Source organism: Chroicocephalus ridibundus, chromosome 3, assembly GCF_963924245.1.
Source record: "Chroicocephalus ridibundus chromosome 3, bChrRid1.1, whole genome shotgun sequence".
Classification (NCBI taxonomy): Eukaryota; Metazoa; Chordata; class Aves; order Charadriiformes; family Laridae; genus Chroicocephalus; species Chroicocephalus ridibundus.
The window spans coordinates 55,112,835-55,253,918 of NC_086286.1; the positions used below are offsets into that span (position 1 = coordinate 55,112,835).

Genomic DNA, 141,084 nt, shown 5'->3' on the forward strand with positions numbered 1-141,084 from the left:
TTAAAATAAGACTGTTGAGGTAAACAGTGCCCGATGACCTTGTTTCGCAGACTTAGGTTTAGGCTTCCCAATGCAGTTAGAGAGATAATTAATGACATTTCCTAATCTAGCTGATATTGTTCAATGAAACTGTAAAAAAATACCAACTTTGTCTAAACACGTTGACTTTATTTGAAATCTTTGTCTTGTTGGGAAGGTCCTTACATGCTGTACTAAGTGTATGCACTGAAAAGGGCACTGTTGTGTACTGTGGCTTGGAAGATTAGAAGACGGCGCTAGTCAAGGCTGTTCTTGAGTCATTGCCTGAGCAAGTCTATAGCAGCTTTTCTGTATTCCTCCATCTCTTTTCACATCTTTGGTCTAGCTTTCAAGGAATATGACTCTTGGCTATTTATGCTTGGGTCAGAACTCAATATTTTATAATGATGAAAGATCTGATTCACCAGCTAGGCCCTAGGTTACTTGGTGGGCTTGCACCAGAGCAAACCAATGGTACTTTCATTGGTAGCCAATGAAATTTCACTAGCTCAAGTTTTTTATGAGAGAGAAATATGATTTGATTTCTCTGCTATTCCTGTTTCACTTGAAGCACCTGCTAGAAATTTATCACAAGCTTTTTAACCTCAAAGCACCTTACCAAGGCAGTAAATGTAGAGTGAAGGACTCTTCGGTGTTTTAAACCTTGTTACCCAGTCCTGGGTGCTTTTACTTCAGACTCGCTCTTCACACTTTGGTCTATTCTTCTCCCAGGAGCTTTTGTCTCTGTGGTCTCTTGTTGACAGCCATCTTTGAGCTAGCCACCATCCTTTGGTTCTGTGACCCATGCCGATACCAGAGGGGCACACAACGTGAACCTGCTCTTGCTGACCTCGGTGTGTTCCCAGAGAGCTTTCTGTCAGACAAGCAGATGTAAGCGCTGCGGTAGCAAACAGAGCCCTAACTTGCAAGGCAGGCTTTGGAAATGAAAATGTCCCAAAATGTATTTGTTATTTCAGAATTATCTGTCCCCCTCCTGACTTACATTTGTCAGTAGTTTCCGAGGCTGTTACCTGTTGTCATTAACCACATGCTCCAAAAATACACCATCTCTTTCCAAATATGATAATCTGTCATGTTTTACTCTCCAGTAACTTGATTTTTCCAATCACTTTTTAACTTATGGAGATGAACTGTTTCTCTTTCCTGCATCTGTGACCTCATCTGTAATATGATTATCTCAGTGCAAGTTGCAGCTCAGCACAGAAGGATGTGATGATGGGGAAAGATAGCCTCCTGTTCACTCACCTACAGTAGCTAAAAACAGTTGTGGCTCCTGTGCTGTAAGAAATGCAAGCGAGTACAAGATATGTAAAGACCACTTGCCATGGCAAAAGCCTCCAGGTATCTCTTGTGGAGCTGAAGTGAATAAATGGAACTCCTTGCATCTGGAAGACTTACTGCTCCACCATGTTGCATGTTTATTCTGAGACAATAAGCAACTTTTTTGTTTCTAAATCAGGAGTTATTTCACCTAATTCATTAGTACTATGTATGGCAATAAGTTGTCAGCTGTTCCATCTTGATTGTCACAAGGTAGCTGATAAATTTCTGGTTTGCTTTATTTTTCCTGGCTTTGTGTAGTGTGACTTCTTTCCTTTGTGACTGAAGGATGCTAAAAGGAAAATGCCATCTTCAGCATCACATTTAAAAGTTAGCAAACTTCATACACAGCAGAGAAATGACCAAATCAGTTTTGTTTAAAGCATCAAGGCTCAACCTACATTTTCTTTCTTCATATTCCTCTCAGGGGAAAGAAGCTATGCAAGACATTTCTTGCATTACGTGCTATTTGTGGAGGACTAAAATATGTGGCATAATTTATTCAGTCGATTCTTCTATCACTCTGTCTTGCTAGAATATATTTATATATTCTGTCCATGTGTACACATTTGTTTTCATAGCCACATTCATAAATACGTTTAGGCTTATATTAAATGTCTGCTAGACATGCATTTTATTTCCATTACATTTGCCTGTAAAACATTTTAAGATATCTGAAGTAGAAGAATAAGAAATAAGGCTACATAAAAACTCATTTGGAAGAAAAGTCACAATCTATTTCTTTAATAATAGATGCCACATTTCCCTGTATGTTTTATATTCACAAGTTGCTGAAGGAGATAGGGTAGAGAAAAATAAATATCAATAGCAGTGTATATATGAAGGCCCAGTTAAGCTATTACAGGATTAATGCCAAATAATAAGACTGTATAAATGATTCAATTAAAGATTCACATTAGATTATAATAATAGATTGCACATGTAGATCACAGCACAAGAAAGAGATTTCCAAACTGCATTGTTTTGAATCTGTAATATCCCTACCTGAGTCAATGGAAGTAATCCAGATTTTCCTTACCTTGTATCAGTCAGAACCGGAGTTAAATTAACAGAACACATGTGAATGTGCTGAGAAATATGCATCAGATGGACATGGAATGACAACGCCTTGAAGAGTTTTCTGGCACTTTTTCATGTACTGACGTGAAATTTAAAGATATGATAAATGTTATCATGGGCAATGAAATCTTAGAGTTCACCCTTACTGAAATGAATAAAAACTGTGGTGGAAAATTTACTAGTGATAAATAATGATATTTCCAGAGAGTTATTTCCTTAGCAGCTGAAATAAAGTAATATTAGGGAATACCACGTACGTTCTCTCCCAAAATAGGGTGGAAAGTTTGTGCCACACAAGTGAGAAAATAGTTTTCTCTCTGTATTATTTGCCTTAACTTTCATCTTCACACGCACTCGAGCCTTAGAGCATGTGCTTTGAAAAAGATATTGGAGGACCTGCTGCTTTCTGACATGCTAGCACTAATTTGTCTTTGAAGCCTTCAGTAAAACTACTTGGAGGAATTTTCTGCATCTTTTCTTCTTGCTGCTCCACACAAAGCAATTATGAAGAGACTGACACTGTGTTTGATGATGGGCAGCGGTAGTGAAAGCTTGTCCAGTCCGTCTGAAGTGTTTTGTTATCCTAATGCTACAGGAGGTATGTGGTCTCATGAGCATGGCAAGAGAGGAATGTGATGGTTGCAGTCACTGAGGAGACAGGGTAGGAGGCATCCGATCTCTGCAGAAGTTTACAAGTCTGATGCTAAAGATCAAACTGGAGGGAAGTGTGTGTGGAGTACACAGTAGGAAATTCAGGATGCATAGAAAGATGAGAGAGGCATGGCATAGATTTCACTGTGACTGCCCAAGGACTTAAAATAGCTGTGCTGTAGGCTTAAAGTCTTCTGCTGTAGGGATTAAACAAGAGAGAACCCGCAGCATGGCACACGCAGTGGCTGAATGATGCTTTAGGAGGTGACATCAAATCTGAACATGGAAAAGTACAGATAAAAATTTCTCAATGCTGAAGGCTGCAAAGAAACAGAGGCCACTGTTGTGCTCAAAAGGATATATGCTAACAGACAAATGAACGAAAAAAGAGCAGATAATAAAGAGTATAGTTAATGAATAGGGCTATATTTACAGAGGACCTCAGCCATGCTAAGGTTAGCAATAGAGACATCGTTCATTCCTCCAACACTGGTCTGACTGGCCCAGCCTGTCCCCTGGCTAGGGGCAGGTCTCTTCCAGGCCCAGCCCAGGGAAAAAAAATATCAAAATTAGCCAAAACAAAAATTGCTGGTTGTATATATTTATTTTCACCAAGATAATTACACTTTGCTGTAGTAGGTAATTGAGTATCTTCAGTGAGCTTAGAGTGCATTCATCTGAAAATATTCACTGTAATAAAGAGAACTTTTTTCCTATAAATAATATGACAAAGTTATATCTGAAACACATATGTCACTGAGTCAAAAAATAAATCCAGATAGACCAACGACAACATAGAACATAAAGCACCCTCCTCCAATCCATTTAAGCAAATGTTTTTTTCTTCTGAGATAGTAACACCAGGGTGTTCACTCTGTCTTCTGCTCATAGCTGTTAAAAGTTTTACATCTCTTTGTAGACTCTTTATACATAAAAATACTTGCTTCTGTAAATATTTTAATTTATTCTTTACCTCAACAATCTGTTATCTTTTACCATTAAAATTAATATTTATTTGCTATAATGTCCAATTGTCAAGGCCCATATTTGTCATAAAGTAAATTCTTAATGGGATAAATAAATACTTAAAGTTACTCCTATTCCAGAAACACTTTGTGTCCAGCTATAAAAAAAACACCCAACAAAATTAGTTGCTTAGTGTCACTTCTTTCTTAGTGGTGTTAGAATGATAGAATGCAAGTAAGAATTCAGGTCTCCTACCCTTGAGGACAATCCTTCAGGTTGACCATGAAATAATAAGGTACAAACTATAGAGGAAAGATAAGTAGACAGTGTTAGTGGTGGAATAATTACATCAAATTGGAGAAAGTTTAGGATAAAATTCACAATAACAAATTAACATGTTAGTCTAGTCTAGATTTCAAACCTATGAACTAAAATTCCAGTTGGAATAAGAAAAATACATTTTTTTCTATTTTCTGTATCACTCACTGCCCAGCCAAGGCGCTGAGGGAGATCAAAGATGCTGTGAAGGCAGAGCGTGGGGCAGTAATGCGAGGCGGGGGCTACCCCCTGGTAAAGTGACTGTCATGTCAGAGCGTGCGGCCAAGGTGACTGTTTCAGGTAGTCAATGACCCTCCATGCAGCAGCTGGTGCAGGGGCCCGCGAGAAGAAAAGCATCCCCTGACTTGACTAAGTAGCACGTAGGACCTCGTTCAAAATGCCACCATCAAAACGTTGCTGGGGCAGTAGCTACTATAATACATCCAGATCCTTGCAGGAGCAACCAAATTGTGTAGAATTGCACTCAATGTCAAGAAGGGAGCTCCTTAAAAGTGAGGAGATGTTTTTTAAAAAAGGAAGCTGAGGGGGAAAGAGCTGTTAACAGAGATCTGTTAAATCACAAGTGGCACAGAAAGGCTGGTCGGAGCAGATTGTTCATGTTTTTTCCAATGCAAGAACTAGGGGAATTAAAAGATCTAGGAAGTCACAACTCAAAACAACGTAAAGGAGGATATTTTTCAGGAAACATTTACGCAAGCTGTGAAACAGAGTGTTGAAGACACAAAAAACTTGTATTGCCTGCAGTGCAGGTCAGATGTATTTGTTGAAGAGAAATCCACTGGAAGTTACCAAATACAAAGATTTCTAGACCTGGAAGTCTCTGAGCTGAAAACTGTTGAAGGCTTGGAGAGGACAAGAAGGAACTGTGATATGTGTTTGCCCTGTTTCTTCTGTCTGTGACCACTGCTGGAGGTAGGATTTGGGGCCAGGTCACATCCGCTCTTTTCCTACCCTCCATATTTCCAAAACAACTAGACAACTAAAGCAAGGATTGTAGAAATATTTACTATACCAGCAGCAGGTCCAGTCTGTGCCTTTAATGAGGCAGGAGTCCACTTAGGGGGAAAAAAAAAAAAGTTGTAATCATATAAGTAAAAATGGAATTATTATGTGCACGGCAGAAGTATTAGAATCATGGAAGCTGCCTCATCTCAGTAGCTCTTCTCTGAAATCAGAATTTTGCACCTACAGTACTTTTCTTTGAATGTGGATCGTGGTGCTTCCTCTTTTAGGCTTGTAGGAGGCAACTGGAAAAGCAAAATAATTCCACATGGACATCACATAAGTGCTTGGGCAACCAAATGGAAACCAAACTGTCCTTCCTGTTGCATAGGTAGCTAGGAGCTCTGAGTAGTGGATTTTAATAAATGATTTCTGCATGGAGTTAAGAAGAGAAGCAGCAAAGCACATACATGGTAGGCAGCTTATTATGGTAGAACACAGAAGCTGACACTGATTTTCTGCTTTCCCTTGGCCTAGGTGCAATCTGAGAATACCCTCTGCTGGCCAGTACCATCACAGCAGTATCAGTAGGCCATGAGAGCCACTGCTTGAACTAAAGGAGTAACTGGGAGCCGCAGGCAACAGCTGTCCTTTCTGCTGGAAACCAGACAGTGCTGGGGAAGGAGAGGTGGGCACTCAGCTGGGTCTGACCCTGGTACCCACTGGGGGTACAGAAGGGATGCACACCAGGACCGGAGTACACAGTTCAGGTCTACCATAACAGGCTAAGGGCTGTGGGTAGGGTCTTGCAGGTCAAGAAAGCAGTGCAGGGAAAGAAATGCAGAATGTAGAGGATGAAAGTCAGCTAAGGATTTAAACGGTCTCTCTGGGCATCATTTCATCAAGCATCTATGATATGGGAAACTCAAAGGAGTCACATGCGATCCCTTGTACTGAGCGTCTCTGCTCACAAAACCCAGTGTGTGGATCACCCTCCCGCTGAGACTGGCAGAGCGGGAGGACTTGGGAAGGAGACTCTCCCAGGTGCATACAGAGCCAAGAATCACAGGCTCCCGGAGGATGAAATTACCTGGGACCTTGCTGGAGATCTACCTAGGAATTTTTGGAGGATCTTGCAACTGAACTGTCCCTCCTGCCCTCCCCCCAGAAAGTGACTTGAGGCATTATACCAGGAAATGCTGTGCATTTGTAGATTGTGCTCATGCTGGGAAACAGAGCAAGGGGAGGTTTTGTTCTATGTCAACAACTAGTACAACTGGGAAGTAGTTCAGCTTCCCTTAGAGGATTTCCCAGGCTAAGCTCCAGGCTAAAAGTAAACTGGGCAGTATGTTCTTCCTTACACTGCAGCCCTTGCTGTTACAAGGATCATTCACAAAGTCTGTGAGTTACAGAGGAAAGCTGCTGCATAAAATTGCATCATTTTGGACCTGAACCCATACAGCAACCTTCCCCCTGTCATCGTCTCCACCCAGGGGGGAGCTACGACAGCAAAAAAACTCTGTGCAATGCCGAGGGAGGTGACTTCCCTCTCTGCATTTCTGACCATATGTTTATATCCCACAACATTTACTAGTATCATGGAATCATAAAATGGTTGGAGCTGGAAAGGACCTTAAAGATCATCTAGTTCCAACCCCCCTGCCATGGGCAGGGACACCTCCCACTAGACCAGGCTGCTCAAAGCCCCATCCAGCCTGGCTTTGAACACTTCCAGGGATGGGGCATCTACAGCTTCTCCAGGCAACCTGTTCCAGTGCCTCACCACCCTCACAGTAAAGAATATCTTCATAATATCTAATCCAAATCTCCCCTCTTTCAGTTTAAAACTGTTAGTCCTCGTCCTATTGCTCCACTCCCTGATAAAGAGTCCCTCCCCATCTCTCCTGTAGGCCCCCTTTAGGTACTGGAAGGCTGCTATAAGGTCTCCTCGGAGCCTTCTCTTCTCCAGGTTGAACAACCCCAACTCTCTCAGCCTGTCCTCACAGGAGAGGTCCTCCAGCCCTCTCATCATCTTCGTGGCCCTCCTCTGGATTTGCTCCAACAGGTCCATGTCTTTCTTGTACTGGGGGCCCCAGAGCTGAATGCAGTACCACTTCCCTCAGCCTGCTGGCCACGCTGCTTTTGATGCAGGCCAGCATGCAGTTGGCTTTCTGGGCTGTGAGCACATGTTGCCAGCTCATGTTGAGCTTCTCATAAGCCAACACCCCCGAGTCCTTCTCCTCAGGGCTGCCCTCGATCCATTCACCGCCCAGCCTGTATTTGTGCTTGGGATTGCCCCGACCCACGTGCAGGACCTTGCACTTGGCCGTGTTGAATTTCAAGTAAAACAAAAGTGCGGTAAAGAGAGTTTTAATAAAGTAAGCACTATACTAGGCATTTCTTCCATGAACAATTCCTTGTCTTGACTGCAGAGCAAAATTGAGTCCTTATTGCCCTGGACTACAAGAGATAACCAAGAGTTAGCTGCTGTTCTGAAGTATTTATAGCGTAAATGTCAAGGCACAACACTGGAAACAAAATAATATAATCCTCATTTTATAGGCAGGAAAGGGAGGGACAGAAAAATTAGATGACAAGACTGCATTAAATCAGAATCCACATCTCTAAACTCCATGGCTAGTACTTTACCCACAAGACAATCTTTCGTGTTGTGCACCACTGCAAAGTGCTTATTAACACCACCTGATCCACACAGGGTTATTTCACCCTCTGCCACAAATGCAAATCCTTTTAAAATGTAAGCTGGTAGAGAATCACATTCTTGTTGTGCAACAAATGGAAGTGTCACATTTTCCCTGTCTTTTTTTAAATCACGGAATAATGTCCTTATTAGTTCCCCTTTGTACTGCAGCCTGTCTGCACAGAGAAGAGTCATCAGGCGCTGTGATAAAGAAGAACATCCCTCAGATATTTTTATCTGTGGACTGGGAAATATTAATAATTTTTCAACTGCTAGCTGTTCATTCTTATTCACCCTTCTGGATATTCATCTCACGTCGAATGTTAATTTTGTCTGTCTGTGACCTGATCTATGGACAGTTGTCCAAATTCTGAAACATTGAAGGCATGGCCAGACACAGGTGAAAAGTGGTAGGAAGCTAAAAGTCGTAGAACACCTATTCAGCTCATGAGCATCCAAATTTCCCTACTGCATATTATTGCTTCATCAGATCTACTGCCCTGGCTGCATGCATAGTGATCCTTAACCCAAACCTGTCAAAATAATCTGGGTATGTTTAAGCACTGTAAATGATATGCCTTGTCTCACCTGAATCACTTTGAGAGAACTAGGTTGCATGCATGGTTACTGCAACTTTCCCCTTCTCTCAGGTTCTCCGTGTGACTATTGTAAAGGGTCTTGAGATGAGGGTAGGGGATGGCTTTAGAGAAGAGTTGGGGGGTTTTCTGGGCTAGATCTACCCTAGTATTCACATTTATGGCATTAATCAGTGTTGACAAATTTCCTGACAGTCCCCCAGCCCCCAGCAGGTGCATGCACACACACACCACGTGTATGTGGACATCACACACACTCATTCCCCCTGACCCTCCCAGCGTGTCCACAGATCCACTTGCTGTATCCTGCGCTCACCATCGGCAACGGGGAGCTGATCTGCTGATTTGTCGTTCCAGCAGTACAATAGATCACTGCACTAAGAGAAGCAGACTACACTCATCCACCTGAATCAATAGAGGTGACTAGCCTGGGACTACGTTTCAGATACAAAAACTGGGACAGGTAGAGGGGCTGTCATAAATACAGGTTTCAATGGAGTGAAGGAATTAGGAAGATACAAGAGACTAACTGCTTACTTTTCCTGAGTCTTCTCTGCAGTGACACGCTGTAACCCTTTAATGTAAGGAGAAAGGGGCACATGCGTAAAAGGAATATTTATCCTTCTGAGACCTCTTCTCTATGTGAATTCCCATCCAATCCTTAGTCTTAACCTACCATCTTCCTTATTCCAGGACTGGCAATCTTTCAACAAAGGAGGGGTAGGTTGTATTTTTCTTTCCCCAGTTAGCTATTAAGTGTGCCAATGGAAACTTGGCGATGGGAAACTGACGATGCTGCTTCTGCCTGTGGCAGGAGGTCTCAGTTCCTGCTGAATTTGAAGGTCCATCGGGGCCAGAAGCAAATGCATCTCCCAGACATCTCTTTGAAAGTGCCCAGACCCACCACGTTCTGTGTCTGTGTGATAAACCTGACCTAACCCTATCCCCTCCTTGCTGTTGTCTTACTCTGTGCTCTGCAGCTTGTCTGTAGTTGGGCAAGTGGCCCTGGGAATTAAACTCCACAAAATACCAGCCCCAGTATCCTGGCCTTCAACAGAAAGAGGCAGTCAGCTGGAACACTGTGGCTGGGATGTAGCCCCAGTTGTGCATTGTGTGGGGCACCTTTCTTTTTTTCTATTTATCAAAAACTGATTGTTATAAAACAGAGAGACCACACAGGGAATATACATTGTCCAGAGAACAGCTAAATACTAAGCAAGTGGCTGGGACAGCAAGCATTGGGACTGACTTCTTCATAGACTCCTTGAATAACTAAACCTACGGGAACACTGACATTTTGGGGATAAGCCAGCCACACCCTTCATAATTAGGGCAAAAGCGCTCTGTGAGTTGACAACATCCCTATGTTGCTAGCTACTCCTGTGTGTCAGGTACTGAATTAATCTAAAGAGCCAGAGGAATGTTGATGTCAATGGAAATTATGCAACATATACTTTGAAAACAGATTCTGAAATAGCCCCTTAACCACAGAGGAACTAGACCATTTAATATATACTTAAATGTCTTGCTAGACCAAAGCTACACAGTATGTTTGTGAGTATGCTTTGAGCAGCCTGGTCTAGTGGGAGGTGTCCCTGCCCATGGCAGAGGGTTTGAAACTAGATGATCTTTAAGGTCCCTTCCAACCCAAACCATTCTATGATTTTATGATTCTATGTATGGGGTCTTACTCTCATACATGCATTTCTTCCTCTGTTTCCCCCAGGGAGCAGCTCTTTTGCGCACTTAAATAAGCTGGAAACAGTTGAAACTAAATCCCAGTATGTAACGTGAATCCTGCATTTAGTGGGTTTGACTTTCAAAAATGCAAATACACACAGGCCCTGATGACTTCAATAGCATTTATGGGTGCTCAGTGCTTGTATAAATGTCACACTATTTATAACATATTTCTGTGTCCTTTTTTTATATTCTCTGTTGGCCTGTCTCTTTTCCACTGTGGTATCTTTGACTGACATAGTCACATCAGGATGTAGCATGTGTTTGAATAATTAAGAAAATACAAATAACAGTTATCTTTATTCTAGTCCATATTTTTCCATTGCTCAACCACCAAAGATAACAGTACCATTTCACCACTGCTTTTTACATTCTATGGAAGAAAAATACTTTTAGTTTTGCAGTGGTTTATTAAATCTTCCAAGTCCAATTATTTGCCCCTAGAGTTTCCCCCCTAAGCTTTAGAAAATTGTTTCAGCTATATCCAAACTCATGCCAACTTCCTGGCTTCTTGGCCGCAACCCGTCAGCAAGTGCTCTACTAAGAACCACTTTCAGGCTCTCCTTGAACCTCTTATTCTTGCTGCTTCCTACGAAGAAGTAAACAAGGGGGTTGATGCTACTGTTAACGGTGGAGAGAACAACGGTGACGTGGTTCTGCTGGCTGAGCAAAGACGACCAGTGGTGGTAATTCAGAAGATACAGCAGCCTCATAGGCATGGCAAAGATGAGGAAGACAATGACTGTGGCCACAATGATGATGTAGAGCTTTGACGAATGAGGTCTCAGGGAGTTACGATGAATCCTGATAACCAAGATCAGGCTGGACAGAATCATTAGAGGAATGAAGATCATGAAAGTCAGGATCCATGTGAAGATGAGCAGTGCTTGGCAGTGGTTCCCATCGTCAAATTGTTCCTTCGTTGAATCATCTTTGCATGTTAAGTATTCGGCTACTGTCATCAGAAAAGACAGAGTCCACAGAATTGCACACACAATTGCCGATTGGTGCTGTGACCGGCGGCATCGGTACCAGATGGGGTAAACAATAGACAGACACCTCTCAATACTGATGGCTGTCAGGAGATAGAGACCGGTATTATATCCGAGAAGGAAGACAATAGACAGTGTGGTGGTTATATAATAGTAAAAACCATATGCGAATCCAAAACCAGCAATGTACTCAATTGACAGAATAAATGTACAAAGCAGTAAGGAGATGTCAGCAATGGACAGGTGTGTGATGTACGCAGTGAATGGATTTCTTTTGATCTGGAAGCAGAGGCACCAGAGGACAATTCCATTTTCACAAAAACCCAGGAAGGAGATGATCATAATTACCCAAAGTGGGGTCAATATCTCCCAGACCCTTTCCTGTGTAGAAATGTTTCTGTGCATTGAGATGTTCTCTGTGCCTTCGCTGGGATGAAACGTTATGTTTGACTCATCCATGGGGAAAGCTCAAGTTTGGATAGCACAGCTCTTCCTTCTGTAAATACGTATAAAAATATACTGTGAGCATTGTGTGCTCCTCCCCTCCCCGTTTTCTTTCTGTTTTGTGGACCCTCAATTTCTGGTCATATCTGAAAGCCTTAGGAAAAGGAAAACTAGTTTTAATATACTGATGCTGTCTGAAACCCAGTTGGAACTACTCTTGGCAATGTTAAAGATTGCTAAGTTCATCATGCTAGCAGAAATCCTGAGCTTTCGTCCCTATGGGGTTCAGCTTACGAGTGCTAAACCACAGCTGAAGAGATACCGTCCTCAAAGAGCTCTTGGACAAGCAATGTCTCCATCACATTGCAAAGTTTCATGATATAGTGGTCACAGATAGCATTGGTGGTTCTTGTTAGAGCCCTAGATTGTTCCCAGACAGGTCTTTTCAGCTCCCATTGAAGCTAATTACATTAATTTTAAGTTAAACGTTGTATTTCAAGTGAATTTGGTTCGTAAGTTTTTCGTTTAAAAAAAAAAATGGTACTAGTGTCACTTTTCCAGGAAGGGCTTTAATTAAATAAGTAAAAATAATATGTAGCTAATCAGCATTGTATTACCTCCAAGTACAGAGGTGGAGGGAAGGTGAAATGCCACTGTTTTGAGACAGTAATTTTTTACCAGATTTAAGTGTCATCTATCGTAGCATAACATAATTTAACCATGTTTACACACTCAAAACATTTATCACAACTGCACATATCCTTCAAACATTACAAATCCAACCCATCACAAGGAGAAGTAGTTGTTCAGGTTCCCTACCATTGTTATAATGGTTTTAACTGTTGCTTTGCTGAGTTACAGAAAAAGCTCTCCATTTGTATGTCTCCTTTTTTCTCATAACAGCAGATTTTCATAGGAATATTTCATGCCACCTTCCCTGTTAACTTCCTGGCTGCCTCTGTGATGATACAGTCATGTTCAGGACCCTTGCTGATTTACTGATGTTAACAGGAACTAACTGTTGGCAATAAGCTTGGCCAGCTGACTTGGTTCATCCATATAAGCAGTCTTGTTTATTAACATACCATAATGAGAATTTACCCATATGCTCAAGCAGTTAAGAACATCAAATCAAGATAAAGAAGCTTTACTAGGGCAACTTTTGCAATGATTATTTAAACAGGGCCATTTACCCCAGTCATAATTTTTCTCTCATGAGCTCTGGCTTTCCTGGGTTCAAAACAGCTTCTTAGGACAGGATATCACCTTGTAAAAAAGACCATTCAGTAAACAACCAGGGAAGCCTCAGGGCTTGCTGACATTTAAATGTGCACAAAAACATTAATGATGATCCCACCTGCATATTGACCATGCCACCTTCTGAGACGCAGTCGGAGGGTGCAAACAACATAGCTGGAAATGTGGTACAGAAGTGAGTGTGAATGCAACAAGTAAATGCAGTGACCAGAATGAGTGGCAAGCCTCCCAAAAGCAGTGTTCTGCAAAAACTGCAGAGGGAAGGTGCTCAAACACCGTGCTGCTGGAAGTGTAGTAAAGCTTCACAGGAAAAAAGGAGAGGAGAAGCTATCTACTTCAAGACTTAAAACAAATAGGAAAGGAAAAAAAGAATGAAAAGACTCAAGTATGAAATAAAGACTCAAAGTATGAAAAGACTTCAGAAAGGTCTTGATTTGTATGTGTGTATAAATGGAGTATTTCTCTCTGGAGAGCAAAACAAAGAGGAAAAAGTTCTGGACTTACTAAGGTCATTCCCACGTGAGAGCATTCAGAGATGAGAACGGAAAGAATCCTCTCCTTCCAGATACATCCATGGTCTGTTCAGATTTCACTGAAGCTGAAGATCTTCCCTGAAGAAGCTGCAGGTTACCTTCACCAACCATTTGCCTTTGGTAAGAGGGGGAGCAAATAGTGACTCTGACCATGACGCCCTCAAAAAGAAGTGTGCAGTTCTCCCATTGCTCCTAATGTCTGAGGCATGCCAAGCAAAGGGCCCCAGGCTCATCATCTGAGGCTGTGCTTCAAATGGCATCACTCAGGAACTGGCAAGTCATCTAGCTGAAAGTCTGGGAGTTAACTCTTGTGGGAACTGAATGGCAGCATATGGAAAGTTGTCCTGAGCTGCTACAATACCAAGAGACATAGTTTAAACAAACAAAGGCAAAGTGAGTAGGAAATCTATTTGGGGATGATAAGATCTGAAGGAAAAATCTCAATGTAGAACTGTACCACTAAATGCCATCTAAAATAATACAAGCTGATTCATAAATTTGTCTTATATTTTTTAATATGAGAAAAGAGGAAAGCAAGAAGGAAGGACAGGGAGAATGAAAGAGAAGAAAGAAAGAGAAAGAAAGAGAAAAAAGAAGGTGAGGAAAAGAGAAAAGGAAGGGAGGAAAGGAAGGAAGGAAAACTAATTCACAGAATTAAGAAAATAGACAGAAAGAAAGAAAACATAGAGGAAAGGAAGTAGCCACATCATTGTGTTAGTCTCGTACATCCATTCCTCTTGGTAAAAACCGTATCTTGAGATTATTCTACCAAAAAAACCCCAGCCATGTAAAGCAAAAGTCTGTTCTTGAGATTTAAACAGTCTCCCCTGAAAAGTTCAAACAGGCCTAGGAGCAGATAAACTCTTTGAAAAGTCCCCTGAGGATGTCCCCTGCTTTTGCCCCAAGTATTAGGTTGTTTTTATATTCAGATATTAGCAGAACAAACATTCTTAGCCAAAAAAGGAGAGAGTTTGCTTGGTCTTCTCCTTTAGATGTTTCACTAAAACTACCAAATCCCCAACGGGAGAAACTACTAACTGATGTGAGAAATAAATGACCCCAAAGGGAGGGTCAGAATAAACTTAGGAAAGAAACAGAGTGAAATAAAAACAACTTCTAATTGCTTTTTGTTGGCTTAAGCTGTAATCCACCTTACGTTCAACAGCTATGGGACCAAAAGTTTTGAGCTACCTCTGAAAAAGGGAAAACCTGTTCCTTTCCCATAAAGTGAGATATGCATATGAGTAATGAGAAGGGTCATTGCAGGAACACATTAACGTTTCAAGATTGACCAGGTACCTGGGTTCATAGCCCACTCAGTCTGCCGTTCAAATGCAATCCAAAATTGGGGATGCCCTGGCCTCTGTGTCTCCACGGAGTGGGTGGTTTCTGGCACCTCTTTCACATGTACACAGCACCTCCTTCATCACGAGTCCCTGGGGCACCATCAGTCACCATCTACATGGCCAGGGCAGCAGTATGAAACCTGGTCTTGAGAGGAATAGGTCACGAGCACAGCTTATCCTTGGTGACTTCAGGAGTAACAGGGAAGTTGAACAGCACAGGGGGACCCCGCATCTGCTCACTGCTGGAGTGTTTATATCAGATGCTGCCAAGAGATGGAGTGGCTATTTCTGAATCATTTTAACTATTCAGATATTGAACAAGGGGACTACAGTAGCAAAGCGTGGAACGCCAACAGATCTCGGGACTAGAAATTAGTATCGACAATGTCCTGGTTTCAGGTAAAACAGAACCGACTTCCTGTTCGGTAATTTTACTTCTTAGCTAGGCCTCTTCTAACTCTGAAATTAACAGCATATTGTGCAGGAAACTGTTCGTTCTCAGTGATAACACCAGTGTTTATAGTTAAAGACGAGGAAGGGTACGCAGAGAGGCTCTTGCTCTTGCTTATACTTATTGCTATAACAACCAAGATCAGCTATTTTTGTTATTTGCCTCGTTGGAGGGAAGTGGAAAAGTGTAGAGGGGTCCCACCTGCAGGGAGGAGCGGACAGGACAGGTGGCCCAAAACTGACCAACAGGGATATTCCATCCCATCTGCCCCACGCTCAGTATAAAAGCCGAGGGATCAAAGGGTCAGTGCCCTTTCTTCAATGGCCGACGTCTGAGGACAACCCTGTCTGTTCATCTGCCTTTGATCCCGATCCATGTGTTCCTGACTCAGCTCTGGAATCTAGTTCTGGGACTTCCCCAGTGCGTGCCTGTGACATTATCCTGGGAGTCTGATATGGTTTTGTATATACTGTATCAATTTTCATTATTTCCTTTTTAGTTTATTATTAATATTTCATTACAATAGTTTAGTTCCTTCTAAACTTGTAAATCTCTTTATCTCTCCTCCTCCTCTCCTTGGAGCGAGAGGTGGGGGAAGAGCGTCTGTCATCTTGTCATTGGACAATTCATCCATAAACCATGACAAACCACCACAATAAAGACATGATGGACAACATAGATATTCTGTTGATTTCAGTCTAAACTGAATATACAGCAAGATGTGACGTGAATGATAATGTCTTCTATACTCCTGCACTAACCTGGTGGGGCAGAGAAGCCTTGCAGTGGATATAAATTGAATATACGAACACTTTCAAATATCCTGTATGTACGAAGCCAGCAGTGTTACTTTTTTATCATTTTGCTTTGAGCCTTTGAATAATTTCAAGTAGAAGGCAACCTGAAAAGAACTCGCAATTCATTTGTTAAAAAAAACTCAACAACCTAGGATTTATAAACCAAATTAGAGGGGTTTATGTGGTTGATACAGGTGCCAGTATATAAAAGAGCCTCTGTGTACCTGGGAATCAGATCTCCTAATTACATACTTACACAAGCCATGACAAAAACACCTAAGGGATGAGCTTTGGCAGCACTTACAGACAGTACAATTTTTCCTGATGGTCATTCAGTCATTACCACTTTACAGCTGAAATTCATTCCATAATTAGTCAGCTCAAACAAAGGTTAGGAGTTGGACTTAGGTTTCAGAGGAGTGTGGACTGAGGAGCTGAGCTCGAACAACGAAGAGAAGGGGACATTGGAAAGCTGAGGGGTTGTAAGATGACCAAAACCGAAACAGAGAGCTCTGGAGTGCCATGGAGAGCAAACAGAGGACTATGGGGCACACTGGGGACAAATGCATGCATCATAAGTGCCTTAAGATCCATTAAGTTACTCCTCAGTGGGTGGTATGAGAATATCATTGAAGTAGGAGTTAGGTAAACTTTAGCATTAAGGTTACCCTGACCCAAGACCCACCACAAAACTTGCTACACATCTTTTATCCTACTTGTATCAGCCATCAGCCTAGCGTATGCCCACTTCCCTAAAAGGTGGTAATTGGTGGATTGTGTTATATAGGCAACAGGCATGAGAGCTGGATTTATTGTTGGCTTCTGCAATGCAAGGTGAAAGTACGTATCACCAGCTAGTTTTGAGGCCAGCAGGGATCGTTTCTTCATAGTTAAAAGTCAGGTCATGGTAGAAGTTAAGATTCAAGAAAACAGAAGATAAAGACTAAGAAGAATATGCTCAGAATCAAAGTTAGGATGAAGACTCCTTGGTCGCTGCTCAGTTGTTACAAGGCCAGTTGTAAAGTCCTGACAATCGGGATTGTGTTATTATGACAACAGTATGGAATAGCAGGCTCCAAAAGCATGGATTACTGATTAATCCTGAAATCCTACTGGGAGATTTTGACAACTGAAATTGGTGGGGGTGAATTAGTCATATTTTTCTCTGGGTGGTTAAGACCTGCTGCATGCTGTGTATGAAAGTGGATTTTGGGCCTGTGGCAGAGGGCCTGAGAACTAGGTGTACTCTGAGAACCTGTAAACAACCTTATCTGAGGTAAGAATAGGGCGGCTAGTGAGAGACAGGCAGTTTATGGTTACTGTTGGGACTACACAGGACCCTAAAACAGTTTGGTAAAGCTATTTTCAGATTACTTTTCTGTTCTTTGTCAGAGATGGTTTCGGATGATTCATGCATTTTAGGTTCTGCTCTGAAAAGGCTGATGAGCAAAGGGTAGTTAATAGCAGATCAAAAGCTAGGGGTGGATGGACCCAAAAATGGTATGCAGGGCCCTGGAAATCTCTGGCAGCAAAGTGAGGTGCCTGTCCCATTACCACGTTTCCCAGACTGGTGGCAGGTTAGAGGAATTGTTGACATGTAACTTCACAGAGTGACTGTCACGTGAGCATGGGAGGATTTTGGAGATGTTCCTGCTCCTGACTTGAGCCGCACCTTCTTTTTCCCGACGTGCACGGCTCCAGCGACATGCCAGGGCTCGGCACTGATGGATGATGCCATGCGGCAGGAGGAGCAGAGCTCCAGCTCCGCAGTGTCGGGGTGAAGTGTGTGCTGCCCGGGCACGCTTCTGCCAGCGGTGGAGGGGTGGGGAGGACAACTCCCAGCTGGCCCCACTTGTGCAACCCCACATCCAGCGGGGAAATTGGCCAGTCTGGGTACAGAAGCTGCGCAGATGCATTCATATGATACCAGGTGGCTGCATTTACCTGCCTGGGTACAGCACAGGTGATGTTCTGGGTCTGGGCTCATACCTCTGTGTGATGTAACAGTGCTGGTGAGGAAGCAGCCATAGAGAAGCTGCAAGGAGTTTCCCAAATCAGAGAGGGGCAGGGAGTGGGGGGAGAGTACCAGGAAGTGAGGAGCTTTTAGTGATGCTGTGACCTTGGGAAAAACTAATACAAAAAACCAAGGTTTCCTATTGCCCATCTTTCTGTGATTTTGCGGGAGAAAAGGAAAAAATATAAAATTTTAAAAGTTATAAAAAATGAATGGAAAAGGTATACTTGGTTAAGGAAAAGAATACATATCTTTACTAAAACCCACAAGTCTTCACCTCTCAAAGAATCTCAGAAACATATTTCTGTATCTATTGGTTTAGAAGTAGTGTGTTCCTGCTCTCTGCCTGCCTCCCACGAAGTCATGGAGAGGGGGTACCTGGGCCTTAACGAAGTACAGAGCAGCTATCTTCTTTCTTCACAAACCAGCCTCACTTCTTTCTGTGCTCTGATCCGCTCTTGGTTAGGCTTCACCTGTCTGAGTCTTTGGTCATTACCAGTCAGTCCCCTGAAAAGCCTCATCAGTATTTTGTTCCCTATCTATCTGTCCCCTTCGTGAGAAATCGCCATGAGTCCTTCTCAAAACCTTGCTTATTCAGACAGCTTCTATCTTCAGCCACGCTGAATGTGACGAGGTCTTCTCTGTCCTTGGGTTTTAGAGGCTCTTCAACTGCCTGTAGACCTACCCTTTAGTCCCAACGTGCATTAGCAGGTGGCAGCTCTTACCTTGAGGACGGCAGAGTCTGTCCCCAGTGGAAACCTACCCTTGCTAAAATCATTCTGAGTCTTATTTCCTTCGTGGACCAGTTACCGATGGCACAAACGCTAGCACCAAACCCAGCATCATCACACGTCAGAAGAGAAAATACACTGCAACTGCCTGCTGGCAGCCCCACCACCTACCAGGATTAGGGGTACCACTGCTATGTAGTTTAAGACAATACATGAAACAGTATTTTCATACAGTATTTTCAGACAATAGAGGAAACCGTTGGGGAGAGACTAGGATAAGAATGGAAGTAATAACTTGGCATATATGATTAACTAGTATAGGCGGTTTAGACAATTTTAGCTTTAGTGATGGATTAGTTAGATTTAGCTTTAGTTACAGGATTAGAAAATATGAGACGCATGATAGAGATGAGTCAGAGCTTTCCATGATAAAAGGTTGCAGGAAAAGGTTTGAGTGCCAAGTAGCCAGTAAACTTAGCTTTTACTTTGTTTAAGTTGAGACAAGATGGTGTGATTATATCCAGTTACCTCACATAGACTAAAACATTTTTTATTACTGATAACGAAAGAAGGGTCGGTACCATGGTGCTGTATCCTTCAACCTGTGTTGTTTCTGGAGGTTCACATCAACAGATGTCCAGATCCTTCTTGAAACAGAGTTGCTGGTCAGACTAAGTTATGGGAAGTGCCTGCCCTAGTGAGAAAGACTGAAATTCCTGGAGGTATTTAAAAGGCATGTAGGTGTGGTGCTGAGGGACATGGTTTAGTGGTAACTTGGCAGTGCTAGGTTAACGGTTGGACTTGATGATCTTAAAGGTCTCTTCCAATCATAACGATTCTGTGATTCTATTAAATAATCCTTGCTCCTGATTGTACTAATCTGACTGTCTTGTTTCTTTTACCCCTTTTTTAATTTTTACTCTGTATCACATCCTCTCCATGCATTTCCAAACTATCACAGAAGTTAGCCGTTATTCTTTATTTGCTCTCTGCACTGCAGGAATAAGTGGCTAAATAAAATCCTTGATGCCTGTTACTGAGACATTTAGTCTCTTTGGTTGGGTTTGCTAAATGCTTATGATTTTTCAGCTGAAGTCTGGTGGTCCAGAAGATCAAAGCACAGTAAGAAAGCTATGCCTGTTTGAACCTTATAAATGCCAACAAGAACAGGGAGTCCGCGCCCGCTTTTGCTAATGAGGACTCTCCTGCTGCCAAGGACTCTTGCCAACAAGAACTCTCTCTCGCACCATGGTGCCCGCGGTCCCTGCTTGTGTGCCTCTGCCCGGGTGTTGCTTCAGAGATTCCCCGGTCTGCGAGGTATCGAGATTAAATTTGTTCTTTGCCTTTCATCTGCGGTGTGTGGTTGTTCCTGCGTCCTGCCTGCATCGGCTCACACACATGTCATCCGATGGCATGCTTGCAAATGTAATTACTGTCTATGGATGTAATTAGATAATACGCAGTAAACAAGAGGTTTGTAGTGACATGACTGAAAGAGCTGTGTATTGCTATATGATGCTGGGATTTAATAAAGGAATTTCCATCTGAACTGTGAAAGTGGTCTAAAGTTCCATGGATTAATTCAGTATTTTAAAATCAAAATTCCATTGTGGATATCACATTGTGGTTCTGCAGGGAAACCGTAGCCCAGTTCTCTCATGTCTCATTTCTCCTTTATTGGATTGAACCTCCCACAGCGCACCATGGAATAGGACTTTGTAATGCAGTCCTCTTTTCTCTTGCAGTCCAACTGGGAGCCTGACTGACAGAGACAAACATCATCAAAGGGACCAGGGCATCAAAACATCCTTTTGGAATGGAAATACTTCTTTATACTTTAGGATTTTTCCCATATGTTGAATTTTTAAAATGAAGAATCTCAAGTAGCCAAACATCTTCCTTTGAGTAAAGTTTTTCTATTATTTGTAAACCACTCCTAATACTAATCTCTTTTCAAAGACAAAATATAGACTCAGAGATAATTTGTATTTTTCAAGGTGATCCAGCTTGAACACAAGTGCAAAACAAGCTCATGCAGTAGGTTTACTGCATAAAGCCAGAAGGTCACTGAATGAAAACACTGAACTGTCTGTCTCTTCTGTCAAGCACATATACCTGGAATGGATCCAGAATCCTAAAATATCAAAGCCATTATATTTTCTGTAAAAGGATATTTTTAAAGGATAGCAAGAGAACAAAACAATGATTCTGAAGGCAGAAATCGTGAGGCCTGTATTTACTCTGTCTCAGACTCCTCATCCTCATCCTCATCAAAATTTCTCCTCTGCACAATGGGATTAACATGGGAGCACTGGGAGGATAACTTCAAATCTGTGAGATGATTAGCTAGTATAGTAATATAAATATTAAAAAACCAAGGAATTCACCTACTACTTCAACCTCACTAAGACAATAAAAACGGAGTTTGATACTATTACAGTAAAAACAAGTGGTCTTGGCTTTTTTTATTTTTCCACTTTTCCCAACATTCTCCTTTACACCTGCGACAGAAATGGGACAGGATGCTCCACTGTGGTAAGTCATCACAAAGCCATGGAAATCAGTGTCAGTAAACCAGGTAACAGTTCAGCCCCTGCACATGAACTAAGGCTGCTCCAGAGGACTCCAGGGTCAGGATTTCTGTCTCCCACAGTGACATGGTGGTACCTCTTGCCAAAGCTTCAGCATGAACATCTATATTGGCTGTGTCATCGATTTGCTTTGAGAAACACTATTGACTTGTCCTCTTCTACTCATAGGCTGGTTTGGTAACAGCATTGGCTCTGCAGAGTTGAGATAACACAAAATGAGTTAACTAGTGAATAACAACCAACTGAATTGCAGCTGGAGATAAAGAAACTGAAGTTCTGCATTTTTTTAGGAATTCCACTTCTTCCTGCATCAGAATGTCAGGTTCTTTCTTCCTCTGAGCTGGAGAAGTTAAAGACACCTCCGCATTCTCCTTCCCCTTAACAGGGAGTTCCAGCAACCAAAGTGTGTTCAGATTCACTTGAAGTCTAAGTCTTTTGTTAATAAAAAATATTTTCCTCAGAATTTTGATGCTCCAGGGATTATTGCTGCCTCTGTTTCTTGCTGAACACATTTCCTAGAACTATGTTTTTTCTTCCTTGTCATGGTTTCCCTTTATCTTTTGATGTCAAGGACACACAATCTTTCTTGCCCTGTGAGCAGCACACCAGCAGTTCTGTGTGGCTCTTGGCCGTGCAATACGTGCCCTGGCCACAGCGGAGCCAGCCGCAGGGTGGGCTTCAGGACGTGTCCCAGGTGGGCAGCTGTGTCTGCTTGTGCACCCACGGTGGGATGGAGTGCGGCTGAGCTGGCTGTGCAGAGGAGAGCCAGGGTAGTACAGAAACATTCAGGCTACCACCAGTCCCCTAGCCAACACAGTCCCAGTAGAAACCATGGGATATAGGCCTGGCGAGGAAGCACTTAACTGCACTTTAACTGCTCAAGAGGCACTTAGGTTAAAAAGCTAGATGGTTGGCAGCTCTGTATGATCTGTCCTGTTTCTCTGCCTCACTGTCCTATATTTTTTTCTCCCAATTCCTGGCCTAATCTTCTAATACCTTGTGGTTTACATGCACCCACATTCCCACTGGTGGGAATATACATTCTCATTTAGGAGCAGAGTTTACATGCATGACTCAAGGCACACTTAATACCCATAGCAGATTGAGTTTTCTCCACCTACATCGTCATGTGGACTGTTCTGCTTTGGTACAAAGAGATTAGACTCTAATCTGAGATACGTTCTCAGCAAAGCTATTTCCTTAGCGCTCCTCCAAATAGGGATTGATGGAAGAAGATAATGAGGTGTCAGTCACAGAGCTAGACAGTGCCTCCTCGTTAGGCTGAAGGTACCAATACTCCAGGTGACTGTATAGTATAGAATATGCATAATATTTATACACATATCTTGCCAAAATTAAACTTACTACTCTCCTGGGTGAAGAAAGGCTTAGCTTCTGGCGTTGTTTTTGAGGGGACAGGGGTAGGTGAAGGAAGAATCAGTAAGAGACTAGAATATAGTTGATGGTGTAGAAATCATATCAGTCAGAAGAAAAAAAGCAGGTAAAAGGATTAGTAAAATAACTAGATGGACTCTATCTCTTTCTTTCACTGGTAAGTTTTGGAGACATTGTGATGGCTGAAGGCCAAAACCAGAGCTGTCTTTTGACACCACGTAGAGATCGAGTGCCATCCTTCAGAGCTGCCAGGTGACTCCAAGGACAGCGTCCTGAAACAGGCTCTGGATGGGTGATTGGCTGCCCCCTCCTTTTCAAATAAATGATATATTGGAATTAATAGGGGAGGAGCAGAGCTGGAAAGGCACGGAGCAAGGAAATGGTCTCAAAGCGGTCAGCTGCCAGCAGGTCACCACCCTTCTGGGCCACCAGTGCTCCATTGGCCCTGCAGACAAGGCGCAGACAAGGCACAGACATCCAGCACCAGCACCGAGCCGCTGTGGCATCCTTGGTGTGCGCTGCCTGCCATGCCTGCTACCGCCATGGCTTGCCTTGGTGCCGGGGACCATGCAGATGAATGAATTTCTAAAGCTGGTGCTAAAGGGTCTACCAGCAGTCGTACCCCTGCACAGTGATGATGAGGGAGACCATGGCACTCACCTTCTTCTGCCTCTATCACTGGCGATGAGCTGTGTGTGAAGGGGAGCTCCAGGAGAGCCATGGAGACAGTGGCCGGTTCCCCCGAGAGCCACATGCAGCCCCATGTCAGGACAACGAGGCAGTGGGGTTCATCCCTCATGTGGCAGACGAGTCACTGGAGTCCGTGTCTCTGGGATCATGACTGTCAGTGTGATGACTGCGCTGTGACAGAGGAGGCGATGTGGCAGGATGCTGGCCAGGACCTGTAAACACGGATTTTTTGTTCCTATCACCTGTGATAGTCTCCATGTGCATCTACTGATCCTGTTGTGGCAGAGTTAAACTACAGCACAGAATTTGTGAGCCCAACAACAGGGAATGAGCCCCAGGCTATAGGGTGCTTCCTGATCCCAGCTAACTTGTTTTACAGGGGTTTCTTCCATCTTCTCAGCTACTTAAGCACGCTGGTATGTGTACCTGAGGATGGGATCAGGGTGGAGCCTCTGCATACAAAGGGTTTGTATGGTATACAAACCACTAACTCCTCTGAAGGGCAGGCTCAGTTCAGCACGGGATGAGTGCATGGCTTAAATCACATCACCTGAATTCAAGCCTGTGTTCAGGCACTTTATTCAATCAAGACTTCAATGCTTCAGTCTTCACATTTTCATCAGCTGGGAAGAAACAGCTGAGGGGGTGGCACTGTCTGTCCCATAATTGAAAATGCAAATCTTTTCTTGTGATGATCATTAAGCTGTAGGTGCGGGTTTCCTGAAGGCATGTCATGCCAGGCAAAACAAGGCCAGGCTTTTCAAGCATTCATCCCCTTGTGTCAGTGGTGAAACAGACTTCCCCGGTGGAAACGTGTGATTGAGTAAGCCAAATTATACCTTCTGGCTTCCAAGAACAGGCCTTTATGTTCATGCAACAGGAGATACATTCTCTGCCCCTATTCACAGCCAAGAGCACTCCCTGACTGCAGTAACCAGCATGATCTTCCAGAGTGGCAATACTCATATTTCTGCTTGTTCCTCACATATCTCCCTGTATCACAAGCTTATCAGCCCCTTGTATCGTTCTCGGACATGGCTGTTGTAGCACCACAAGGCGAATTACGTGTCTGTGCTTTGAAAAAGCCTTTCTTTCCATACGAGATCTTGCGTAAGAGTCAAAATCCTTCTGGAATAGGCACAGGTGGCCCCTCCCTTCAAGGGTCATTTCTTTCTCATATGCCAAAGCCAAGCTGTTTCTCTGAGATGAGGATTTGGAAATGCTTCTGAGGAAAGGAGGGGAAGCATTTCCTTTTTGAGCCTCTGCCCTGGTCTCTTCTACTCTTGGATAACTGCACAGTCTGATGGATGTAGAAGCCAGAGATGTCCTCCTGGGGCTAGGCGAAGGCATGGGCTGCCAAATCGCCTGTTTGACAGCTGATTTGAAAACAAACAAACCTTAAAATAGTATTTCTGCCATTGCATTGGCTTCAAACTTTCAGCCCTGCATTGAATTGGACAAAGCAAAAGGAGCAGAATAAGCAGCACTAAAATGACTGTTGTGACTCTTTTATCCTCCATATTACTCCAATATCCACAGATATTTTTTTAATTTCTTCTCTTCTTCCTTTATGCCTGTTTCTTGACTGCTTTTTTTTTGCTCTGCCATTTCTCTCATCACCTACATGCCCTGCAGCTCCCCCTTGAGATGCTAACTTCCTTCTTGTGACCACTTGAAGTGCCAGACAAGGCTTGCTAGATTGGGAAAATGAAAAGAGAAGAATGATGGAAAGGAAAAAAAATCTAAGGAAAAAAGCCATGTGACTTTTTCCTTTACTTCAGTGCAGACAGAGCCACCAAAACACAAGTAAAACCGGTACGTTCTGTTTTACCTCAAACCAGGACATGGGATTCCCCTCACCACGAGCACGGTGGCCGCCACTGAACATGTGCAATTCTTCACATGCACAACTACCCTTTTTCCCAAGAAATTAGCACACTGGCATTATTCAACTGGTAGCATGTATCTTAAACATTTTAATTACCGCGGCAGCTCCCATTGAAACCTCCAGCAAAGCTCACCCCTTGGCTTGACTGGGAACAGGACCCAGCCTGAAACTTGCTTGAATCTTGACTTATGGTTTTGTTCTGAAAAACTCAGGAAAACTGCCTGTGAAGCACATTTTTTTCCTCCAGTTAGGAAATGAGATGGTTACTGGTTTTTTTTGCCTCCAGTTAGGAAATGACATGGTTAATTTCAGGCATTATCTAAAAGTGTCAGAGTGCCTTGACCAGGCTGACAAGATCATATCACCTCTAGCATGATGGTGCATCTAGGCTGGAAACAGATCTGGTCATCAGAGGACTGCAGTTTCTGGACAAGCTGGGAGAAGAACAGGCAGAAAATCCTGAAAACTTTTAGGAAGCAGTCTGATCAGCTTAAATGTGGAATTATATATATAAATATATGTGTGTGTGTGCGTATATATATACAATAACAAGAAATGGGGCTTTGGAAAGTAAGAGCTCATTTCTAGTCCTGTGTTCCCACTTACTTCAGCACATTAATGATCTCACTTCAGTTTAGTGCAAAAACAAAAAAAATCAGTATATTCTCCTTTGCATCAGTTCCTCTTTTGGGAATTCAGGATTCAAGTGCTGTGTCTGCAGCGATGGCACTCATAAAGTCTGCTTATTTAGCTTTAATCTAGTTCATGGGTATGCCTGGGACTTTCCATTCCTGTACAACCAGTGGAGCCTTCAGCATCCCATTTGTTTCATTTTGCAAGTCTTGCAAGCAAGAGAGTTGTCTGAGGAAGAAGAGGGACATCTCCTGCGATTCCCTGGAGACCAGAGCAGCCTTAAACAACTGCAAAAGCAAGTGTAAGCCCTTGTGCCTGTACTTCTTTCTTCAGGGGAGCTGAAAAAGCATGTGAGGATCGCGTTCTGCCCCAGCAAGGATGGTACGGGGATGGTAGGTGTGGGTGCTGTAAGCATAAAACAAAAGAATTAGCAAATGCCTTCTGGCCTGCTTTGCTTACAAAAGAAAAAAAGTAATTTGAATTGTAATACTCGTTGGTGTATTGTTTTAAATCAATGCCATCTAGTACTCAAATTTTTCTGAGTCTTTTTAATTAATGCAGTATACAAAGAAGAATTTAAACAGCTTAAAGGAGTTTTGCCATTTCATTCAAAACTCAGAGATCAAATGCACCAGAATAAAAATTTCATCCCAAACTTACAATCTTTTTTTTTCCTTTCAGTTTTCATAGACTTATTTTTAAAGAGCGATGGTAGGGTTTTATTCTTATTTATATACTTTTAAAATGCCCCTGGGCATTCCCTGCTAGCTCTCTAAAAGCAGACTGATAAGGCGATGCTTTGCCTTTGTTGACAGGAGATAACCCAGGACACACTGGGGAAGGTCACAGTGACAGAGCTGAGTACTCAGGCCTTCCTCACAACAGAGGTATTGAGGCTGTGTCTCAAGGCCAGGAGACACAGCCTCAGGGAGCACAAGCCTGTGACACAAATAACCTCTCCCCCTTTCTGTCGGATATAGAGAACGATCGAACTCAGCACAGCAGAGCTGAAGGGATCAGCGTTGCACTCCGGGTTAGACCCTTGGAGACAAATTACAACAAAGTTCATGACTTGTGAAAAATGTAGGCCGTAGTCCCACAAAGCATTGAATATTATCAGTTGTTATTACCATAAATGGGGTAAAAGACGCTTGGTACTTTGTACTTCATACTTTTTTTCCAAGCCTACATAAATATGAGCAGACTACACTAGATAGGAAAAGGTGTAATATCAAATGATACCGTGAGTTATGTATATCATAGAATCCTAGAATTTTTTTTTTGTCGGAGGGGACCTTAAAGATCGCCTAGTTCCAACCCCCTGCCATGGGCAGGGACACCTCCCACTAGACCAGGCTGCTCAAAGCCCCATCCAGCCTGGCATTGAACACTTCCAGGGATGGGGCATCCACAACCTCCCTGGCAACCTGTTCCACCACCTCACCACACTCACAGGAAAGAATTTCTTCCTGATATCCAATCTAAATCTACCCTCTTTCAGTTTAAAACTGTTACCCCTCGTGATAAAGAGTCCCTCCCCATCTCTCCTGTAGGCCCCCTTTAGGTACTGGAAGGCCGCTATAAGGTCTCCCTGGAGCCTTCTCTTCTCCAGGCTGAACAACCCCACCTCTCTCAGACTGTCTTCACAGGAGAGGTGCTCCAGCCCTCTCATCATCTTTGTGTCCCTCCTCTGGATCCCCTCCCACAGGTCTGTGTCTTTCTTGTACTGGGGGCCCCAGAGCTGGACACAGTACTCCAGGTGGGGTCTCACCAGAGCGGAGCAGAGGGGCAGAATCACCTCCCTCGACCTGCTGGCCACGCTGCTTTTGATGCAGCCCAGGATGCAGTTGGGTTTCTGGGCTGTGAGCGCACATGGTACTGGGCATTGTTTTCTCCACTGGGGACAATGCTGGTCCCTTCCCTTTGACCGCTGCCGGTGGAGCATGGTGCCTGAGGGTCCTGTCCCCACGCAGCACCGGTGCCCCTCTCCTTCAGCCTGAGCACCTCTCATTCCACACACGTGCTCATCTTTGGAGCCCAACCTGCCTGCTCAGTGGGACGGGGGGGCTCACCAAATGAAGGACACACAAGCTCCGGGAGCAGCAATGCAATAATCATCTTCACTTCCGTCATTAATTACCAGGGTGTTGTCAGACCTGTGGTGTGACAAAACCAAAACATTTTCCAGTTGGAAAAGAAAGTCAGTTTTTGAAATATTAAAGTGGACTCTCTATTTTGGGGGGGGGTGTTGTTGGTTTTTTTTTCAAAAATTGTCCCATTTTTTTATGGTGAAAACTGTTTGTATGTGAATTTGGGATTTCTTAAAAAAAAGCAACTAAATCCTCAAAACTTCAACAAGACAGAACATTTCACATCTCAAAATAATTTGAGCAACACAGGATTAATTTCTCTTTCAGTAATTTTACTTTTCAGTAAAGTCTCTTCTAATGCCTGGGAAACTGCACTTTTAGAAGACTCTAGTGTCTGAATTTGTGAAAATATTTACTTTATAGCCAGCTATGGTGTGTGGGTTTCAAGGTCTCGGTGTTTTCAAGTTTAGCCAGGTGCAGGGATGAGGAGGAGCGAGACCTGGGCACTTGACCCAAGCTGGCCAACAGGATTATTTCATATCATGAATGTCACATTCAATACGAATTAGAAAGTTTGCTGAGGAGTTTCTCTCTCTTCCTTGATGGTTGTGACCCTGAGAACTTCTTGCCCCGGTGCCAGACCCCTGAGCCCTTCCCTTCCTCCTGGAGCCGGGGCGCTCGCAGTGTCTGACATTGGCTGCCCACTGCTGGGAGTGCAGAGCTCCTGCTGATAGAATTGGCTGAGAATAATCCTTGTATATTTTATATTGGTATCGGGATCAATATTGCTTCTTTAGTGTTATTAATGTTAATTACCTAGTCTTATTCTATTAAGTCCGTTTACATTTCAACCCTCAGGTTTCCTTGTTTTTTCCCAGTTCCCCTTCCTGGGAGGGGAGGGGTCATTGAGTGAGAGAATTGTTTAAATGACGGTAGATTGTTGTGGGTTCCTCAAACCATGACACATGGGTCCAGGCTGGCTCTGGCACCCGTGGAGAGCTGGGTGCAGAGTGGGGCAACTGTGGCTGTATTTGGCTGGCCCGGGACTCCTGCTTGGGGATGAGACCTGAGAACACAGAGCACCAGCCCAGAGCACCATCTCCATGCTGGAAAAAGAGTTGGGGCAGGGGGAAATCCATACTTACAAAGGAAGCTGCATTCATTTTTATACTTCAGACCTGGAGGAGGAGAGTAGCAGGAAAGAAACACTGACCCTTGACACAGGTTGGCAGCTCCTCACGTCGGCTGCTCTTGCAGCCCTCTTGCCCATCTCTGGTGGGCTGGGTGGGCTTCATTGCTGATGTGGCAGATAAGAGAGTGAACATGCAAAACCCTGAGAGAAGTGGTAACCTTCAGCAAGGAAGAAGCGATGTGCAGGTGAAGGTGGCAAAATCTCCAGCCTTGGGCTGAAGCCTGGTTTCACCCTGCAGGTCAGCAGTAGCAAACCCCTTCACATCACCTCCAGCTCCCAGTCACCTGTTCTTGACTGTCCTCTCCAAATCCAACTTCTCCCAGCCCCTCTCCCCTGCTGAGGAGAGGCAAAGCCCATCTCTCCCACCCTTGCTGACCCTGGGACCTGATGGGGGCCAACAACTGGGAAGAAAGGGTAGGACCAGGGCCCTCTTGTACTCTTGCGTTTGCCAGTGGTGAGGCTGCTAATCCTGGCATGTGTGCCAGGAGTTCATGACCGCTCCTGTAGCACAAATACTCATAAAAATCACCAACAGGCAAGTACATCCTCCTTGGGAACCGCCTGCAGCACGGGGACAGAGCAGTGCCTTGCACAGCAGCATCCCTGCCTTCTGCTCGGTGCGGTGTCCCTCAGCACAGTGACCCCACCACAGGCCAGCGGCCACCAACAGGGACAATTTGTTCCTCCATGTGCTTCCTCCAGCAGCAGCACCACTTGAAGCATGTAGGTAAAGGAGGCTGAGCTCAGTAGGGATAGAGTGTGGAACAGGAGGTGCTGGCCAGACCATACAAGTATTTGCGAGTCAAAGATGGCGACAGGTGCCCTATGGGATTAGGAAGAGCTCCGGTTGCGTTGCTGTCCCGCGTCGCCATGCTCTTCTCTTGTGCTAAGTTATGGTACGCGTAGGATGTTCATCAACGCAAGCTGTGGAGCGAGAGCATTGCTCTTCCACAGGGACACCCTGGCTGACCAGCCAGCCCCAGCCCATGCCCTGGAGGCTGCCCAGCTGCCGGAGCTGCAGGAGGGCAGGGGAGGCCCAGGAGCCCAGCCTGTCTCCTGTGGCAGCGGTTCCCATGACCCAGCGGCCCTGTGGAACAATTACATCAAGCTGCTTCAGTCCCGCATCCCAGGGGAGGGGGCACGTTCTGAGCACTACAGGCAGCTGTGGGAGCTTGTGGGTTTGCAAATCCTCGTGTTTATGTAGGAACGGCAAAGCCCGTTGTACGTGTTTCATGCCCAGGACAGAGGAGTTCCAGCAGATGAGGGAACGGCTGCCTGTTTTGGTTATGCTGGCTGCGCTTGTAAGCAAGGAGCTTGTTAAACAATGAGAAATTACAGACAGCATGACCTTTGGTAACCAAAAAGCTGGAGGCAAAGCAGAAATTTCTAGCAGCATCTTCTAGAGCAAGCCACAGCTCTGTGTGATCACCAGCGCCAAGTTTTACGGAACAAATAAAATAGTTTGTATTACAAATACAGAATGAGGATTGACGATTATTCTTTCACTGCTTTAGAAACCCAGGTGATCTCCAGGGGTGTCAGTGGGTGGGACCAGCACCAGATTTAGAATTGCTTCAGGATTTCCTCAATTTGTGCGTGCCTGGGTGGTGCTGAATAACCCATGTTCATGTTTCAAATAGCGGTCTTTTTTCTTTTTTTTTTTTCACCTGGATGTGCTTCTTCCAGGTCACCATGTGTTTCTCCTGTGCAGTAACCACTACCTCTTGAAAATTTCCATCTCATAGGTGTTTTAAAAGCAAGCCTAACTTACAGCACTGGCATTAGGTTCTGGAGTTTCTGTTACCATTTTCTTTTAAAGTCTGTCTGGAGAGGGTCTTGTATAGCTCTACGGGTTATCACACTTGCTCCAGAAATAGGAGAACCAGTGTCAACCACTCCTGTGTCCGGAGGGGGCCCTTGGCTGCCCTACACAGGGAGGAGGGGGTGCAGGAACCCCATCTCCATCTTACTTTTAGTGAAAAACCTGCCTGTCCATCTCTACATGCTCACCTGGCTGGGGAGAAGCCGCGTAAGGATTTGACTACTCACGCGTTTGTTAGGCTGCCAGTGCGAAAGGCACCTTTGAATCCCCCCACACCGAGGGTCTGGGTCTCTCGTTCCCCTGCCTGAGCTGCAGGGCAGGCGTTGGAACGTCAGGCAGGAGTGCTTCTGCACACAGCGCCTATACTTAAAAGCAAGTAATCCAGGCCCAGGTCCTCCTCAGGGCTGGGACTGCCTGTGCTCTTTCCCCGAAGGTGAGCCTGAAGGTGCTCGCACAGTACTTCAAGTACTGGTTTTGTTAAAACCATTTAAAACCACAAATCTGAACACCGCAGTCAGTTTCTGCAGCAAAAGTAGATGAGCTGGGGGAGACACTGGTCATTAACTCTCCCTCGTCCCCCATTACTCTTCTCCGCTTTTCATGGCCTCCTGCCTTGCAACAAACTCGTAGCCACTCAGGGACCTTCAGAAGAAAATCTTTCTTTCCATCACCTCTGCCTGCACACGTTCTCCTTCCAGCCCCCGTCCTTGCTGAGCCCCTCCTTTCTGCCTGCCCCAGCCCGTGCCCAGCAGCTGCCCTCAGCCATCTCCACCCCGCAAGCTCCACATGTCTCTGGGGGCACAGGTAGGGCACAGAGGTGGCCACCCTCCATCCCGGTTCCACGCGATTCATTCAGCAAGATATCTGCAACCTCACCATTCCAAGATGCACCAAGGTTTTCGGCTATGATATAGTTTGAATGAATGCATAATATGAAGAATTGTTAATTCACACCATTAGAAAACATAGGAGTATGTAAAATTTTCTTCTATATAAAAAGACTACTTTGACTTTTAAGAGAGGTAAATCCTGCTCTCCTCCAATGCTAGCGTGTATCTGAAGTATCACCACTGAAGCCCCAAGTAGTAAGAACACTGTTGTAAAGAATATTTAGAGAGAGTTTCGCATTTATAGATCCATAGACTTTTTTACATAACTGAAGTGTGTTGGAGGGTTTTTTTCCAAAATTAATGATAAAATTTCTCAACAAGTCAGTATTTCATTTACTCTGAGACAACGCTGAGCTCCTCCACTGCAAGGCTTCCACTCTGTGTTCAGCAACAGGAGGTGCCCTGAGAGGCTTCCCACGAGGGTAGAGACGAGAGTAGAGATCTTATCTCAAAAAACACATATTTAATCTCGAGAGTGTAAAAAAAAAAAAAAAAGTCAACGTATCAAAAATCAAGTTTTTCTTGGAAACAGATATATTCTGATCTGCAGTGCTCCATTTACAGGGTTATATATTTTTAACGCACACCTTCAGAACTTAAATTCTAACGTCTTGTTCCTTTGAGGGCTGGAATTATCCTTTCAAGCCTTACAGCTGAAGTACAAGTTTCTCATAGCGCTGAGAAGCAGGTGTGCTGTAACTGCTCCCAAGGACTTCGCTGTGGTTTTATCACCGTCTTCAGGAGACAGGCTTGATTTTCTGAGCTGCCAGCCCGCCCAGCCACTCGGCAACTTTGACACGCACCTCTTCAGCGCCAGAGTTACGAGGCAGGTTCCGTCGCCTTGAATTGGCCTCGCAAGAATCAAAAGGTGTGCCCCCCACTCCTTGCAAGAAGACACACAGGACGGGCATAACTTGAACTTCCCACTTCAATGAATAACAATTCCCGAGTCTGGAGCAAAAGCAACGGCTGAGGTCGGAACGGCCAGACCACCATGCTCAGGGAGATTTTGTCTTGATCCACTGCCGCTCAGAAAAACTTGTACCTCTGTTCCCACAGCTAAAAGTTGCTGCTCCGATTTGTTAGACTGGCCCCCAGCTAACCCATTTCATGGGAACTGACTGCTAGTACATCTGATTGATGGTTTTAAAAGGCTCTGAGCAGCAAGTGACCCTAGGTTATTACAGGCAGGCAACTTGCTTCTGTAAAATTATCCCTTAAGAGGGAGATCAGAATATACAGAGACTGCTCTGATTTCTTCTTCATGTATTTACTCTGCGTGTAAATGTAACTGATTTATAGTAGGAATATCTAGTAGATCTACAGCAACTGCTATTTATAATCCCTAATGCAGGAAAGCCAAGTCTCTTTGATTTGCTACACCATGTTGCTACACGAGGTATGCCTGTCCCTTGGAAAGGGAGAAGGCACAGTCAGACCCGTGGGCTATTCCTCAAAAAGGGTCGAAAGGATCTCTGCCTTCTTCCATGGGGAAGTGTGTTTCTCTAGAGGGTGAGCCAAGACAGAAGATCGTACTGCAGGGAAGTAATTAGTTATTTGTCTATTTGCCATGTGGAGAAGAAAACGGGAGGAAGGGAGCAAAATTTAAAGGCAGAACAGACAATTTCTTTGTTCCTTCAAAGTGCATGCTCCCTTAAAAACCGCTGTGCTTCTCAAAGGTAACAGCATCTATATCTTCATGATCCCCGGACTGTAAAGATTAGATGCAAGTGAGGCTGCATCTCCCCACATTTAAGTAGCTAGCTGAATACAGGTTCCAGAGAACAAGGGTATTACGTTTTCCAGATCATAAGCCAAGAGTGTTTTTATGGGAAAATGCATGCTGCTGCACATAACACCCAGTGAAAGTTTTCCCAACACACAGAGCCTGTGCTCTCCTTGACACAGTGGGTGTCTCTCCTGATGCTAAAAGACACAAAAAAAAAATATTACAGAATAAACAGGAAGATACTTACGCTGCAACAAAGAAACCCCATCACTGAAGAGATTACCAGAAAAAAAAAAATTAAAAGGTAATCAGTCATTTACTTGCTTCACGAGGAGCTAGCTTACAAAGTAAGAGCTGTAAACCACAGGCTGTGCAGAACTCGAGAACCACATCTGAAGATACGCTGCCTTTTTCTCCTAAAGATCAGCAAACCATGAGCAGCAGAGAGCACGTGATCTTCAGGCACGCTGCAATGCCCTGCTGCTAATTTAAGGGCCTCTGCAGCAACTCCCGTTTTAGAGCCAATTAAAGGCAGATTCTGCATATTAGATGACCATGTTCCCCACCCAATTAGGTCTCACCGATGAAATCCAGGGACCATTATTTGGAAATCATGGATCAGCAGGTTGTTTTTTAAGAAGAGAAGGAAATTCAACAGAAAAGTTTCTGAAGACCTGAGTCCGTGGACTGACAAATACTCCAACTGTATCAGAGAAACTGACCAACATCCCATGATATTTTTGGATAAAGGACCACGCACATGCTGTGCACTGCGGGCAACTAGAAATGCGTGCCAACTCACCTGACCTGTCTGTATTCTACAAACTGGAAGCTGGTAAATTCCACTTACCCGTGTCTATCCTCAAGCTCCACTGCCACTGAAACTACCACTGCACGACATTGGCAGCACTGCAAATTATTTACTATTCCCCAGAATCCTCCACGAGCCCCAAGAGCGGTTTCTCCATCAACTCTGCCCATTTTCATCTGGTAAACAGTGACATTTCCCCTGCTTTACAACTGAAGCTAAAAATAGCCCCTTTCATTTCATAACTTCACAAACTGCATCAGAAACGTGTTTTATGCAGCAGCACAAGCACTGGGAACAACCTGGGGTTACGAACAGCTGTGAAGAACTAACAGAGGATCAAAGTAAATTAGGCATCCCTCCCCTCTTCAGCAGGGGTGCATGCTTTGAATGGATGACAAAATACCACAAACTGGAAACCAATGCATCCTCTTTAAAAACACATTTCCAAAAAAGCAGTTAAAAACATTATTCATAGCTTTTTTTCCCCCCTCATAGTTTATTGAATGAAATGAAACAAAACAAAACATAGACAAACACAAAAAGTAAGATCCACATTCCTCACTCTCTTCTGTAAGGCAGTCCTTTACAACGAACAGCAAGGAGCTCCTCCGAGCACAAAGGCCAGGAGAGACCACAGTGCCACAATACCAGAGACTCTAAAGGGCAAGAATAATAAAATGCTGTTAGGCTACTTATATTTAAGGCTTAATTTTGCTGTTAAGAACTGAGATTCTTTTCCAAACTGTGTCAGGCCAGAAATTCACCCTTCACAAGCTTCTCTGTCACAGCCTCACGAGAGGGGTGCACTTTGAATCTGGAATTCTCTCCTGCTACCTTTCTTTTCTAAGCTTTTGACTATGCCGTAGAATAAACACGTCCGTCTCACACCTGGGAGACACTGCCTCTCTCTCCTCAAGCTTATTAGAGCTAGCACTACAGGTCATGAAGATAACCCTCCATCTGTTATGATAGCACATACATGATTTTGTGCTATCCATGGGGTAACATTACCCAGTTAATCAAGATTGAACTGTCGTTGTCCAGGGCTGAAAGTTCACAAGTAGCCACCCAGCAGTTGGCAAGGGAACCTGCTCCTGCGCCCCTTGTTCTCTTGAGGAGCTGGCAGAAGACCATTGCAAAAGAGCAGCAGTCTGCTGCTGTGACAGGGCCAGGCACCCTGAGAGGAATTAATGCCTTTCCCCCTCCCCATTCCCGCTTTTTCCCTAACTCACTGCAGCAGGCAGTTCACTCGTGGAGAGTGCCTCCAGTGGCGATAGACGGAAACCCGCAGATGAGGGTGATGCTTATAATCTCGCAGGACCAGCCTGACGCTGTAACGAAAGCGGATGTCATCAGCTGTGGCGTGTGGGCTGCTTACAGCATCCCACAGCTCGGGACAGGAATCTCTTTGTCTAAGAGCTGTCACAGCAAAGGGAGGGTGGGATGGAGACTCGGATCAAGGAGGATCAAGTGATAAAAATTAAGACTTTCCAGTCACTTACTGCTTAAATTTGTTGGAGAGCATAATGAACTGGTTCTTTGAAAGCCGTCTGACATCAAAGAGACAAAGCGGTTTAAACTCTTCGTAAATCTGCCTTTCATTCAGCCCTGGCCAGCCTCGGACATGGACAACCAAGGCAGGGGGATATTCGCATGGAGTGTCTTTCCCAGAAAAATTCTGGAAAATGTACAACACCGAGACATATCTGAGTTCGAAAATACTACAGAAGCACTACTAATATAATCAGAAAATATGCAAAATGTGACACATAAATAAGACAGGTTGTACAACACAGCCGTTGGTGTAAAATTATTTTTCTTCTGTCCCAAGACTCTTCTAAACATGAGTCATAAAAACAAACTGTCACGACTACCATGGAGAAACCATCAGAGAAACAGCAATGTAAACTGACTAATGCCATCTTACGGGATAACAATATGAATACATTTCACAAAGCAGAAATTCAACTCATTTGCCATTTTGAAAGGTCAGTTGTGTCATTTGTGTGACGACAACTTCTGCTAAGGTGCGCCCCACCACTGGTGGATTTTTCTCCTCTAATGAAGCCATTAACTGGGCTACTGACCTACACACCCCACAAACTGGTCACAGACCTGCAATTCATACGCACAATGCTTGAAACACCACCTCGGATGAAATTCACTTTGTTCAGATACTCGGCTAACACGGTGAGATACTGAGAGAAAGAAGGATCGGCCTCCACTGCATCACTACAGCAGAAAACAAAACGGAACAAAGTTTTGTTTCTCCAGAGCTGCACTGCTGCACAGCGTCTCTGGAGGACAGAGCCCCTGAAGAAGCTCTTTAACTAGTGACAAAATAGGTATTTCAGATCTTGGTATCTTCTACAGAAGTGAAAAAGCTGCAAGCAAAAGGAAAGGATTTGAACAGTTGCCTCTTAGAACTTAACTGAAGGCACTGAATCATACAGATTTCAAAAATGGAAACTAATGGAAAATTCTTTGACCCATACCCAAGTGAACTGAACTTGAGAGGGCTTGTTCAAGGAGAAAGGAGTCATAATGCCATTTCCCAACCTCTGAGCCATCGCATGGCTCTTGATTTCATTTTTTAAATGTCAGCTTTGACATAAAGCTACTACTTTCAGATTTATAAAATAAAAATCTAATTAGAAGCATGCCATTTCCAGTAACACTTTCTCTTATCCAAAAGGAAGGCCAGCCTGCAAAACAAAAAGTCAGCCAGAGTGAACTGACGACTGTTTTCCATAGGACTCATCCATGTAACGCAATTTTCAGTAAACATTTAAACATCACTCACTCTGTGGATCTGCACAGTAGCAAATGAGCTGACTTCAGAAGAACTAGAAGGAAGAATAATGAGGTGGCATTAGAACAAAGCTAAAGAAACATAACTAAACAAATGGAAAGCAAAAACTCACTAAAGTGCAGCTAAGTTACTAAGAGCAACAGACTGTATATAAACAAATATTTCATAGTATCAGGAAAGGAATTGCCAAGTCCCAACAGAAACTCTGAAGAAGTGTTTAAGAAGCATTTTACCTGAACCACAGAGAAATGCATCATAGCCTGCCTCGTGAGGAGATTTCTTCTCGGCTGTAAGTGTCCGACAAAATCAAAAAAGGAGTAAACACCTTTAGCACGCTGTGGAAACTGCGCCACTGGATAATCCTAACATTCGTAAGATCCACTGTTCTGCTTTGGAGTTTTTCCCCCCACCCTCAGCTCGGTTTCCTTCCTCACCCTGAAACCTTTACACCCCATAGGAAGTCTATGCTTCTACCATGCATTTTAAAATGATACTAACAAAAAGGCAGCAGTCACATGAATGGCTGAAAAGCTTAGCGACATGCACATGAAAAAAATTTAATTTTCACGAAGATCTAAACAAAATTGTGTTGTATACGTTATTGATGGTATGGGAACCATTTCAAAACACAGGAGACCCCGCGCTACAGGACACCACGCTGCCAGGAGAAGCCAGAGAACGTCTGCCTTGCAGCCAGTATCACACCATGGACTGAACACAGCCTCCTGCGCACACAGCACCACTGACCCTGCATGAGCCACCGAGTTCCTGCTACTTTCTGGGACCCTCCCTGCCATTAGGTCCCACTATTTTCCATTCTAGGATCACTGTTTCCCACCTCCCTTTGCCCCTTTCAAGGGCTACCGACCCTTCACAGCCCCAAGTCAGGCTCAGTTCAGCCCAACTTAATGAAAACGCCATTTGTGCTAGCAGCACGATGCAAACCTGCCCTGCATTACCCTCGGCAGCTACCAGGGACATGCAGAACACATGATGCTTTGGGAGCCCAGGCTTTGGGTCTGGACAAAAACATATATCGGCAGCTTGGTGCAAATTCAGCAGACCCACTGGCATTCACTCACGCTTTCCCTGTGGACATCCACAGAGTAAAACAAAACCCTTTTTAGCTTTCTGGCTTTGAAGACTTGCTTAAGAACATACCATATCTTGAGCAGTCACTTGCAAGAGCTATCACTGGGCACGTTGAATCTTTGGGATTTAGGTTGCTGCGGAAGACAAGTGGATATGTAAGATTTTTGTCTTTCCTCATTACGCTAGAGACAAGTTCTCTAGTGACCTGTGGCTTCAGTTCAAAAAAAGCTACTGAAGACTTTAAAATGAACTCTAGTGGTATTCTATGAAAAGGCTAAGACACTTAGCTGAATAGTATCTACCAGTTTTCTTCCTGAAAACTAACCCTAAATACTTCCTCAGTCTCCTCCCCCAATCAAACCTACTAAGCAGCAAGTCTGCTCCAACTGCATTCAAAAAATTTGAACAGAACTAAAAATCAATGAAAAACTCCAAGGAAAGACATTGACTAGATGATTCTATTTGAACATGCAACTCTGGAAGACAGATTAATAAAGATACCCATGGAATGACTGAAATAAAAGAACAAATATAAAAAGTCGTGAGAATCTGCAGTCTGAAATTGCTAAAACAAACAAAAAAAACCAGAATCCCAGTACTGGTTTTATAAGCACTAATTTTGCATCTCCTTCTTGGGAGCAGGAGTGAGAGGAAAGAGGTGAAATTTTCTTTTTTGTAGCAAAATTTACATGAAAACAATTTATCCGCAAAAGAAGTGTAAAAAAGAGAACTCTTCTACAACATCATGGCTGAGCTGATGAGATGAGATATCTACTCATGGGCTCCATTTGAACATTGTATTTGGCTACTGCTTTAGGCTCAGTGCAGCTCTTTTTGGGAGCTGGCATTTGAAATTTGAGTGCATTTTCTCAAAGAACTGAAACTCACCCATTTTGTAACATGGCACACGCAACATACAACTCGGAAGTTGTATGTAAGGCTGTCTGCTAGCCAAACTTCTGACAAGGAAGTAATAGTGGTACAATATGAGAAGTGACTTAGAACAAGTAATTTACTGCACAATTACTTTATAAGAAAGATGAGCAAATCATATGCTCTTACATTTAGAAAGACAAGAAACCAGCTGAAAAACATTTGGGAGGAGGGAAAACATATGAACCTATGAAATGACTGACTTTGAAGTATCTCTCCCAAGAAAACAAAGGGATTGGTGAAGGCTTTATAGCCCATCACTTACCTGCACAAAACCTCATACACCTCCAAAAGATTAACTACTCGAGGAAGTGGACATTTCTATAAAAGAAAAACATGTTAGAAAACCAATCAAGACAGACCTCATGACCTCATTTACTGGTACTGCTGATTCATTAACTGAGATAAAAAAACAGAATGTCTCAGGGCAACACTGAGAACCGGTCACAGGTCTGTAATCACAGGGCACTAAGGAAAGATATCCTCCCTTCCAAGTGAAAGACAAGCTTTAACTCCAAACAAAAAGGCCTGTGCATCTCACCTTCCAGATGGATTTTGTTACAGTCTTGGTGTCTATGAGGACAGGAAACAGGTTGTGAATGTTCCTTTTAAACTCCTCATAGCTTTCTGAAAGCAAAACACATGTGGAGAAAGACATCATAAAACCAAGGAAAAGCCAAGGGTATTTCAAATGAATAAGAGAGAGCTGAAGTCAGAGGAATGAAGCGCTGCTGCAGCAGTTAGAGCTCAGAAGAGGCAACTAGCACTGATGCTTGCTAAGCACTGTGGGTGGCTGGGGTGGCCGATGACCACTGTGCTTACTGTCCCATGCCCATTGCAAAGACAGCAGCCTGGGGACAGAAGCTATGTATACAGCATTACCTGGAAGGGGCTTGTAGAACTTGTCGTGAAGATGCATAAGGTCCATAAGCATGTTGTGTCCCACCAGGGGCTATGGGAAGAATATAAACATAACAGCACATTTTTGGAGCATGTTTTTGAAGGGTGCTCAGACATGATCAATTTTAGGCACGCTCAACAGCTATAATCCTTTCCTCCAGTGGACAATGTCCACACACGCTCATCCAAAAGTCACTCAGGCTGCAAAGCTCACAGGAGGACTACTGCTTTCAGGAAGTCAGACTTTTGGACTCTCTAAAGAGGATGTTTTTTCAGCAGCATTTCAGTTTGAGTGGACCTAAGGAGCTAGCTGGATTCTCAGTTCAGCTGAACACTGGTAAAATCTTCCAGCAATCAGATTTATAGGCTCACTCAGAAGGGGAGGGACAGCCTTTGCAGTTCTACTGACAACACTGAAAGAGTTGAGTAATTTAATACAAATGACTACTTTATCTTTTATCATCCAGTGTAGCAAACTAAAAAGAGATGAAAATTGACAGTAGGGATGAGGTGTTTTACCTTCTTGGCTTTAACAAGTGTCTGGAAGAGGTTGGTGAAACCCCGGGCAGACAGGAGAATGAGCTCCTTCCGGCAGTAGTCATAAGGAGAGTTCTCCAGAAGCTGACGATGCTGTGGACTCACTTTCCTCACCATTACCTGAAAAGAACAGTCATTGGGTACCTCAGCCTCCCATGCTAGTTGTATGTACTTTGCTTACTGGGGCTCAGTAATGCTGAGGACAAGTTCAGCTACTAGGCTACAAAGGATGGAGAAATAATGCATTGTCTGGGGCCTCAGGACTGTCTCACTTCTCTTCCCTGTGGAGATCAGTGCTCCAGTAACAAAACAGACCTGCTCTAAGGTTGTCTTATTAATGCTTCTCTTGTTAAAAGGATAGTTCATACCACAGGTTTTTTCTGAGCACAAATTAATATAATTCAATTTAATTTGACAATGATACAGTAAGTTCATGGCACCAGAAAACAGAAACAAAGAGCAATCACACAAACTGAGTCCCCAAAGGCTATATTTCAGGCTGGGTAAATCTGTCACTCTGATGACACTGATTCTCAGACCAGAATAGGACTAATAAAAAAAATAAAATAAAAAAAAAAAACAAAAAAAACACCACGAAAAAACTTCTGTAACGTACTTTTAAGAAACTGACTGGTATCATACTCATGCTTTCAGAAGTCCACAGACATAGGTCTAATTCAGAAAATATTGCACCAAACGTAAAATAGCAATAGCAAAGAGCGAACCAGCAAAACAGCAAGCCATATAACAGACAGAGTAAAAGTCTTCAAAGCAGCTACATGGCAGAAGTCAGCAAAGGAAAACCATAAAAAAAGGCTAAAAACCTGTACATTCTTGTAGAGGTATTGAAGGAGAGATCTAATAAAGTATGGAGACACAGAAAAGGTCCCTCTAGAAGTGGCCCAAAGACAAGCATTTCCAGCCCAAGGTATTCTGTGGCTACAGGACAAACAGAAACCAAAGTTACTCAGTTTTCTGGATCCCTTTTCTTAGGATTCCAGAATCAACACTTCCCAGAACATTCCTTCTTCATTGTCTTCTCCTCCTCCTGGGCCCTATCATTAAAGGTACAAGCAACATTTCACAGTCCCTGCACGAATGCCAGTCCTATCTGCCTAAAAAACAAACCCTCTTTTCAAAATGTCCACAGTTCCATCTCACCTTCTTGTCTCCCAGAGGCTGTGTCCAAACATTTTGGAGGGCCTTTCTCAGAACCAGTTGAACTTCAAACATCTGATAGCCTGAGAGGGGAAAAAAAAAAAAAAAAAAAAAAAAAAAAGTAAAAACTTCAGAGGTGCACATACGCCAACTGAGAGAAACACATTTTTCTAGACAGAAAGACTGACAAGGTATTTCTCCCCCAGTGTACAGAAAGTACTCCTGAATGTATGGTCTCAGTGTATTACCATACATGATAACAGGAAAAAGAAACCAAATAAACCCAAACAAAAAAAAAAAAAAAAAAAAAAAAAAAACAACAAAGGTCACAGTGAGAATTTCAGACAAATAAGCTTTTGTGAGGAGACAGAGGAAAGGAAAAGACTACCTGAAAAGAAGAGGGAGAAAGGCTACTACTCTGAAAGAGACTGACTGTGGCTTTGGAATGTTTCAGAGCAACACACCCAGGAGCCAAGCACAGATGAGAGGTACCAATGCTTTTGTACCCACAGCTGATAAGGAGCTAACACAGTCCTCTTCCGAACACCATGCAAAAAGACACCTTAATCAGTCTTATTGCTTACTTAAACAAATGTCTTTCTCGTCACAAGTGCTCACCATTGCCAGATGCCATTAAATTATCAGTATCATATCTTCTACAGCTGACACAGCACGCTCCCCACCCCCCGTATTTCACACTCTGCAAAAAAGCATCACCAGACAAAGCCTTAAATACTTTCTGTCCTTCCTAACCATTTCTGTATTTTATTCCCCGAACTAAAGGATTAAGATTTGGTTTCTCCGAACAAACATACAGACTATTCTCTGCTACAATTCCCTGTCCCTCAACTCCTCCAAAACAGCACAGAAATTCCTCTGCTCTGCTCTAGTGCTCTCAAAAGCTAACGCAAGTGGTAAGTGGCCTGTTTATCCCCACTGGCATGTATAAATGTCTCCATGGGGCTCCCTGTTGCTCCTCAAGAGAAGGAACAAGCTCTGAAAGGAGACCCGCCTTTCCCTTCTCCTTGTTGCTCCGCATGAGAAGGAACAAGCCCTGAAAGGAGACCTGCCTTTCCCTTCTCCAAGAGGAAGAAAACAAAAACCAGATCACCCAGGACTTAAAACAAGTCAGAAGTTGTCCTGATCCAGAGCAACTACAAATTCTTCAGCTGCTGCTCTGAAACGGCACAAAATGGAAATCAGTAACCACAAAGCATGCTCCAAGCACACAGACATCCACTTCCACTACAGAAAGATCCACCATCCCAACGGAGCAGAAAAGCAGAGCCCAGAGACAAATGACTGACAGGAACTGAGGCGTAGACAGGGGCAAAGAGTTGTAAAGGCAGGATGAGCGCAGAGGCTTTCACTCTGAATGGAGCAGTTTAGCAGAACTGGCAGCAGAGGACAGTATCAGCCCCACAGGTTCAGGAGAAGGGATGGACCCTTTCAGAGCCCACAGACGCCTAAGGGAGGCATCCTGTTTCATACCATTCAGGTCCTGCAGAATCATAGTCTCCTCTTCCTCTGCTGCTACTATCCAACAGGTCACTTCATCAATAGCCTTCTTCAGCACATCCCTGTCCAGGGCACTAAAGCAGCATCAGGGGAAAGGGGCAGAGTGTGAGAAAAAGCTCTTTCCAGATGGAACCTCATGCCTTGCTGTGAGAATGCAAAAGCACCACTTCATGACATTCGCCCAGCTCTCCAGATTGAAGAAAGACAGAGGTCACAGGATGCAGACAGACCACAGCATGCTGGAACAGCTGGTGGCGAGGCATTCAGACCAACAGACTTTAGTATTTCTAGAAAATGTGATCTGAGTGACCAGATCGCTGTCAATACAGTCAGTACTGAGGATCCACCTCTCTGAATAACGCTCACCTGCTAACTTTTGAGCTACCCGCTAAGAGATGCTGGCTAAGGATCTTCTCCTGTACCTCATTCATGTACGGGATTCCATCTTTGAGGAACTGAGGGCGGAAAAAAATGCCAGGCTGGTTACTCTCCCCTGGACTTTCTTGCAGCAAATTAGAGAATAGCAGGTTAGCCAGGTCTAAAACCGGCATATACTTGGAAAATGATGGTGTTCCTCATTCTCAGAATATCCTATTCAAAAATACAAATGGTAGGTAATCCAAGATGCATTCTTACATAAAGGAAGACATGCGTATGTACTGAGGAAAGACAATGATTTCTGTCAACTGTAATGAGGTTTTTTTGCTCTGCTTTTACCCTTCTTTTAACAAGATACTTCAAGTGTCAAGATATCATGATGCTTCCTGTCCAAAACTGCTAAACAGTGCTGTTATGTGAGGACAGTCTGAATTTTATGGGAAATATGGCAGTGCGTAAGATGCAGGTAAACTGAGACTTCCCTCCCTCCGTGGCTAGTAAAGACTCCCATTGAAGTCTGTTTAGTAACTCCTCAGCTCACCAGAGATAAGTTTTCTCTTTTTGAGGTGGCGAAATCTGTCTTAGGCTGACGAAGATGTGATTATTGCCTCTACGGCAGTTCAGAAAAAACAGCACACTCTCTCCCTATTGACAATGAACCACATGATGCATTCATACTTTAGCAAGGTGCTGTTTACCCCAGAAATGCAGCATTTAGGAATATTAATCCTAATCCCTGCTGCAATCGCACCGACTTCCTCTGTTGTAGATCACTGGCAGGGAGGTTACATACCTTACTATAGTCAAAGCCATAATGAGACAGGAACTGAATGCTAGATGCAGAGAGGGTGAATTCAACATCCGTAAGTCCCAACGTTGAGGGAAAGAGAAAAAAGTTGTACGAATGCACCACATACCTACAATGAAAAGAAAAACCTCTCTAGAAGATAATTACAAGAAATAACTCCTCCCAAGAAAATTCTATATAAAATCTCAACTGCACAGTCTTCATTGGAACAGAAAGCTGCTTTTCCACTTACTTGTTTGAATTTTCGTTTGAAAATACTGCCAGCCCTGCAAGAGAGAAAGAAATGCCCACTGAAATGGCAACATTTAGCTGGATGTCCACAGACACTGTGAAAATTACAGGAGGAGTGTGGGGATCCCCTGAAGGAGTATGTGTTTTCCATTCACCTGTGCCACAGGGCAAATCTTAACAGCAACAGTAGGCCATTCCCCAGCTCCCTGAGAGCTGAATAAAGACAAGCTTTTAAAGCTAAGTGGGAAAAGGAGTCAAGTGTGATTAAACAGCAAATAGATTGAGCAACGGGTGAAAAGAGCTGAGTTGGTGACAAAAATCTCCAACCATGCACAGACAGGTCTGTGAGTCCAACCACACCGCAAGAGCATTTGGAAGGAGCGAGACACCACATAGGACTGAAATGTGGTTTTTTACTACTTAGGTTCTGGTTTTTTTTCTATTAATCCCTAAAAGGCACATTAATACCTTACATAGCCTAAGCCTTTCAACAATATTTTAAACCGTTTTGGAGGTGGTTTCTTGACCTCTAGCTTGTTCTTAATTATCAACCACCACGGGCCCTTTCTTGTGTTAAGTTTTTTATTATTTTAGGAATATCTGAAATACTAGGCTTCATTTTCCTCTGGTAGTCCCCTTACACACTATATAAAATGACACAGCCTTGCATAGGAGCTGCTGTCACCTACTTCTCGCTTGCATCCTCTTGTTTTAAAAGCCCTGTATTTGTGCCTGCGATCTTTAAATATGAACAACTTTTAGACCAGTAAAAAGCACATGGCCCACATGACTTTACATTATTTTAAAAGTTAATGGTATTAAACTTGAGGAGGGGGGTAAACAGCCTACCACAGCAAAGAAATGTCTGTAAGGAGTGAGTTAAGCCCAGAGATACCTGCAGGGCCTGACAGCTGGCCAAAAGCTGGTTACCACCAAGACAGACCTCGGAGGATGACCTTCTGTGTTCTGACCAGCACTCACCGAGCTGCGTAACAGTGAAGCGCTGGACGCTCTGCCTGGCCTTCAGGTACCGCTCCGCTGGGGAATCGAACAGGCTACGGAGAAAACCGGGATTGAGGGAAAGGGGGGTGGGAAACAAGGAGGTTGGCAACGCGCAGGTGGTTCTCACAGAGCTCCAGCAGCAGCTCTCCCTCACACCTCACCTCCAGCAGCTTTACCTGGGCTGGTTATTTTGTGGGGAAATGGAATGTAAGCCAGTAAACTCCATATCGAGGGCTACCGAAGGAGAAAGAACACAAAATTAAGCCAGAAATACGAAGCGGGCGTTTCACCAGCATCAGGAGGAGGATGCCTGGAACGCCTCTCCTCGCCATAACCCGTCAAACCCACTGGGCCCGCCTCACCCTGTGGCGTACGTCCGTCTGTCCCTGTCCCCCGTCCCTCGCCTCCCGAGCCCCCAGCCCACTGAGCCCAGGCCAGGGCCGCAGAGAGGGCCCGGCTCTGCCCTCCCGCCGCTGCGGCCTGCTGTAAAACCCCGCGTCTTCCCTGCTCTGTCACGCACCGGCGCCATTATCAGCCCCAACACCCCTCAGCGCTCGCCGCGACACGGCCTCGCCCCTCGCCGGGCAAGGCCCCGCCGCCCCGCTTCAGCGGGCAGGGCCCGGGGGCCGTTCCCCTTTCCTCCCCAGCGGCGGCTCACCCAGGAAGGCGGCGCGGCGGACGCGGCCCCGCAGGCGCGGCAGGCGCCGCTCGAAGCCCGCCGCCCCCACCTCCATGGCGGCCGGCACCGCGCTGCCCCCGGCCCGCCGCGCCTGCGCTGCTCCGGCCGGACCTCTTCCCCGGCTTTAAACACCGAGACGGAGGGGCGGGGAAGGTTTGGAGGAGGCAGCGCGGCTGCCTGCGGGGGCTCTGGCGAGCTGGCGGCAGCGGGCTGCAAGCCGGTGGCGGGCACAGGCCCAGGGAACCGAGCTTCGCGCTGCTGGCGGCTGGCGCGAGTGCACCTTCCCTCCTGGGTTTAAGAAATTAGACTGCAAGAAACCTGCAAAAATTAGTTTAAGGAATTCTGTCTTTTCACCAAGCTTAGCACATAACTTTAATAAAGTTCCGAACAGTGACATAAATTGACCCCATTCTGCTAAATTAGACTAGCTGTCTACGTGGATCAAACGTTTCAGAGAGCTCAGGTTAGAACAAACACAAAAATAATAAAAAAAAGAAATGTACTTTAAAATTATTGAGTTCTGAAGTAAATTCTGTTAGCCTGTCAGGTTGAGCTATAACAGTTTATTCTAGCCCTCAAAAAAGGTGTTGAAGATTTTAAAATCAAGAATGTGACACACTTCCACACATTTAAAATTATTTTATTATAAGATGCCATGTTCCAACTTTTTCCAGCTTTGGACTTTCACTGTGCCTGTATACACGCCTGAAGAAGTCACTGCTGTTCCCTGGGAAGTTTTCCCAACAGTCTCCATTTCACTGATAGATTCTTCGTGGCTCACGCAGAACGACACCACCTTCCTGCATCGCTTTTTCAAATTCCTGAATCTTGTTTAAAAGACAGAGAGACACAAGTAAGTACAAAGAAGAGACATCAGCACCAAAATATCAGCGGGGATGTGTTACATGGAGGGGCAGAGGTTTACAGCCTCATTGAAACATAATGCCAGGAACTGCAGCTTGTCAGAGATACCCTTTCGAGCATCGCAAGAAGGGACTGTCAAGCCACATAAGAAAACTAATGGTGAAGAGGAGTAAAATTAATGCTTATAAAGGAAAAAAAAAGGCCAAACGAGTGTTAGGTGATGGGTACTTGCCGAGTCACAACGATATTCCCAGGGTATAACAGCTTTAAAGTTCACAAAGTTGATTCCTGCTTCCAAACAGCGCTGCGCCATTACACGGCCAAGGTTTTTGCAAGCTGATACTCCCTTAGGACTGTACAGGTGTCTCTTTATGGCCCACTCTCGGGTAGAGGCAGATACCACGACATCCCCATTACAGCGCTCAACGAAGGCTTCTACATAATGCTGTGTCCGCTCAAGCCGTAATCTGAGTGAACGAAAGAAAGCACATGGGCTGTGATGTCTTTTCCAGGTTTAAAGAGAGAACACATTCACACAGTTAAACGCGTGAGTGAGTCACTTCAAATAAAACTGAATGTACTGGAGCTATTAATACAATAATGATTTCTTAATACTGCTGTTATTATCTTATCTAGGTTTTTGGTTACTTTATTAGAACATAAAATAGGACTCATTTTACCAGTTCAACAGAGTGAAATTCCAAAAGCAACTTTTCACCACTTGCACAGCTGACAGTCCTACACTGCCTCAAGCCAGCACTCGCTCCAAACCACGCACTATATACCTGCACGGTGTAGTATGGGTGCTTATAGAATCACAGAATCTCAGAATGGTTTGGGTGGGAAGGGACCTTAAAGATCATCTAGTTCTAATGTCCCTGCCATGGGCAGAGACACCTCCCACTAGACCAGGCTGCTTGTGGGCTATATCAGGGGAACTGCTCCAGCAGAAATATAATCTTATATTTCTGTCTTTTAAAGGCTTCTGCTTACACAGCAGGTAACAACTTGTCAGAATCAGCAAGTGGTCAAGCAGTATTTCATAAACTGTGACACATAACCACAGAGTGTTAGGGGCAACTATTTTCTATTGCAGAAACAATGTAAGATTTCCACGTCTGAACAAATTGGACGTGGTTCTCCCCTCGAGAACAACAAAAACTTCCAAACCAACCAAAAAAACCCGCTACTATGGTGCCTCAAATAAAATAACAATGCGTGGTCAGCACAGAACTAGGAGAATCCTAAGCTAAACAGTAATAGCAATACTACTGCTACCTTAGCAACAGATCTTCAACACATATACTAACTTTCACGTGATGCTAACCTACTGTTCTCTGACAACAGAATATTGCTGTTAATTAAGAACGACTAAGGAAGCAAATGATTCAACAACCCCAAAATTTTGTAGAAGTTCCACCTGGTGTTTTGTTTTGTTTTTTAATTTGTTTTGGAGTCTTCGTTTCTGCCAGTGACTTTCTGACTCACCTATGCCAGAATTCACGCTTTGGCCATGTTGTCTTCCAGCCACGCTCCTTTCTAGCCAGGGCCAACAGCTCCAAGTTCCGAGGATTCCTGTTAGTGAAGTCTGGGGCAACAACCTCATTTTCGCTTGTGTCCACTTCAGTCTCAGTTTTGAGATGGGCTGTAGTTGATGTTGATGCAAAACGAAGACCTTGAGGAAAGCAGGAAATACAACACCCCCAGAGTTAAAAAAAATATAGTGTGGACAGTAGAACAAATACAATACAGAATGATGCAGCTTATAAGAGTTAACAGGGCAAAATTATCTTTTTTTTTTTTAAACAGTAAATAGATTGATTACCTGAGCTCAACCTGTTTTGCCAATTTACGAGGTGAGCTGAACGCTAAAAATGAAAAGTGTATTAACTGTGTTTCAAACCCATGCATAAAATATAAACTCATAGGTGACTAGAAGATTCCTAGAATTAAGGCTTTATAAAATGCTGAAAGACACAAAGAACCAATAACAGCGCTACCAAATAACAAGCTAAAAATCTCAGATCCCGTCAAGTTGTTCGTCACTAATTAAGCTAACAAACACGGATTTGGAGTTAGGCTTGCGATCTCACTCTGCTACACAACTTTCCGGTCCATAGAGGGAGAGGGTACCTCTGGCCAGAGTGACGGGCAGGGGGCCCTTCCTTGTCAGATCGCCCACCCCGCCCGGAGACGCGCCAGCAGCGGCCCCGTCCCACAGCCACCCCAACGGCCGTTACAAGCGGGAGCCGGGCACAGACCGGGGCCTGCGCACGACGGAGACACCGGATCGCCCCGGGAGCGGCCCTCCACCGGCAGCTGGGGGGAAGCTGATCCCTCCCCGGGAGAGGCCGCCGAGGGGCTGCGCTTACCCGCTCCACGAGCCTGGAGCCTGCCGGCGGCCAGCAGCAGGCAGCTGCGGCCGCTCAGCGCCATAGGGAGCCGGTGCCCGCCACGGGCGGCTGTCACCTCCGCGCCGCTCACGGGCACCTGGGCGCCGCCATCTTGGCTAGACCGGAAGCCGGCCTCGGGAGGACTTCCGCCCGCGGTTGATGACGTCACGCGGAAGCACTAACTTCCTCTCCCCACTCCCGGCGTGGCTGCGGGGAGGGCGCGGCTTTTATTACAAAGCAAAACGGGTTCCAGGGCGCCGCAGACGGCGAAGGAGCTCCCGCCGCTGCGTCAGGCACAAGGGGCGTCGGGAGGCGCGCGGTGCCACTCGTCCTACTGCCCGCTCCCCGGCCGCCGCAGGGTCACCCCGAGCTCCTGCAAACCCCTCACCGCCCGGCACAGCTCGGCCAGCCCTCACCGCCGGGCAGCTTCGGGCGGCGGCACCCATCCCGCCGCGCCCCACTCCCGAGGTGGCGCGCATGCGCGCCGACCCCCGCCACCTTCTAGAAGCCGGTGGAAGGCCTCCTGCCCCGCCCTGCGCGTGGCGCCTTTGTCCGGCCGCGCGCACCAATGGCGGCTCGAGGCTGGGCAGCGCCGCGCCCCTGGATTGGGCAGGCAGGGCCTGGTGCCGCCCTCCGCGCGCGCGGGGCCGCCCCCTGTCCCTCCCTCCTCTCCTCCCGGGGAGGGTGGCGGGGCGTGTGCACCCAGCATTCCTTGCGGTTCCTCTGGCCATTCCGCGGCTCCGCGCGCTGCCTGCCCTCTGCCTCTCGCGCGGCGGCCGGGCGGGAAGATGGCGGCGATGGAGGGGCCCCTGGCTGTCTTCGGCGAGCGGACCAGCGGCGACACCATCCGCACGCAGAACGGTTAGGGCGGCGCGCTGCCGGCCGGGGCTTGTGTGAGCGGCGGGGGGGAGAGGCGGAAGGGAGGTGACATGGCGCGGCCGTTAAGCCGCCATGTGCTCACCCGCCTCAGCCCCCAGCCGAGAAGGGCCTCGCCCTGCCGCCAGCTTCCCTCAGTCCCGGTCCGCTAGGAGCCGTTGGGAGGGCCGCTGCCGCCGGGAGGGAGGGCGGGTGGCAGTGTTCCTTCTGTGCAGGCTCCCCGAGGAGCCGAGAGGCTGGCGCCATCCCGCGCCCCTCCCAGGCGTCTGGGTTGGGAAGGGATCCCGAGTCTCCTTCTTTGGTGGGAGCACACGCGGGCGGGGAGGGGTTGGGAGCACCTGCTGACCGGAGCAGGTTGCCCAGGGAAGCTGTGGATGCCCCATCCCTGGAAGTGTTCAAGGCCAGGCTGGATGGGGCTTTGAGCAGCCTGGTCTAGTGGGAGGTGTCCCTGCCCATGGCAGGGGCATTGGAACTAGATGATCTTTAAGGTCTCTTCCAACCCAAGTCGTTCTCTGATTCTATGATTCTATGATCGGCTCGGTTCCACCCCGCGCTCCGCGAGGCCTGCAGCGTGGCCGCGGGGCCTTTGGTGGGCAAGGTGGGACTGGGGAGCTTACTCCTTCTCTGGCACAGGGAAATAACCCGCTCCGCAAAGCGGAGACTCCTCAAGATGAGCGGCTTTAACTGTGGTTCCTAAAAACGTCCCGCGTTTCTCAGGATTTTATCACAAGTCTTGGGGGAGGGCTGCAAGTTTCTAGACTGTTCTCAATTTCTGAATAGTAAAAAGACAAAGGAAGAAGCTGAAAACCTGCTTCCTGACGATCGTGAGAGTTGTACAGCTCTGATAATACTTTAAGCAGAACACTTGGAATGAGAATTACCTTAAGACTTGATAATGGCGACTTTGATGATACAACAGTTACTTCTTTCAGAAAGCTGCCATTACTCCTCCAAAGCAAAACAAACAAAAAATAGTTGTATCACTTGAAGTTCAAAGTGAGGGTCTGGCTTGTCACTCTTCCCATTATACTACCACTTTTTCACTTTCCAGATTAAGTGGCTATGCTTGTGGGATAGAGAAAAACTTGCCACGGTCTGAAGGAAAAGGTTGATTATATCTTTTTCCTATATGAAGTTGGCAGAACATCCTTTAAACAAGCCATTATGTTAGAGGTTTCACGTTACTTTAGTAGTGGCTGAAACGCCACTTTTTACTTCCTTAGTTATAGAACAAGCATTTTGTTTCAGTCACAGACCTATGTAGGGGAAAAAGGATGGGTTACTAATATGTAGTGAGACCATTGTTCTGCATCTGCATAGAACTGAGGAGTAAATGAGAACAAAGTTTCATGACATGACTTGCTGCTGCAAAAAGAAACAGTGCTACCAACCTCTGTTAGACTACCACCACTACTTTTCTGACCTTAGTAGTGTCTCCTCTGTCTTACCAAGACAGCAAAAAATGATTCTTTTTCTGCTTGGTTAGTTTTGCCAGGTTAGTTAGCTGAACCAGCTTGGAGGGAGGAGTGAGGTTTGGCACAGATTGTATTTTTTGGTAGCAGCAAGCCATTAGTAGCTTAGCTAGGCTGAAACCTAATCCTGAATTAGGTCACTTTGTCTCAGGTTTCTGAATCGCAGGTTCTTGGCACGTTTTCTTGTAAACCTGAACCACCCTGAAGTTTTCATTTTTTCTTTCATTTATTCAGTTACTGCTGCATCTGCTATTGCCAACATTGTGAAGAGTTCTCTTGGGCCAGTTGGTCTGGATAAGATGTTGGTGGATGATATTGGGGTAAGTAAGCTTTCTTTAAGAAGTGTCAGGAGGACATGTATTCCTGTGTAAAAATGCTTTCACTTAGTGTGCTTCATAGGTCTAATGTGCGCATACCTGTTTTTTTCCATGGTTCTGAGGGGTAGGAGGAGAACTGTGGTAAAACCGAGCACTGGATAATGGCTGCTACATCATTTTAGTTTAGTCTAGTACTGTAGTTTATATGGCACAGTTGTCTCCTTTCTATGTGTGAGTTCTTGTGACCGCTTGCAAGTATTGGTCAAGTTCACAGAAATATCACCGTTAAAGTTAGGCGTTGTGATGGTGGTGACTTGTGTGTCCTGGTCTCTAAATTAGAAGTAGAAGAATTCAGACAATCCCATAGCAATTTTAAAGCAATATTCTGTATTTCATATTTTAAAGTATTTCAAGCAAATGTGGGAAGTTTCCTATTTTATAGGCTGCTGTAATAAAATACTATAATAGAGGGTAGTCACCACGCTACTACTAATCGGGTATGTGTAAAACGTTCGATGAGTTTCTGTAACATAAAAACTTTTCTGATAAAAAGTAAGTGCAGATTTTCCACTGGTAACATTTCTGTTGTTGGAATGGGACCCCTGGTTAAAAAGAAGCAGTAAACATTTGGTATAAACAATTATTCTATAGGCATTTGCAAAGAATAATTTAATTTCATTTGAATAAACATTATGAAGCACAACAGTTAAAACAAGAGAAACATACTTCGTGTTGACATTTGATTTCTGAAAATTAGGATGTGACCATTACTAATGATGGTGCAACCATTCTGAAACTGCTAGAAGTGGAGCATCCTGCTGCAAAAGTTCTTTGTGAGCTGGCAGACTTGCAAGACAAAGAAGTTGGTGACGGGACAACCTCAGTGGTATGTAGAAAGATACACAAAAGTCAGTGTTTCATTATCACTGTGCAGCTTTTGATTTATCCATTACGAATCTTGACACAACGTGGATCAACTACACAGAATGAAAAACCTTGCAGTTGACTGAATATAAACAGGTTTTTAAAGTATGTTAGAGAATAAAGCAATTAGACTTGTGATTTTTTAGGGATGCTGGTTTCCATATGCAGCTGGTGCTCCAGAATGGAATTTGCTTACTGCAGTTTGATCGTTTATTTTTTCCTTTCTTTAAGGTTGAGGATAGATTCTAAATTAAAGTTCTTAATTTTTAATAACCATGAGAAATTAAAAGCATTAGGACTAATGAGGATGCTGCATGTTGAAAAGTTGCCTGAGGCTTTTGACAACTGGTGGGGGAGGGTGGAAGCAGGTAGGTGGCTTTTACCTGATGTCAGATACTATTTATAATTCCAGGTTGCAAGTACTTGTTTCCACTGAGTAGACATTGGACAACTATTTGTGATGCTACTTTCCACTTAGTGGCAGCAGGTAGTTATTTTGCTTGTATGGAATACATGTATTTAGTGTTTGTATTTCGAACAGGTAATTATTGCTGCAGAACTTCTAAAAAATGCAGATGAGCTAGTGAAACAGAAAATCCATCCTACCTCCATTATTGGTGGATACCGACTTGCTTGCAAGTAAGAAACTAATACAGTTGAAGTTGAATTTTTTTAAGGTACAATAAGTGCATCCTTTTTGTTATTTCTGTATTTGTGACTGCATTAATACACAGACTTCTTGGTGCAAAGTGGATACAGCGTTTTGCTTTGGGGGTGTATTTTTGGCTTTTTTGTTGGTTTGGGGATTTATTTATTTATTTATTTATTTTTAATTTCTGTAGTCTCACATAAGAATGTGACTTTACTGTCCTAGAAGATGAATTGATTTCATCCCTGTGTTCTTTGAGATAACATTTAAAAAGGCTGAAAGCGTGTAAGATTTTTGTCTTAGTGTGGGTGGAATTCTTAACCAGTGTTTGTCTTTGTCCTACAGGGAAGCAGTTCGCTACATCAATGAAAATCTTATTATTAACACAGACGAATTGGGCAGGGATTGCCTAATTAATGCTGCTAAAACATCAATGTCCTCTAAAATTATAGGAATGTATCCTTTAACTTCATCGAGTTACTTAAGCTCTCCAACCAATCACTCTCACTTGAGTTTCCTTTGCAGTAGTTCTTATGAATGGGGTATAGTATTCAAGCTGTTGTTTTTGTAAGAAGTGTGTAAAAGCTTTTCACAGATAGTACTGTCTGGCATGAGAAAACATACTCCACTTCATTTAAAACCGGGTTAGGCACATCACAATAGCTTAATCTATTGTTTCCTTAGTTAGTGAGACTAGGTAAGGAATTGTGTGAATGGAAGAATGCGTTACAGAAGTCAAGTACCTGAGGAGTCAAAGTAGAGGAAGGAAGATTGCGTTTTGCTTCATAGTCATAGAAAAACCTGCAATTTTAGCCTTTGTGCTAACAAGGGTATGCGGACTAACCATAAGGATAGGTATTTTTGTTAAGGAACAGAAGGTGCCTAAAATGCAGGCATCACACTAGCCCATCCTAATTTTCTAACCGGTGTTTCAGCTTTAAGAATTACTCGTTCCTTAAGTGGATGGTAGAGAAAGGTAGCACTGCCATACCTTTCTGGTTTGGGGACTGTTAGCAACTTCTTTTTGTCTTAAGCATAATACTAGTTTTCTTCTTCAGTTTTAACCTTAACAGCATTGTAGTGATGGTGATTTCTTTGCTAATATGGTGGTGGATGCTGCAATGGCAGTTAAATACACAGACCAGAAGGGTCAGGCTCGGTATCCAATCAACTCGGTTAATGTTTTGAAGGCACATGGCCGCAGCCAGAAGGAAAGCATACTTGTGAACGGTTATGCTCTGAACTGCGTGGTGGGATCACAGGGTAAGAACGTAGTATGTTTCATAAAGCTTTTGTGTGACCTCAGTCCTCTGAGTCTTTCTGCATGGATCTTCTTATTGACTGCATTAGTTGCAAAGCATATGAGTTTTCAATTCCAGAGCAACTAAACAAGAAGGCAAAAAACCCCCTGCTTCACCGCGGTTTCTAGGCTAGGGTCTGCCAGCCGCTAGTGGTCCACAAAGTGTTACTGTAGTTTCCCCAGCTCAGTATGAGCGTGGTGACGCTGTCATCTTCTGAAACATAAGCACCTTCCATGTGAGGAGCCAGCGTCAGGTTAGTAGAGAACTGTTGCATTTAGCAGAATGGTAGTCTTGTGATTAGGTAACCTAAAGGTTGCAAGTCTGATGGGTCAACTTTGCGTGGTCCACTCACATGTTGGGGACAGGGTCTGTAAAAAGGAGACAGAGATTATCACAGAGATATTTTTTTTTTTAATTTCTCTCTTTGAAAGTCTTTGTTAGCATTTTGCTGTACTAGGACAGAACTGGAGATGGAGAAGCAATCTGAAATGTGAAAGTAGCCTTAGTTTTTATCTGTAATGCTAACTTGTTGTTCTGTTAACTTGATTTGACAAAGTTTATATTCTTGTTCTCTCTCGTCAGGTATGACCAAGAGGATAGTTAATGCAAAGATTGCATGCCTTGACTTCAGCCTGCAGAAAGCAAAAATGAAGCTTGGTGTTCAGGTTGTTATCTCGGACCCTGAGAAGCTGGACCAGATAAGGCAGAGGTGTGTGGAAGCTTGAGTAACTGAGGCAGTGGGGTTTCACAGGCTTGTTTTGGTCTCTCCAGTTGAGGTGGCTTGAGGTAATTTTGGCTGAGCGCAAGAGGTAAAAATGTTAACATTTCCCAGCGATACCAAATACTCATGTAAAAGTCTTCACCTCTGGAGGCAGAACTAGTATTAAATCAGTTTTTGAGAAATCCTGGCAGAGCTTTGCATTAAGATTTCAGGAAATGGGTTGATAGAGATGTGATTTCGGAATTTATTTTTAAATACGTTTTTATAACTTTCACTTTACCCTTGCAGAGAGTCAGATATTACCAAAGAAAGAATCCAGAAGATTTTGGCCACTGGTGCCAATGTTATTCTCACCACTGGAGGCATTGATGATATGTGTCTGAAATACTTCGTTGATGCTGGTGCTATGGCAGTACGAAGAGTTGTGAAAAAAGACCTTAAGCGGATTGCTAAGGCGTCCGGAGGTATCTGTCTTTTTTAAGTAAAAGCTATTGTTAGGGCTTTAGTAACTAATTTTCAAAACACGGCGTCTTAACATGCAAGCCATGCAAGGAGAGGATGAGTAGAGCTGAACCACTCTTGTTAGGTTTTAATTTTACTGTTGGCTTTTAAGTGACCGTTCTGTCAAAGCAGATGAGTACTGTAAGAGTTGACTGCTGAAGATTTCAGTGGGAAAAATGCTTAGAAGTCTTTATTAATCACACATTCATAAGCCTCACTTTGGAGAGCTGTGTTAAGTACTGTGTTTAGATAATTCAAAACATGATGAATTCCTAAATCATTACATATATGCTGAAAAAAAAATGTGGTCCTATACAGATTCTAACTGTCAATTCTTAAATTTGAAAGAAAGCATTTTCATTATGGTAAAGCACAGGAACTTGTACTAGCTGTGGAAAAGTAAGTGCTGTAAAAGTTGAGCAAAAAGAGCAGTATCGAGTATCAACTGGGGAATATTGAATTGCTATCTGAGAATTAGAAGTGCTGTTGAATTTAAGAAAAAAATCTTATGCTGCTTTTATTTCTGTTTTCAGTTTGGTTTTCTTTCTGTATGCCTCTTCTGGGAAGTTGGGAAAGGATGTGCCGGAATTGAATGCTAATTTCACTTTTTTGTGTTTCTTAAAGCAACCATATGTTCAACCCTTGCCAACCTTGAAGGTGAGGAGAGTTTTGAGGCGTTAATGCTGGGACAAGCAGAAGAGGTGATTCAGGAGAGAATCTGTGATGACGAGCTGATTTTAATCAAGAAGTAAGGATCCTTTTTAAAATGCTCAGTTTTGCGTACACTTTCTACTAAGTTCGAGATAAAATAGCATTTGTTTACTTCCATGCTATCTCAGTGGTATGAGTAGTTACACGTGTGGGAAAGAGTATACGAGTCCACTGCAAATTAGAAGTGAAGGTATCAGTATTTAATCTCTTCTGCTGGGGCCAAACGCCTCTTTCATCAGCCTATAATGTATGAGACTGTCAGATTGCTAGGTAGACTTTTTTAACATTTTGTTTATAAACATTTTTTCCTAAAATTTACAATAAATTTCTGTTAGAAAATTGCTAGAGACATTATTAAAACATTCATATCATGTTCTTTTACCTGGCTTTTAGAAGTATAGTCTTGCTGGCTTCCCCTTATGGACAGTAAAGGGATGCAGGTACCACCTGAGTAATTTCATCTGAATAAGGAGGTGCAAGCTGAATCCTACCGTGTGTAGTGGAAGACAGGATTTATTTGTGCTAGTTTCTTGAATCAGTCATCTGCTGGGTAGTATGAAATGGACCACATTGTTAAAAGGGTATTTTTTTTAGTCGTTTTGTGTTTTTTTTTTAATGAGTAAGAAGAGCAACAGTTCCTAACTGTCCACACATGCTATTTTCCCTTGAAGTTTTCAGTATGCCACCGCTGTCTGATACCTGAAGACTTGAGTATCAGTTTGTTTAACAAGAACACACCTTGCGTATTAACTTTTCCACTGCTTCAGTATCCCTTCTCAGTGTTCAGCTTCCCGTAGCTTCATTTGTGCGTGGATGAAATGCTCTGACCATGGGACTCGTGTGGCCATTACGTGACTGCATAAACTGTAACGTTGTCAGTTATTGGCTCACTTAATGGCTATACGAAAGAGAACTTTAATACCTATACATTTTTCCCTTACTTGATGGGAAAATGTCTTGTCTGTCATACTTATGTCAGGTATCTTTCTCTGAAAGGCTAAATTCAAACTAGTTTCTTGCGTAGTAGAATTTAAATCTTATGAAGTTACAGTGTACATGTCCTGCAAGGGTGCGTAACAATGTTAAGATTTTCTTTTAAACATTGAAAGAATCTGGCTCAACTGAATTTGTCTTTCAAAGAAAAATTTCAGGAGGAATAGTTTTAATTGGTATTTTATTCAACACAGCTGACTTCTGGTTACTTTTTTCCCCAGTACAAAGGCTCGTACTTCAGCATCAATTATCTTACGAGGAGCTAATGACTTCATGTGCGATGAAATGGAACGATCTATACACGATGCTCTCTGTGTTGTTAAAAGGGTGTTGGAGTCCAAGTCTGTTGTCCCAGGTGGTGGTGCTGTAGAGGCAGCACTTTCAATATATCTTGAAAATTACGCAACCAGCATGGTAAGTCTTGCACGAAGAAGTAACGGTGGGTATCTGTTAGACTAGGACAATGTGAATTTTCAAGTATTTATTTTCTCCTACTAGAAGTTGGTTCTGTGGTTCATGAAAAACCTAATCATCTTACAGAATGTAAGATGCCTCTTTAAAATTGAGGATACGAGTTACTCTGATAATTGGACAACAGAGTTCTTCGGCCTAAAAATAGGTTTTGCACGTAAACCCCCTACCTAGCATTGGCACTCTTAATCATGGCGGTATTTTTTCGTCTTTTATTGCAGCAATTGGTTTAAAAACTTTTTCCTCTTTCTAGGGATCACGTGAACAACTTGCAATAGCAGAATTTGCAAGATCCCTCTTAATAATTCCAAATACGCTGGCAGTAAATGCCGCTCAAGACGCAACAGATCTCGTTGCGAAGTTGAGAGCGTTCCACAACGAGGCTCAAGTTAACCCAGATCGCAAAAATCTGAAATGGCAAGTATCTCTTCGTAGGGAGGCTACTAAAAGTGAAGTGGGTTGGTGACTGAGATGGAAAATTGTTCTGCCAGTTTACTGAACCGTGATTTGCATGTAAAAAAAGGGCATAGGTCACCACTGAACTTTTCTGCCTTTGTCCTTAAGTCCTACGTATGTGTCACAGTGACCGAGGAGTAGTTAAAAAGCGTACTCCCAACTATATTTCTACTTTTTTCTACCTCTCCATTGACAATATTTCTTCTTTTCAGGATCGGTCTCGACTTGATCAATGGAAAACCTCGCGATAACAAGCAGGCCGGTGTCTTTGAACCAACCATGGTCAAAACTAAGAGCCTAAAGTTTGCGACAGAAGCTGCAATTACTATTCTTCGAATTGATGATCTTATTAAACTGCACCCTGAAACTAAAGAAGAGAGAGGGTGCTACGAGGATGCAGTTCACTCTGGAGCACTTGAAGAATAACTTAGGTTTTATTTATGTTTGTCCAACTTACAGTTCCCACTCTTGTAACTAAAGTGTTAATAAAACAAGTGGTTAAATGCTGCTGCTATTTTCTTGTTGAACAAATTAATTTGTGAAAGTGAGGTTGGTCCTTGCATTGAGAATTTAAGCTCTAGTGTGTGTTAACAACTCAAATGGTTATTTAATATTAGGCAAAACAAACAATGTAAACTCCGTGATTAGAAGTTTATTAGTGAACTGTTTCAAAGCTAGTTAGCACTAGCTATTCATTCATCCACACTCATCTCTCGATGCACATGGCTATTCCCATTCCTCCTCCTATACACAGAGCAGCAACACCACGTTTTCCACCTGTTCGTTCCAGTGCATGTAGAAGAGTAACAAGGATGCGACAACCAGAGGCGCCAAGAGGGTGGCCAAGAGCAATAGCTCCGCCTTGGATATTAATCTAAAAAAAAAAAAATCCAGAAGGTCAAGTTAAGAAATCATTAAACCAGCTTAGTTGAGTTTCAACATGACTGACTTCACTGGATATAGTCCCTTGAGTGTAAGTCTGAAACTGCTACTGCTATTTCAAGGAGAAATTTAATGTGGCTGCAACAGCTGTTGTAGTTAGTGTTTCTTCTGAAAGGGGGCTAGCTCTACTCTGGAGATAATGAAGGTGATAACTGAGATGAATTCAGGGAGGGGGGAATAATATCTGCAATTCTTGCCATCAGTGGAAGAACAGAGTGGCAGATGCGCTTCCAGCAGCAAGTTCAGATTCTGAAGTTAGTTACAAGCACGCTCCAGCAGTTGCTGGGAGTTGCACGCAGATCAGCTACCACAGAGTTGGAGCCGGCTCAGCGGCAAAGAGCGCCTACGGCAGAGTAGTGCTAGGGAACGCCTGCTGGGGTGCCCAATCCTCCTGCTTACGGCAAAGTGATTGCAAAAGGTCTGCTCTCACCTCTTTGGCATACAATCCAGATGCACAGAATAGAAAAAGTTTGAATTACGGGAGGCAAACTAATTACAGCCTCAGATACATTTATTACCTTTTCTGGATTTACTTTCAGTTCTTTTGCTATTGCAACAGATAGCGATGCAAAGGCTTCATTAATTTCAAACAGGTCAACTTGTTCCAGAGTCCAGCTGGCTTTCTCAATCTGAGAAAACAAAATAAATAGAGGCTTTATTATCTTTTAGACTTTCCTCAGCGTTGGAGGAAGCTTTTCGTAAGAGACTCGAGTCAGTTGATTTGAAGCCACCGCTTCTAAGAAGTTAGAAATGAGTTTTCATAGCCAGGGTTGATGACAGAATTCTTAAAGACAACGGACAAAAATCCAGTGTCAACAATAGTCAGTACAATGTGCTGTGACATCCTGGATGTCTTAAAAAATCTTGACTAATTTTACAAACGTAGTGGTGGTGGTGCAATTGTGGCAATCAAACTGTATGTGGTAACCCTAATAGAACAAGCTGTTTCCAAAGTAGGTTTTAACATATTAAAAGTAAGTTTTCCAGGACGTAAGTCTGATTCCGTTAGAGATTCTCTGCTTAATAAAGATTTTTACATAGGAAACAGTGAAGTGACCCCTAGCGATGGGTGTCAAGTGTAATTCGTCCAGTCTCTGGCCTGTAAGTTGAAAGCTGCCCCCTAAAGCTTTTCACAGCGGGCTAATTTGGAAGATGGTTTGGCTCCTGTTTTCACTTGAGAAACTCTTGTGGTGCAATTGCCTACTTGATTACAGGCTCAGGCATGTTTCACATTATCCACACTTCCACTCACTCTAACAGCAATGCTTTATCAGCAGAACCAGCTGCAGCAATGATGTTTCACAACCAGCTAGCCAGCCTGGTGCATCTCCAAGACTACAGCCAACGAGGAGGGCCTCTTGCTACTAGGTAGTACAGAGACAGCATGGAAACCATTCACCTTCTGGGAAAAGTCTCATCTTAAAGATTTACTATGTTGTTGCAACGCTAAAATGTATGGCCTAGTCATTCTCTCGCTGTAAAGGGTTACTGTGAAATTGTGAAGAGATAATTTCATGGAGGGTGTGAAGTGTTTGATAACATGCATTACAAAGTTTACATTAAGAAGTAGGGTGCCCTTTTTCAGAGTACCTATAAAATTATAGGTGCTGTTAAATACAGCTTGTCTGTTCCGCAGTTTAAACTAAAAAATGTGTATAGCGTATACATTTATAGCATTCTTGATTTAAAAGAACAGTGTGAGATCTGATAAAAAGTTTCAGCATTACAGTTAAAAGCCACAGAGCTTGGGCGAGTTCAAGTAGGCTTCCACATTGCCAGGACGTTTCAGAGATTAACAAAATAAGGCCTTTACACAGGATAAATAAAAATAAGAAGGAATACTACAGCAAATCTATCCTTATCAGCTGTACGAGAGCTTTTTCCATGCTCAGTTTCATAGCTCAGTTTTAGCAGATTATCAGCCGGGGTTGCCACGGGCTGCGTCTATATTGGCAAGCGATGTGGTACCAGAGGAGCTGCTCACTCGGGGCTTGTTATTTGAGAACCTCGTCCCATGGACAACACAGAGTGCCTCAGTGGGTGCAGTGACGGCCAGAGCACCTTAGATGTGGCCCCGGAGTGCACCTTCTTGTTTAGGTTCATCTGCAAGGAATCCAGTTTGCGTGCTCCAACCCTTTCCCAGGGCAAACCAAAACACAAAGGGCACCATCACATTTCCTAATGCAGATGCACTCACTGGCTCTTCTCTCCGAGCTGTGCTCTTCCAAATACAACCAGGCAACCATCTGAACACTAACCTGGCCAGACACAGCATCAGAACAACATCACCCCCAAATTAGGTTAGCATACACCTCCATGAAATTGAACCTTTAGCTTCCTAGGTTATCTAATTGGCCTTTCACAAGTATGACTAGTTTGTGTTCTGATGTCCATTCATACATCTATACATTTACTTATTTTTTTCCAATGAGCAGGCACCAGCCTGGTAGCTCTAGAAATCTTGATCTCACATAGTCTTCACTATTTTAAGACTTTTTTTCACTTAGTTTATTTTTTCTACTAAGTTTTCCTTAGATTACAGAAAAACCAAGGCATGGCCCAGAAATGAAAAGCAATTACAAGCAAAAGTTTTTAAATAATAGATACATAGATAGATAAATAATTACTTACAGCTTGCTTTATTGCTGAAATGGGCCCTACTCCCATTATAGATGGATCTATACCTGTCTGAGCCCAAGATACAATCCGAGCCAAAGGCATAAGACCTCTCCTAGCAGCTTCCGATTTCTTCATTAGAATTACAGCTGCAGCTCCATCATTTATACCTGCGGAATGACAAACAACTTTTATGTGTTTGTTGGGTTTTGTGGCTTTTACCGTACCACATCTTCCCGCTTGCATAAGTTCACAACCTAGACAAAACAAAAATGGTAAAGGTTTTATTTGTTTAGATCAGTATTGCTCAGTTCAGCCAAGTCTGACACCTGACACAAAAACTTAAAATGGGTAACATATCTATACTGCTGTAAGCATGACACATTATTGACATACTTATTTTATTTATTTTTCTATTTGAAAAGCAGCAAGTGGAAAAGTTGAGAGACAATCTGAAAAAGGAGCACACCAGATTTTTTAGGTAGACTTTGGAAGAGGCAGCATAAGGACCCAAGGAAGAAGTCTCAAAGCTGCCAGTGGCAGGAGAGTTAGTCCCACAGGAATAACATTTTCCAACATGAAATGTTAAGTTTTCCTTTGTCCAGACCTGCAGCATTAGAAACCACTACACAGCTAGTTTTAAAAAGAGAGGACGTAGTTTCTCTTTGTTCCAGCCTATCAAATATTGCTGTTACTGTCCAAACACTTGCTTCATAGAAAGCAAGCAAACAAAAGACAAGTCATCTGAAAAGAAATCCTCCATCCGTTATATTCGAGTTCTACCTGTGCTGTCAAACACATTGCCTTTTTCTGCAACACATATTCAGCAGTAACCACAGGGCACCCAACCCCTCGCGGAGACCCTGCCTTGAGCCACAAGCACCTACTGTTCTTTTCCATTTTGGTTTTAGCCAGAGGGACCAACCTGAAGCATTAGCTGCTGTTACTGTCCCAGTTCCGTCTGTCAGGAAGCAGGGCTTTAACTTGGCCATTGTTTCCAAGTTGCTCCCATGTCGAGGGTGTTCATCTGTTTTAACTTCTATAGGACCTAAAAAACAGAGCGTTATACTCACAGGAGGGTCAAATTGCACGTGCTTGTCTTGAACGGAAATCTGGCACAAACAAACAGGCTGATCAGGACTATATGCCGTATCCCTTTTAACCACCAAGCCGTTGTGTTGGAGACAGCTTCCAAATCAGCGCAATTTGTTAAGCTCCCTCCAGATGCTTCTAGCAGGACAGACAGCTGGGTTTTCTGAGACAAACACTGACAACTAAAATACTGTCTAGTTGTACAAAAGCAGATCTTGTTCTTGCTCTTCCTCTTCTTGCAAAAAGCAGTCAAGTGTCATCAAACACTATCATCTGAACTGGTACGAGGAAAGCCTTTCACTAGTTTGTAACAGGCCTAATGCCAGAACTTCTCCCACACGGTCTATTCAATGCAAACGTTGAACAACTGATTCTTGATTTGTATTCAGAAAATTCAGTTTTTGCATCCACCTCACAAGCAGCTGGGGGAATTCCCCTCCTCTAGAAACAGACCTCTGGCTCAAGCACCATAATAGGTCTGTTTATATCCCTAACAGACCTAAAGAGAAACATACCTAATACACGTAACCTGAACCGGTTAATTAACTAGTAACTCCAATTATTGTCACTGTGTATTTTATTGGGTGGGCAAGGTTTGCCAGATCAACCTGACTGTTTTAAGTTTGGTGCAAGAGGAGTCTAATAAAATGAAAATACTGATTTTGGTACTGTATCTGAGCCTATGGTAAGTCAGCTGTTTTCCTGGATACTAATTACACCCCCAATAAAACAGATAGCAATAGTATTTGCAGAGAGCTACATTTAGATATTCCCCATTTGCATTATTTTGCTCTTATTTAAAAAAACAACCACTGGAAGTTGAAAAAGAGAGCAACAGGCTACATGCTTACAGAACAGCTTACAGAAAAGGCTGTGTAACTGGGAAACCATCCACTGATCATAGCAGACAGAGGAGAAAACAGATTTTTGTTTAGAATCTCTCATTATCCATCACACCTACCTTTTTTCGAAGGTACAAGAACAGGAACAATTTCTTTTGTAAAATAGCCAGCTTTCTGTGCTGCCTCTGCCCTGTTCTGTGACTGTACAGCAAGTTGGTCTTGCTCCCCTCTGCTGACTTGCCACTGGTTGGCCACATTTTCAGCTGAAATAGGAACAAAACGCAAATTGCCATCACAAAATGCTAAAATTCTAAGCTGTAAAATTGTGAGCACAAAGACAGTCATTGATGACTGGTGTAGCAAGCAGCTAAGCTTCTCGAACAGTTTTCATTCTGATTTCCTCATTTTGTTTACTCACAATCCTTTATTTTCTTTTGAGGGTGAAAATTTCCATGCGGGATCTCCTCCCAGATGGTATACCAAGTTAAACACAAATGCAACTAAGATTTTCTAGTTTATTGCTTCTCAGGATTGTTCTGCTCAGATCTCTCTACAGAGGGAACAGTTCTGAAGTTAGTCTGTTTCATAAGCAGGGTCTGAAAAAGCTGTTGGCTGACTACCCCATCCAGGATGCAATAACCTGAAGTTGCAGAACCGTGTGTACACTTTACGTAATTCCCACACACACACTGTAAATCTGTGCTGCCAAATGCTTCAGTTGCGTACAGGGATTTTTTTGTTTATTTTTCCTGAAATTAAATGAAATGGCTGAGATGCAAAAGAGATACAATGAGATTAGCTCAGACAGAAAAAAAAACACAACAGTAGCTTTACAAAGCAGAACGTGCCTTAAATGCCTTTTAATATTAAGGATTTCTTTCCTTTTCACAACTACAACTTAAGGACAGCTTGAAACACCTTATTTGAAACTTCAGATTTCTGAAATTTCCTATCATTGAATTCTTGCCCCCTTCCCAATTAACCATTTCATTTTATGGACTGTCACCACTTACCTGTTATACCCATATGATACTGATAAAAAGCATCTGTAAGGCCATCAAGGATTATAGTGTCCTGCAAGGAAGCCTCTCCCATTTTCACCCCGGATCGCATGTGAATGACATGCGGGGCCTGCAAGAAGGTATTTTCAAATCAGTTACTTGTTTTATATCTCCAGTGCACAATACAGCCAGACAGCTAAAGAGACAGATCCCTGCCTTGCGGCTGCAGGCAGCTACCCCAAATCCCAGCAGTCCCCCCGGCTGCCTGCTCCATCTCTCCCTCTGGAGTCTGCCAGCTGGCATGCTCTGTTTGCCCTCTGTATCTCCCCAGCAGCAGAGCTCCAAGCAACAAGCATTTTCTCTCCACAGATCGAATCAATTGTCCCTGGGGCCATCCTACCAGTGTGCTTTACGTGGTTCCCAATCGCACTTGGCTGCCCGCGAACACTAGCATCACTCTCAGCACAGGCAGCTGGTGAGCCCCGGCACAAGAGGCCACTACTTTGTCAGGCATCAGATCACCAGCCCAGCATCATTCCTCGATACAGCCTTGGGCTGAAAACCTTGAAATGAAAGCCCTCTGCTTCCTTTCCAAGCTCAAATTGCTCGGTGAACAATAACGTTTCCAGTTATTCCTTTTTCGGGCTTCTTGCAACAAAAAAAGCCTGTCTGTTGCCAGCTGTCACAAGCAAAACATTCACCACAACAGGGCTAGATGGAATTTTAAACGTGGTGTGTGTTTGCAGGGCACCTTTTCAGTAGCTAGGTTGCTGGTTGCTTTTTTTTTTTTTAAAAAAAGCTACTGAAGTCAATTGTTGCATGTGTAAATTCAATCTCAAGTGCAGAAACTACTCTTTGGATCTGCCCTCAGGGCATCAACCTAGAAACACTGTGTTTCAACGCAACGTGATGCCGTTTGCTCCCAGTAAGTCAGCGCAACGCAAGTGCAATCATTTGCTTTACCTTGCTCATACTTTCCATGCCTCCTGCGACCACGATGCTGGAGTCTCCTGTCAGTATGGACTGCGCAGCCAGGCACACCGCTTTCAAGCCTGACCCGCAGATCATCTGGCAGCTCCAGGCAGGCACTGAGTAAGGGATTCCCGCAGCAACACTCGCCTGCCGGACGGGGTTCTGGCCAGCACCTGCAGGAACAGGCAGCATTTTACCTTTGTTCTTAAAGAACAAATGTCAGCCTTTTGATTTTTCACAACAAGTACCCTGATTTCACCAAAATTTAAAGCTCGCTCCTATTTTCAGTTGGTAGAGAAGTTCCCAGCGGTAATCTGTAAACAGGAGCTCAGTTACCTCTCTCATTTATATTGTTGATCGATGAAATATCTGCAAGATGAGGGACTTGCTACTGATAGCTTTCTATCTGCAACTCTGCTTTTGATGGCAGGTCAGATGAAACACCAACTTCAAATTAGCACTAGCCTGTTGTACGCATGTAAGATGAGAGCTCATCTAGATGGCTCCTGGCTGAAGGGTTTTCTTTTTACATCTCCTGTGCAGCATGAACCAACAACTTTCCCTAAAAGGTCCTATGGAAATCAAAAGCACAATTATGCAAGGACAGTCCCGAAAGCTTCCATTCTTTGTTGTAATCCTAATGGAAAGAACAGGAGCGCTATATTCAAAGAAAGCATTCTTCATCTGTGTCTCCCCAGGCCAAAGTAATGCCAGCTCTTTGTATGCAAAGAAATGGATAAGGAGAGCACATTGTTCAGGGATCTGAATATACAGGATATATACAGGAATCTGGATCAGCTTTAAGTAAGAAAAAAATATGTATTTCCTTTATTTTCTTCCTCCGTCTTTAAAATGCAAACCTGCCCTATGACTCTGCTGATTAAACATTACCCTGGAAAAAGCAAGGGACTGTTCAAAACAAACAATTCCCTATCAGCCACATTTTCGTTAAATCAAAATATTTGTCTCTGAGCAAGTGGCATCACAGATCTTGCAGGTCGGTCTTGCAGACAAATGCAAATGCAGGCCCTGCTCTTAAAAACCTCAGGGCGATCATGATGTTCAGTTTACAAGAGGAGATGACAGAGGCGAGAGGAGGGATGCTCTAACAAAGGAAGGGAACTGACTTTCACACAGTCACCGTCAGCTACTTTGGGGACTTGGAAAAAAAAAACACCAAAAACAAACAAAAAACCCCCAAACTATGCCCGCACCACATCCTTCCCCAAATCCCGGCCCTGGGTTTGGTCACCCAGAGCAGCGTCCAGGAGGCCGCTCCAGCCGCCCGTTAACGAACCACGTTTCTTAATGGCAAGGAACAACGTTCCGAAAGATGAAGCCGGAGCCCTCCGGCCGGGCAGCCCGGCAGGGCCCGGCACTCCCCGGCACCGCCCGCGGGGAGGGGGATCCCCGCCGCCCCCTCCCGGCCCGTACCTGCGGTGAGGACCTGCCCCAGGATCACCTCCGACACCTCGGCGGGGGCCAGCCCGGCCCGACGCAGCACCTCACGGATCACGACGGCCCCCAGTTCGTGCGCCGGCAGGGACGACAGGCCGCCGTTGAAGGAACCTGGGCGGGCACAGAGGGAGAGGGCTCAGCACCGGGAACGGGGCGGCGGGGAGGGGGACACACACCCGCCGCCCGGCCCGGCCTCTCACCGACGGCGGTCCTGGCGGCGGCGACAAAGACGACGGGGTCCGCGCTCATGGCGGCGGCAGGCGCGGAGCGGGGCGGGAGCGGGAAGCAGGAGCGACAGCCACGGCCGGAGACCGGAGCAGGATTCAGAGCCGCAGCCGGCGGCAGGGCCGCCCCTCGCGTGGTGCCGGTTCCGCCCCTCGCCCGGCGGGGCGGGCAGCTGCCGGCAGGATCCGCACCGGTGGTTGGAGGCCGGGCCCCGGGGAGGGCGGGGAAGCTGGGCGGGCGCCCCGGGCGGCGGCGGTGGGGTGAGGGTGTCCTCCGCCACTTCCCGCCCGCAGGCGGCGAGGAGAGCGGCTGTAAGGGTTGCCGCCCGGCTGTGGCTGCCCGCTCCCCCTCCCTCTGGTGCACCCGCCGCCTGGGCCCTGCCTCCCGCCGCTGCCCCCGGGCCGCCTCCGTGGGCGGCGAGTGCTGCGAGCGGAACGGCGGGGCAGGCGGGAGAGGGGGGCCGGTGCCGGGAGCGGGAGCTGCCGGGCAGCCCGCGGGGGCGGAGGGCGGGAGGAGAGGAGGCGGCGGCGATGGCCGCAAGGCTTGGCAGGGCCGGCGGGCAGAAACGCTTCCCTGAGGGGAAAGGTAGCTGGGAAGGCTGGGGATGGGGGGCGGGGAGCAACGAGGTTAGACTGGGAGGAAGAAGGGACGGAGCAAAGGGGGGAACTAAGAGCGTAAGTCAAAGAAAGTAACAGCAGTAAAAAAAAAAAAAAAAAAAAAAAAAAAAAAAAGATAGCTGGGCTGAAAGGACTCGTCTGTCCCACGGCCCGGATCGTCAGTCCTTACGCCTTCCTCTGCCCGCTTGTTCACGGAACAGATACGTGCCTACATGCCTGCCCCAGCACCGCACTGAAGTTACAACTCAAGGCCAGGAAGATGGGTGGAAAATGTGCTGTGGCTCCTACTTTCGCTGGAGTACCAACAACGTTGGGAGATACATTTTTTTTTTTATCCATGTAGTAACATTTAGTAGGATTTCAGGAGGGTGGGGGGTGAAGAAGGAGAAATGAAGTCCTAGAAAAGCACATAGTCTGCAATGGCAAACACTGACAAACATATATGACAGTTGTGTGAGCCGTCACCGGTGGGATGCAGGAAAAATCACAGATGAAAGGCAAAGAACAAATTTAATCTTGATACCTCATGGACCAGGGAAGCTCCGAAGAGCAGCCGAGCAGAGGCACGCAAGTGGGAACGCAGAGCAAGAGGCTCTCCAATAGCAAGAGAATCCTTGTTAGCAAGAGAGAGTGAGAGTGCCTGAACCTGCTGTTCTCGCCTGTATTTCAGGGATTCAAGCAGACATAGTTTTCTGCTGTGCTTTGATCTTTTTCAACAGCAGGGCAGGAATCTTGAGCATGTTTGATAAGGTGCCTCTAAATCCATCTCAGACCTATGTTATCTAAGTGCAGATGTTCTACTTGTCAAGCACATAAGACTAAACAACGATTAGTGTGATATATGTGTTTTCCAGCATCCTGTGTGTGAGTCACTCGGGCGCGATTACAATCCTCCTCACCAGTCTTCTGTTACTGTCCCACATCAGTGGATGCACCAATACACCTGCAATCACGTTCTGTATGTTGGCAAATCTGAATTTGGTGGTATTAAATCTGCACGCATAAAATGTATCTGAATGCCCTGCGTGGAAACACTGAGCACCAGGAGCAATATAATACCCGAGTTGGATTCCTCTGGCTCCTATCAGTCAGTGTTCTTGCTTTACAATGCAGAAAGCTACAGCATTACTAGATAGGGAAAAACCCACTTCAGCTTTGGGAAGCAAGACTGTTAGCCTAGATTACACTGATAACTCTGTTAAACCACGCTGGTCTGAGTAACTCCAACACTCAAAATAGGTTTCTCTTTTTTGATATTTCAGTCTGACTGAAGGGTAAGGCCAAAGTAGGGAACCACGTGTCGTAAGATTTCTTCTGTTACTTTGGGGTTTTCAGGTTTTGGCAAGAGAAGAATCCCCTCAGGTATTTTCAGGAAAGGAAATCTCTGGAAAATCCCATGGACAGCCAAATGGTTAGGTGGGCCGATCTACCAGTCTCCTAATGATGCATTAATTGGCAACAGGCATGAACTACAGCTTTTCTTTAATGATGCTGTGCACTCAGGGCAGCTAATAGCACTAACAGTCTTTGTCAAGACTCACATTAAATCTGGATGGGAAAAACATGTTTGGTGTCTTTTCAAAAGACTCGTCAGTGAGTAATTAGTAGATCTACCATACAAGCAAAACTCAGGAATATAGGATTTTAAGCAATACAGAGTGACTGTTTTATAAAAAATATTGTACAGTTCCTGAGCAATCCTGTAAGACTGAATGTAGTCCCTGCACCTTTTCAAAATTCAGTAGAGAATGAGTAATATAGAAGTCTGAGGGCAGCACCAAGTAACCTAGTTTATCAACTGTACCACATACCAAAATGTCATTCTTAATGTAATATTTGACTGATTACAACTTAAGGTCATCAATGCAAATACAAAAGCAATAATGTAAGATGAGCTCAGATTAACACTAAATGTTAGCAGGTGTGTGAAGTCCAAAAATGACAATACACCTTACAGACAAGACTCCCTTGTATTTAAAACTTTACAAATATCAGTACAAATACTTAATAGAACATAAAGTGAGGCTTCAGCCCCTTCCCTCCCCACACTTCACCTTCAATCCACTAACAGACAGAAAGAGTTTGAATGGGAAGCAGCCCTGGGGACTTCAATGACCCAACCTGCTCCACCTTTGCTTTCGGCCCCAAACAGCAGAACCATTTTGCAACTCAACACAAGTGACGGACCAAGCTGCCATGTTGGGACACTCTGAAATGATAGAGATGAGTGAGTTTTGTCTTGGTATCTTTAGCAGACCTGCAGAACCCCATGCAACTCTGCTTGGACGATGGCCAGGATCAAGATCCAGACGCATAAAAGGGATGCGTAAAGGAACAAAATAACGCAGCAATTGCACAAAGGCAAATAATTATGAAACATGTATGGTACTGATCAAAGCTAAGTTATTTGAATGTAGAAAAAAACCTATTAAACATGAGTAGGCAGCTGTGCTTTTAAATTCAGTGTAGTTAATGAGCAGCATAATACTCAAGAGCAAACTACTGCCCTATCCTGGTACATTTTACCATTTCATGGAAATCTAAGCTCTGGGAAATGAAGTACATCAGTAAAAATTAGGACATCAATTCAGAACAGAGAGGTTACTTGCTATTAGTAAAAGAGTAAAGCTATGTTGCGCAAAGTTTATTTATTACCTTTCTATGCACACAATGAAATGGACTTGTGCCTTAGGTGAAATGCTCAAAGCGCAAATATTTTGGCATTTTCATTTGGTAATGGTGGCTCAGTTTTATTAGAAACAGGCTAAAATTCAGAACATTTCAGTGTTCGCTAATATACTCTTCTGCTAAAAAATGTTTTCTGAATTTAACCTTTACAGAGATCAGTGTTGTTACCAAAATGCAAAACCCTCGCTTTTTACCATAAATCCGACACTTGGCTGGTGAATATTTACAGGAATACTTTTGCTGGAGATGTTTGATAAAAAATAAGCTGCACCTTTTACAGGCAAAAAAAACCCCAAAACACAAAAGCAAAGAACAATTACTTTCAATTTGTCAATCTGGATATGACATCATTCTGTAATTTTCAAAAAAAACCTTAATTTTACAACTTTGCTATAATAGGAAATTCTCTAGTCTTTAAAATCTTATACACCAACAATGGTACTAATATCTGCTTTGTTGCGATCCTTAGAGAAAAAAATGCACATGGGATTCCTCAGGGAAGGTGATGTGGCTCCTGTCCTTCCCCACTGATGTTGCCTTGCATCATTCCATATTGTACAGCCAGAAGAAGCTGGTGTGCTCCTCTGGTCACTCGCGGAAATATTACATTATTCATGTTCTCACTGGTGTTCAGTTCACCTGCACCTGTGTGGGAACACTCAGTGACAGTGAAACCAGCAAATGCCAATGCGTTGCTATGATCAAGACGTAAATTTGAAGCAGAAGTGATCCATCTTTGTATTTTATGGAACTGGCCCTTTCCTGTATGATGTGATACTTAAATTTAATGTCAAATAATGGGCCAACATTTGGGACTTCTGTTACTAATAGTGATAAGACTATCCTGCTTTTCCTTAATTCTCTTTTGGTTTTTAGTCTTTGCCAGCAGCATGGAACACACTTGAATACTTTTGCAGCAGGTGTATTAAAACCAGCATCTTCAAAGACAGGGGTCAAACCTTGCCACAGTAATTACGTAAGACACCTCATAATCCTTGATACTTTTAGGGTACATAGTTTTCACCTGAAAGCATTTAAGAGGCATTCACCCTTTAGATACAGGGTTTCTGTGCTTTGTCTGTGTTTGAAATTACTTTTACTCCTGATAGGGAATAGGAATTGTTCTTTGGTTGGTCTAAGCAAAAGCCAGCTTGACAAAGGGACATCAGTGCCACTCTTTTTTTCTCCTTAAAATAATTAAATCAGCTACCAAAACAAGTAAGCTCGACAACAGGCATCATTTCATGAAAAGCAGAGCCTTTTTCACTTAGGAAAGATGTGAGGAAGCCTTTCCCTTTCTCTACATACTGTGACATCATGTCAGGATATATAGGGCACTCAGGCTTGCTGAGCACCTTTATTACCTTAAGGCCTTTCTCAGGTCTAGAAAGAAAGACAATTAATTCTTTTCCCAGGTTTTCTTACCAGTGGACTGACACCCAGTCGTCTAAGGATAGGTTCAACATGTAAGGTATGCCTCAAAGACCAAACTGTTTTCCCAGCGAGGATGAGATTTACATTTTCTAAAATTCCTCAATCTCAAACTCCAGCCTGACTGATCGGGTCCTTGGAAATCAAGTTCCTGATAGGCAAAATATGTTTTTGGCTGTGTTACAAGCAATCTGTGTTTTCCTTGAATCTATTTTTGACAAGGAAAGATCATAATCTAATCAGTATTTAATAAAAAATGCTGTCTTCCCCTCAGACAGAAAAACCTTTGCATTATTAAAACCATCATGGCCATTCTATGACTTAAAAAATGGGTAAATACCTGGGCTTAAATCCTTAGCAACAATATGCACACCTGTACTTCAAACGCAAGCTTGCAGTATTTATCAAGCATCCCAAAGCTGAATTCAACACGAGTCACCGTTTGGCTGTAATTGTGTCTTGTCCTGATTATCAGTCTGGGGATGTCTTCAGGAGAGGTTCCAGCGTTCATTCACGGCTGTGGTCAGCCCCCTAACAGGAACAACATGCCTGACCAATTCACGGGTGTGCGGGAGCATCGCAAGTGCTGCCATCTCGGAGACAAGACTGGCAAATCTAATTGGCTCTGTAGAGCTGTACACTCTCACGCTGCTGATTTTATATGGTCTCATAGCGTCTTACATATATTTAATTGTAAAAAATTACATGGAGTCTTATATATATATAAAATCGCAAAAAAATTCCTGGCAATTCAAAGAGAAGTCCTTAGAAGAGCTTTCTGAAGAAGTCTAATTGCTTCTGGCTTTAAAAATGGACGAAAAATACGTGACAATTCCAGTAAGACCCTTTAAAACGTCTTATCAGGGGCTATAAAGCAAGCCCTAAGCCTGCAGCCCAGTATTCAGGACTGTAAGAGAGGGAGAGTTTATGGATGTCAAATTTGGGTTTTTTGCTGCCCAGCTCTTTACCTAGTGGTTACCTGGCGGCCCTCTCCGTATCACTTTCTTCACGGTGCAGCAAACCCCCCCACCTGTTATCTTGCCCCCACCCCTGCGGGCCACAGCAGCCTTTTCCAGTCCCCCCCCGCGCCGAGCTCCCTCGCTGCTCCAGCAGCAGATGTGCCGCTGTTTCGCTGTTTTCCGCCACCTCACGTCCTTGCGAGTCAAGGACATCCCTTGCAAGAGCTGATTAGCTCTTCTTTAGTTCCTGATGCTTTAAAATGCTGAGGGATGTTCAAAACAGCACTGCAAACATCGGTTTTTTTCCTTCTGAACAACGCTTTATCTCACTTTTTCCCTGTTCCCCAGTTTTCCTGGCCTGCAGGCTATTCTTTTATCACTCTTTTGAACTAGCAGACAGTTTCCCATGCGTTCCCCCCACTCCCCGCGCTCTTCCACCCGCCCCTCGCCGCCCAGCGCGGGAAACGGGGGTGGAAACGGCGCTCGCGCTGCCGGCGGGAAGAGCGGAGCCGCGCGCTCGGGGCCCCGCAGCGCCCCCTCGCGGCCGCCGCCGGGGCCGCCCGTCACGGGGCCGGGGCGGGGGGGCGGTCAGCGGCCCACACGAAGGCGTCAAAGGCTGGGGAGAGAAACATAAGGCAAAAAAAAATACCCAAAAGAGGTGTTAAACAGCTTCCCTGTAAGCTCGGGAGCGCCGCGGTGTCCGCGCTGTTGCTGCTGGCTGCCATCCCCAGCCCAGGGGCGAAAAGGGAACGCAGGGCTGGGCAGGTAAAAACAACCATGAGCCTCCCGGTTAATGGATAATTAAGTTAAAGAACGACACGCTGTCATACAAAGAGCCTAGAACCGGACGAGACCGTATGGACAGATGGGCGAGGGAGGTGATTCTGCCCCTCTGCTCCGCTCTGGTGAGACCCCACCTGGAGTACTGTGTCCAGCTCTGGAGCCCCCAGACAAGAAAGACACAGACCTGTGGGAGGGGATCCAGAGGAGGGACACAAAGATGATGAGAGGGCTGGAGCACCTCTCCTGTGAAGACAGGCTGAGAGAGTTGGGGTTGTTCAGCCTGGAGAAGAGAAGGCTCCGGGGAGACCTTATAGCAGCCTTCCAGTACCTAAAGGGGGCCTACGGGAGAGATGGGGAGGGACTTTTATGAGGGAGTGTGGTGATAGGATGAGGGGTAACAGTTTTAAACTGAAAGAGGGGAGATTTACATTAGATATCAGGAAGAAATTTTTCACTGTAAGGGTGGTGAGGTCCTGGCACAGGTTGCCCAGGGAAGCTGTGGATGCCCCATCCCTGGAGGTGTTCAAGGCCAGGCTGGATGGGGCTTTGAGCAGCCTGGTCTAGCAGGAGGTATCCCTGCCCACGGCAGGGGGGTTGGAACTAGATGATCTTCAAGGTCCCTTCCAACCCAAACTATTCTAGGATTGTATGAAAAAAAAACAAAACAAAACAAAGCAAAACAAAAAAGAGCCCTGTTTCCCCCGAGCAGGCCCTGGGGGTGGAAGGGGCGCCAGGAGGAGGGCGGGTGGTGGCGTGGGAGTGCAGGGGTTCACCCCAATGCTGGACAACAACAATGGCAACAGCTGCACGAGGACACGCTTCCTCTTCTGTTAGCCAACTTTGGCATCCATCAAAGCCCAACCTAGAAGAGAGTCTACAACAATTTTAACATGCAATTCACATGACCTCTGAAACAGAGATACAAACACAATATACTTAATTAAAGTGTAGTGGTTATTTCCACCTTAAACATATTTATTTCTTGTGTTAATTACAGCAAGCTGTCCTGCCCACAGGTTCATAATCTGGTTCCTATTTCATCTCATCATTATAGATGAATGAACATTTGCATTTTGCTTTTTTGTTGGTGCTTGGACTGATTGTCACGTGTCCTCTCATCCGAGGACACACAGTGCTGCTGGGGGTTATTTTATAGCACCTATTACTTGAGAAGCAAATTTACTCCTGTTATCATGGTGTAACACAACCCAGCGCAGGTGTCAACATATTTATTCCAGTAGCACCAAAAAATCCCAGGTTAGCTCTCATTGCATTACGTGACATGGAAAGAGAATAAAAGACTATTTCAGTTAAATGTCCTCTTCCCAAAAGTATCAGACGACCGGTTAACAAATTGCTGCTCTTAAGTTCTCAAAAATTTTAAGTGTAGGCTGATAACCCGTGCATGAGTTGCAAGGGATGGAAAGAAGGCAGGCCAGAATATAAAGCTCTGCAGGCTGATTCCTTGTACCTCCAGATGTCTCTGGCCGGCTGCCTTTTGCTCAGCTAGGATGTTTTCCACAAATATAATCTACACTTGCAAAGATAAATTTTAAATAACAAGAGGCAAAAAAATTGCAGGAATACTTTCTACATGCTCAGCAACACAAACAACAGGCACCCGTGGAAAGTTTAAGGTCCTGCACCTTATGGTCTGAGCTAGACTTTTATCTGCATTGTTAAGAAAATACACGGGAGGCCTGGGTTCTGAACATAATAAATAGTAGCCAAACACCAGGCAAATATTGGGAGATCTTGTGTTTAAGTTGCCACTGATATACAGAAAATGTTAGGCGGTTTATACAGAGACTAGAAATAGAACATAAACAGCCTTAAGTACAACTCTGCCTCCCTTTCACATGGAAAAAGTTTCCATTTCTTGTCCTAACTTGGCTTATAAGGATTTTTAGTATTGTAATGTTCACATTTGTGCTTGAGAAGTCAAGACAATTTGCTACATTAATGTTCCTATTAAGGACTGCTCTGGTATTTCAGTGCCTCATCCATGCTGCCATATCCTGTGGTGGCTTAATCTGTTAATTAGTATCTTGAAAGCTTAAAACAAGCACCTGCAAGGTATTTTCAGAGGAAACCAGAAGCGGGAAACCCACAACAGTAACCACAGCGTATCTTTTTCAGTTTAAATATAAGAGAAGACAAGCCCTTCTGTCCTTGCGGTCACTAGTTACATGATCCTTACCCTTTTTTGTGTAACCATGTCGAATCACTTGTAGCAACAGCAAGGTCTTCAAAACGTTTCAAGTTTTCACTGAAAATGTGTTTATATGTATATACACACAGATGTGTGGACTTTCACTTTGGAATCTATTCTGTAGCAAATACTCTTTCTGCTACAAGTACCAGAATCAAGAAAGCACATTTCTGGAGCATCTTGAACAGCCATGTTGTGAGTGACAATCAATTACACCTGCACAACCCAGCTGACAGGCTAATTTAGCCAACACAGGCTTTATGACTTTGTTGGCAAGAGGGGAACGTATTCACTTGTCCTAATAACATTGCTTGAGAAATCACAATAATAAGAAAGGTAAGTTCAATTTTCAAGTCATGGCTCAGTGCTAGACTGCAATTAAGGGCAAACAGTATGCTTTATTCTTTATTTTTTACTGAAATAAGCTGAAAGTGAAGCTTAATTTCTTTGGAGGCTGCCAGAATAGGATGAGCAGTAATAGCTTCAAACTGAAAAAGGGTGGATTTAGATTCGGTATTAGGAAGAAATTCTTTACTGTGAGGGTGGTGAGGCACTGGCACAGGTTGCCCAGGGAAGCTGTGGATGTCCCACCCCTGGAAGTGTTCCAGGCCGGGCTGGATGGGGCTTTGAGCAGCCTGGTCTAGTGGGAGGTGTCCCTGCCCATGGCAGGGGGTTGGAACGAGGTGATCTTTCAGGTCCCTTCCAACCCAAACCATTCTATAACCATCTTTTACGTTCGTTGCCCGTTGATGACACTGACTTGCACCGACAGCACCGAACTCGGTTTAGCCGAGTGAAAACGAGCACTCCCCACCCCGGCAGACGAGGCAGGAAGCCCCCACCAGTCAGTCTGGGAATCCCGGCGCCTATCTTGCACGTTATTAACCGCTACGCGCAGTTTTCCTTTCAGGAGATGCCATGTTTCCCGTCAGCCTCCCGAGAGGGCGCCCAGCAGCTTTTCCAGGCGGCTCCCGCCGCCGCTGTCCCTCAGCCGCTTTCACGGGCGAGGCGGAGGCCGAGGGCCGTGAGAAAAGGCGGCGGGGAGGCAGACGCAGGCCACCCACAGGACCGCGCAGCGCCCGTATCCTTCCGCCCGCCCCAGGGTGCTCCGCGGCTGGCTCCCCCGCCCCGCCCCTCCGTCCGTTTAACTGCCAGGCTTTAAATCAACGTTCAAATAACCCAAGGGAACCGTGGCGCCGCCAAGGCGTCCCGCTTCTGGCGGGGCGAACTCCCCGTGGGCAGCCCCGCAAACGAGCTGCGGCAGCGCCGCCCGCTGCCGGGCTCCCCGTGCCGTGGGGTGCCTGATCCCTGCTGCCCTATGCCGCGCTGGCTGCGCGCGCAGCTCCCCCGCCCCTCATGGGTGGGCGGGGCGGCCGGGCGCTCATTTCCTCCTTGGGCGCCATTTTGTAGCGCAGAGAATCCGCAAATAAAGAGCGGGCGGGAACGGCACGCCAGGGAGCCCGGGCGAAGTTGGGGGGGAGAAACGCAGCGGCGACGACCCCGGCCGCGGAGCGTCGGTCCCGGCAGCGCTGGTTGCGAGAGGCAGAGGTGGCGGCAGGCGTGAGCGGCGGCGTTGTTTCACCCTCGATGTGACGGGTGCGGCCCAGGCAACTAGTGCGCTGGGAGAGCGAGGCCTCCGCACCGCGGGCGGGAGGTGAGTGGCCGCGGGAGCGCTCCTCCTCCTCCCCCCCACCCCGCCGCCCCTCTTCCCCGGCACCATCGCTTTCCCCCATCGCGGGAGGTAGCGGGGCCTGCGGGGGACGCCGGGCACCTGGCGGTCCCGGGGCGTAAAACCGCGGCGGCGGCTTCATCCCTCACCCCGAGCGGGGGGAGGAGCGGAAGCACTTAGAGCCATTTTGTGCGAGGCCCCGAGCCCGGCCTGGCTCCTCGGCTGGGATCCTCCTCCACCAGCCTTCGGCAACCGCCACGCCCGGGCACGGCCACGGCCGCCGCCCCCCCCCCGGGCGCGGGAGACGCGCTTCTCTCTTCCCGTGTGGAAGACGAGGGAGGGCGGCCCGTCTCGGCGGGGCGGGCACTGCCCGGGCTCGGGGGGGCGCGGCGGGGTCTGTCAAACGCCGTCGGCGAGGCGGGCGGTCGGCGGGCTGCAGCTGCGGCTGGCCGGCGGGGTCTCGGCGCAGGAGGCGGGGCTGGGCGGCCCGGCCTCGCCGTGCGGCGGGGAGCGGGACCTGGCTGCGGACCGCCGTTGCTGAGGCGAGTGTGAAGTCTGCCCTAGCCTGAGTGGTGTTTTGAAGCTTTTTTTTTTTCTTCCATATTTCGTGAGCTTGGAGCCTACGCTGGGGTTTTCCCCACGGAACTCTTTTTCATATTGTTAAAATAGCTGGCAGTTACTTCAGGTGTGACTAGTAAAGCAGCATACCTGATACTATTCAACTACTTTGTTTCTTAGGTTTTGGTTTTTTTTTTTTAATCCTTAAATCCTGTGCTTTCTAAACATTGCAGTAGAAGGCATACAGAATACTGGAGTTTCCAGAATTAAAACACACTTTCCTCGTTTAAGTTCTCTTCATATTTAAATTGCTATAAAAGCCTAAAGCTTGATGAGCTTACATAAACATTTCTTTAGTGCCCATGACAATGTTATTCTAAGTATGGAATATGGTTTTTATATTGCTTGTTGCCAGGAGCAGATATGTAGAAGGAGTGGCATGTAGCAGCCATCGTTTCCCCAAAACCATGAAAGTGCTTACTTAGGATGGTACAGTTAAGCTGTTCATCGTATAAATGACAAAATATAATTGTGTTAATTCCAGTCACTTATACATGAATGTTGTTTTTGTTGATTCTTTTTATTGTAGAAAATAGCACTTCATCATGCTCTTGCATGATCTGCATAGGGGAGAGATAATCTCTTTTAGAGGAGAGACAAGTGATGAGAATCACCTCTTGCTGCACAGTACTTGAAAAGTTACTGTATTAAATTCAAAGAACCAATGTTTCAGTTGTAATGTTATTGTCTGTAGCATACAAATTCCATCTGCTGATGAACAGAAAGCTAAGGCAAATCACTGTGATCGAGTGATGTAGTCAGTCTGATGCTCTTACTGTTTCTGAAAAACACTGGGGAAAAATGGCAGAAATATATAGCAGTAATAAATTTCTAAGCTTTTGGTAAGTTGCTGTAGGTGCCAAAAAAGCTGCTGCATGGGAGTAGTGAGGGTAAAAGTCACAGATGCAGAAAGAGCACTAGTGTTTATCTGTAGATGTGATCAAGCTAGCTTTTCCAAAATAACCTGTAGAATATTTTTAGACAGTGTGTTTTGTTTTTTCTTAGTGTATGGTTCTGTCGCTACATGTGATGATAGGTGATGGTAAGACATTAACTTCTGTAATGCAGTTGCCTGTAACCTCAGTCTTCAGCACTTTCCTGTTCTTGTCTGAAAGCAAGAGATTGCTTTGTAAATGGTGGCTGGGTGTAGAGGTTAGAGTCGCCAGGTCTGGTGCTGCCATAGAGAATTGGATGCTGGAATCTCGTGCAAGGTCTGGAGATACAAGGTGGACTACCCTTAGATGGAGCACCAGCCTTTTATTTCTTTCAGTCATGATTGTGGCAGTTGTCAAGTGTTTACAATTGTTGTATGCTGCTGTAGGGTTCACAGGCCAAGTCTTTGGGGAAGCTCACCTTTTTTGGTGTTTGTATGCTTCTGGTACTTTTCTGAGGAACACACAAATTATGACTTGACATCATCTGGGTACAGTTTAATCAGTGTTAGCTGTAGTTCTGTGGGACATCCAAAAAGCATGTTTCTCTCTGTCAAGGACTTAAATCTTGCTGAGATCTTCAAGACTACTTCCAAACACTGAAGGAGTTAAGATTCTAAAAATCTTTAGGAAAATTATAGTGGGAATGGTAGGCAATGTGAACACAGGGGTCACAAGCATCGCCCCTCTGATCTCAAGTTACTCTGTGCTACTTCGGTTGACTTGAGTTGGGCACTGTCAGTTTGTATTCGTAGCCTCTTACACTTGAATGTATTTAAGGTACATTTTTTGTAAAACAGTCTCAAGTAAGGAGCTGCATCCGGAGCTCAAGCAAAATGCTTGAGTAATTTGTGTGCGAGAGGGAAGGTGGTGATGGGGGGGGACGGACTTCTTAAGCTAGGGAAGTGCTCAAGTTGCCTGTGTGTTACTAAGACTAGGAAGAGGAAGCTGCCATTCATCAGTGAGATGCTTCTACTGAATGGTTTTGGAAACCTTTCCCAAGGTTCTAATGTCAGTTTTTATTTTATGAAAGGCTTGGAAGTTGTTTCATCTGTGTACTGTACTTGGTATGGGTTTGTGGTTTCGGTGGTGGGTTTTTTTTTGTTTGTTGCGGGAGGGACTTTTTTTTTTTGTTCTTAAACCGGGGCCTTATTTGGTGGAGTGCTGTGTACTTATCAATGGTTAGCGTAGTTTGAAGAGGCTCTACTTAATTTGGTGTGTATTTTTGTGTCATAAGACAAACAATTTTAGGATTTGTTTGTCTCGGGATTTGGAGAAGTTAAATCAGTTCACTGGGTGTTGTTATGAAGATACCTAAGGTAGTCTGTAAAAGTCTTTTTGAGAAGATAAAATCTTTGTAGCTGCTGAAGATGATTGTTTTTGTGAACCTAAGTGTTTGCTACCAAGGAGTCGACACATCCTTACAAGCTTATAGAATCTTAATACTATATGCAACTCTTCTGTTGGAAAGCGTATTGCAAAGATGCATGCCTTTCTCAAACCTTGCATTCATTGTTACTTGTATGCTTATCATTTTTGCAGACTCAATTTTTCTTAGCATTTTCTACAACTACAATTAAATAATACGTATTATCCTTTTGAGATAGGGAAGCATGTCCTGTAACTCAAGGAAGTGTGAATATTTAGCTTAGCACAGTACAGTCCTATTATGCTGCATACACACAAGAGGAACTGAATTTTACAGTGTATCCAAGCCATTTATTTGACATCTTACTTTTCCTAAAAATATTCACAGGGGTTTTAAAACAACTGCTTACTACTTCCTGTTCATTAGAATCTTAAAAGTAAGAGAATAAGTACTTGGAAGAACATGGTATTTTGACATAACCTGAACATTAGTGGTAAAGTTTGCAAATTATTTACTTTTGTTCCAAACAGATACTGAACTAGTAATGTAAATTGCTTTCCTCAGACCCTGATTATCCTCTACCTCATAAAATACCATGTTAAATAGATGTAGGCATATACGAAATGTCAGTTTGATCTAAACAAATATGGACAAAGTTGGGTGGTTTTGCGTAGTTAAATAGGAAAAATTGGTTACTGATAGGCTTTTTAGACATCTAAAGAAAGTTTTAGTTAACTTTCAAAAAAACCACATCTGACTTTGTATCTAGATTACAGCAACAAACTTGTCATAGTAATGTTTTGTATTCTGTCTCTGCATTGTGTGCAGCCAATATTTCAGTAGTCTAATATTACGCATTAAAAAAAAATAAGGCTAGAACTGCAAGTTTCTGATTTGTTCAGTGTTCTTCTACACTAGTAACTATACTAAATAAAACTCCATTTTTTTCCTCCCCCTTTAGAGTTCACAATGACGAATGAAGAACCTCTCCCAAAAAAGGTATGTTTTAAAAATATTTGTGACTTCCCCCCACCCCCCAGGTAATTGTGACAGTTTGATAAATTGTGCTTTTCCTTTTGTTCCATAGGTTCGCCTTAGTGAAGCAGATTTTAAGGTTTTACCTAGAGACGAGCTCATCCTAAGGTAACGTAAAAAGCAGTTTTTCCATCTGAACATTTTAGTGAAATTTTAATGGAAGATAAGTAATCTCTCTCTTCTGTTGTTTTTACATCTGTGTTCTGAAAAACTATTTGATCTTTTTCATGATAATCTCTTTTGTAAAGGTCTCATCTTGTCTCAAATATTTTTATATATAGTTTGGAGGAAACACTTTTCCAAAGAGAAAACATACTGAACGATATTTTGTAGGAGTTGTTTTCTTCACTTGTAACTTTAGGAGATATGGTTGCTTACATTCCTTGCTAGATAGCAAGTTATTTTTAAACATCAGAAAAATGTCAACTCCTTACTCGTACAATAAGTTTAGGTTTTCTTAGTCCATGCAGTTGTCTTCTCAACATGTTCAGATAATGACAGTAAAATGTTAAAATTCATTTTTCATTGCATGGAACTTGCATAAAGAGATAAAGAGCAGCCTTTCACCTTTTAGAAACTTAAGTGTTTTTCACCATGGAAAAAATAATAGGCAATCCTGTCATACAGTCCACCTGTTTAAAGAAACCAGCCCAAGCCAATTGTCTCTGTATACCTGAATTTCCTAATTTTTAAACAAGGAGCTAACTAAACTAGATATCTGTGGGTCATCTGTTTATCCGCTGGAGTAGTTTGTGTGTGCATTTTAGCACATTTTAGCATTGACATTTTGGCATTTTAACTCTTGGCTAACTTTTAAGATATTAGCCCTATTAGTATATTTCAAGTTAAATATTGCTATTTCATAGGACAAAGACTAAACTGTGTAGAAAAAATGAGTACAAGTGCAATACTTAAGTATATGAACAACTGCTCCCTCTTCTGGGAAAACTGTTCTGCTAACTATTTCTGAGGTGACAGTTCTTCCCAGGGGAGTCAACATAGTCTGTCTCTATATGTTCAAAACTGATTTTGGGTTTCTTCTGAGTATGTAGTCTTCTGGGTAGTAAAGGATAATGCATTTAAACAGTAGGAAAAAATGCTTTTTTGATGTTAAGTGGTTTAGGCCTTGTGAATGTTTTTATAAAAGTTTCCATGCTCAGTATTATTCCTGTGAATAGATAACTCCTAAGTCTGTAAAGCTATGCCCTTAATTCCAGCTGTGAAATTCCTGTCAAAGTATCAAAGCATAGATTTCTGTGCCACTTGCTTTCTGATTCATATTGTGAAAATAATAATAAAAAAAGGCTTCCAGCTGTAACTCGCAACGATTTGGACTTATGCAAAGCATTTGACACTGTTAACACATGACATCCCTGTTTCTAAATTGGAGAAACATGGATTTGAAGGATGGATCACTTGGTGCATAAGGAATTGACTGGATGGTTGCACTCAAGGACTTGCGGTCAAGGGCTCGATGTCCAAGTGGAGACCAGTGATGAATGATGTCCCGCAGGGGTTGGTATTGGGACTGGTGCTGTTTAATATCTTTGCTGGGGACATGGACAGTGGGATTGAGTGCACCCTCAGCAACTTTGCTGACAACAGCAAGTTGTGTGGTGTGGTCAGCATGCTGGAGGGGGATGATGCCATCCAGAGGGACCTGGAGAGACGGGTCTGTGCAAGCATCATGAAGTTCAAGGACAAGTGCAAGATGCTGCATGTGGGTCTGGGCAATCCCAAACACAAATACTGTCTGGGCGGAGAATGGATTGAGAGCACCCCTGAGGAGAAGGACTTGGGGGTGTTGGTTGACAAGAAGCTCAACATGAGCCGATAGTGTGCGCTTGCAGCACAGACAGCCAACTATCATGGGCTGCATCAAAAGCAGCATGGCCAGCAGGTCGAGGGAGGTGATTCTGCCCTTCTACTCTGCTCTGGTAAGACACCACCTGGAGTACTGCATCCAGCTCTGGATCCCCAATATAAGAAGGACATGGACCTGTTGGAACAGGTCCAGCGCAGGGCCACGAAGATGATGAGAGGGCTGTAGCACCTATGCTATGAGGACAGGCTGAGAGAGCTGGGGTTGTTCAGCCTGGAAAAGAGGAGGCTCTGGGGAGACCTTATAGCAGCCTTCCAGTACCTGAAGGGGGCCTACAGGAGAGATGGGGAGGGACTCTTTATCAGGGAGCGTAGTGATAGGACAAGGCGTAATGGTTTTAAACTGAAAGAGGGGAGATTTAGATTAGCTATTAGGAAGAAATCCTTTAGTGTGAAGGTGGTGAGGCACTGGAACAGGTTGCCTAGAGAAGTTGTGGAGGCCCCATCCGTTAAGTCTTGAAGGCCAGGTTGGATGGGGCTTTGAGTAACCTGGTCTAGTGGAGGGTGTCCCTGCCCATGACAGGGGGCTTAGAACAAGATGATCTTTAAGGTCCCTTCCTACACAAACTATTCTGTGGTTATATTAGTTGCTACTGTAGAAGAGCTCCGTTTCTAGCATATATTCAAGTGAGAATGTGGTGGAATACACCCAAGGAGGTGAAGTACATCAGCAACTAAACTGTGTATAAGGTCCTTTCCAACTTTAACCATTCTATGAAGAGACAGGAGGGAATTTGCAAATGACACCTGTGTTGCTATCAAATCTTCTTCTTAGTGTAGACAGTGTAACTTCTGCTCTCGAAAAGGCCACTTGTTTGATTTAAGGAGAATAACTGTCCATTACACCCAGAAGTGGAAACTTAAATGCCATTTTGGCCACGTCCGATTTATTTGTTTGCATTAAGCAGTCTACCAACGCTGTTTTTTCTTTGAATGGGGTGTATATTTAATGGATTTATAGTAAATTCACCTTTCATCATGATTTCACATAAAACTAGCAATTACTACACTAACTGCTGTCTTTGTAGGTTGGAATTAAATATCACGCTATTAGATATATGTCATATTTTAGTCAAAGGCATCTCACTACTTTTAGACATAGAAGAGAACATGTTGACTGCTACTGGATTGTCTTAAGATTTGAAATGCATTTGTTTTTGTCCATGGTTTGGTGAGGCAAATGCTTTTTAAGATAGGGGCATGTGTCATCTGCTTTTGGTCTTTTAGGTAATAGATCATCATTGCTTCACAATTGCATTGACAAAATACATGTGTAGAAACTATTAATTCTTTTCTGTCAGTTCCTTTGCCATGAATCTCTATTTCACTGCTCTTTTCCATGAAGTACGTAACTTATGTTTGCTCATTTTAACTTCTGCTGTTGACTAATGTGAGCAGGATTACCAAGAAGCCTTTCAGTCCGACCTTTTGGGTATTTCTGCTTGTCTCATTATTTGTTGCTGTGGACTTACTTCCTTCATCTTTCCTCTCCCTTCTTTAATGCAGTAGCTACTTAGCTTGACTGTGTATGACTTCTGTAAAGGAAGAAGAGCCAGGAACATGGTAACAAAGCACTCTGTGGATTATAAATAAAAATATGATCAGCATTGCCCTGATTGTTTAGCCTAGTGGTTAGTCTGTAGAACACTGAAGCACCCTGATTTATACAAGCAGTTCTGAGGAAATAGTGCTTTTACTGAACTTCAACCAACATGGACTTATAGCTAGTCACTTTTGGAATGGCTCAGATGCAATACTGTGTGCCCTACCCCCTAAGTGCTTATCATTTATTCTTGGAAAAAGTGAGGCCTGGATCTCAGCATAAAAAGTGGGTGCTCCAAAAAAAATAGTGGTATTTGAAGCTATGGAGTCTTAAAGTCTGCTTAATATTTTTAGAGAACGAAGGGAATTAACTAACCTACATCATGCTGCTCAATTACCTTCCGGTTCTTCTGAGACTGTAAGCGACCCCTTGAATGTAAATCAGATTCAGGACTCTCTTCCTAGTTCTGTGTACAGCTCTGTCTCTATTTTTTTGTGCCCTTGCAAGTAGCACTTTTGTGAAGCTCTGTAGAGTGTCACTGTTTAGCCATCAGATTACTGACGTGAACTACTGAACAGATCAAGAAGCTAATATTGAGTGGAAGTAAACTGTTTGGACAGAAAGGCTGGCTTTTAGGCTTTGTCTGTTTTTCCCACTCAAGTTCGCTGATGAGCTGCCTGAGTCCCCTACCAGAAAGGGCAGTATGGAACAAGGAGGTCAGGGCAGCTCTCACGTCTGCTTAAACCAATGCATCTGTTAGATTACATGTGTGAAGAGAACTATTTCTTTCTTGGATCTTGGGAAGAAAGGATTCAGACTTAAGGTCTGGCAAGCAAGTTCCTATAAATCACTGGTTTATTAAAAGAAGCTTTTGCAAATATGTGCAAATTTGGTAGTTTAACCGAAACCTGGATTTTTACATCACTGTAAGCGTTGATTTTTACCTATGTCTGTTTAAAAAAAAAAAAGTTCAAACTAATGCAGGCATTATGCGTAGATGAAATCTGGTGGAAGGGATATATCATCAAGTACGGCAAAAATACTTCCCATAGGGGAGTGCTTTCCTTCTGCAGTTAAAGATGTGGTAGTAGCAATCTTCAAATTTTAGTTCTGACAAAATTGGGGGAGGGGGGAGATATTTCTGTTTGTATCACTACTGATTCTACTGATTTTTTTAGAATATATTTCTTTTACTGAACTTTAGAACCTATTTCTGGACAAAAATCTCTTCCCTGAAGAGCCTGTAAATTGAGATAGCTGAAAACATTTGAATTATGTCATTTTTAGGAATGCTATTTATGTGAGAACTTCTGTAATCTATCAGAGGTGCTTAATGTGTTCTAATGTCTTTTGGGAAGTCGCATGTTTTTATGCGGAGGATTACAATATTTCAGTTTGCATTAAAGTTTCTAACTGGATCTGAAATGAAGATCTACTCTGTGGCATCATCTGTGAGTTGACTTTTTCTAACAATTTCCTGATAGCAGCAGAGCCTCATAGAGTAGGGGCTTTTTTTCTTGTGTGTGTGTTTTGGGTTTTGTTTTGGTTTTGTTGTTTTTAACTTGTAGCTCTGAACCCGTGGACCATACTGTAGTTGTGCTTGGTATCTGAGATTTCTAGATGATACTACATCCATTGCTAGATTAGCCTCAGGTTCTGCTGTCTAGTTTCAACATGGCATGGCTGAGATTCCATCACTGAGTAAAGAAATCATTACAACATTCCACAGACTTGCTGTCCTTGTCACCTCTTTCAAGCTCTGTGTGAAAACTTAGCATGTGAGATTCACATAATGGGAATGCAGGCTCACCTCTGCCGTGTATGACAGCAGCTGGGAGTCCATATTACTGAAAAAAGTATAGAAGCAAAACTGTTGTGCATGGAGATTTGGTTGTACAATCTAAGACCAAGGTTGTGCATCTGGAGATACTGCCCTTCTGGTTTTCTCTGAGAATTGTTCATTTAGAGGATGGTGTTACAGACTCAAACACCATTCATGTAGTCATTTGAGACCTAGAAATATGGAGTTTTACATCTGTCCTGTTTGATTGTAGTAGCATCTGGTCTTCTCTACCAGTGTAGACTTAATAAACAGAGAAGGAGGAATAAACACATAAGAGTTAACAATGTTAGAGCTGGAGCACTAAAAATATTGTTAGTGGTCTTCAGCATATTTGTTGCGTTTTTTAAATGCTTTATTCTGTCGTAGTTCCTTCCTTTTTATTTTCTTTTGCTTAACTTCAGAAGCTGCAACTTTGTAACTTCAGCTTTTCAAAGATCAGAATTCTACTTTAATTCCCTCTGTTAATGATCTGTGCTACTACTGTAAAAAAGGGAAAACAATCAGTGAAATAAACTGGAAAGACAGTATTTAGGAAAATAGATTATTAAAGGCACTGAACAAGAAAAGTTACTGTAAGAGGAGACTTAACTTAGAAATTAAAGTCTTAAGTCAGTTAATTTAATTTTCACTTTCTGTCTATTATCAGGGCTAACAAAAAAGACTGTTTTTAAATTACCTAAAACTTGTCAAAGTATATATAAATTAAAAAAAATCTTTGTTTTTCTTCCTTTAACTTGATCTCATGAATGTTTTTAAGAAGGTGTCTTGTTGATGTATTTGGTAAATGTTTTGACATGTTAGTCCCCAGGATTATTGAGATTACTACAAAAATACATACATATCAGATGAAGAATCAGAACTGCAAGTTTGGTTGAAAAGGAAACAGTCCCCTTTCTGGTATAACTGGTATAACTACTTAACATGGACTGCCAGTTCTAGTGTATTGTAATACACTTCTGCTTGTCTTGTTCACTTGGTGACAGACTTAATGCTGTATTATGGTTTCTGTTACAGTATTTCATTTGAATTGTTCTGCTTTGAGAATGAAATGTATCTTAGGTACTTTACACAAAGAACTAAGTAGTAAGTGTTTGATGCCAATGTTTGTCCAAAATAATACAGCAAGTTTTAAGATGCCAATTTTAAGTGTTGTAATGCACAGCTTCCTTCTTATCCTTCTGAAATGCAAAGCGGATTTAACTCTTCCATGACTAAAACCCAGAGTTGTCTTTTATGCAATTGTGTAATTCTCCCTTGCATTTTCTGATTATGGTATGAAAGTATGCTCTGAAAGTTTAGGAATGAGATGCCTTGATTTAATAAACTGAGCTTCAGATAATTCTTTTTTCTCTTGCTGTCTGCAATAGGTGGAAACAGTATGAAGCATACGTGCAAGCTCTGGAGGGCAAGTACACCGACCTTAATTGTAAGTTAGCCAAGTTTCAAAATGGTACGAGTTAACTGAATGTTTCTATAAAGCAGAGTGTTCAAGTAACGTCTGTGCTCTCTAAAACTGGTAGAAATAAGAGGTAATAATCTGTGTCTGTTATTTGTCAGAAAAAAGTCCCTGTTTTTTCTAGTGTAAGTTTTTCAGCCTTTCCCAACTTTCTCAGCCACTTATTTTCCTTTGCAGATCTTACACAGCATCTAAAAAGTCTGGTTTTGCACCTTTAGGACCATCTGTACCTAGAGTACCGGGGGGGAAAACATCTCAAATTATAACACCGTGAATAGGTGTATTTTCAGGAGTTTTCCATAGGAAAGGTTATCATCTACCAAAATACTCCGTGAATGTTTGTGCCTTCAGTAGTCTCACAGGATTATAAATGTGGGAGGGGGAATAGTTTGTAGAGGTAAAAATCTAAAATGAGTCCTCAAGTAATGTTTGATCTGGTTAGGCAAATTAACTATTTGATTATCAGTTTTATGTGGTCTTTAAAACTTGGTCTGTACTCGAGTCTTTCAAAAGAGAATATGGGAAAAACATCTTACTCTTAAATGGGAAAAGCTGGATATGTTCTGGAAGTGACTGAATCACCAGCCCTAAGTCACTTTTTAAAATTGTGTTATCAGCTAGAAATGGGCTCTTTCCTATTTTTAGTCTAAATACTTACAGACTTAGTACCACTGAGTTTGAAGGATATTTTTCTGTCAGTCGAAACAGATGTCCTCTACCTTGTCTCTACCTCTTACATCCCTCTTCTACTACGACTCCATAATGTTTGAGTTTTGGAGAGACTAAAATATAGGAAGTTGAGACTAGAATATAGAAAGTTGATTTCATTCCAATCTCAAACTGTCCTAGCATAGGTAAATAAGTTGTTTTAATGTTCCCAGTTTCTCAACTTTGGAAACTCTAATACAGACTGTAGTAATCAGTATTACTGAATTATCTGCAAAGAATTATTTAGAAATAATTGTCCTGAAGCAATCTGTGATGTTCTTAATTTACATTCACAACAGATCATTCTCAAGTAATTAGAAAAAACAAAAATCTTTATTATATATTCAAGCTTTCCATTGTTTTCCATGAAAAGTATCAGAGTGAACACATATTGTTTGTATAAGGCTGCCTGCATGTGTTCCTGTTTGAGTAATTTGGAAATGTGCTGTGCTGCCTTCTCTCATATTTCATGTATCAACTTTAATAAATGTTAATGGATCAGAAGAATTCTAGTTGTGACTGAAGTGCAGTTTCTGAAGTTGTTAAATGTGTTACTGTTTACTAATGGAGTGTTGAGACCAGTTTGAGGATTGACCACAAATGGCACTGTTTTACAGACTGTGGATTGTGTTTTGGATTTGTTGTTTGTGGATTGTAGACATTCCCCCTCCTCCACCCTTGCCTCAACATTTTTTACAGCTAGCAGGACAGTTCCAACTTCCTGAGTTTCAGACTACAAGTAGTAATAGTATTTATTTAAGCAAGCAATTTAAAAGTTATTCTCTATATAAACATGGAAACATTTTCAAAAGTTTAGTAAGCCTTAAGGAAGGATCAGAAAGATGTTCTTAAAACCAACTGTTGTCAAGCTTTTCTAATACTTAATGATTTTGATCTTTCTTATTTATGCCTATTATAGTTATGCTTATTGTAGTCATGCTTATTTATGACTCTTTTGCTGTTTCTGAATTTGGTTTTTAGATTTTTAGCTGTATTAAAAATTGTTCATGAGAGGATACTATAAAACATGCTTTTTATATGTTATTACTTGTATTAGCTAATGATGTGACGGGATTGAGAGAATCTGAAGAGAAGTTGAAACAGCAACAGCAAGAGTCTGCCCGAAGAGAAAATATTCTGGTGATGAGGCTGGCAACTAAGGAACAGGAGATGCAAGAGTGTACTGTAAGTGTTTAAAGAGGATAACTGTTTTCAAACTTACAAAGATAACCAGCTTTTGAGCCAGTGCCCGCATGCTATGTTTTCCGTATAGCTATAGCATCACATTTTCTGTGCTTAAAGAAATGACAGAGCAGTTAAACTTTTACTGAATTAGTAAAGATCACTTCTTAAAGTTTGCTTTTCTAGTATTAGTTATTTCAGTTGATTTCCAGCAGCAATTGTGCTTGGAAGGACTTCTGCTTCAGAACCAAGCTAGTTCTTGCATGAGCCATGCTTACTTTTTCTAGCATTTATCAGCTGTGCATATTTACCAAAAATATTACTTCTGACTCTCATTGGATGCAGGAACAAATTGAAACATAAGGATAAGATTGAGTTTACTGGGTTTAATTTAAGAGGTTTTTGGCTGATATTTATATTAAATTTGGATAACAAGATATTTGTAAGCCTCTGCATCCATTTGGCTAGGTAGGTGAAAGAGCTACTGACTTCCAGAGGGAGTTCTTTTGAAATTTGGCAGACCCACTTCTCAAGGTTTCTGGTATTCTTTGTACTTGAATACCTTTTTGGTTGTTGTTTCTCGTTTATTTCTGTGGGTTTTCTGTGACTTTGTTTTCTTCTGTGTTCAGTTTTAGTTTCTTGAAACTATCTTCTACCACTGTTGGACTTTTGATCTTCTTTGGATTACCTTCTTAACATAATTTTCACCTGCTGCTTTAATTTGGAAGTTCCTGAGAGAAAATTGTAAAAAGCTTCTTATTGCTAGTTTTTGTAATAGACTCCTGAGAGCTTCTCTTACGAAAAATACAAGCTCTGTGCAAAACTAATAACTAGTGTTGTAGCTTTCCTTTGTTAATTTCTTTTAGCCTTCCTTTCTTTTTTCCTGTAGGCTTTCAGAGCTGTCAGGTATAGTAGTGTGACACTTAACTGTATATGTTACTTTCACTGCTCTTAAGACCTGTTGGCAGCACTCCTCCTCATGCAGCCCAGGATGCTAATGAAGATCTGTTCTGGTGCTGTACCTCAACACTTCCCTAGCAGTAAGACTACTTGATCCTGCTTCTCTTGTTAGTTTTACTGATAAATTCTGCTATAAGGGACAGCAGTAATAAGAGTTTTGTTCTTTTGAACTTCTGAGCATATAGCTGAAACAAAAAATACCAAAAAAAAAAGAAATGCAAATTTTCGACCAAAACCAAATCTATTTGTACTGTTTTCAGCTTTCTTCATCCCCATTTCTAAAAGAATGAGTTAGACAAAAATTAGCCTATGAATTTTGGCAAGATCATGAAGACTACAGGATTTTTGGCTGCACTTTGTTATAGATTTTCATAGCTGTGATGCATAGGCTTTCCAGAACATCTGTTTAGAGCTTTTATTAATTTCATTGTACTTTAAAAAAAAAAAGGGGGTAGGGGCAGGGGAGAACCCACCAAAAAGAAACAAAAACCAAACACACACAGGGGGTTTATATTTTTCCAGGTATTGGCACATAAATAACATCAAAGATGTAATCTCCTTCATAGTGTGTGGAGGTAGGAAAATGCGTCCTTGAAGGAAGGGGGGTAAAAGCTGTAATTGAGATATTGACACTTCAAAGTGTTTTCAAGTTTAAATAAGCTTAGTTTCAAGAAGCTCTGGAGGACTGCTTGTCTTTGTATTATTAGATAGTATTTTTTCCAGTAAAGTAACAGTAGCAAAATAAATCATGTTGGATGAGATGCTAAGCTATAGGCTGTTAAATCACTTCATAAATGAACCAAGTGGTAAGTTGACATGTCTGATTTCTAGTCCATGAAATAATTTTTCTTTATTCTTAGCATAGTTAACCATTTTTTATAATCCATATTTACATTTGGCAGTTATTTGTGTGTGAGTTATTTATCTGTAAGCATGTAATGTTTTCTGTCACATCTTAATTAGAAAAACTTGGCATCTGTGGTATCATACCATACCACATTCAAATGGTCGTAGTAGACACATACATGATTTTTCTGATTACTGATGTGTAAAGCACCTTTCTAGTTAAAATATGCTAGCTCTGTTTTACAATAAGGTGTGATGGATTTTTTTGTTTTAGTTGCTGTTTTAATTTGTACCCTTCTTTTAAAAACAAAATCTACTTTAGCTTGTAAAAGTAACCAGTCGTCTTGGGAAGTGTAGGTGTGCATGTCAGAACAGCAGTAGCAGAGTCGTCGTCCTGATTCTGTCTCAGTACTCTTTTAGAAGAAACAAGATGGTAGTTGAGTGCATAGCTCCATTCTTTCTCGTGCTCATGCTGAGTCTAGCAGCAGAATATATGGGTTTCTTTTGAGCTAGGAGCTTACTGAGAGTCTGACTGGTGTTGCAAAAGTACACTGCATAGTTAGCGGTGAACTAAACGGCTAGATTGAAGTTTAGGTGTTTAATACCTCATGTGCCCTATTGTCAGCAGAAGCAGCCTTGAGCTACCTTCCCCCTAGCAGGAAAAAACCCATGAAGAGATTGCTGCTGTTAGGGAAGTGCAGGTAAGATATTGGCTGCTGTTTGTACATAAAGCACTATTTCTGGCAGAGGCAGTGATGAAGTTATTGCTACTTCAGGAATGGGCTTCACTACTCACCCCCCCCCCCATCCCCCAAAAGCTACTGCACAGCTACTGTAGGTCAATAAGTGGACAGGCATTTGGAAATATTTGCTACTCAAATTGGGTTTTGCATGGAACAGATAACAATGAGGGAAGCTTCCTGTGGGTGCAGTTGGGCTATAGTACCTAGATAGTCATTAGTCTTAATAACCTACTTGGGGTTTTAGGTTACAGCTCTGTTTTTTCTCTTCATTATCCAGTTTCTTCTACCTTATAAGAAGGATATATAGTTGTATTTATTTAGATTGTTTACATTTTCTGTTAAGCACCTGTGTTCTCTTTTTTTAAATTCTTCATGTCAGAGGGTCTGTTCTTTGCGGTGTCTTTGGACAGTTGAAGCTGAAAGGATTCAGATGTTGACAAGAACACGTGAGAAAGCAGAGGGGTTGAAAATGTTATTGTCTATCTTAAAAAAAAGAAAAATCTACCCAAACAAAATCCTACACAGCCTGATGTCCTCTAAATAGACTACTTCCAGTGTTCTCCTGCCTTTGGTTAGAGCAGAGAGAAAGCTGATACCAAGGTTTTTATTTTTTTGTGAAAATTCATCCCTATTTGTCCATCTGACAGCGTTTGAGAAATACCACCTAGTGTGTGCTTTCATATTTAGGAATATGAACAGCCAGTAGACATTCGGAGTGTTAGAGTGCATGTCCTGGAGTCTAGCATTGGATGTGACTATTTCTGTGTATTCAGCTCTAGCTTGAAGTTGGTCCTGGCTGCAGTCAAACTCCTCTGCTCCCCACCCCTTGCCACCTGGAATATCAATGGAAAGAAAGGTGTACCAGAAAGTATTTAGAGGGAACAAAAATGAGAGGCCTGGACTGGCTAAGCAGGAAGATGAATGGAATAAGGAATTAGGCAAAAGGGTTAAGTGGTGCGGGCTTGCTCTGGAGTGGGTCATATTGGGGGGAGCTTGATAGGTCTGGGTGGATGGCAAGCCTGATAGTTGAGAACTCTGGAGTTAAAACTGCAAGAAGGCACTTGTGGAGGGATAGAGAAAATTTTGAGTTGGAAAAACTGGAGGAATAAATGGTCTTTCAAGTCTGGAGAGGGAATGAGCAAGGGTTGTTCAGCTTGAGTAAATTCTTGCTATGCTGATGGTTTAGGAATGACAGTTGAGGTGTTATGTGGAGCCTATGCAAATGCTCTCTGCTTGGCCTAGGAGATAGAGATGAGATACCCTAATGAGACTGATAAATAACTGACACTGTACAGAATCAGCTGGGTCCTCTTGCGTGGTGTAGTGCATTTCTGGCATGAGTGAGGAGCTGGTGGCAGCAATTCTTTGTCCTACTACTGATCCAAGAAATCTGTTACAGTTCTTAGGCTGGCAGTATAAGAGGGAGGGAAATGGGTGTACCTAAGACAAGGAACACTATCTTTCTTTTTTCCTCAATGATGCCTGTCTAAAAATAGCTTGGGAACCATCTTCCCAACATAGCATAATTATTCTTGGACTATGTTGCCAGCTGGAGTGTCTGTATGTGTGCAGACATCTGTTAAACTAGCTGTTTCACCCTCTACTAGTGCTAGCCCTAGCAAAGTATTGACAGGTTGTTGAAATACTTCCAGTAGTGCAAGTGATGGGAAGTTGATTGGATAGAAAAGATATATCAATAAAAATAAAGTAAATGGATCTTTATTCAGTGAGCAATGTTTTGTGCATTCAGTGAGGAAAATGACACACAGGGTTAAAATGTCATGCAAGAAGTGGATGAAATTTGGACTTCATGTTTCTAAGTAACATTTGTAGGTGGGTTCTTGAGTGCTTTATTTCTTTAAAATATTTTTATGCAGTGCTTTATTTCCTTTATATTTCTTTCTGGACAAACAAAAGTTTGTCTATTTAAAATTTGAAGTATGATGGCTATTCAGGTTTTTTTAAGTAACTAAATATTTTTATGTTGATAATATCAAATTAATGTGGTGTCAGTGGAAATATTTCAGTATTTCAATACCTTTGAAATCACTTATTTGAAATAAAATCCAAAAATTGTTGCTACTTAACAATATATAAATTAAAACATGTTGTCCTCCATCAAGAAGTGACTGAGGTCACTACTGCACATTTTAAAGGTAAATAGAATGTTTGTACTTCTACTTTCTATTTAATCCTATTTAAATACATACAAGTTTTGATGAGTGCCATTTTTAAAAGAAATTGTCTCACAGTTACTCCTTCTGAAATTTTGACTGTATTGTAAGTCTTCTGGGTTATAAATTATAAAATTTTAAATCTTCTGGTTTGTGGTTACAGCAAGAGAATCAAATCCAGTCGAAATGTGTTCACTTGATGTTAATATTTCTGAATTATTTTATTGAAAAAAATAATGCAAACTTGAAACATAACCGACTTTGCAAAAAATATTGGAAGTTTGTAAAAACCTCTTTAGTAGTTCCTTAAAAATACTACCTGTGAATACTAGCTGTGATGTTCCATAATAACTTTCACTGAAGTTACATGGAAATTAGCTATCTGTTTTAAGCAGGTAACAAGCAGATATAAAAGAAATGGGGCATTCTAGTGCTCCCGTCATTGCTCTGGCACATGTCAACTGACATGTAGAAAACAATTTGAAGCAGAGAGAGGGAAAAAAAGAAAAAAATCAGCCTTGAAAGTTCAAGCTTAGCAGGTAGTGGGACTGGGGATGATCTGAATATGCACATCGATAGGGTGCAGGTGGGCAAAAGTGACTTTTATCTTGCCTTTTTCAGGTTACAGTGTTGAAAGAAGGCAAGCTTCCTTGCTGTTACCTTTGGAATGACTTTTTTTATTTGTGTCTAAGTGACTTCAAAATTTTACTTCATGTTGTATGAATAATGGTCTCTTTTCTTATTTTACACAGAATCAGATTCAGTACCTCAAGCAAGTCCAGCAGCCTAGTGTTGCCCAACTGCGATCAACAATGGTGGACCCAGCCATCAACTTGTTTTTCCTAAAAATGAAAGGTGAACTGGAACAGACTAAAGACAAACTGGAACAAGCCCAAAATGAACTGAGTGCCTGGAAATTTACGCCTGATAGGTAAACAAAACAAATACTCCCCAGTCAAGACTTCCCTGACAGTCCCACTACGAGAATGCTATGGTGGGACAGCCAAGTACTCGTTTCCACACCAAGACTCAGACGTTTTGAGGCAAAAGCCACATTCTTATACTGTCCAGCTTGTAATGCTTAATGTAAAAATTATCAGATGAACCTTGTGTTTCAGCTTTTTTCTCCCCCTTTGCTTCAGAGGCCTGACGGCGTCGGACTATTCTGAAGAAATGGCCATCTTCGAAAAAAAAATCTTTTCTAGAACACGTAGACATTTGCAAAATTGTTCTATTTGAAGAAAATAGAGGGAGAAACAGAAGTCTTAAGTCTGTGGCACACTGTGTCTACAGACAGTTTGGAGGAGAGAGAACCTAGAGATTATAAATCATGAATTGAACATGTAAAATTCCCGTAAAATGTAGAAGTGGAATATGCTTCGCTCTTAACCTTGAGCCTAGTGACTTAGAGACACTGTAAGTCAGTTTTGCCAATAAGACTGTGGACTTCCTGCTTGTTCACTGAACTGCTGGGTCAAAACTCGATGAGGTGAATTGTGTTAAAGAGTTTATTTGCTAACCAGTTTTGAATAGCCATGAGAGTGCTATTTGATATCACAACAGTGGTAGTGTACGCATTTGACTGTTTAGCCTTTGGGCTCTCTAGCACTTGATGGAGCCTTAAGTCAATGTTGCTAAATAATGAACTGTTTTCTGGATGGTTGGTAATACTGTGGACGCCTCAAAATTAGGACTGTACGAAAATGTACGTTCTATCTAATTGCAGGTTTAAAATTGTTGGACGCAATATATATATTTGATCACAACTAGCATGTATAAGAAAAACTGGTTGTGATAAGTATTTCACTGCATGTTTTCATGCAGAAATGACAATTTTCTGATCTTCTATACTAAGAACTGATCTCAAATGCTCAATTCAGAAGGCACATGATGGCAACTGTCTTCAGTGTTGGTGGGGTGTTTTTATTCCTTTGTACACCTGGTTTTTTTTTTTGTATTGCACTTCTATATAAAATGTGCCTTGAAATAGTTGTAATATATAGTTCAAGGAACACTACTGGTTATACTGTTGTATTGTGAAGCTCCTGGGATGAACGAGAATTGAACAGGTTGTTATTTCTGCATTGTCTCGTTCTCTGAAAACAAAGTCAGTATTTTAACAAACCAAAAAAACCTTAAATGCATGCATTTTCCTTGGTGGAATCAGTGAAAGGAGCCTTTGCTACTTCATTGATGCTTCTGTTCTGTTGTCCCAAGTTACTTCTAAGAGTAGTGATCTGGGACAGTTGGGAGTGGCATGTCTGAGGTGTGTAAAGCAAAATGCAGATTTGGTATAGCATTTGTGTGTTTATTTTTTCCTTAGCGATTTGAGTTCTATTTAGTAATCTGAGGTTTTGATTTTCAAAACAGTTGGGCAACATTTTATGACTCAGTCTGATCGTAGAAAATTCAATTTTAAATTAAAAAGAAAGACATCCAGCTGTCACTGAAGGTGATGTATTCTAACTGTTTCCATGACTTTTATTAAGATGGCATTACGTATTTTTAACTTGGAAGTATCTTAACTGTTTGTGCTTCATATGATTAATATGGGATTGAAGAGTAGTGTACTTATGCAGGTTTATTTTTTGCATGAGTAATGACTTAACAGCAACAGAAAAACCAACAGAAAAACTTTACCTTTTAAAAAGTGATACATCTGGGATGATTTTGCTATAGCAGTATCTAAGATTTTAATGATCTAGCATCAAAACAGAGGTAAGACTTGCATTAATAAATTGTTAATGTGTTACCAAGCCATTTGTAAAACTCACTATAATGTGCGGATAGAGGCATGCCGTGCAGATTGCTTGTTTAACTTGGAGTTCAAAAAATTATTGAATACGTTTAGGGTTGTTTTCTTAAGTCCTCAGGCTCTAAATGTGTGTGTACAACTGAGGAGAGACAAGTTAACTTACCACTTACTTTCAAGCAAAAGTATCAGAAGAAAATGTTATTTCTGTAGCTACAACATACCCTAATATGCGACATAAAAATTTAAGTTGGTGTGAATGTGCATAATTCATATATGCAGTAGCTGGAATACAGAAGATTTGACTTATTTCCTGGTAAATGATTGAGGCTGTCTTCATTAACTGGGTTAAGATGTGATTGATTTTTATTTCTGGAAGGGTAAAGAAATGGTGACTCGTGAAATAGTTACAGGATTTTTCATTTCTTTGCATTCTGCCTCCTCTCCCTCCCCCTTTTAATGGCTTTAATTGTCCATCCTTCTGTGCAACTACTCTTATGTCACGGCATCTGACCTTAGTTTTTGAAACAGATGCTGCTGCTGCTCTTCAAATCCCGAACTGGTGTTCTTAGGGTAACATCTTAACTGCAGCCCTAAGCGGTCGGTATTAGTTCTGGGCCTTAACCATAGGTAAGGGGGTTACAGCATAATCATTGCTGATGTCTGGAGGGAGAAATAAAAGGGTATGTAATCAAAGGAATGGCTATGCTAAGCCATTTCAACCATCATTAAAACAAAGAGTATACACTTGTATTAAAAATCAGTAGAAGTGTCACTTGGCAGTAAGCCTAGTACAACAAACACTAGTCTTCTGAAATTTAACCACTTATATTCTTACAGGTTTTGTTGCATGTATGTTCAAGAGGATTTGTGAAAACAATGCCAAACTTAATTTTACAGCTGATAGAAGTTATTTTAATAATTACTGGGTTTTAAATTCTTGCATGTGTTGTCTTTTTTGTAAATTGCACGGGGAGGTTACTTGGTGCCGTACTAGTTCAGAACATCTGGAAAAACTTTTATGGGAAGAAATAGCATTATAGGTAACTATGCAAATTTCTATACAGGTAATAAATACTTTACACTTTGGCAGGAGTTAACATTGAAGAAATTAATGGGATTCTAAAATTGTCCCAGTTCCAAGCTAACTGGTACTTGCTGATTCTACAGTTGACACTGTTTTATGAAGAGAAGAGCATTAAATGACTTAAGCGCTGTGAACTTCTTCAACTTGTAGTGGTGATGAATACAGTAACAGAAATTTGCAAATGGCTAAAAATCATTGCATGTCTGCCTAATAACTTTTGGGATATGTCACATTGGTTATCTCCCAAGTGGTCCTGCTTTACACAGAATGAACATCTCTAAGGAAACTTGCATCTTAAGTGTGCGACTTGGACTGTATTAGGTCAGCACAATTTAAGCTTCAAGGACCTGGCATTGGACATCACATCAAGAAAGAAAACAGGTTGCTGCCTTTAGCAGAGTTTCAGGCTTCCAGGACTTTCCACAGCCAGATTCCTTCTGGAGCAGCCCATCTGAAAGATTTGGGAGAGTCAGTCGGAAAATGTTAAATGGGGCAGAGTTGGCAGAACTTAAGTTGTCTTAGGCTTGAATGCTCAAAAGGTAGTTGATAAGGAAATTATTATTTTAAGTTCTTTTGGTTGGGTATTTTGGTTGCAGGAGAGAACCGTGGCTGTGAATTGTAGCAGAAATTTCCTGTTCTACTTTTTTAATCCTCAAAATTTCTTTCAGTCTTCGTCACTTGTTTAAAAGCAAACAAACAAAAAATTAGAAGACCTTATTGGTCTTGAAAAGTAATGCAAATCCTGCCATTGAATTCAAAATAAACCTGTTCAGGTTTGGGAGGTTTTTTTTTTTTTTTGGCAGAGCTTACACTTCTGTAGAGAAGAGGACAGCTTCGTTATGTTGCTGAGCCTATTAAAAGGAGAACTGTTTGTGGTTCCTGTCCTCACTTTGGCAGACCAAGAGTCTTAAAGGACGTCCATTTTTCTCTTTTATGGAGTCAGCTGTATTGCCTATATATTAATTTGCATACTACTTCCTATAATGCTTTACAAAGCAATTTTTATCGTGAAGATTAAAGATGTGTAATGTTACACATATAGTAAAGAAAATCTTGTCAGTTCAAAATATTTTTTTCCATGCCTCTTTCCCATTTCTTTCAGAAACTGGACATCCTGATGATCATTACACATGATCTAAAATCTGTCACTCTAAAGGAAGTAGATGAATAATACACTCCTTCCTTAATTTCCTGCCAATTTCTAACTATATTTCACTTTCTCCTCACCATGCAAGATGTGCTTAGGGAAAGCTGACCATAGAAATCATGAAACAGACTGTGTATGTTACTGTCAAATACATAAATCGAACTGAAAGATATACATCTAATTTTTTAAACAAGAGTACCTGGGCAGCATTCAAAAGAATGCCTAAGCCTCTTAAAGAAAAATGGATGTCACTATGAAAAAAAGAACATGGGATTTAACATTTTCCCCCAATCAGCTTTTTTTCTCTTCACCCAAATTTAATTATTAAATTTTACTAGTACAATGCATGAAGAATGTTTTTGTTTATAATTGAGTTTACATGTGTAATTTTTATGCAGTACTTGATCTTTAAAATTACAAAGCACATCTTTAATCAAATACTTAACTCCATTGAGAATTAGCACATGCAAGATTGTGCATACTGATAATCCAGATGTTGGTATCAAAAAAAGAACAATATGCTTATTCATATTTGCAGTAATAAAACTTGCCTTCCACTTTATGGGACAGCGGCAGAAGATCAACTGGCATTGGAACAGCACGTGGTAACTATAGGGAGACTTTCTGCTATGACAATTATGTTGAGGCATAATGTTCCTTGAATTGTGACATGCAGAAATTGCATCTCCTTTTTGTCTGTAACTGTGATTGAGGAAGAATTACTGAAGGTTTTGTATTCATTTTGTGATAGATGGCTCTTTCCTTTGCAGCCAAACAGGCAAAAAGTTAATGGCGAAGTGTCGAATGCTTATCCAGGAGAATCAAGAGCTTGGAAGGCAGCTCTCCCAAGGACGTATTGCACAGCTTGAGGCAGAGTTGGCTTTGCAGAAGAAATATAGTGAGGAACTTAAAAGCAGTCAGGATGGTAAGGGATTTTTTTAAGAAAATGGAAGCTGCCTTGCACTTCTGCTAGTTTAATTTCCTGATGATACACATACTGTAAAACCATCTTTGCTAGAAGGGCAATATTGAGTAAAATATGACAATTGTAAGTCTTCACTGGTAGCCTTAATTTAAAAAAAAAATTAAAAAATTACAAACTTAACTTTGGGGGACTGGTGGGATTTGCGGCTCTGGTAATGCAGTATTTGAAATTGCCAGATTTCATACTGTAGGCCTTGCTATTTAATAGGGAATATTTAGACTGTACACGTTACTGGTGAATTGGTAAGATGAAAGTTGTTAATGTTGCGTGAAGCTAAGCATGCACTGAGAACAGAATGCTGCTTGTTGACTGACTCATTTTGAAATTATTTTTTTAAAAATCTACAACTCCTTAATGCCTAAGAAAAAAAAATATTTAGGTAACTCAGATGAACTAAAATATGTCATTATTGTGTTCACAGTACAAATTTTACAGCATTATAAACCTAAATTGAAGTTACCTATAAACTCTGACCTCTTGCATAACTTGAATGGAGGGGAAAATGCAAATTGAAAAAAAATTCAGTTGAGAGTTCTGCATAGAATCAGTGGGTTTTTTGGTAGAATGTTAGAGTAGCTTATCTGATTATTAGCGTAAGTCTTGGGACATGAGCTATTTAGACATCACATAAACATGGATATATTATTGATTTACAACTGAAGTCAGTAACATCTAAGTGTGATATATCCTGTATTTTTTAAGGATAGATTTCCTCCTCCCCCATAGGATCATACTTTTGAGAAAGTAGCAGTATAAAATAATATATAATAACCAGGATTCTTAAGGTGAATGATTCTTTCTGTAATTACATGTTATTGGAATAGTTACCCTTTTGCTTCTTAAATACTATTTAGATAATGCACTTTGGCTAAATTTATCAAGTTCATAATTGAAGCAAGTATGGACATTCTTTAAAGATTTCTGCTCTTGAATACAGTGTAGTAAAGCAAGCTCCAGAACTGAGATGTGTTCTTTGTCCCAGTTGCTTCTTCCCAATAATCCTGCAATAGCAGTTTTCCTAATAATTTTTTTCCCATAGCAAGAAACAGTTTAATTTCATGACTTTTTGCAATAACAAGCAGTTTGCATTTTATTTGGTCCATCATATCAATGGTGCAGTTGAATTGAAGACTAAGGGAGTCAGCGTTTCTTTTAATGTTTTCAGGTAAAATGCCTTTTGCTCCGAAATGCAGTCCTAATGGTAAAGTCTTTTTTCTTGGTACACAACTACTAAAACACCTTATGGAATTAGTTAACAGTTTTGTTGGTAAGAAAGTATCTTTTTTTAGTGTCCCATTATGCAGAACTTAAAGGATTAAAAACAGTTAGAACTGAAATTTCCTTGAAATGTGACTAGAATCTTTTTTTTGTCACTGAACAGGCTTTTGTAATTACTCAGATTCATTATATACAGATGTGGTTTATGGTCGCTTTTACAGTATTTCTGCTAAGGTTTTATACTTGAAGAAAAGTACATCTACTTGCAAAATACTAATTGCTGGAGTTGAGTTGTTCTCCCAATATCCTCCTTTTTTGCCCAGAAACTTAACTACTTCTCATGTATTCTGAGTAGCAGTATAGAAAGTATGTTAGATGATAGTTACGCATTTCCTCCTTCAGAGGCAGAGTATCAAAACTAGTGCATACCTGATGGCTGAAAAATTGTCTGTTGAAAACTTTCAGCATAAAATGCTGAGTTACAGGATTTTAATTTTTTGTTGTGTGTCTGAGATTCAAGCTATATATGGGCTATTAAGTATTTGCAACAAATGTGTTTTCTTTATATAGAATTGAATGACTTCATCATCCAGCTTGATGAGGAGGTAGAGGGTATGCAGAGTACCATTCTAGTTCTTCAGCAGCAGTTGAAGGAGACTCGCCAGCAGTTGGCGCAGTACCAGCAGCAGCAGTCCCAGGCCTCCAACCCAGGTACCAGCAGGACTCCGTCTTCTGAGCCTACAGACCAGGGAGAGGCTGTGGGCAAAGACTGCAGCCGTCTGGCAAACGGACCAAGCAATGGTAGCTCCTCCCATCAGCGGACGTCTGGGCCTGGATTTTATAGGGAGGGTAGCGGCACGGAAGATGACTTCCCGGCTTCTCCAGGGAATGGTAATAAGCTGTCCAACCACTCTGAAGATAGAACTGGTAGAGGAGGTGGTAGCTACATAAACCAGCTCAGTACTGGGTATGAAAGTGTAGACTCTCCCACTGGCAGTGAAAACTCTCTCACGCACCACTCAAATGACACAGACTCCAATCATGATCCTCAAGAGGAGAAAACAGTGAGCATGAAAGGTAACAGAACTGTGGGTTCTCGTCATGTCCAGAATGGTTTGGACTCCAGTGTAAATGTGCAGGGTTCAGTTTTGTAACATTTTTCTGCAACATTTTTATACAGTGTCATTTAAATTGGGAGAGGATACTGTCCAGAAGCCGTTTAAATTAGTGCATACTTGTCACAATTTTGCCTTTTTGTGGGTTTCTTTTTGCTTCAATACCTCTGCCACTTTGGAAATTTTAACAGTTAATTACGTTGAATGTTGCTAAAAGGACGTTTGTGTAGCTCAAGTTATTTTTATATGAGTTAATGTGAAGTTGAAATGGAAATTATTTCCATAAAGTATAACATAAATGATGTCTGTACAAATCTGTGTATATCTAGAACCTGTGCTGTGTAAGGGCATTCTTACTCATACCGTTATACTTACACCACCTTCAAGATTTGTCATAATAGCTGTGGGTTTATGACTGCTAAGTTTGCCCAGTACAGTAGTTTTATCACTAAAAGATGGACTTACTGAAGGAGTCCTGTAGTAGTTTCAGTGTTAATTACAGTTTTTCCCACCATACATCTGTGCATTTTCTCCTTAGGTGACCGAATGTTTATGAATTGTGTGCATAGTTACTCAGTTTTTAAGAACTGTTGTATCCTGTTTATGCATATTGCTCTGTGACTCCAATATTATCTTACCTGTACTGACCAAACCTAAATAAAAACTTTTAATAATGTAATTTCCTCATTGTTCTGCATTGGCTTACGTGGCTTATTCGTATGCAGTATGTTTACAGTACTTGCTTTTTTTTATCGAACTTGTTCCTGTGTCAATCCTGTCTGATACAGCTTATGCCAAATACCTGAAGTTACAGGTGTGTACTATCATACTAATTTCAGAGCAGCCTGATAGTGCATATTCTGCAGCTTTTATCCTTATTGGCAGATAAGGGGGGGAAAAAAGTTAATAGAAGTAAACCTTAAAAGTAGGAACCTGGCTCTTATAAAGATTAAAAAAAAAAACAACAAAACACAAAACCCAAAAGCTAGAACTCTCCCAACTAGTAGATATACAAATTAAACTACAGAACTTTAAGGAGTTAGTAATTCAGCCTCCTAAACCAGATATAACTCCTGTTGGTTTTTAAATGCCTACCTGAGGGAACTGACTTCTTAACAGGTGCAGAGAATGAAAAAATTACCTTTAATTAAGCATACTTTTATTATTCACTAGCAATAAGTTAGGAAATTCTTAGAACCTGAATTTCTGGTGGTTATTTTCTATCAGTGATGGTAGCATATAAGCAAGGAGATGAAAAAGCATTGGCTTTTAAGCACTGTTCAAAGGGAAAATAAAAATATTGAGCAGTATACTTCTGGGTAGACTTAAATCCAGTTTCAACACTTTTATACCTGTGAATCTTGTAATTACCAGATGACTAATAAAATTGTTTTAGTGGCTACATATAGACAATAGTAAATAGCTTATAGCTTTGCAATTCACTGTGGTAACAGTGAGGCTCTCATTGTTTGAAAGCAGTATTTCTCCAAAGTTCTAGGACATGCTTGAATTTTTCAAATTTACACAGTTATAATAAATTCCTAGATTATAGAAGGGTTTCTGTGGTACCATTTTTAAGTGGCATATTATATGACAATTAGTATCTGCAGTAGTATTGCCCAAGACAAATGGATGTGGTTAAAATAATACTAGCTGCTGTCATATGTCAGAGACATGCTAGTCCACATACCACTGCTATTTTAATTTCATAGGCTTCACTTAAATGTATTAAAAAACACTTAGTAGTTGTCACCGGAAGCATAAATTCCATTGGTGATCCCTGGTTGTTTTTTTGAAAGTTAGCTTTCATTGCCTGGAAAAATAGCAGTTATTAGTGGAATGCGTGAAAGGGAAGAGACAAGTATCTATACAAAGAAGCACCAGCATCTGGCACCCGAAGTAATTTCTAGTTTACAAAAATACCTGATGGTGATCTAAATCTGTAGTTGTCTGTCACTTATATTTGGTCTTAGTATCATATTGCTTGATTATCCATAGCATGTATATACATACATTCTGGATCCTGTACATGGTAGAATGTAATTGTAAGAAGCTTAAAATGCTCATAATAGATTATAACAATGGCTTTATCTGATAATATAGACGGTAAAAAGCCTTGTGGGGAAATCTGTGGTCATGGTTCAAATCTGACTCTGAAATAGGAAAGCAACTCATGCTAAGAAAATGGTAGATGTTTCACCTAGTATAAGGAATTAGAAGTATGTAAAATACCTCTGGCATTACAGTAATTGCTACTAATTGTGCTAAGATTAAAAAAAAATGCATAGCTTTCAATTGGTGACAGCTTGCTACTTAAATCTGTGTCCTGGTAGTTAGTTACTATAGGTCATGGATGTCTTAAAGCCTATAAAGACAATTTTAATTTTCTTAAATAGTAAAAAAAAAACCCAACAACCTTATCTAAAGAGCTATAAAACCCCACAATATTAGAAATACAAATTATACCCTCAGACTAGAAGTTAGCTTAACTTGTTGAATGAACATAATTTTAAGGCAAGGTCTTTCTCTGCTTAGAGGGTATCTTCCAAATCAGCAGGCTGGGGTGTTTTGCTTTTTTGCTTTTTTAAATTTATTTATTTCTCCCCTGAAATAAAAGCAACCTAGCAACTGCACTGGCTAATAACAAAATGCGTGGTATAAGTGACTTGCTTTCTTGGAACACTTACTGCAAAGCATTAGTGAGTTGCAGTATAATACATAGAGAAATGCTAAATCTAGTATTTTCTTGTCTGGCTGTCAATGCCTATATTATGATATTTAATAGTCCTGAAGGTAGTTGGTTCATTTTAACAAAAGATGAGATTTCATTGATCACCAATAAATACAACGTATTCTTCTTTAAAATTAGGTACTACCTAAATCTTGCTGTATTCAGCAAATACAGTGTTCGGGGGAAATCTTGTTTCCAAACCTCCTGTTGATTTCAGACAATTCACCTTTTATCCTACTTGTTGATAAAGTAGTTGTTTTCACTGCTCAGATTTCCAGAGAGTACTGCTGGCTGATGAGGGAAAGTAAATTAGCGTGGTTTTGTTGGGTCTGTCAAGAAGCTGGGGGACAGGGACACAGGCTGCTGTGTCCTTGGGCTGAGGTTCCCTGTGGGGGTCTCTCCAGCTGGGCTTCCTGGCAATTTCCAAGATCAGGTAATTTATTTTCAAGAAGGTTGTTGAGATTTAACCCCCACTGAATTTTTGTAACTTGTGTTTTTATAGTCTGTGGGTTCTGCAAGATCTTGGAATATACCTGTTTGTTTAAAAAAAAAAGACAAAAAACCAAAACATGGAGGGTTTTGTGGTAACCAAGATTGATTTCCATACAATTCAAATTTGACCTAGTGTTTGTCTTGCCTGCAGCGTGCCTCCTAACTCCCAGGGAAGAGTTCTCCTCACTGACCTTGCCGGAGAACCGATTTTTAATGTGTCTTTGAGCTCATTTGCACTGACCACACCGACTGTTTTAGCTGACGGCGTCCAGGTACCCGAATGAAGGATTGTCACCAGCACTAAAGGCTGCTGAATTGCTACCGCCAGGAGGAAAAGAGATACCGGGAAAGGAGGTGCGCACAAAAATGAGGAGAAAAGAACAGAAACGACACACCAGCACCACCCCCCACCCCACCCCCCCCCCCCAAAAAAAAAGTAAGTCGTAGATAAAATAGCTGAAAAGGCAGTTGTAAGCACCGCCGGTCCCTGTCAATAAACTGACAGAAACGTGTCTTTGCCAGGCAGGTTTTCAGAGCTTAATGCACTTCTCCTGTGCTGCTGCGTCCTCCCCGGCGCCCAGCAGCGGGCAGAAGCTCCTGGGCAGACGTTTTTCTGCTTGGTAGAGACTCCTCTTGTGCTGCTCCCCCTCAACCGCTGAGGCGGGCAAGGCCCGAAGCCAACCGACCTTCCATGATGGCGGCGAAGCTCAGCCCCCTCAGCTGCTCGCCCTCGGCGCCGCCCGGCCCCGCCGCCGGTCTCCCCGCCCCGGCGGGGGCGGGGAGACCGGCGGCGGGGCGGGCGGCGCCGAGGGCGGGCGAAGACGCGGTTGCGCCGTCGGTGTAGCCCCCGTCCGCCACACAGCCGCCATGTTGTGCCGCTTCGCCTCGGCGGGCAGGTGAGAGGCGCGCCGCGGAGGGGGTGGGTGAGCGTCATGTCGGACACAGCCCCCGCGGCGTGAGGTGGAGGACGGGCTGCCCTCCCGCGGCGGAGCGGGGTGGGCTGGAGGAGGAGGAGGAGGAGGAGGAGGAGGCGGTGGGGGTCGTCCCCTCCTCGTCCCTCAGCGTCTCCCCGCCATTTCGGGAGGAGGGAGGTCGCGCTGCTGCAGGGATCATCGGCGAACTGGGCAGCGCGGGGGGGGGCTGCTGGTTGTTGTCCTTTCTCCCTCTCAGGTTCTGCTCTCTGCTGAGGGGCTGTCGTCGCCTGACATGGTGCTGCCAGCTCCTCTTATCTCCCCTAGACAGGGTCACCCCCCTCGGCCGCCCTTCAGAGCCCCGCGGGTTTTGCTGGTGGTTCGTCCCTGGTTTATGCCAAGGTCACCGGCGAAACATAAAAGGGCGGCAGGAGTTGACCTTCCTCCCGGCCCAGCGGTTCTCCTTTCGCTGTTGCGTCTGGTGACGAGCACGAGGTGTTAAAAGTGGGGAAGGGTAACCAGAACCGGGGTGGGTTTCTGCGCTGGACGTGGCGACTGCCCCGCCATCAGGCAGCGTGTGGCTTTCTGGTACCCACCACAGGGACAGGGAGGCACGTGGGGTGGCCTGAGTGATAGGTCTGGGTTCAGGTCTGGGAACCCCGCCTGGGGTTTTCAGGCCTTTTGTTTCCCAGTACAGGGTCATCGCGGGTAGTGAGGGAAGGACACTTCAGGGACGTCTTGGCTTCTGTTGTTAATGAATAAAGATTAGGTGAAGCTTTGAATGGCAGCATGTTACTGCTGGCTTTCCATTCCTACCTCCACCTTTGCCTTGCCCGCTTGTGTGGGAGGGCCTGGGACTCTTTGCAGTGGCTTGGGGGGCTTGGTTTGAGAAGTGGCATCTTTATGCTGCGAAGCCCTGTATCTGAGACCTTCATGTGAACTCGGCTTTGCAATTAAGCTACAGAGTGTGCTTGCTTTGAGCTCTTGAAAAAGGGAAATTTGACTCCTTTACCTAAGATACCACCCCATGTGCTTAAAGCAGATGATCGTAACAGTCATGGTTTCAGTCTGCTTCAGTGGTGAAGCCCGAGTACTGAATAAGACTGCTTTCTGTTTTTTTCTCTTCTAGAAGCAGTGCCAAGTTGATAGCGCCGTTGGGATGCTTGGTCTCTAGGCAAAAACACACTCTTCCTGACTTGTCGTATGACTATGGCGCTCTGGAACCTCATATTAATGCAGAGATCATGCAGCTGCACCACAGCAAGCATCATGCCACCTACGTGAACAACCTGAATGTTACAGAGGAGAAATACAAAGAGGCGCTGGCAAAAGGTCTGTATATCTACAGTCAACAGATGAGACAGAAGCTAGTTGACATAGGTAACAGGACAATAAAATGGATAGCCCTTAGTTCCAGGGGAAATATTTTATTTTCAAGTTTTTGGATTATCTAATTCAAGCTTACCTTTTTCTTTCTTTTTTTTTTTCTTTAATAATGTGAGATGCTATTAGGAACAAGCTTTCATTGTAAGCTTCAGTGGTGCTGATAATTGGAAACTAGGTGTAACTAAAAAGCATGAATTCTGTGTAGTACTGTAAAACTAGAAGAAAATTCATTGATTTTTGGGGATTTAGTCCATATTGACATTAGTAACTTGAACCAAAGACTGAGTCAATAGGAAACTGTAGTCATTTTACTAAACAAATACTTTGCGATGAAAGGTTAGTAACAAACTTAGATAAAGTTAAATTTGTGCACCTTCATGGTTTTTGTATCAGATACTCTGCTGATTGTTGTGGAATAATCTTAGTTGCCTACAAATGGAGGTGAGACAAATGCCCAGTTAATGTACGTGACACCCAGTGAAGAAATCTGAATTTACTGTCAGTTGTGCCACTGGATCAGATTGAGGGGTCATGTAGATCGCGTGCCAGTGTGAGACACAAGATAAATGTCAAGCTATCATGGATTTTTTTGTTAAGATCTTAAATTGAATCTTGAGATATGCTGACTTCTGTGAAAACTTTACAGTTGTTCTAGCAGGGCTACGCTGAAACACATGAAATGCTTTTTTCAAATCTTCTTTCAGTTGGACTGGTGAAAGTGTGTGAAATAACGTGTATATATTCTTAAGAAGGTGGAATATTTTCTGAGTTTTTTTCTGTCATGATGATCTTTCTAAAGAATATCAATTTACCTCTGAGAAATGATTACTTTATAGACTCACTTCTGCGTTGTTGCCAGGTGGCTTCACAGTGTAATTTAACTGGTTGGGCTTGGATAAAAGTGAGTCAAAATTGTCAATATCTGAGTAAACTTGAACCCTGTAGCCCTTGAGAGTTTAATATTCCTTTTAATAGAGAATATTAAAAGAGTATTAATATTCCTTTAATAGAGAATGTTGGTTACCTATGAAAGTTTATAGAGATTTTCAAGTGCCCAAGTAAGCTTAAAAATAACTTGTGTGGTCTAAGTTAATGAACTAATGAGATTTGGTTAAGAATCAAGCAATGAAGATTGGTTCCTGCTTTGTCCTGACAGTGGTGGATCCAGGAAAGTTGTATTCCGGAGACTTAATTAGTGCAAACAGAATTGAGGAGGGAACCTGAACTATAAGAAATTGGTATATCTGCTGGTGATATTGGTGATCTGCTGCTGGTTACTTATGCTGTTCAGTGATCAAGGCTTCAGCCACTAGTGAAATCAGAATTTCTGCTTAGCAGGAACATCTGCAGTGTTGTGGATCCTTTGAGATATTTTTAAAAAAAATACTATACTTCGATAGGCTTTCATCACTTGCTGTTGGAAACAGTGTATCTAGAGGTAGAAGTTAATCTTTCCCTAAGGATTTTGCAGGCATTATTTTGCAAATGGATAATGTAATGGTGGTGGTAACGCACATCAAAGCAGACAGATATTTCCTTGCAGACAAATATTTCATTGCGATATTTGTCTCTGTGTGTGTTTTGGTTTGGCTTCCCCTCCCTGCCCCTAGTTGGAATCTGAGTATACTATGTGTAGTGTTTTGACCCTCATTAGAAAGACTTCTAAGACCATGATTCAGGAAAGGTCAGAGTCTGAACTACCACATCATTCTGTCAGTGTTGTCATTCTTTTTCCATACTTTAAAACTGAGCATGATCAAAACCCTCTCTGCGCTGCATTTCAGTATTGAGTTACCCAGCACATCTAATCGCTCTCTAATACTTCTGGATAACAGAACCTTGGCAATGGCTTTTGTTCAGCAATGGAAGGTATTCTTTTCAGATCCTCTTTACATCTTCTTCACCTATCTGTGTCTGCTTAGAAAACTCAAATAAAAGCTGTCCTGAGGTTCCCTTGGCTTATGTTGTCAGCTCATTTGAAAATGAGCATGCGCTTCTGTGATGGGGTGCAGCGCGGGACCCTATGTTTCAGCATAAGCAGGTTGTGATTACTGTCTCATCAAAATGTGCAGGACTGGCTAATTAAAGGATATAAACTTGAAACTTACTTTTAGTGAAAACTTGTGCCTACCAGAATTTTCCCTGCTCTTTTCTGACAGTCATGTGACCTGTGGTGCTTTGCTTATTGCTCTTACAAGGAAACAAATGACTCGGTAGACTAAGAAACTGAGTTGCCTAGTCTTTGGAGCACCTCTAAGCTGCCTGTCTTGGTTTACTGAATTGTGCTCTGTGGCTGTGTTGAGGAGTGTGGTGAGCTGGAGCAAATGCCAGGGACTCTATACAAATAAATTCCAAGATATTTTTGTTGTAACCGAAGGGCAAGTTAATTTTTACCCATTGTCTTTTCCAGTGCAAAGTTCAGCAAGACTGATCCGACAGCGCCACAAATAGCGTGTTTTAAGGACAATGGTCAAATGCCCTTTCTGGTTCCTAGTGGTCCTAGATTCTTCTAAGGAATGGTGGAATAAATGGTGATAAAGATGTTAAAGACATCCTGGGTTATTTTTGGGTTCTGGCTTGCGATACATTGTATGCTCTGGATGAACTTAAAAGTGTCATTAAGGAATGCAAAATTCAAGGAAGATGTCCCAAAGGTGCCATTCGAGTAGGTATGAGAGGTGTCTCATCTTTAACATGCTACCTGAGTTCAGCAAATAGTGTTTGTACTAACTGCATTGGATGCTTTGTTCCAGTCCTGTACCTGTCTGGTTTTGTTGCGCTGGGTATTATTAGGAATGGAGACGCAGAGATCATGTTAGTCACAGACCGTTTTTTAACTTACAGATATTTTTCTGAATGGGAAAAAAAACCCCAAACATATTGCATGTGAAAGTGAATTTGTGTAGGGGTGACATTATTCTTAAGAAAAGTTTATAGAAAACTGTTTAGTTTCTGCACCTTAAGGAAACTTTTTATTCAGTGATCATTTCCAGCAAAACCAAAAACCATAGGTGTGTGATTGAGCACGACTATAATTAATTTTAGCAAAGCATTGAATTCTGTATTTTTGGGGGACTTGTGAGTCACGTTGGAACAGCTTCATCCAAATATTTTATTTGTATGAAGCTTACCAAGGATGTTGTAATTTCTGAAGGGTAGATGTGGCAGTTAGGGACATGGTTTAGAGGTGGACTTTGCAGTGTTAGGTTTATGGTTGGACACAGTGATCTTAAAGGTCTTTTCCAACTTAAATGATTCTATTAGGACGAAATGCTGAGAACCTGGAATCCTGTATAAAACCTTAGTAACAAGTGTGCTACTGCTTTGTGGCTTGCCTTCACATCTGTGTTAAGATGACTCATTTATTGCTATAGGAAGACTTCTGCTACTCATTCTGAAAGACAGTGGATGAAACAGCTGCCCGTACTGACTGCTTATTAGAGAATGTACTGGAGTGATGGAAAAGCTCTCAAAAACCTTTGAAATGTTTGAATTCTTTTAAAAGCCAAAATAGCATTGAAAATACTTGTGTTGAAGTGGTGCAACACCATTTAGAGGCACAAGGCACCAGTGAATTCTTTAAGGAATATGACATGTGGCGAGGGAGGAAGTATGGGGTCTGATCTTGATTTCTGATGCAGGGTTCTGTGATGTGGAGTAAAGTGATCTGGGTCACTATCTCTTCCTGCAAGTGCTTCCCTCCAAAAAAACCCAAAACAAATAGAAAAATAGGAGGGAGAAGAACATTTTGTTTGTGTACATGCTTACTGTACTCATCAACTTTCTCTGAAGCACAAACTCTTTGCCCTGTAAATTGTTTAAGAAGCTTAAAAATTCTTAGTTTGCAAATCAGTGAGCTAATGGGCAAACAATGTTCTTGTCTCGTAGTGGTAATACTGAGCAATGTACAAGTGCTGGGTCCTTCAAATGTTCTAGCTGTACTAGTTGTTTTATTCTGGTACAGAATGTCAGTAAATCTTGTACGTGTAGTGTGAGTTGCCTGAAAGTTGCTGTATTGGCAGATCACATATCATTACAGGTTTAGAAAAGGTAAAAGGTAAAGAAATTTTCATAGTAGTTTGTCAGTGACTATCTACAATATGGACAAGAGTCACAAACCTTATCTTTTCCATTACACGTTATAGGCCTGTAAGACCTGAAAGATTTTGGAGATGGATGGAGGCCTAGTGGCAACTTAGTAACTACTGTGGTGATGATGATGTTTTTATTTATCCATGTATTTTTATCTTCTGCGTCTGTAGGTGATGTTACAGCTCAGGTGTCACTTCAGCCTGCACTGAAGTTCAATGGTGGGGGTCATATCAATCACACCATCTTCTGGACAAACCTTTCTCCTAATGGAGGAGGAGAGCCTAAAGGTTAGTGCTTGTTATAATTGACCAGTGGAGCTGATGATCTTTTCTTTATTTGGAAGAGTCTAAAGGATCTTTATTTCTCAGATTTAATTTGCCTTCAGTTGTCACAATTCTGAGCAATTCAGGGTTTTTTGGTTGCAAGCCAAGAATAGAAAAAGCTAGCCCCATGCTAAGTATTTTTAATTTCTAAAGCTGATTATGTATACACTGCAAAATACCTGGCTATTGCTTTATATTGTCCTTTCCATCTTCATATGAGAAAATAGTTGTGTAAAGCTCTGCTATTTAAGTTGGCATATATGTACTCGGTTCACAGAAAGGGAAGAAATGTGCTGCAGACCACCCAAACTAGTGGCTGGATTTGTGCTCCAATTTGAATAGGAATAGTTCAGCAGTTAAAGCCTGAAGGAAGAAATCTCCTTTGGGAGGATAGAGTAGTGATTATCTACAAGTGACCTGCAATTAAAGGTAAAGGCTCTATGATCTCACAAAAGCTGTTGTGATAAACCTGAGGGTTTTTAAATTAGGTTTATATGCCAGTCTGTAAAGTAGTGGGCTTCAGGTGCTTTGAACTCTGGTTCGGCATTCATAGGTGACATCTGCTTGTGACTTTTGACTCTACCATGGAAGTACAAAGATGCTCTGAAGATGATCTGATTAAGACTCGAGCATAAGGCTTTGAATCTGAAATTTGAACAAGCAGTTCTGATGTCAGTCCATTTCTGATAGCTTGTTTTCAGATGACATTCTCAGAAAAGATGCTTTAAAGCTTTTATTTTTGTCTCCCATTTTCTATGAAGTTTCTGTGAAAGTCGGTAAGCCTAAAATATCATCTTTCACTTTCAACTGAATGGTTCAAGGCTTTTGTAGGAAGCCTGCTAAAGCCTGTCATAAGATGCACTTGCAGCTATCACCAAGAGATTTTCAAGACCATCTGTCTGAAGGTGGAAGGAATGAAGAATTCTCCAGTATTGCCCTATATGAAGTGTTCTTATACATGCTAATTAGAAAGCTGATTAGGAAGGCGCGTAGACACCTTCAGGTTTTGAGCAAACACTTAAATATCCGAAAACCACATATGTGCTAGGGTGTAGGGGAAAGGAAGTAGTTTGGCAATGTATTGTTACACTAAACAATTCTAGTTTCTGTTCCCTTCGCCCCAGCACATGTTAGCTTAACTGTATAGTTAAGAAGGGATGTCATCATGGAGTCTTCTTATCCATATCAAATAGACTATTTAACTGTAGAAGCAGATGTAAATCTAAAATACGAGGGAAAAGGTTAAATACCTCTTACTATGTGTCGGTTCATTATGTTGATATCAAAGATGTCCAAATATTTCTTTGTACTAAGACAAAGAAATCATAGCCACTTAGTGTTGTCTTTTAGATATGCAAACTAGCTCTTTACTTTCTTTCCTACTTCTCCTTTGTGGCCTTCCCTTTCCTTTTAGGCAAGAATGTAAGCAGCTGAGTGTCCTGTTGGTAGCACCCTGGCTGTATCTTCGAGGACAGCATGTTTGACTACTGCACTGATTTCTTGCTTAAGCAGGTCGGGACAGAACTGTTAATTAATGATGGAACTACTCCATTTGTTTAGACACTTCCTTCCCACAGAGACCAAATGCTTCTGCTCCTCTTCCCTTCTCTTTTCAGGCGGTATCTGGAAATTTAAAGATGTTAAGTACCTGACCTTCTGTGATCTTTCTGTGCTTTTTTTAAAGGAGAATTGATGGAAGCCATCAAGCGTGACTTCGGTTCCTTCGCGAACTTCAAGGAGAAGTTGACAGCTGTATCAGTTGGTGTTCAGGGATCAGGCTGGGGTTGGCTTGGCTATAACAAAGAGCAGGGACGCCTACAAATAGCAGCTTGTGCAAATCAAGACCCTTTGCAAGGAACAACAGGTCAGGTTTCTTTCCTTCCCTTCTGCATCTCTCTCTGTAGACTTCATAGGCAAGTGTATGAGATCTGAAAAGGGGTTTGTGGACAAATGCTGAGAAGAAATTGCTGGATAAATAGGGCTGGAAAACTGAATATGACTACTAGCAGAGGTGAAAAACAGTTGCAATTTTTAAAACAGCATTTGTAAAGCAGGACTTAAAAAGTAGAATTTAAAGTCTGTCTAGTCAAAGGGGAAATAGATGGGGCATATTGTGAAAGTGCTCTGTCTTAGACAATAGTTTTAGCTTAGGATCCTTTGGATTATTTTTGAGTAACTGGAGTAGCTTGTCTGTATCGAGGAAGATGGAGCCTCTTGCCTTTAGACTGTTTTCTCTGTCAAGGGGGGCTATTCACAGAACTGTCAGCGTAGGCCAGACAACAGGAGAGGGGAAGGTGTACGTAGTAACAAGAGTTGCCTTCCTCTCTCCTGTTGTCTGGCCTACACTGACCCTTCTGCCAGAGAAAGCTATCTAAAGGAGGTGGTGTACATAGTAACTGTTGTTACTATGTAGGCTGGGTTTAAAATGGAAGGAAGCTGCTTCCTTAATATTGGTAAAAAGTAATGAGTGTCAATTAAATAAGCCTTGGATGGGGACACATCTTACCGCTAGTCAAGGAGCATAATACTGGCCATGATGACTTTTGAAGATATTTTTATTTTCTTCAAGTGACATGGCAGTGATGATGGCAGGCTGGACACCCTCCACAGAAGGAAGAGCACGTGGCCAATGAGAGCCCTGCCTGCAGTGGCTGTTTGTCCAAATCCTGTTGCAGATATCTTTAAAACATGATCTGTAAAATTCGTAGAGAATGGCAAGGAATTTAATGTATTGTCAGAAATCTGTGTATTGCTTATCGGTAGGGAAAAAAAAATAATTTTATTTTAGGAACATACAGCATAATGGGTAAATTTCACCCCTGCCCTTCCATGAAAACTCTCCACTAAAAATTCAGTGAGAAGGGTATTTAAGGACAAAAGCAAGGAAAGTAATTAGACAATAACTTGTGATCAAAATATTGGATGCCAACTGGCATGGCAAGAGGCTCCTCCGTGGTGTAACTTTTCACGAAAATGCTTGTATAACTGTGCAAAAGAGGTAAACTTTTAAAAAATGACTTTATCTCATTTCAGTTGTGACTTCAGGGCAATTCTAGAGTATTCATAGGTGTTTGTCTTAATCAGCTCTTTCAGTTTATACATGTGCGTGGAGAGCAAACAATGTCGCAATAACCGCCTATGTGCCAGAGAGCTCTTTGTCTCCCTGCAGATAAAGACTCAGAAATTGAGTACAACTTCGGGATGCAATGTAAAACGTTACATGTAAAGCATGTTTTCATAGATTTACAAAACTTACCCTCCTTTTTGTTTCTTTTACAGGTCTCATTCCTTTGCTGGGAATTGATGTATGGGAACATGCTTATTATCTTCAGTATAAAAATGTTCGACCTGATTATTTGAAAGCCATTTGGAATGTGATCAACTGGGAGAATGTATCTTCAAGATATGCAGCTTGCAAAAAGTAGAGTGGTATTCTTGCACAGACTACTAAAATGTCACCACTTCTACTCTGATACCACTGTAGTAGTGCCTGTGGCTTACAAATGAATTGCTCTACTGCAGAAAACACTTAGCTCATCCAACAAAAGCATTTCATAATCAAGCAAAGTGTCTGCTTGTTTAATTCTGTGAGAGGTATTTACTTAGATTTTTGAAGCTTTAAACTGTTGTGCAACAAAGGGAGACACTTTAAATAGTCTTTTCCATTGCATATAAAACATAGATCACTTTGCTGAAGCTTATCGAGGTAATGGATTTCCTTGTTGCACTGAAATACCTAAGTGGAAACATGTACTTTATGTTGCTATAAACAAATAAAACTCAAAAGAAGAATCTTCTATAACTGTCTATAAGAGACTAATTTTTAATAATAGCTGGACCGGTTACTTACCTGATTTGAAAATGGTTGGAGAAGTGCCTTTTGTAATTTATTGTATTACAGAGTGTGGAGCTTTCTTACAGGTTAAAAAGATAGGTTAAAGGGGAAATAGATGTTGCTGTGCCCACCTGACTTGGCTGTCTTCCGTCGTCCCTGTCATTTCCTGGATCTCTTAAGTAAGACCTTCATGTCTCTAGCTGACTAGCGTGTCTCTATGTGACTAGCATCATATAGGTTTTTGCCTGACAGAAGCATCTGGCAGAAAGAATTACACTTTTTAGGTGGCAATTCAAAACTAAATCTTTGCTGTAGTTATTTACTGGGGCGATCAGTTTATTTTGAAACCCATGTTCCTAACTAAATGCGCCCAGCCTCTTTCCTTATGTGTTTCCTTCCAAGCACTTCAGAATGCTTAAATTAATGGAAAATACATCACGTAGCCCACAATATTCATGTTACAAGACTATTGACGCAAATCCTTTTTAAGGACCAAACATTAGTTAGAGTAGATGTATATCGTTGATAATTATTGGAGAAAAGAACAGTATTTAGCATAACTTGTAAATCATGTAGCTAGCTATAGATATAAAGCTTAATTTAAGCAAGTTGGATTGGTATCGGGATTAGCAAAGGTCAATACAAAGAGGAACAGGCACTTCAGATAGGAAGAGAATCCTTTGCTTCTTACTTTCCAGAAGTACCTTCAAAGTACAGAGGAGGCAAGTCGTGTTTACTGTGGAGTCTGCCTGAAGATGAAGGAAACAGCAGAGCCCTTTTTTCGTTCCTTATTCAAGACTCTGTGATACGGTGAAATACCATATAGCAGAGGTCAAAAAACCCTAGTGGAGTGCTTCTCCTCAAAGAGTGAATGCTGAGGCAGGGCTTTGTTGGTGAGTGCCATAGTGCATATGTTGGGTGTCTTGTTCGTGCTGCATGTTCTTAAAGAACAAAAAGGTTACTGTGCCTATAGACTCGTGCTATGGAAGGGAGCGTTTAAGCTATGGAGGAAGTCTGAGGTAACTCCAGGTGGTGAGGAGGTAAACCATGGAGAGATCCTCAAGCACGACTGGCCCTTGCTGAGGCTTTAAAGCCCATGGTGTAACACCATGGGCATGCTGGTAAGGCTCAGTTTCTGCTGTGCACCAGGTTAAGAAGCTCCACTCATCTGCTTAGAGTCAGCTGGTGAGCTTCTCCTGATGCCTCGTATCCTGTCTTTAAGTCTGAATGTAGAATGTCCAAAGCTGTATGCAAACAGGAATGTCCATGGATTAGGAAGATGAAAATTTACTAAATGTTGAAGGCAAACAGTAGGAACACTGAAACAATGAAAATGATTTAATACTTGTTCTGGTGGACAATTATAAAGGACAAACAAAGGTTGGTTGTGTGGTTTGTTTGAAGGAAGGGCTTGCTTAAACTGTCTTAACTCCAAACTTCTGTGAAATCTGGAGAAAGTCCTAGTGCTTCTTGTGACACTGGGAACGTGCCTGTAATTTGGCACATCTGCTAGCAAAGTTGTCAAGTGTCTCGGCAGTGAAAGTGCATAAACCTCGTGCTAATCTTTGTCAGGCAGCTTGGAACCGCTGTTGCTATTCAGAATGAGCATGTTGCAGTACAGAAGCTGCTGCGGGGGTGGGCAGGAGCGTCTCTCCCTACGTGAACTGGGAAACAGGGAGGTAAATAATGACAGCCAAGCTCACGTGCCCTGTCTGAGCAGACAAGTCTTAAGACCCATTACTCAAAAACTGAACCGCTAATGCAATTTCTTCTACCTAGAGCTTCCTGACCCGAATGGTAGAAACAGCAGCTGTGTGTGTAAAGTTGTCTCCAACCTGAGCTGTGCAGGGTATCTCTCATCAATGAGCATGAAATTACTTGTAGACTTGATCTGCGTAAGAGGAACAGTGAGTTTTCTAACTTCAGGGCTGGCTGAATCTGTCTTTGACCTGGGCCAAACAGAAGAGTTGCAGAATTGCATCCTGACAGTCCCCCTGAGCCTACCTTTTGTCAGACCTTGCTTAACTGTGTTGCTTATGAAGATGTTGTGTATGTATACACAGTCAATTTGTGTGTAGGCCACAATATGTTAAGAACTTTGGAATCATTTTCAAGAGGGGGAAAAAAGTGCAGTACATAACCCAAATCCTCTTGGAAATGATGATGTATTGTGAGTCGGAAGAACAAAGTGCATCAGGGTCATCCCGTAAGAACTAACGGGTGGCAAAGCTGCTGCACTTAGAGACTCTGGTTTGCAGGCGACAAACAGATTTCAGTGGCTGAACTTGTCGGAACCAGATGGAATCGGGTGTGAAAAGGCAACACGCTGCTGCGAAGTGCAAGTGCATGTTTATGACTCTTTTTTCTGGCCTCTACAAAGGTGTTTGAAGGCCGATACGAATTGCAAAGCCTGCGCCTCTCCTTCTGTACTAGAGAAGATGAGCTTCAGGCCGGCCACGCCGAGGTCGGGCAGTCTGTCCGCGGTCCCTCCGCGGTGGCAGCAGGGCTGGTGCGGTGGCCAGTCCCAGCCAGCCCGGGCGGTGGCGCCTCCGTCCCGCTCTTGGAGCAGGAGGGGGCTGTAGATGTCTCTGCTGAGCAGTCAGGAGTGGAAATAGGTAAAAGCCGCTTTTGTCCTCTGGCTTCTACTTTCTACCTCATGATTATTTATTTCACCTTTATCTAGAGCATGTATTAAAAAAAAGAAAAAACAAAAAACAACCAACCAACCAACCAGTAAACCCCAAACTGTCTCCAGAAACTACTGTCAGTGGCTCAGCTTGTGAGCTGGTAGGCTCTTACAGACATAATTAAACCTCTTTCTTTATTTACAGAAGACTTGTCTTTGTTTTGCATTCAAGAATTTAGTTCCCTCTAATGTAGCAAAATAGGTTTAAAGTGCTGCTGTGCCATTCTGCTGATATTTTACACGCCTGTTGCATTGACCTTGCAGAAATTAATGATTACACTAGTACAGAGCAAAAGAGTTATGTTTACAGTTATGTCTAATATCAAGTGAATAAAATACTGGTAACTTAGTAGGCTTAACCTGCCTTTTCCTTGCAGTGCTTTCTGCTTAATGATTACAAGTAATGCCCTCAGATTTCACAATAGCTGTATTTACCTCTTTGATTCAAAAACCGAAGCTGCTCTGGGGGCCCACGGTGGGTGTGTATGGGTGTTTGACTCAGAGCTGAGGCTTCTCCTGTCCCAGGGACCCGGAGCTGTGCGTTTCCCGCTAGGTGGGGGTGTCCGTCTGCTGTACTCCCTTGTCAGTAGGGCTTTTGAGTTGAATTTCCCAGAGGCAGGTTAAGAAGCAGTTTGTGTGCTCTCGCTGCGCAGGAGAGGAACTGTTTAGGCTGTTGCTTCCACTGTCTAAATAACGGGGGTTACCCCTGCCACCGAAGCGACCTGTCAGCTTGTGGGGAGCAGGCAACGCTGCTGTAGAGAAGACAATTTATTTTAATAGGTATAGTCAAATATAGGTCTTGCTAAAGCCAGGCAGGCAGAGGCTAGAGGTACGCCTAACTAAGGTACTCCTAACTAAAATGAAGTTGCTTCTAGGGTTCCCACCTGGCTGTTTAATTTGTCTCTAACTCTGTCTGTGTAGAGACACACAATGTCCATGACGTTCTGAATGGTCTTTCAACCCCAGAGACCAGCGATTTAACTGCAGGGGACGAAGTCTGTTACGTTGCTATAATTAAGCCACAACTGCAGAGAGTATGCAGACGGCTACCTGAAGCATGGAGGTCGACAGTTATATCATGCTGCCTCCCAGGTCTGTTGATGCTCCGCAGAAACTCCAGCTTTTCAGCATATCTTCTTACCTGAAGAGATGGATGGACAAATAAGCACGTAGGCAAGTCAGCAAACCTGCTGCCTGGACCTGCCAGACCTGGTGGTCCACCCACGTAGCTTTGTGACACCACTGCAGCAGCTCTCTGACAGATACGTCCCACTGCAGTGCTCTTCAGCATCCCTCTGGGTTGGTGGCAAATCCCTGGAATGCAGAGAACTCCCTACAGTGCAGCACTCGGGAAGTCTTGGTGTTAGGGATATGTTGAGCCCCATAGTTGTGGGCTCCTGTTGCACAGAACTTGCAGAAGAAATGACAGTTTTCTGAAGGAATTAATTTCTCCAAAACTCTGGGAAACATGCAAAAGTTGCTGATTGCTGCATTAGGTATTTGCAGACAGGCTAGGGACTTCCAGAACCTGACTTCCTCCGAGGGAGTTTTGCCCTGCTAGGGAAGGTAAAAACTTTGAGAAGTCCAGGTCTGTCTTCAGTTGGACTACAATTCCCTAGTCCTTTCTTGGTTTTGCCACCTTTTTTCTGGGGAGGAACCAAGTCTCTGCTTCCCTGGCTTCTCCCTGCTTCTGCTGAGGTCCCTTATCGTGCGCCACCTCCTTCAGAGTGAGCTCTGCAGAGTTTTAGTTCTTTGTAGCTGGGTTCCTTCCCACCGGCTGCTCCATAATGCTTGCATCTTAAGGGCTTGTCCTTTATGCTACTGCCAATAGAGCTGTAGCTCCAAAAAGTCAGATCTAGAAGCAAGCAGCACAGTAATTCAACTTTTTTTATCAATGAGTTTTGCGATACGGGCAGTATCAGAAGACTACTGCACAGGAATTTCAGTTTTTCCTTATTTTTTAAGAGAAGGTTAAAAGTTTTCACACTTATTGCAAAGATTATCACTGGCACGTCAGAGGCCTGCAAACCAGGAGGTAAGGAGAAAGAAAGTGTTAATTTAATTGTCATGATTTGAAGGTAATGCCACAATCCTGAGAAGGACTGACTTCTGAGAAGGAATCATACTATTTCAATATCTGGCTTTCACAGGAACGAGTAATAGAGCAACCTCTGTTATTCCTCTAGAAATTCAGACTTGAGGTAGCTAAAAGCAAGGGCGGCCAGTTTGCAGGAATTTTGAAATTTGGCTGTGGTCAAAACTGGCCAGAATTTAAAAGTTGTCAGTATTTCCAGGAATCCAGAAGCTCCCCAGGCCCTCCAGCTGCTGGGGAAGTCTGATGTTCTTGTCTGCTGGGGCAGCTGTCATGGGCTTCAAGCCTCAAGCTTCTCCAAAGGTCATTCAGAGCTGTTTCAAACAAAGCATTTTGGGCTCACCAAGGTGGTGTTTGAGAAAGCTCTCCCTCTCTGTGTACCTGTGTGTCTGTCTTCGGAGTAAATGCTTCACTGGGATGTTTCCGGCCACTCTTAGCCCTCAAGCAGAACCGTGTTGAGTAGGAGGCTGCAGGGAGGAGGGGAAATGCCGTCCTTCAAAGGATGTACTTTTGGACTCTCTTCAACTTCTCGCTCCCATAAAAGATGCCCCCAAGGCTGGCCAGCCTGCCTCTCTGCTGGAGAAGAGCTCAGCTCTTGGGCCTTCCGAGTGTTTGAATTCATTTCCCAGGACATGGAGAGAAACTTGTGTCAGAATCCATTTACCCTTTTCTTCCATCGGGGCTGCCCCACCTCTGCTTAAGATTTCAAGCCATTTCCGAAGAACCTTGGGTTTAATTTGAATAAGCTGTGCTGATGTTTACAGGGAAGATATGCTCATGTGTTTCTGCTTATTTATTTTTCTTATGAGAGAATAAGGACTGCAAAGCTGAAACTGTCACCGGGATTTTTTTGGGATGGAGAAACATTGTTTCTGAGAGCTAAGTGTAGGGCTTGGTGCTTCTTTGCGTAACTAAATAAGATGGGAACAATAACCTGGAATTAGCCTGTCTGAGAGTCAAAAGCTCCAATGGGAGTTTTCCCCTTGCCTTCATGAGATCCAGGTCAGTTACAAGCAGTTCAGAGCCAGGACTGCTGCTTTTCTGTATTATCTAGCTGGGAATTGGAGTTGTTCCTGCATTTTATCTTAAACGTAAGTTGTAGCAGTTAAGTGCTTGTTGTTGTCCATCTGCTGATACTCATTGCTGTCCTCAGTGCATTCTCTGCAGCTGGTGTGGGACTGTGGAACCCACATTGTCTGTGTGAGTGTCAAAGCCGTGTTTTGTATAGGAGAAAGCACAGGATAATAAATGGAACTAAATGTTTTTGTTCCAGATGTGGCTGTCTGGCATAGACACTGTGGGATGGATACAGGTGTGGGCTGGTGATGAGGGTTCAGCCCTGAAATTGTTCTTTGAAAATAACATCTGCATTTACTGACCTGCCCAGATTTCTCTCCAGTGAGCTCTGATATCAGCTTCATTAGAAATAAGTGCATTTCTGTGGCTTCAGAGAAGTATCCGAGGAGCTAGCTCGTGTTGGGATGTAGGACTATCCCACCAAAGCCCTCTTCCCTTTGCCTGAGCCCTTTGCGTCAGCAGCTGGTGTGTCACAACAGCGCAACCATCTTCCTGCTGTATTTGTTATTGCAAATCCCCAAAAGCCCACTGTAGGGCAGTTTGGCAGGGGTAGACAGGAGCAAAGCTGTCTGTGGCCAGCTGAGAATCTGCCCCCATGTGCTGCCCCCAGGAGCACGCCTGGAGCCAGCCTCAGAGGGGTTCCAGAGGGGTTCTGTGGGCTGCACCCTTGGGCTGGCCCTGCTGTCAAGGCAGCGATACGGAGAAGTCCTAGTCTGGCTGTTGCTCACTTGGAGCTTCTTACAGAGTCTGAGCTGGACCCGACATCTGAAAATCCTAGCTGGATCCTTAGGGATTACAGTTTTGAAGGGGCTAATATGAGTATTTTTCTAAATATGCAAATGCGATCATGAGCTTATCTCTGCGTGTGTCATTCTGTTAACCTCTTCTGGGCGTTTGGAGAAAAAAAATGGCAGAAGACCCATCTGGTTACGCTCACTCTTGCAACCCAACATCTGGCTGCCAGATTGGAGAGGCTGTGTAATCTCTGCTCGTGTGGTTTCCACGCTTTGATTCCCCGCTCCAATCCAGCGCTGGAGAGGAACTCGCCCCTTGTGGCAGAGCGCGAGCTGACGACGTGTTGGAAGGAGAGGAGGTGTTCACTGGGAGACCTTGTTTATGTGTCAGCGTTGCCAGGTTAATCCAAGTGGCAGTACATGTGTGTTGTTTTCACGTTGCTTCACCACTGAAGCCTTGGTCTTAAAAAGCTATCGCTTGGGCTGGAACTGCTCTGGCAATTACCCAGATGTATCGCAGAGGTGAAATGTCATAAAAAATGAGGGCCTCTGAACTCAAATTCAGGAAAAACACGTTTTGTTTTCTTCCTTCCCCTCCCTCCCAAGGAAATGAGGCCTTTGGCCTTCCCCTCTTGATTTATTTCTGGATGAATGAAAAAGGGTGGGATGGCAGCACCGCTCATGCAAGGAGGGAGGTAGCGGGTGCTGCAGCTTCGCCTCTGCTCTCCAGGCAGGCAGTTAGGACACTCCTCCAAAATGTGGGAGAGCAGCATTGAATTCCTCCTCTGCTGAAGCGGACCTGAAGTTTGAATTTAATTCTTCCTCTGCTGAAGTGACCGTATACTTCTCACCAGGGTGCCCTGCCTGCCATGACAGGTGGAGATGATGAATTCTGAGTTCCTGCATCCAAAATTACTGAAATGCTCGTTAACAGGGGCAGTCAGGCAGAGGTGACCCCCTCCGGCACAGTGCCCGAGGTGCTCACCTAGAAGGGAGGCCGGATTTCCAAAAAATGCTGCGGGCAATATCCTGACTGCTCAAGGGGAGCCGTCTGCCCTCATCACGGGCTCGTTCCACTAATTGAGCCCTACATCCTTTTTCTGGCTCTAAGCGTTTGGTGACTTCAGATGAATTGGCAAGGCATTTTGAATCAGTCAACACCCCGTATTCAGTAAATAAGTTTTTTGCTTCCCCCAGTCTTGCCCAAAGCGTTTTCCTGCTCCATGAAACTATTTTCTACTGGCTTGAAAGGGGAACAGGAATGAAATAAATTTGTTGACTGAGTCAGAGAGCATGTAACGGCAGCTAAACAAGAATTCTGATTTACTGATTTTCATCATTATCAAATTTAGACTTCATCTTCTACAGATATTTAGGCTGCAGAGTCGTTTTTTTTTTCAAAAGAATTTACAATGAGTATGTTCATCTCAAGTCAGAATGACTGTCTTGGTGGCAGCTGGCAGTGACATTTGGGTTATATTAACTTGAGCGCAAAATTAAATATAGCACAAAATTAAATATAGCACCAAGCAGTAATCAGCAGCATGAAAAATACGGGAAAAAGAAGAAAGAACTACCTGCAAGACTGCAGATCAAAAGGAGAGAATTATTGGAAAGTCACAGGATCAGTATATTATGTTATTTTTTTCAAGGAAATCCAAAAAGAGACTACAGGCTGAAAATTCAGATGATCATATTCTTTTTTAAAGTAACACAACCTCAGCTTCTCTTGGAGAAATGATCAGTTTTTATCCTTCACCTTGACCAGAAAAACAAATGCAGTGGAAGAGGCAGAGGGAGGAGAGCGCCTCTGTTTTGTCTTTTGTACTAACATGTACGCTGTTCTTGACAGTGGCAAGAGACTTGTAGAAAGGTATTGAAAAAAACAAGGAATCGGAGAAAAAGGATACTACTGGAAAACAACAAAAGCGAAAAGCTTGTGTTTGTAGAAAGCCAGTTGTTTATCTGTTACTGGTAATTTTTTGTTGAAGAGTAAAAGCTGCTCACGGAAGTTGGTATCACCACTATCCACCTGAAACAACCTGTCACCTCCATTCACCTCATCTGTCAAGTTCAAGTTCTCAGCTTACAGTCAAGGATTGTGATAGAGAGCAGCCCCATGGAAAAGGACTTGGGGGTACTCGTGCACGAAAAGCTGGACATGAGCCAACAATGTGCACCTGCAGACCAGAAGGCCAATCGCATCCTGGGCTGTATTAAAAGCAGCGTGGCCAGCAGATCCAGAGGGGTGATTCTCCCCCTCTACTCTGCTCTCCTGAGACCCCACCTGGAGTACTGTGTCCAGCTTTAGAACCCTCAGCACAAGATGGACATGGACCTGTGCGAGCAGGTCCAGAGGAGGGCCACAAAGATGATCCGTGGGCTGGAGCACCTCTCCTGTGAAGACAGGCTGAGACAGCTGGGGTTGTTCAGCCTGGAGAAGAGAAGGCTCTGGGGAGACCTTATAGCGGCCTTCCAGTACCTGAAGGGGGCCTACAGGAAAGCTGGGGAGGGACTTTTTGCAAGGGCATGTAGCAATAGGACGAGGGCCAATGGTTTTAAACGAGAGCAGGGTAGGTTTAGATTAGACATTAGGAAGAAGTTCTTTACAGTGAGGGTGGTGAGACACTGGAACAGGTTGCCCAGAGAGGTGGTGGAGGCCCTATCCCTGGAGACATTCAAGACCAGGCTTGATGAGGCTCTGAGCAGCCTGATCTAGTTGAAGATGTCCCTGGTCACTGCAGGGGGGTTGGACTAGATGACTTTTAAAGGTCCCTTCCAACCCAACACGTTCTGTGATTCTATGATTATCCAGCACACCTCAGCCTTGCTAACATCAATCTTTAAGAAAAAGAGATCCCACCTGGACTAAGCGATATCCTATTGCCACAATAACCTTCACTCTCAACTTGAATTAACATTAAACTAAGCAGTGTTAACGTATGTATGGGTCCTCTGCTCTCCTAGAGGTAGTTGCTCCTTCTCACCAAAAAATATGTTCCTAGAAGAGCCTGTAGCAGCTTGTGGGGTTTCTTGTCTTATGTATAGACAGGCCAAATTCAAACATCCTTTCCTGATTCACAGCAGTTGCGCATCCCAGATCACCATGACTCAGGCGGAGCAGGCAGCTGGGTCATCTAGATAGGCAGGGAAGAGCACTTCCAGCAGGAGATGGTATATATTTCCATAGGAACAAAGTAATCCATTTTGTGTCACTTTCTTTGCCACATGGCACAAGAGAGGAGGGAACTGACAATGGTAACCCCTGGCTGCTTCTTGTCCTCTCTAAAACTGTGCAGATGATGCCATGCAAATTAAAAAATCACTTTTTGAACAAAGTCTTTTTCATCTTTTTCCCAAGGATCTCCCTGCTATTGTTCATGGTACACTGTCCACTCGAATACGTGGAGAAAATCAAGAGCTGTCATGCTGAGGTGGCCTGCTTTCATTTCATTCTTGTTGGACTCCATCCTTGCGTTGCTCTGGTAGGAACTGAGGCAGATCTACCACTTTATTATAACCTTTCTTTGAACTGTTTTCATACGCCTTTATCTGGGATTGTGCTTTTTCGTGGGACCAAATACAAATGGAATTCAACTTTTCCATTAACCAAAGGGATGTTCTGGTTTATTAGGACACGTAGGCATTTCACAATACTGTGCTTCCTCCATCTTTCAAGGTGGCCGAAAATGCAAACAAAATTGGGTTGTAAAAGTTTTGTGTGTTCTTCCTAGTAGGATGAAGTTTGTCATCCAAGTATCGTAACACAGTATGGAATGGAAGTGGTGCTTGGTATAGCTGGCAGATAATCCTGTGGTACTGTTGGAAAAACGTCATTATGTAGAAAACAATGAGAAAACTACCCTAAAATATATATTCTGCATTTAGAATGATTGATTTGTATGTTTTCTTACCTGTGCAAAATGTTTTGGTTCGCTGAGAGCCAGGTGAATTTTTGTTCTTCAAATTTGGCATCTCACCTTCATTCTCTGAAGTTGGTTTCGAATTTCATGCTTTCAGTGGATTCCCTTTACAATGAATGATTAACAGACTTAATTTTATTTGGAGCTAATCCAAGCAAGGCATTGCGATTCAAAACTGAAACTGGCCCAGTTTCAGGTGAAAATCTCCTGAAGCTAGTGAAACTTTTGATAAAAAATGAGTTCAGGAAACAGGTGAATTTGGGATGTCAGTATGTAGAGGTCTAAATTCTGAACAAGTACTTTTATCTCCAATTTATGTTAAATTGTTCACATGTGGTATAAGAATAGCCAGGAGCGTCATGGAGTTATAAGTCGGCTGCTTTTACAGTGATATCTATATCAGGCAAATCTCGACGCTTCTCTAAAGCAGCAGAAGAGGTCCTGACCGCTGGTCTTGTCCTGCGTCCCCAGCAAGTAAAACTTTCATTCTTCACAAGTCCTCTGGGAAATTACAGTTGCAATTTCCTTAAGAGACAGGTTATGGATACACTTCATAAGGGACACAAGCAACGGAGACCAGAAAAATACTGCTGCTGCTCCTGCTGCTTTTTTGAAAACACCTCAGATTTGTACGTGTTTGGAGAAAGCTTGGATGTCTCGAGAAGTGTTTTGTATTTTCTCATTGGGAACTGAAAGAGCCCTTGGGGGCCCCATCCAGCGTGACGAGGGTCTGTGAGTACGTGATGGGTAACGCTGGGTTAGAACAGCTATGAGCAAGTGGGCCCTTCTTTCAGGACCATTTAACAGATTAAGGTTAAGAAATTTAACTTGGCATAAAAATTCTGCCCAAGCAGTTACTGCTGGGGCTGTGGTGGTGTCGAGAATGTCATTGCCCGAACCCTTGGCCTGAGATGCAATTTGTATGAAAAGAACACTGTAAGTAGGGCCCAGGGACGGCTGGCTGTGCGTGGGATGGACTAGGCTGGCTGCTTGCTCCCCCTAAGGCACGGCCATAAATATCACTGTGGTAATGAGAGCTCGTAGAAAAGTCTGAGACAGTTCTTCCTCTGAGGGATGTTGACTTAGAAGGAGTTTGAATAGCAGTATGTGTTCTCTAATAGAGAGGTCTGGGACATCCTGTATTCTTCTGAGGTCCCCTAGTGAATCTGTTGGTCACGTCTGAGGTATTTTTGTACAAGAATTCCCATCCAATGTCTGGAAAGAGGTATATGAATGTTTTCCCAAAAGATGAATGTGTGATGTGGGTAAAATACTGCTATAGTGGCACGCAAGTAAATGCTCTTACTCTGAAGATACCTGTAATTATAGTTGTAGAGGAGATAACCATGTATTTGTTGGGAGGTAATCAATCATGTCATGGCCTGGTTTATGCAGGAATTTGTATAAAATGGATGATCGCAGTGTCTCTTTGTATTTTAAAGCCAGTAAATTTAATATATTTTCCTTTCCTTTCTTAATTCCCACATCATTTGCTTCGCTCTTCCTGTCTTTCTCCCTGATGAGAAGTTGAGCTCTCTCTCCTAAAGCTGAGGGCTTTGATCAAATCCTAGCCTCCCTCTTATTAATTAGTGTGATCCATCAGGTTAGTAGGATGCCTATGGCTAGTCTGAGCCTCAGCACTGAAGTGTGTGAAACAGCTGGGTTTTCCAAAGGCCACCTAATCCCGTATGATACAAGAGAGCCTCAAAAAGAAAAGATGATTTCTGCTTTAGAAACAGCAATAACTAATCCCCATCTGAATCACACTGATGTAATATAATTTATTTTTTTTCCGGTAGAATAAAGGGTTTGGATAGGAAACTCTCACAGGGAAAAGTAAGGAGCTGTAGTACTTAGTAGGCTGGAGACTCAGGTTGCCAAGAAGATAGGTTATGTGGTGAGCAATGGGTTTTTCTGTAGAGTAAAAACTCAATTAAGATGTTCACAAGCTGGTTTTGTGTTCCCATGCTTTGCTTTATTTAGCTGAGCTGCCAAGGCATATCCTACGTCATCTGTCACTGACTGCACGGACACAGATGCCAACCAAAGGTGAGGTTTTTCTTGTAGATGATCTATGAACCTGGTCCCATTTTCCAACATCCCATTGTACGTGTGGTCATCAGCCTGGTACGTACACCTGTCCCTGTCCTCTGTCCAGAACTGTGTGCAGAGAGCAAAAGCACCTGCTAATTTTGCTTTATCTCCTGTTTACTTACCGCAGCATCCCATTAACTCTGTGGAGAACCTCAGACTGTTGCTTTTTAGAGAAATGAAGGAGAGTTAAGAGAAGCTGAGGCAGGATATAGCATTACCCACAGAACATATATACTATGATAGAGTACAAAAGCAGTTTTTTGTGATTGTGGCATAACTTCAGCAAAGGTTGACATGAAAAGGACAAATTTGGACCCTTTAAAACCACAAACATATTGCCTAGGAAAAAGCTCCACTGCTGCAGAGGGATGGCTGGTACGGCAGATGTTTTTTCTTCTCTCCTATGGTGAGTTTCTTCTCTAGTATGCTGGGAAGGGAAGTGTATCCCACCGAAGCACTGCCTTCCTTCCACCGCAGGGCACGGGGCTGGGTGTTTGCTTGCATCAGCCTGCTCTACAAGAAGTTGGCATGGAGCCTTCTCATGTCTGTGATGGATTTTAAACTAGGCCTTTTCTTTGGTCCCTCGGGGAAGTTGCAGACACTGCTGTTTCCAGCTGAGGACTGTGTAGGAGTCCGTAGCAGGGAAGATTGCTGGCTGACGCGAAAGGCAGGATCCAGCCTGAGTGCGTCCTCCTGCAGACCTGGGCAAATCTCATTGCAGCGGGTGACCTTCCCCCTTGGTTCCTGGAAACAAACCAGCGCTCTTAAGTGTGGCCATGCAGCTTATTTTGCAGCCTTTCAGGTGACATTCTCTTCTGTGCCGCTGATCAGCTACTTCTACTACCATGGCCTGTGCTCAGATGCCTTACAGCAGCTGCCTGCCTTTGGAATCACGGCTGCTCCTCTGACCATGAGGAGAGCCGAGGTCTGGCAGCACAGGAGGACACGTTGCCTCAGTCATGTGTCCCGCCTGGGTGCAGGGCAGGCACTGGGGTACCGGTTAAGTCCTCCTCAGGCGCCCACATATTCATAGCCCCAGGCTAAGCTTGCTGGGGAGGTTGCTAGAAGGCTGGGGAGCGCAGGGGCATCCTTCCTCCCCAGAGAGGGATAGCAGCCGCGTTTAAATCCCTTATCCACGGGGACACCTTTTCCAGCACTGCAGTGATTTTGTACTGTTAAGAGGATCAAATTCCAGCCCTGCGTGTACCTGAAGACTCTCGGATACAAGGGATATATGTGTATGTGTACATGTGAACGTGTACTCTTAGACACACAGGAATGGGGGTCCCTGAGTCCAGCAGCACCACAGTGTCGATACAGCGCTGGAGAGGAGTGTGCTTGGAAGTAAGCCGTTTATCAAACGGAGTTTTGTTGACTCAAAGCCCCAGCCAAACACTTCAGCAGGTGTTTGATTATAAGCAGAGAAATACTCACAAGCTTAAAGATAAAACAACCATGAATTACCTATCTGGGCAACATTAAAAAAGGGCAGCAGCTGGCCAGCTGCGCCCTTTAAAAACAATACAGGGCTCTTGGTGTAAAGTTACCTTTTTGGCCAACATTTGCTCATGGATGATACTGCTTCTCTTTGATAGCCAGAACTGATTGGAAGAAAAACTCAAAAAATAAAGAAATGAAATGAGGGGGGAATCTCGCAAGTGTAAACCTAAATCTGTAGCCCGTGTAAAGTTCCTGACTCTGCAATGACGTGACTGTCAGGAACAAACCTTGTGTGAAAGCTGAAATTTCATTTTGGATTCATCAGTGGACTCTCAGTCACTACTGAAAAAAAAAAAAGAAAAGAAAAGAAAAGAAAATCACACTCCCTTATGAATTGCCAAGTGAATGCACAATAGCTACATTTATTTTATTAGCTTTCTGACCTTTCCCTTCTCTGGTGAGGTTTCTTTTTCCTATTAGCTCTATTAGAGCGTCTACTGAGATGGCAACAAAACAAACACTGTTATTGTTGGCTAACTCGCTCTTTTAGCAGGGAACAGGGATGCACGGGCCACGAGCAGATGCTGGCCTTGCACCTCCAGCCCATGGCAGGTGTGGGACCCTCACCGCGCCTGGGACACCAGGTCCTGGTTCATGGTCCCTCACCACGAACACCACCATGCTGAGGATGCTGCATCCATTTTCACTGAGCAATTCAAGTCATGCTTGACTTGGAGCCTGGGAGTAATTTATTTGCTTCCAATGGGAGCACGTTATTTTGTTTCGTACCATTCATGTATTTTCGCACAGAGAGCGGGCTTTTCCCCCCCACTTTCCCTTTTTTTGTAACTGCCCCACGATGTTGTGTTCTCTGGAGGTGATTAATGCTACCCCATGTGAGGAGGGCTCGACGCTTCATGTCCCCATGGTTTCTGGGGCAGGTTGGTTTGCTGCAAAGCACCGCGGCTGCTGGACAGACGGATGTGCTTGGTATGGCAGCGCTTGCCCAAAGCCCTATGAGGATTTTGTGTCCTTAATTTACCGATCAGTGGAACTGGCTGCTCAGCATCAGCGGAAATGGGTGTTTCAAAATCTTATACCAAGCAGTAAGGGTGGGCTGTCCCACTGGCATGGAGCAGGACTGAGGAATTTTTGGACTTATATGGAAGTCTGAGAAAACTTCAGAAATAATTTTGGAATATGCCCAGCAGACTGCATGGTAACAGAGGAGCTGGCTGAGGAATTTATAGCTGTGGGGAGAGAATAATCATCTTTTCTAAAGAAATTTTGATCCCCAGAGGGGAAAAAACAACTCAGAAGGCTAGTGGAGAATTTGTCAATTACTTTTTCCTTGGTGGGTAACTTATCTGGGACCTATATACATAAATCATAGTAATAACATAAACACTGCTGAAATTACCAGCAGCGTTAGAGCAGGAGAACTTGGGGCTAGGATCTCACCAGCTTTCCAGAATGTCAAGATTGCAGTGCCATGTTATTCTAATATTAGTCACTTCTAGCAGATAAGATTGCATATAAACCACAACCCATCTGCAGTTTTGGGAGGGCTAAACCAACCCGCTTAGGAACAGCTAAATTGCTGGTTCTTGAACATAAGTGGCAGGATGATAAATGTGACCTGTTTGGTGTTAACTCCAGGCAAGTGCAGCCAACTTTTCTTTAGTTTAGCCTAAAGGAAAAAGCACATTAAATCTTTGCGTGTTGGCATTCAGAATCTTCTCTTTTTAGAACAATGGCACACCACTTGAGAATTTAAGGAGGATGTGTGAATCAATTCCTCTTATACATTTACTCCATATGATTATGTTGTTCTCCTAACTAATTTCTTTATATTGTTTTACCACTTGAGAGTTAGTTACATGGTGCTAGACACTCTTAAAACACACACCACCAGCAAAATCTTCCTCTCTTTCTGTGGATGTCTAGGTACTGGGAAAAAAGCTTACGGTAGCGGTATTTGTTGTTGCAGACGAGGTGTCTTTCAGGTATGATGTCTGCCTGGCGAAGAGGCAGCCAGAAGCATCCCTCACACCCCGACATGTGCCGTGCTTGTCTTTAGAAAGAGGTGGGGAAATTGCTGACTCTCTGATGGCAGTTGTCCATCTAAAAGTGGACCAATGACTAAGTGTGAGAGGAGACACAATAAAACAGACTCTTTAGACAGAGAGGAGAATAGAGAGGAATAGGGCCAGGCCCCACCTAATTATGGGATAGGCCTTTTCAGGAAGGCTTTGGGATCACGCCCCACCTCAGGTAAGGTTATACTGAGCTTTTGCTGACAGTCATATCAAGATGATCTGGTAATCTGGATTCCCAACCCAACGACTCAGGAGTTGGGTTTACTTGCGGTATTGCAAGTAAAGCCATAACAGCAGCAGCACCACAAGGGCTTGCTTGCAGCATGAGCAGCGATGTTCATCTTGCCCTCTGATTTCACCTTGATCCCACCTCACTAGCCGTTTGAACACCCCGTGATTTTCCAGAAAGCTGCTTGTGACAGGCACAACAGCAGAGACTGTGATGCTTTTCCAGGCCCCATGGCACAAGGGGCTAAGCCAGGGCTAGGGTGAACATGAACGTTTTTGCTGTTTGTGTTGAGAGGTGCTTTAGGGCTGCCTCTGAACAGCTATTGCCCAGAAAGGCCACAGTAGTTAAAAAACGGCTAAGAAAGTCTTCAGCTGTTTTTCCTTTCTTTTTTTATGTATCTGATCATAGAATCATAGAATCATAGGGTTGGAAGGGACCTCTGGAGATCATCTAGTCCAAGCTCCCTGACAGAGCAGGGTCACCCAGAGCAGGTTGCACAGGAACGCGTCCAGGCAGGTTTTGAATGTCTCCAGAGAAGGAGACTCCACCACCTCTCTGGGCAGCCTGTCCCAGTGCTCTGCCACCCTCAAAGTAAAGAAGTTCCTCCTCATGTTCAGGTGGAACTTCCCATGCTCAAGTTTGTGCCCATTTCCTCTTGTCCTGTCCCCGGGCACCACTGAAAATGCAGCCACCACCAACTGATGCAGGTGGTCAGTGCAGCGTGCCCAGGAGACCCTTCCCAGGCTTTGCATTTGTCTCACACCTGTGTGGTGCCAGCTGTGCTGGAGTCCTGGCTCATTAGCAGGGTTCCTACATCAGGACTACATCAGTACAAAAATACAGGTGAGAACAAATAACTATTTTCTAGGTTAGCACCCTGTAAAGAGAGCTGGGAGTCCTGGTGGACAACAGGATGACCATGAGCCAGCAATGTGCCCTCGTGGCCAAAAAGGCCAGTGGCATCCTGGGGTGCATCAAGAAGAGTGTGGCCAGCAGGTCGAGGGAGGTTATCCTTATCCTCCCCCTCTACTCTGCCTTGGTGAGGCCGCACCTGGAGTACTGTGTCCAGTTCTGGGCTCCCCAGATCAAGAGGGACAGGGAACTGCTGGAGACGGTGCAGCAGAGAGCTACCAAGATGATTAGGGGACTCGAACACCTCTCTTATGAAGAAAGGCTGAGGGATTTGGGTCTCTTCAGTCTGGAAAAAAGGCGGCTGAGGGGGGACCTTATCAACACTTATAAATACATAAAAGGTGGGTGTCAGGAGGATGGGACCAGGCTCTTTTCAGTGATGCCCGGGGACAGGACAAGAGGAAATGGGCACAAAGTTGAGCATAGGAAGTTCCACCTAAACATGAGGAGGAACTTCTTTACTTTGAGGGTGGCAGAGCACTGGGACAGGCTGCCCAGAGAGGTGGTGGAGGCTCCGTCTCTGGAGACATTCAAACCCCGCCTGGACTCGTTCCTGTGCAGCCTGCTCTGGGTGACCCTGGTCTGGCAGGGGGCTTGGACTAGATGATCTCCAGAGGTCCCTTCCAACCCATGCTGTTCTGTGATTCTGTAATCCTACTATTGTTTTCGCCTTTTCTGTGCACAGACGTTCTTGCAAAATCCCAGTCAAAGACAGAAAGGATTGGCAATACCTGTTTCCAGGGCCTTGGTTAGACCCAGGCAATACCTCTAGTTACCCGGTTTGAGCCATGGACTATGTCAAGAATGTACGTATCCTTATGCACTAGGAAGATATATGCTCCATAAACTCTGAAGCCTTGATTGGTTCAGCTAGAAGTATTTCTAAATGAGTGTTGCAAAACACTGTATGCTTTTAAAATGGCAGTTAGTCTTTTAATACTTTTTGAGCAGGAGCAGTCAGGAGAATAATAGAGTCGAAATTCCAACCCGATGCATTCATGGCATTACAGTCAATAGCAGTGAACCAGATGATAGTGCAAATTACCCTAATGATCCCTTTTGCTTTAATAGCTGGGCTACCTCTGTATTTTTCAAATAACTGAGGTTGTAAAGTTTTCTACTTCTTAACTAGGTTGTTTTTTGGTGTCAGTTAATGTTATGTTTTATGAAGTCAATGCGGTGGTTTCCTGCCAGTTTTATTTCATGTTTTACAGACAAGTCATCTCTATAGGGTACTGTTAGAAAATATTTTATATCATTTCACGTCTATTTGCTAACCACAAACAGTCTCTCTGGTAAAACAAAATGTGTTCAATTATCTTAATTTTTACTAATTTCACTTTTTCTCTGAAAAGTCCTTTCTGATGTGGAGAGCACAGCTGCACAGGAGGAAGCCAAGAGCAGCCCAGAGGGAAAACAGCGGTGCTGGCGGGAGCCGCCGGACGGGGACCGCGCTGCTCCCGGAAAACCAGCCCGGGGGGAGGGGACCCCTGGGCTCTGCTCCCCTCTCCCTGCGCCCGGGGCAGGGACATGGCTCAGCCTCCGCTGCCTTCTGACCCCCTGCAGCAGCGCTGCGGGCCCTGGGGGAGGGCAAGGCAGCTGTCCCACCTGCAGGTGACAAGGGCACGGATGGAGGTACACCGCCGATGGGCAAAAGCACCATCCCTCATCAGTGTGTATGACACGGGCTCGGCGTTGCTGCTCCCCGGCAGCTGCCCGCAATGGCTGTGCTCTCGCTCCAGAGCAGCGAATACCGAGGAGTGAGTTACACAAAGCGGTGCCAACAAAAACCGTGCTGCTGCTCCACTTTTTTCTTTTTTAACGATGCGGACTGGCACAGCCCTGCTCCTTGGGATCAGCCCAGGCGGCTTTTAATGCTTTCCTTTCTTGAGCACAAGGGTGGAGCGAACGGATTGACCCGGGAAAGCCGGTTGCCTTGACCTTGGGGTGTATATTTCTTGTAGTGCTAGGAAGCTGGTTAACAAAAAACTGGAATTATGAAAGGGGGTGTCTTCAGTTTGGAGCTTTGTTTGGGATAAAATGAGTCTTTACCAACTTCTGCACACTCCTTTAATAGAAGCCAGCTGCTCTAAATACCGTCTTTTTGAAAGTTCAAGATTCCCAATATGGTTCTTTGCAATATATTTTCCATACGATTTTGTTTTAAACATTGAGTATGGCCTTATGGCCAAAAGGCTTTCTCATCTCTGCAAGCCTGTGGATGTAAAATAACCCCCGCAAGGTTCAAGCTGTAAATGGTGTGCAAGGTTGAATCATTTTGTTGGAAGCAGGGACAGACAAATGGAAAGAACAACTTTTGAGCACATTCTGTCACTGCAAGGTGCGAAGTATGTGTTGGGTATAGTTCCTATTTATACTTGTATTCCAAAACAGTCCAAAAAATACAAGTTCAAGTTTGCTCTTCTTAGTGCAGTGGAACAAAGTGCTCATCCTGTCACTGGGCCTGGATGCCTCGAAGGCATCCTATTACTCCAAGCAGCCTTTCCAGGGAAAAGATGGCCCACCACCTCCTCGAAGGCTTGACTCTGAGGCACGAGCACTGAGTGTTGATGCTGTGGTATTTCACCCCACAACGACCAGAGAGGGGCTTGCTGTCACCCTGGTGGCATGCAGAGTGATGCGCGAGACCCGAGCATTACATCACCTCTATATATTGTCTCAAAAAGCAATTCCTGTCTACAGCAGCAGCAGTTTCATGGTGCTGAGCAAAGGGTCCCCAGGGAGCTGCAAGAGAGGCCTGTTCTGCACGCAAAATACCAGGGATTAATTAATATTTTGTATTTTAGCTGGTGTGGCTAGATAGGACAGTATAGGCGTAGGCTACTGGGTGTTAAGAATGGCTTATTTTGATTTCTTTTAGTCTGTTGAAAATAAAAAAAAATAATGGTACAAACAAAGCCAAAATACAGTGTTACGTACTGGATCTCTGTGTGTAAGCTCTCATTGGCTCAATCAGACTCGTTAAAACGCTTAGTAGCTACACATGTGAAAACTACTGTTAAGGTAAGACCTGAGATGCTCTTTCATGGAAGGAAGATCTTAGAAGAGGTGTGGAAATGGTCTACCAATAATTAACCAGACTTGCTATAAAATGCATCTGCAGGAACGTAAGAGCAACCAAATGGGTCAGGACAGGGGTTCACACAGCCCAGCAAGCTGTGCCCTACCATTGCTCGCACTGGAAGCCAGGGAATGGTATAAGACTGGGGGCAACACGAAGGGATGCTTCCCCGTCCTCTAGAAACTTGTGTCTGAGCCAGAAGGGAGCGCCTTTCTATATAATAGCTCTTGATGTATTTCTGGTTCATGACCCTGTAAAGTTGTCCTTCTAACCCAAGTAGACTTTTATACCTGCAGCATCCTGTGCCAAGCGTACTTGGGGTGGAAAGATATTGATAGTGGATTCCTCATGTCATGAGCAGAATTAAGGGCTTTATCTGCCCTTTCACCATTGTCAGCAGCGAGATCCAGAGAGCTGCTCAGTCTTCTTGCAGAGATTTTTTACAACCAGATGTTCCAAATGACCTGAGATGAAATATTTAGTAACAGTAATAATATATGCCAGGCTTCTGACACACAGTGTCTGCAGCTATGTCTGCCTTCAGAGGTCCAGGTACACCAAAAGAGCCATAATTCCCGTTGTAGTGATTCACACTGCATTTCTGAGCGGTGATTTTCCCATCTGGTGTCCTTTATTCCTAGCAGCAGCTCTTCTCTTCCAAGATCCTGTTTCTTTTTACTTTGTTCTTTTTCCTTTGAGGTTTCTCACCAGTTCAGGGAAGATAAGTGGATATGGAGATGGTGTTGCACAGGGTGAGGGGGAGTGCACACCTCCAGAGCAAGCATCTGTTGTCATCAGCTTTTCTGATTTCATTGGAGCTCTTGTACTTTCCCTTCGCTGCCTTCATGCATTAATTGCCCTGAGTAACAATGCGCCCTAAGGCTCTTCATCGCCAGTGCCCATGCTGGCCTGCGCTCTCTCACACTTTTTATTCACGATGCAAAATTTTCAGGCGCTGGAGGGAAAACCCTTTGTGCTATCTCCTAAAGAAACTTGAATGTGTTGCAGCCACCGTTTGCCGTCAGCTCATAAATTAAAAACAATTAAATGCACAAGACACGGTGAGTCACGGCTTCCTGTTGGCCTGCCTCCTCCCTCTTGCTTTGTACAGTCAGGCTACGAGGAAGCAGAAAAACCCCAACAAAAACCCAAAACTCCAGCTCCCCAAAAGTGAAAGAAGAAAAAAAGCATCAGGGAAACAAACCGAAACACAGGAAAACAAGTCTTGTGACCCATTAGCTCTTTTGTTTGCGGTATAAATCGCTCTGTTACAATCATAAATTTGAGGACATAATTGGACTCCACGTATAAATCTGTTGCCAGTGATTACAGGCAAAACGCCCCGAGCGATGGAGCCTGCAATCCAGTGCTGATGTGGTCTGGGGGGAGGCCTCGGGGAGGGGGAAGGGAGCCTCTGCAGCCGCCAGTTTTTTCCATGAGCAGTTCTGTAGCTGGAAACAGATGCTCCGTGCTGCCATCCAGCCCGTGAAGTAATGTAAAAAACATTATGAAGATGATACCCTTCAAAGCGTTCTTCCCTTTGCTCGTTGTCCGGCAGTGGCTTGTCCTTTTCCTTGCTCCCCTCCAAAAGCCCCATGTGGGCATCGTGATGGTCTCCCTGCCCCATCCCTCTGGGAAGGGGGAAACAGACCCCTTAAGGCCGGGGCAGCTCTCTCCTTTGAGGGTACCGTTGCTGTTTCTTAGCCTCCGGTCCTGACAGAACGTCAGAATTACAGAGGGGTTTTTAGATCTCCCTGGCAATGTTCCCTGTGCAAATGTGAACGCTTTGCCTGCAGGAATGAAAGGTTGAACTCATTTCCCGCCCAGCCATACACCTGGGCACCACCTTGCCCTCCGCCAACCAGGGGTACGTTTGCCCCGTGCCGTTCTCTGCTTTGTTCAGTTCATGTTGTCATCCACGTTATACAGAATATAGCTACGAGCAGCGATCAAACCTGGGAGTGTAAAAGTCCTGTCGTCATTGTGATTCGTAGCCTTTCCCCGCAAGGAAAAGCCTGTCACCAGCCATTTTAAGTTAAGATCCGATAGCTGGGTGCCAGGAGAAACTTGCTCAATGGCACAGTTGTCCTTCAAAGTCAAGATGTCCCACTAAGACCCTGCTATTCCTGCTAAGGCTGGGGTGTTGGAGCCTTAGTTTCAGGTTTGTGAGAAATAGCCAGATTATTAAGGCTGAATTCTGCGCTGGTGCTTGATGTTTCTTCCCTTGTGTATGTTCTGCGCATTCTGCGCTTAACTGTGTTGATTCCCCAGGGGAGCATGGCCTGGACACTTGGTGACTGAAAGGGAATTTAGATGGAGAGAGGCTGTTTGCTGCTGGCTACAATGCAGGTACACCTTAACGTAAGTCTGCATGTGCCCTTAGGAGCATGTTCCTGCCTCTGCCCTTCTACAACTAAAGCAGCCAAGACAAGGGAATGCTGCTGTGGAGATGCCAAGGGAGAGGTAAGACCACACAAT

The 141,084-nt window shown here is 43.3% G+C and overlaps 7 protein-coding genes and 1 non-coding gene across 13 annotated transcripts; 4 read left to right on the forward strand and 4 right to left on the reverse strand.

Moving 5' to 3' along the window:
• Window positions 1-10,835: 10,835 nt before the first annotated feature.
• Window positions 10,836-11,825, reverse strand: MAS1 (MAS1 proto-oncogene, G protein-coupled receptor). Its single transcript, XM_063331099.1, has one exon. It carries the CDS (start codon window positions 11,823-11,825, stop codon window positions 10,836-10,838), a length of 990 nt encoding a protein of 329 aa, XP_063187169.1.
• A 20,644-nt stretch (window positions 11,826-32,469) lies between these two features.
• PNLDC1 (PARN like ribonuclease domain containing exonuclease 1) lies at window positions 32,470-46,832 on the reverse strand. 5 transcript variants are annotated; one of them, XM_063329215.1, is made up of 20 exons: window positions 46,698-46,832; window positions 46,216-46,273; window positions 46,019-46,092; window positions 45,039-45,072; window positions 44,792-44,915; window positions 43,987-44,075; window positions 43,594-43,694; window positions 42,106-42,185; window positions 40,927-41,064; window positions 40,390-40,459; window positions 40,049-40,134; window positions 39,773-39,828; window positions 38,644-38,708; window positions 37,716-37,769; window positions 37,474-37,516; window positions 36,803-36,902; window positions 36,173-36,348; window positions 35,903-36,001; window positions 35,233-35,326; window positions 32,470-34,056 (listed from the first exon to the last, which is right to left on the reverse strand). In XM_063329215.1, the coding sequence occupies exons 1-19, from the start codon at window positions 46,771-46,773 to the stop codon at window positions 35,254-35,256; spliced, it is 1,596 nt and encodes a 531-aa protein (XP_063185285.1). In that variant the 5' UTR covers window positions 46,774-46,832; the 3' UTR covers window positions 32,470-34,056; window positions 35,233-35,253. The 5 variants fall into 5 exon arrangements, 4 of the variants coding, with proteins under 4 accessions (XP_063185285.1, XP_063185284.1, XP_063185286.1 ...); XM_063329214.1 differs by having other exon boundaries at window positions 32,470-35,326; XM_063329216.1 differs by lacking the exon at window positions 46,698-46,832 and adding an exon at window positions 46,560-46,671 and having other exon boundaries at window positions 32,470-35,326.
• Window positions 46,833-47,342: 510 nt separating this feature from the next.
• On the reverse strand, window positions 47,343-50,460 carry MRPL18 (mitochondrial ribosomal protein L18). The gene is made up of 4 exons (XM_063329219.1): window positions 49,955-50,460; window positions 49,071-49,257; window positions 47,815-48,049; window positions 47,343-47,545 (listed from the first exon to the last, which is right to left on the reverse strand). The coding sequence occupies exons 1-4, from the start codon at window positions 50,016-50,018 to the stop codon at window positions 47,474-47,476; spliced, it is 558 nt and encodes a 185-aa protein (XP_063185289.1). The 5' UTR covers window positions 50,019-50,460; the 3' UTR covers window positions 47,343-47,473.
• Window positions 50,461-50,661: 201 nt separating this feature from the next.
• Window positions 50,662-59,881, forward strand: TCP1 (t-complex 1). The gene is made up of 12 exons (XM_063329212.1): window positions 50,662-50,836; window positions 52,558-52,643; window positions 53,398-53,526; window positions 54,106-54,203; window positions 54,559-54,669; window positions 55,295-55,476; window positions 56,097-56,223; window positions 56,524-56,699; window positions 57,361-57,484; window positions 58,662-58,854; window positions 59,165-59,328; window positions 59,580-59,881. Exons 1-12 carry the CDS (start codon window positions 50,764-50,766, stop codon window positions 59,791-59,793), a joined length of 1,677 nt encoding a protein of 558 aa, XP_063185282.1. The 5' UTR covers window positions 50,662-50,763; the 3' UTR covers window positions 59,794-59,881.
• Window positions 51,869-52,004, forward strand: LOC134514030 (small nucleolar RNA SNORA29). The gene has a single exon (XR_010070617.1). It is a non-coding gene; the product is annotated as a small nucleolar RNA SNORA29 (small nucleolar RNA).
• A 123-nt stretch (window positions 59,882-60,004) lies between the features above and the next one.
• On the reverse strand, window positions 60,005-68,894 carry ACAT2 (acetyl-CoA acetyltransferase 2). The gene is made up of 9 exons (XM_063329218.1): window positions 68,491-68,894; window positions 68,267-68,401; window positions 66,824-67,005; window positions 65,873-65,990; window positions 64,979-65,122; window positions 63,851-63,973; window positions 62,941-63,095; window positions 60,828-60,938; window positions 60,005-60,241 (listed from the first exon to the last, which is right to left on the reverse strand). The coding sequence occupies exons 1-9, from the start codon at window positions 68,537-68,539 to the stop codon at window positions 60,074-60,076; spliced, it is 1,185 nt and encodes a 394-aa protein (XP_063185288.1). The 5' UTR covers window positions 68,540-68,894; the 3' UTR covers window positions 60,005-60,073.
• Window positions 68,895-78,579: 9,685 nt separating this feature from the next.
• Window positions 78,580-105,134, forward strand: WTAP (WT1 associated protein). Of its 2 annotated transcripts, XM_063329220.1 has the most exons (8): window positions 78,580-78,859; window positions 82,755-82,792; window positions 82,881-82,936; window positions 89,463-89,521; window positions 91,317-91,444; window positions 96,917-97,095; window positions 101,921-102,075; window positions 103,924-105,134. In XM_063329220.1, exons 2-8 carry the CDS (start codon window positions 82,763-82,765, stop codon window positions 104,505-104,507), a joined length of 1,191 nt encoding a protein of 396 aa, XP_063185290.1. In that variant the 5' UTR covers window positions 78,580-78,859; window positions 82,755-82,762; the 3' UTR covers window positions 104,508-105,134. The 2 variants fall into 2 exon arrangements, with proteins under 2 accessions (XP_063185290.1, XP_063185291.1); XM_063329221.1 differs by lacking the exons at window positions 101,921-102,075; window positions 103,924-105,134 and adding an exon at window positions 97,307-98,076.
• A 3,325-nt stretch (window positions 105,135-108,459) lies between these two features.
• SOD2 (superoxide dismutase 2) lies at window positions 108,460-118,205 on the forward strand. The gene is made up of 5 exons (XM_063329223.1): window positions 108,460-108,587; window positions 109,732-109,934; window positions 114,251-114,367; window positions 116,088-116,267; window positions 117,683-118,205. Exons 1-5 carry the CDS (start codon window positions 108,559-108,561, stop codon window positions 117,826-117,828), a joined length of 675 nt encoding a protein of 224 aa, XP_063185293.1. The 5' UTR covers window positions 108,460-108,558; the 3' UTR covers window positions 117,829-118,205.
• Window positions 118,206-141,084: the final 22,879 nt, after the last annotated feature.

Bases quoted from the DNA above. Each gene is read 5' to 3' on its own strand.
- MAS1 (XM_063331099.1), bottom strand. From the start codon at position 11,825: ATGGATGAGTCAAACATAACGTTTCATCCCAGCGAAGGCACAGAGAAC.
- ACAT2 (XM_063329218.1), bottom strand. From the start codon at position 68,539: ATGAGCGCGGACCCCGTCGTCTTTGTCGCCGCCGCCAGGACCGCCGTC. The intron at 68,402-68,490 runs GTGAGAGGCCGG...GTGCCCGCCCAG, and splicing joins CGCCGCCAGGACCGCCGTCG to GTTCCTTCAACGGCGGCCTG. The intron at 67,006-68,266 runs GTACGGGCCGGG...CTGTTCCTGCAG, and splicing joins GGGGCAGGTCCTCACCGCAG to GTGCTGGCCAGAACCCCGTC.
- MRPL18 (XM_063329219.1), bottom strand. From the start codon at position 50,018: ATGGCGCTGAGCGGCCGCAGCTGCCTGCTGCTGGCCGCCGGCAGGCTC. The intron at 48,050-49,070 runs GTGAGTCAGAAA...TCGTTCACTCAG, and splicing joins AAGCGTGAATTCTGGCATAG to ATTACGGCTTGAGCGGACAC. The intron at 47,546-47,814 runs GCAAGTACCCAT...CTTTTAAACAAG, and splicing joins GGGAATATCGTTGTGACTCG to ATTCAGGAATTTGAAAAAGC.
- PNLDC1 (XM_063329215.1), bottom strand. From the start codon at position 46,773: ATGGAGGTGGGGGCGGCGGGCTTCGAGCGGCGCCTGCCGCGCCTGCGG. The intron at 38,709-39,772 runs GTAAGTGATGGG...TGTCTTCCGCAG, and splicing joins GTGTATGAGGTTTTGTGCAG to CAACCTAAATCCCAAAGATT. The intron at 36,002-36,172 runs GTAAGTGACTGG...CTTTCGTTACAG, and splicing joins CTCTCCAACAAATTTAAGCA to CGTCAGGCTGGTCCTGCGAG.
- SOD2 (XM_063329223.1), top strand. From the start codon at position 108,559: ATGTTGTGCCGCTTCGCCTCGGCGGGCAG. The intron at 108,588-109,731 runs GTGAGAGGCGCG...TTTCTCTTCTAG, and splicing joins CGCTTCGCCTCGGCGGGCAG to AAGCAGTGCCAAGTTGATAG. The intron at 116,268-117,682 runs GTCAGGTTTCTT...TTTCTTTTACAG, and splicing joins CCCTTTGCAAGGAACAACAG to GTCTCATTCCTTTGCTGGGA.
- WTAP (XM_063329220.1), top strand. From the start codon at position 82,763: ATGACGAATGAAGAACCTCTCCCAAAAAAG. The intron at 82,793-82,880 runs GTATGTTTTAAA...TTTGTTCCATAG, and splicing joins AAGAACCTCTCCCAAAAAAG to GTTCGCCTTAGTGAAGCAGA. The intron at 102,076-103,923 runs GTAAGGGATTTT...TTCTTTATATAG, and splicing joins ACTTAAAAGCAGTCAGGATG to AATTGAATGACTTCATCATC.
- TCP1 (XM_063329212.1), top strand. From the start codon at position 50,764: ATGGCGGCGATGGAGGGGCCCCTGGCTGTCTTCGGCGAGCGGACCAGC. The intron at 57,485-58,661 runs GTAAGGATCCTT...TTTTTTCCCCAG, and splicing joins GAGCTGATTTTAATCAAGAA to TACAAAGGCTCGTACTTCAG. The intron at 58,855-59,164 runs GTAAGTCTTGCA...TCCTCTTTCTAG, and splicing joins AAAATTACGCAACCAGCATG to GGATCACGTGAACAACTTGC.